The following is a 144179-nucleotide window of genomic DNA, read 5'->3' on the forward strand; positions in this document are numbered from 1 at the left end:
CTGCTGGGCCCCAGACATCAATCGATGTGACATTCTGTGTGTCTGACACATATGCTAAATTTAGGTGGGTATAGAACAGTATGACAACAATAATGACCCTTTCATTCCCCATAGATGCCATTACATAGGCTACATGGAACATGATGGTTTTTAAATTCCTCTTAAAGGAATAGAAAAGGTGATCTTACCGAAAGTGATTGGTTCACAGAGAGTGAGATACTGAGACACTGTTTTGCCACCTGTATTTATTTTTGTACTTTTTATTGATAGCCAATTGGTAGTTACAGTCTTGTCCCATCACTGCAACCTTCTTACGGACTCAGGAGAGGCAAAGGTCGAGAACCATATGTCCTCTGAAACACGACCCCGCCAAGCCGCACTGCTTCTTGAAACACTGAACAAGAAGTGTATCTTTAAAATGGTGTAAAATACTTTTTTAATTATGGGGCTGCTGTTGTTTTGAATTTGGCGCCCTGCACTTTCACTGGCTGTTGTCATATCGATCAACCCAAAGAGGATAAAGTCCATCATTTATGTCCAAATACCTCCTTTTTGTTCGCGCATTTAGTCCAGTAATCCAAATGCACAACAAGTCCAGATGAAAAGTCAAAAAAGTTACATTACAGTTCATGGAAACATGCCAAACGATGTATAGAATCAGTCTTTAGGGTGTTTTAATCATAAATCTTCAATAATATTCCAACCGGACAATTCCTTTGTCTTTAGAAATTAAAGGGAATGCAGCTCGCTCTAACTTCCGCGCGTGAGACTTAGCTCATTGCATTCTGCCAGACACCTGGTTCAAACAGCTCTTATTCGCTCCCACTTCATAGTAGAAGCCTGAAACAAGGTTCTAAAACTGTTGACATCTAGTGGAAGCCTTAAGAAGTGCAATTTGACCCCATAGATACTGTGCATTTGATAGGGAATGAGTTGAAAAACTACAAACCTCAGATTTCCCACTTCCTGGTTGGATTTTTTTCTGAGTTCATTCAAACAGTTTTAGAAACTTCAGAGTGTTTTGTATCCAACTATACTAATAATATGCATATATTAGCAACTGGGCCTGAGTAGCAGACAGTTTACTCTGGGCACCTTATTCATCCAAGCTACTCAATACTGCCCCCAGCCATAACAAGTTATCGAACAAAACAAACATTTATTGTGGAACTGGGATTCCTAATGCTATTTCTGAGTTTTGTGACACCTCTCCTCGGTTGGAAAATGGCTGTCTGTTTTTTTGTGGCTTGGCGCTGACCTAACATAATTGCATGGTGTGCTTTTACCGTAAAGTTAAAAAAAATCTGACACAGCGGTTGCATTAAGGAGAAGTTTATCTATAATCGTATGTATAACACTTGTATCTTAGACCAATGTTTATGATAAGTATTTTTGTAATTTGATGTGGCTCTCTGCACATTTACCGGATATTTGTTTGAGACAATGCATTTCTGAACATAACACACCAATTTCAAATGAGGTTTGAAGATGAACTTTATCGAACAAAACACACATTTATTGTCTAACATGGAGTCCTGGGAGTGCCATCCGGTGAAGATCATCAAAGGTTAGTGATTCATTTTAACGCTATTTCTGTCTTTTGTGACACCTCTCCTTCTTTGGAAAATGGCTGTATGGTTTTCTGTGACTAGGCGCTGATCTAACATAATCACAAGGTGTGCTTTCGCCGTAAAGCCTTTTTGAAATCAGCTGGATTGTAGCTGGATTAACAAGAAGTTTATCTTTAAAATTGTGTAAAATACTTGTATGTTTGAGGAATTTTAATTATGAGATTTCTGTTGTTTGAATTTGGCGCCCTGCAATTTCACTGGCTGTTGGCGAGGTGGGATGCAGGCGTCCCACATATCCCAGAGAGGTTTTAAGGAACTTGACAAAACAAACCAAAAAATGTTGGTATTTCATTACTTTAACCGAACATTTCCGCAGAACATTTCCGTTTTGGCAATGTTCAAGGAATGTTCTCCAACTGATTTGACATTGGGAATGTTTTCAAAAAGTTGAGAGAATGTTAAGAAACAATGTTATTCTGTGGGAATTTCAGTACATCAGCATAACGTTTCCTACAGGTTTCCTCATGGTTCTAAGTCATGTTCTTAAATTGTTCCGAGAACATTATAAAACCTTCCATAAAAACCAAAAGAAAACTTTAGTAATGTTCAGAGAACATTCTAAGAATGCTATTTAAAACATATACATGCCGTTCACAGCATTAACAAAACACTATATTTTTGTATATAATAACACCTTGTACTAAGGCATTTATAATGGAATAGTAAATCATTTATTTATAATTTTATTTTACTCTGACATTTGTAAATGCTAGTAATCTAGTTATTAACACAAACTTTTGAAGTACAAAATAGTGATTCACAGGATAATTTATAAGATGTTTAAAATAGGTCCTCATAAATCATTTACTAATCATTAGTTAAGTATTTTTACGTGGTCTCATCTAAAGTTAGGGATATTTTATAAACTGTCATCATGGCAAAGGATGGCTACTTTGAAGAATCTTAAATATAACATATATTTTGATTTGTTTAACACTTTTTGGGTTATTACATATGTGTTAATTCATAGTTTTGATGTCTTCACTATCATTCTACAATGTAGACAATAGTAAAAATAATGAAAAATGAATGAGTAGGTGTGTCCAAACTTTTGAGTGTTACTGTTTATAAAAAATGTTATTGGTCATTCCACCACCCCCATCTTTGGATGACACAAATAACTTTGCTTTTATAACTTTTTTGTTGTTGTTACATGCACATTCTACACACATGGTACTTCTTTACACAATAGTTACATAGCAAAACTCTACTTATTTGATATGCATTACATCTGGATGGATAGTACTTAAACATTCGGTATACATTATAGTGTTTTCAGTCATAACTATAGATCATGAGCTTTTAATCCCACCCTTCTCTATGTTCTATCTTGTTAAGTGTGTTCGGGTGTGTTGCCCATGCCCACTAATTGGCCACACCTGATCTTAATGGGTTCTTGTCTCCTTTGAAATGAGTCTGTTTGAATAGGCTAAAATGAACAGCTTTGTATGCTTTAAAAAAATATGGCATGCTAGCTCCATCCTGGTGGCACAGTGGGCTAATTCCATTTATAGAAAACATAGGTTTGAATCATACTGAGGCTGTGTCACAATACATTTTTAAAAATGTGTTTGCGTGATTAATGCCTAGGAAATTAATTTAACCTATATTTTCCATTCTCAGAGAATTAATAAAGGCTGTCATTGTAAATTAGAATTGATTCTTAACTGACTTGCCTACTTGAATAAAGGTTAAATAAAACAATTGAAAAAATACTGTCATGTTCGTCATAACGAGGAGATGAAAACATTCTTCTTTATTTAAACGAAGAACACTAAACAAACGTGAAGCTATAAACACAAGTGCTGACATACAACTACACAGACAATAACCCACAAACTATCCAAGGCATATGGCTACCTAAATATGGTCCCCAATCAGAGACAGCGACAAACATCTGCCTCTGATTGAGAACCAATCTAGGCAACCATAGACATAAAAACACCCATAAACATACAAAAACCATAGACAGGACAAAAACACATATATCACCCTCGTCACACCCTGACCGAACCAAAATAATAAAGAAAACAGAGATAACTAAAGGCAGGGCGTGACAAATACAGGAAAACTTTCAAGGAACCAGAGTAAAACATTCTCAGAACCTCCCTGCAACCTAGAAATAAACATTCCCAGAAGAGGCAAAATTTCAGTTTTATCAGTCAGGAAACGTATGGCTTCATTCCCACAACTGTTGTGAAACCAAAAACATCTGTACCCACAACTTCCAATGAACAAAATGTTCTAGCTGGGTATCTAAGGGAAGTCATTAAGGTGAGTGTCAGTGTAAATTGCAATATTTGTAGGAATGTTTAGACAAGATATGTCCCTAAATTAAGTGTAACGTGCTCTACCTGTCTAATTTAATTGCTTTTAGAATTGTCAAAACTCAGCAGTCTGCCCTGGTGTCTGAAAGGCTCAGACTGATAATTGCCATTCTGACAGGTCTTTTACAGATGGAACTTGACAAGATGCACACACAGACAGACAGAGAGAGGTGGTGGAAAGGGAGGGAAAGAGATACAATCTGTATTAATAATAGTCTGCTATTGTTCTAACATTTAGAGAAATCTCTCATCTCTAACCAAATGAATCTCTTTTTTTTGACATGTGTTCGTATTCCATCATTCAATTTAATGATGTCTTTGATATTTTTTCATCACTGATAATATCACATCAGTGAAATTAAATGGCAGATGTGCAGGAACGAAGGGTCAGACCAGCTTTACTCTGCATGATCCCAAATGTGCAACCCAAATGTTGTCATTGTGAAATATGTTTACTGTAGATAACTACCATTGCTAGTAATTATGAATGGTGATTAACAACTAGGAGTTGTCATGGTTATGTAAGTGTTAGGAGGGGAAAGTGAATCTTCCCAAAGCAGTAGCAGCAGGTACTGAGAGGCAGTTCATTGCTCATCTGCCAGGAGAAAGAGGATTTCCAAAGCTCTGCTATGATAGCGTCCTAAAGGCTTGGGTTGGTGTTGAATCTTTATGAGTTTGAAAACAAACAAGCTGTGAACAGTTTACAATGGATGAGAATGAGAGAGAGTGTTGATGGTATCCTCAATGGTATTAAATATACAGACCACAAATTCCAATTGACCATACTTAAACTCTTTAACATCATCCTTGGCTCTAGCCTCTTCCCCAATATTTGGAACAAAGGACCACCCCAATCCACAAGAATTGAGACAAATTTGACCCCAATAACTACCGTGGGATATGCGTCAACAGCAACCTTGAGAAAATCCTCTGCATTATCATAAACAGCAGACTCGTACAGTTCCTCAATAAAAGCAATGTAATGAGCAAATGTCAAATAGGCTTTTTAACAAATTACCGTATGACAGACCACGTATTCACCCTGCACACCACAATTGACAAACAAACAAACCACACCAAAGGCAAAGTCTTCTCATGCTTTGTTGATAAAAAAAAGCTTTCGAATCAATTTGGCATGAGAGTCTGCTATACAAATTGATGGAAAGTGGAGTTGGGGGAAAAACAACATTATAAAATCCATGTACACAAAGTGGCCTCATCCTACTACAAATGTCTACTGTTTGCTGATGATCTGGTGCTTCTGTCCCCAACCAAGGAGGGCCTACAGCAGAACCGAGATCTTCTGCACAGATTCTGTCAGGCCTGGGCCCTGACAGTAAATCTCAGCAAGACAAAAATAATGGTGTTCCAAAAAAGGTCCAGTTGCCAGGACCACAAATACTAATTCCATCTAGACACCATTGTCCTAGAGCGCACAAACAACTATACATACCTCAGCCTAAACATCAGCGCCACAGGTAACTTCCACAAAGCTATGAAAGAGGTGAGAGACAGGGCAAGAAGGGCCTTCTATGCCATCAAAAGGATCATAAAATTCGACATACCAATTAAGATCTGTCTAAAAAATACTTGAATCAGATATAGAACCCATTGCCCTTTATGGTTGTGAGGTCTGGGATCCACTCACCCACCAATAGTTCACAAAATGTGACAAACACCAAATTGAGACTCTGCATGCAGAATTCTGCAAAAATATCCTCAGTGTACAACGTATATTGCATGCAGAGCAGAATTAGGCCGATACCCACTAATTATCAAAATCCAGAAAAGAGCTGTTCAATTCTAAAGTCACCTAAAAGGAAGCGATTCCCACCCCTGCTGAAGCCAGTACATGTCCAGGCCCGTCTGAAGTTTGCTAGAGAGCATTTGGATGATCCAGAAGAAGATTGGGAGAATGTCATATGGTCAGATTAAACCAAAATATAACTTTTTGGTCAAAACTCAACTCGTCGTGTTTGGCGGACAAAGAATGCTGAGTTACATCCAAAGAACACCTTACCTACTGTGAAGCATGGGGGTGGAAACATCATGCTTTGGGGCTGTTTTTCTGCGAAGGGACCAAGACGACTGATCCGTGTAAAGGAAAGAATGAATGGGGCAATGTATCGTGAGATTTTGAGTGAAAACCTCCTTCCATCAGCAAGGGCATTGAAGATGAAACGTGGCTGGGTCTTTCAGCATGACAATGATCCCAAACACACCGCCCGGGCAACGAAGGAGTGGCTTCGTAAGAAGCATTTCCAGGTCCTGGAGTGGCCTAGCCAGTCTCCAGATCTCAACCCCATAGAAAATCTTTGGAGGGAGTTGAAAGTCCATGTTGCCCAGCAACAGCCCCAAAACATCACTGCTCTAGAGGAGATCTGCATGGAGGAATGGGACAAAATACCAGCAACAGTGTGTGAAAACCTTGTGAGGACTTACAGAAAACGTTTGACCTCTGTCATTGCCAACAAAGGGTATATAACAAAGTATTGAGATAAACTTTTGTTATTGACCAAATACTTATTTTCCACCATAATTTGCAAATAAATTCATTAAAAATCCTACAATGTGATTTTCTGGATTCTTTTTCTAATTTTGTCTGTCATGGTTGAAGTGTACCTATGATGAAAATTACAGGCCTCTCTCATTTTTTAAGTGGGAGAACTTGCACAATTGGTGGCTGACTAAATACTTTTTTACCCCACTGTATGTACCTACTCAGTGAGCATAGCCTTGCTATTGAGAAAGGCCGCCGTAGGCTCTCAAGAGAAGACAAGCTATGTGCCCACTGCCCACACAATTAGGTGGAAACTGACAAATGTATGACCATATTAAACACCCATATATCCCTCAGATTACACAGATACACAAAGAATTCGAAAACAAACCAAATTTGGATATAAACTCCCACATCTATTGGGTGAAATACGACATTGTGCCATCACTGCAGCAAGATTTGTGATCTATTGCCACAAGAAAAGGACAACCAGTGAAGAACAAATACTATTGTAAATACAACCCATATTTATGTTTATTTATTTTCCCTTTTGTACTTGGCACATAAGTACATAATGTAATGTTTACTGTACATTTGTGTTGTTGTTTTCACTTTTGCTTATTATCTAGTTCACTTGCTTTGGCAATGTTACAGTTTTTCTCAATTGCTAAAACACTAAAACCCATTGGCTGAACAAATTTCTCAGTTGCCTGGACTCATTCAGCTAATTATGCAGTCTGTTGTCAATACCTTAAACCATTTCACATGGTAAAACACAATTTGCAGATCTCACTTAGACTTTTCAGCAAAACTCTAAACACATTCTCAAAACACATTCTGCACTCTAATGCACATGTCATCCATACTGGTAAACACAAGTGGCAACAATCAAATACAAATAGAGAACATATGTCATTGATTGAACACAACCACTCAAAATTGATTTAACCTGTTTCAAATGATGTGACACAACCAATATAAGCCAGGTCTTTGAGCAAACAGGTTGTGGAAGGTGGGAAGGAGAAAGTCTGAGAATGGATACTGTAGTACAGTGCATTGTAGGCTGTATACTGTACAGCGGACAAATTGTATGGTCCTGAACATTGTGCTTTCCATTTATTAACAGTACTGACTGCTCAATAGATTTTGACTGGTTGCAGGTTCATATCAACAAAGAACAAGAATTTCAGTATCACAGAGACAAAGGACAAGTTTGTGAGATGCAGGGTACAATACTGTAAAAATAGAGGTACAAGGAAGAGGAAGAACAAAAAACAAAATTGCAAAGAGAAAAGCAGAGTAGTAATTTCTGATAAATTTTGAGCTACTATGATAGAACATGTTTTCGTTTTTACGGATATATGAATATTTTTTTTGATAAAAAATGTACTTCTCCCTGAGAATTGTATGTTTTGAACAATGTGTTTTCTATTTTTCGGTGTATTGTTTACTGACTGCTTGAGAGTGTATATCATTTTGATCACTTTATTTATGATTTGAGAGCAGTGCTTGATTTTGAACACAGGTAAAACTGTTTTGAGGTGAATGTTTCATTTTGCAAGAGGAGTCAGAGGTTATGTAAATAGTGCTTGAAGATGAGGTTTTGTGTTTAATGTTTTCAGGAAATGGAGCAAGGTTTCAGAAATTGTGTTTTAGCAATTGAGAAAAACTGTAACATATGTTTTCCATGACAATATAAAGCCCTTAAATTGAATTGAATTGAATTGAATTGAATTGAGAGAGAGAGAGAGAGAGAGAGAGAGAGAGAGAGAGAGAGAGAGAGAGAGAAAGAGAGACAGAGACAGAGTATAGGACAAGCCAGAGATGGTCAGATGTTTTTTTCAGGGACAGTGACATCTATCCCTGATTAGGTAATTTAGAGTCCTACTACAGTCATCTCTCACTGTAAAACTGAGATAGCATACATTTCCCAGCACCCATTAACCCCTTATATCTGGAGCCATCTGGGAAACAGATAAGATTTCAATCACATAGTGTGTGTGTGCGTGTGTGCGTGCGTGCGTGTGTGTGTGTGTGTGTGTGTGTGTGTGTGTGTGTGTGTGTGTGTGTGTGTGTGTGTGTGTGTGTGTGTGTGTGTGTGTGTGTGTGTGTGTGTGTGTGTGTGTGTGTTTGTTTGAGGCCCATAAGAGATTTGAGACCAATATTTTTGATTCACAACACATAATCATCTGCTTTGTTCTGCAGCTCTTCTAAAGAGTAAGCAAATGTACAAGTCAAGGGAGATTCCATGCTTTGCCTTTTGCCATTAAGTTAATTGTGCAGCGAGTGAAATTACATTCACAAACTAAAAGACTTGCAGGCATATTTATTTTAGCATTAAAAACAGGGGGAGCGCTTTAGGCATTTTGTATAACTTTATTTCATCTTTATGGACCTTCCACCTCAATAGTTTTGAGCTTAAAGAAACATAACTGTACAGCAATTAATTAAGGAATAAACGAATAAACAGGCTCTCCAAATCTGTTTTATTATATTCCTTAGTTTGATCGCGTTATAATGAACCATACTTTTCTGGAAATCATGGAACATTGCTGTGCCACCCTGTTTATATTGCTGGGGAAATCAAAAGTTCTGTATAAATAGTGATGACGCAAAGGAATGCTAATCTGATGAAGGAAAGAGGGAGAAAAAGGTTAAAAAAATAAATAAATAAAATAAATAAAGAGAGGTATAGGTTATAATGAAGCCTATGCGGAGGCAGGTGAGTGAAGGGGTGATTGTAGCAATGACTAATTCCGTAGTCATCGTTTCAAGGAGTTAATGCTCTTGAAGAGCAGCAATTATAATGCGGGATCCCAGGGCTTTCCATTAGGAGCGCACTTGGCTATCTGCGTAAATATCAAATACCTCACCTCCGTCAAGATAGCGGAGCACTTCACATAAGCCCGCAGTCATTACACCATGAGTACACCTAACAATACCTCTTTTCATATTCCTTTTCGATTTACCGTATACTTGACATTTGTTGATGTTCAAACCATCCGTACAAGGATAAAGAGTTAGGTGAGTAGCCTGCCGGTCCGGTAAAAATGTTTTATTGATTGCCTTTGTCAATGGGATCGAGTTTAAGTTTTTTTGAAGAATCTTATCTGTTTCCCAGATGGCTCCATTAATTGCAATATATTTTGGTTGATTGTCAACAGATATGTTATTAACGTTTGCATGCATTGCATAGGCTACTTGTACGCGGGGCTGCATTGGAATAATAGGCTAAGGAGATTCAATGTAGGATAGTCTAATTTTGGTATAAAATTACACCCAGTTATATTGAACACGGTTCCATTTACGAGAATCACAGTCACGGACAAAAGACCGATTATCTACTCGACTTTTTCATTCTCTCATTCTTCTTATTTTGTACAGAATGAAAACGGTTCATTCTAGTGTCTACAGTTCATCATAAATATCTGCATTTTCATAAACTTTGTCGTTTTCAATACTGGTCTAATAGCATAATCATCGTTAGATATCTGCTGCTTTTGCAGAGCCTGGCTTGTGTAGTTAAAATGTGTACAATAACAGTATACTGCAGTAGGCTAGTAACAATACCTGAAATAATATGTTTAATTGTTTATTGCATTGCACTTTACATTAGCCTCGAAGAGCAGTAAGGAGAAACAGTTATTTGTTAGGCTATGGCTTCTATGTCTTCCTTTCTTTCTTTCTTTCTTTCTTTCTTTCTTTCTATCTTTCTTTCTTTGCAGAGGAAATGGTATGTTCTTACAAATGGTGTATTTGTATTTCTTTGATGCATTTTTTCCCACATACTGTATTAATTTACTTCCTTCCTAGTTTTATTTCATAAAATTGGGCTGAAATAGGTCTAGTCCAATAATGTACGTGAAAAACAAACAGTGTGACTATTGAGCATTAGAGCTATTGGTAAGGGACAGTGAATACAACCATACTAATAATTTGGTTGGTGCTTATATTTGTCCTATTTCACACAGGTACAAGTGTTTATTTAACACATGCAAATTGGATGTGTTTTATTGCATATCCCAACTCCCTGTGATACACCCTCAGAGAGAGTGGGGTCACAATTCTGGTCAAATGATCAAGTGTTAAGAGTGCCTTGCTCAAGCACATATTGACAGATTTTTCACCTTATCAGCTTGGGTATTCAAACTAGTGACCTTTCAGTTACTGGCCCAACGCTCTAACCGTTAGGCTACCTGCCACCCCATGCCATGTGATAACTGAGCAGCCCCATACTATTTGATGGCTGTTCATTAAAGCGTACCAGTATTTGTAATGTAATCTTGGACAGAATGGAATTTGCTGTAGGGGCAGTCACGACTGCAGTTTTGCGGACACAATGTTTCCGGCTTAATGTAATGCTTGCCTTTTACCATCCATGACTTATCTTGACTTGCTAGACTCAAACTATCCCTGTTTTCTTGATTTTAGTACCATGTGTTTGCAGTTTGGGTTTGTGGTAATTTATTGAGACATTTCAGGAGACCTGTGCACCTGAGTCTGGTATGCACCTAATATCTAACATCCAGATGTTGCCTACAAGGCACTAGGCTGAGGACAACTGAGCTTTCATGGGTGACGATGATGCAACTGTCATTGTTGATTATTCTGGAGAAATGAACTAGCAAATGTCATAACTTTGTCATGGGCTGTTTTTAATTTGTTCCACACACTTCAGTGGTTGAGAATCAGACACAGTCTTAACACCCTATACTGCCCCCAAAGCAAATTAGCACTCTCTTATCCTGCTAGAACACTACCCAAGATATATTACAGTCTTAGCACCCTATATTGCCCTTAAAGCAAATGAGCACTCTCATCCTGCTACAGATGTAGCATTTTAATTTGAGCCAGTTTCCTACAGCAGGAAAATAATCATGCACCAACAGGAAATGTGAATTATTATGTGGATTATAATTAATGGACATGTTTGTAGGGGTTGACATATTTTTCGTAAATGCAAATCTAATCTGAAATTTCAAAGTGGAAATTGCTAACTTTAGAAGCTTTTTAAAACCTCAAATACACTACATGTTTTAAATTTCCTGTGTTGCTGGACAGTTCTCCTGCGACAGGGTGATCAAATTAATATTCTACATCTGTAGGACACAAGCCAAGTGCTATTGTCTGTTATAACCACACTGTGAGTAATATGGCTGCACCATCCCAGTGTTAGCTCCAGCAGCACAGCACAGGCAGGAGCTGGTTGGAGGTGTGAATGTGGATGGCAGCTGACTGCACACAGGAGTCCACCAGGCTGCTTCGGCAGCTGTTCAGCCAGTGTGGAGCAGGACTCAGTGGGGCACAGAGGAAAGGTCATGCTGTGGTTAATAATGTGACATATCGGGGGAGGACAGTAGCGGACCAAGTGATACTTTAGACCCATCACTACACATCTGCGTTTTTCCCACCCATTGTATCAGCTCTGGGACCAGAAATTGGCCCTGACATTTCTAACACATCGGCCCATTTTTTTCCTTGAGGTACCCATAATTAGCCAAATAATGATCACATTGCGCAAAAAAAGAGACAAGTTAGACATGCCCACTGGCCTAAAAATGGACCGGCCCATCTGGCACTTGCCTGAAATGCCACATGGCTAGTCCGCCCCTGCTCACCTATTCTGCATGGCAGGTCTAATGGATAGGGTGCGTGCAAAGTGCAAGAGAGGGGGTTTGGTTAGAATACATAAACCTTGACACTGATGGACATATAGTCTAAGAGCTGCAATCAGATTAACTTCTAATGTCATCTTCTCAGTCAAAGCTGCTTATCATAACCCAATATAAATCCACTAGGGCCGTTTCCCTCCACTTTTAGTATTCTATCCTGTTGTCAATGTCAGGCATTTTATCAAAACCATATTCCATAGATGACGTCCATGTACCAATTGCCATTGAGCAGTGAGACAGTGGGCATTTTATGTGAGACATTGTGAAAGTTTGTTTTGAAACAGAAGGAGAGACAGCCAGAAGGATTGTTGCATTTCCGCCATACATCAAAGTCAAGATGAATTATATAAAAGGATCTAGCCCGGCATGTCTTAAGATTTTTGACGTCATTAAAGTCAACAATCAAATCCAATTTTCTCTTCTGTTCTTAGTCTACACAGATAAATTGAGATAAAGGGACATATTTGCTAAGCGTTTGCAGCAGGTGCAAATTCTGCATCTGTTTTTCATTCAAAAGATAACTAAAATCAGGACGAGAGAAAACAAATGTAAAAGAAAGGTTAGAAGAAAGATTAAGGCTGTTATTGTGATGGAACAGTTTTATGTTTTAGCTTGTTTTTTTTTGTGTTTTTATCCCTTCCCACTGGGCACACGGATTGAATCAACAAGGTTTCCACATCATTTCAATGAAATTACGCTGAACCAACGTGGAATAGACGTTGAGTTGGCGTCTGTGACCAGTGGGTAACTGAAAAAAAGCGTGACGAAAGCTTAGTAAAAAAATTCTAAATGCTACATATTTTGCATAGACTGCCATTATTTATCAGTGCATTCTGGTAATTATAAAAGACAAGAGCGAGTAAAACCAAAAGCAAGTAAATTGATGCCATACAATAGGGTGCAGTGTGAGGAGTTAAACATGGACAGTACACTATTTAGAATCCAGATCGTAATCAACATGGCTTACAGTTGTCACAATGTGATGTATTGATTATCCCACATTGATTTACACGGACATGGGATAGAGATTGATGAAATCAAGGATTAAAGCATTTCAAAGATAATGTGTTTATAAAAGGTTGTCACTGATATTGAAATACACTATATATGCACATGTACAGTACCAGTCAAAGGTTTGGACACCTATTCACTCAAGGGTTTTTCTTTATTTTTACTATTTTCTACAATGCAGAATAATAGTGAAGACATCACAACTATGAAATAACATATATGGAATCATGTATTCACCAAAAAAGTGTTAAACAAATGAAATATATTTCAGATTTGATATTCTTCAAAGTAGCCACCCTTTGACTTGATGACAGCTTTCCACACTCTTGGCATTCTCTCAGCCAGCTTCATGAGGAATGCTTTTCCAACAGTCTTGAAGGAGTTCCCACATATGCTGAGCACTTTTTGGCTGCTTTTCCTTCACTCTGCGGTCCAACTCATCCCAAACCATCTCAATTGGGTTGATGTTGGGTGATTGTGGTGGCCAGGTCATCTGATGCAGCACTCCATCACTCTCCTTCTTGGTCAAATAGCCCTTACACAGCCTGGAGGTGTGTTGGGTCATTGTCCTGTTGAAACCAAATTATAGTCCCACCAAGTGCAAACCAGTTGGGAAAGCATGTCGCTGCAGAATGCTGTGCCTTGAATTCTAAATAAATCACAGACAGTGTAACCAGCAAAGCACCCCCACACCATCACACCCCCTCCTCCATGCTTCACCATGGGAACCACACATTTGGAGATAATCTGTTAACCTACTCTGTGTCTCACAAAGACATGGCGGTTGGAACCAAAAATCTCAAATTTGCACACATCAGACCAAAGGACAGATTTCAAATGGTCTAATTGTCCATTGCCCGTGTTTCTTGGCCCAAGCAATTATCTTCTTCTTATGGATTTGGTATTTTACCAAATAGGGTTTTCTTCTGTATACCAGCCCTAACTTGTCACAACACAGCTCAAATGCATTAAGAAGGAAAGAAATACCACAAATGAACTTTTAACGGGGCACACCTCTTAATTGAAATGCATTCCACCTCATGAAGCTGGTTGAGAGAATTCCAAGAATATGCCAAGCTGTCATCACGGAAAAGAGTGGCTACTTTGAAGAATCTCAAATATAACATATATTTTGATTTGTTTAACACTTTTTAAGTTATGACATGATTCCATATGTGTTATTTCATAGTGTTGATGTTTTCGCTATTATTCTACAATGTAGAAAATAGTCAAAATAACTGGTACTGTATGTGGACACCCCTTCAAATTAGTGGATTCGGCTATTTCAGCCATACCCGCTGCTGACAAGTTGTATCATCAAGCACACAGCCATGCAATCTCCATAGAAAACATTGGCAGAAGAATGGCCTTACTGAAGAGCTCAGTGACTTTCAGTGTGTCACTGCCATAGGATGCCACCTTTCCAACAAGTCAGTTCGTCAAATTTGTGTGTGGTTGAAAAACTAGTTTTAATGACTCCAACCTAAGTGTATGTAAACTTACGACTTCAACTGTAGATATTCCATTAAAAATCTGCAGTTTCCAGCTACAATAGTAATTTACAACAATAATAACATTGTCTACACTGTATTTCTGATCAATTTGATGTTATTTGAATGGACAATGTTTTTAGATTTTCTTTCAAAAACAAGGACATTATTAATAAGTCATCCCAAACTTTAAAACGGTAGTGTATATACAGTTGAAGACAGAAGTTTAAATACACTTAGGTTGGAGTCATTAAAACTCATTTTTCAACCACTCCACAAATATCTTGATAACAAACTACAGTTTTGGCAAGTCGGTTAGGACATCTACTTGACACAAGTAATTTTTCCAAAGATTACAGACAGATTATTTAATTTATAATTCACTGTATCACAATTCCAGTGGGTCAGAAGTTTACATAAACTAAATTGACTGTGCCTTTAAACAGCTTGGAAAATCCCAGAAAATTATGTCATGGCTTTAGAAGTTTCTGATAGGCTAATTGACATCATTTGAGTCAATCAGCCAAGACCTCAGAAGAAAAAAAATTGTAGACCTCCACAAGTCTGGTTTATCCTTGGGAGCAATTTCCAAATGCCTGAAGGTACCACGTTAATCTGTACAAACGATAGTACGCAAGTATAAACACCATGGGACCACGTAGCCGTCATACCACTCATCAAGGAGATGCGTTCTGTCTCCTAGAGATTAACGTACTTTGGTGCGAAAGGTGCAAATGAATCCCAGAACAACAGCAAAGGATCTTGTGAAGATGCTGGAGGAAACAGGTACAAAAGTACCTATATCCACAGTAAAACGAGTGCTATTTTGACATAACCTGAAAGGCCGCTCAGCAAGGAAGAAGCCACTGCTCCCAAACCACCATAGAAAAGCCAGGCTACGGTTTGTAACTGCACATGGGGACAAAAATCTTACTTTTTAGAGAAATGTCTTCTGGTCTGATGAAACAAAAATAGAACTGTTTGGCCATAATGACCATCGTTATGTTTGGAGGAAAAAGGGGGAGGCAAGCCAAAGAACACCATCCCAACTGTGAAGCATGGATTTGGCAGCATCATGTTGTGGGGGTTCTTTGCTGCAGGAGGGACTGTAGTAGCTCAAGACATCAGTCAGGAAGTTAATGCTTGGTTACAAATGGACAATGACCCCAAGCATACTTCCGAAGTTGTGGCAAAATGGCACACGGACAACAAAGTCAAGGTATTGGATTGGCCATCACAAAGCCCTGACTTCAATTCTATAGAAAATGTGTGAGCAGAACTGAAAAAGCGTGTGTGAGCAAGGAGGCCAACAAAGCTGACTCAGTTACACTCTGTCAGGAGGAATGGGCCAAAATTCACCCAACTTATTGTGGGGAGCTTGTGGAAGGCTACCTGAAACGTTTGACCCAAGTTAAACAATTTAAAGGCAGTGCTACGAAATACTACTTGAGTGTATGAAAACTTCTGACCCATTGGGAATGTGATGAAAGAAATAAGCTGAAATACATAATTCTCTCTACTATTATTCTGACATTTCACATTCTTAAAATAAAGTGGTGATCCTAACTGACTGTCATGCCCTGACCATAGAGAGCTGCTTATTCTCTATGTTGGTTGAGGCGTGACAGTGACTAGGGTGGGTCATCTAGGTGTTTAATGATCTATGTTGGCCTGGTATGGATCCCAAAGCAGCTGTTTATCATTGTGTCTGATTGGGGATCATATTTAGGCAGCCATTTCCCCATTGTGCTTGGTGGGCTCTTGACTATGGATAGTTGCCTGTTAGAACTATTGTTAGCGGCACGTTTTGTTTTTCTTCTGTTTTGTTTGGGGAGTTTATTATTTATTAAACATTGTCACGTTCTGACCTTAGTTCCTTTGTTTTGTCTTTGTTTTTGTATGGTCAGGGCAGGGCGTGAGTTGGGGTGGGCAGTCTATGTTTGTTTTTCTATGTTGGTTTTTGTGTTCGGCCTAGTATGGTTTTCAATCAGAGGCAGGTGTCGTTAGTTGTCTCTGATTGAGAATCATACTTAGGTAGCCTTTTTCCACCTGGGTTTTGTGGGTGTTTATGTTCAGTCTTTGTGTGTCTGCACTGGACAGAACTGTTTCTGTTGTTTTTGTTATTCAGTGTTCAGTTTGGATTATTATTCAATAAAATGAACACTAACCACGCTGCGCTTTGGTCCGATCCTTACTCTTCCTCAGACGAAGAGGAGGAAATCCGTTACAAACATTTGGAATTCTACACATGCTGCGCCTTGGTCCAATCATTATAACTAACGTGACAGGGAATTTGTACCAGGATTCAATGTCAGGAATTGTGAGGAATTGTGAAAAATTGAGTTTAAATATATTTGGTGTATGTAAATAATACTGCTTGAGCAAAAGTCAAAAAGTATTTGGCTTTAAATATACTTAAGTATCAAAAGTAAATGTAATTGCTAAAATATACTTATCAACAGTAAAAGTATAAATCATTTCAAATTCCTTATATTAAGCAAACTAGACTGCAACATTTTATTGTTTTTATATTTGAATTTACGGACAGCCAGGGGCTGAGAGAGAGAGGGACTCCAACACTCAGACATCATTTACAAACGAAGCACGTGTGTTGAGTGATCCTTGACTGGTCTCTCAAAGCACTTCATGATGACAGAAGTGAGTGCCACAGGGCGATAGTCATTTAGTTCAGTTACCTTTGATTTCTTGGGTACAGAAACAATGGTGGACATCTTGAAGCAAGTGGGGACAGAGGACTGGCATAGGGAGAGATTGAATATGTCCATAAACACACCAGCCAGCTGGTCCGCGCAAGCTCTGAGAACGCGGCTTGGGATGTCGTCTCGGCCGGCAGCCTTGCGAGGGTTAACAATCTTAAATGTCTTACTCACGTCGGCTACTGAGAACGAGAGCCCACAGTCCTTGGGGGTGGTGCTATCCTCAAAGCGGGCAAAGAAGATGTTTTGCTTGTCTGGGGGCAAGACATTGGTGTCCCCTACGTGGGTGGTTTTCCCTTTGTAATCCGTGATTGTCTGGATTCCCTGCCACAAACGTCTTGTCTGAGCCGTTGAATTGCGACACCACTTTGTCTCTGCACTGACGTTTTGCATATCTAAGCCTCCCACTTGATCTGTCTCTATCCTCCTGACTGGCGTTTCTTTTTTTTAAATAAACAAAATATACTCTGCATTGCTGATAAAATCTGGGTAAAAGATTGAAAGGAATGTGTCTTATTCAGTACATTTAGTTATTACTTGATTTTCTACCAACCTTGCCAGCAGGCATGCCAGCTAAGATAGACAACTCTGACTTGATTCATAGCCTGTAATACCTTCTTGGTAGCTAATTGAGGTTACAATTGCTGGGTGGCTAGTAGTATTACAAAGAAACAAAAACCACAATGTTTAACAAAACAATCATTTTCATACAGGACAAATCTGAGGGGGCACGTGCCCCTGTGGGCATGACGCCTCTGCACTTTATTGGTCACTCGTGTCCATGGCTGGATCTGCTTCTGTATTCTTCAACCAACATGTCCAATCAACAAAATGAGGCCACAGCTCCATTGATCAGCCAGAGGAGAGGGCATTCTTGAGACATGCTCTCGCTCCCAAACAATAGCGATGGATAGGAGACAGTTTTTTGAACAGCTAATGATATTGAAACATGCTGCAGAATGCAAAATGTGGCTGTCTGAACATTTTTATAAGATGCACTTGTCTGATGAGAGTTGATTTTGCATTAGATCTTTTGTGGATATTGGATGTCAAACCAGCTTACACTTTTCCTTACTCGAGCAAAGCATCACTGTGGCTGTATCTCTTTGTTACAGGGGGAGTCACGCCACAGACACACAGTGACTACTGAACTCATCCACGTCCAGACTGAGGCTGTCCCAACATTCAGAAGACTTGCCCTGGGACTGGCCTGTTTTTTTCACCTGTAATAACCCTTCTACCTCCTACCCTGGTAAGGGGTCTGGTCTGGAGCTCAAGCTTTAACAGGGAGGACATCGTTCAGTATTCACTTCCAGTTGGACTGGACCAAGCTAAAAACAAATTACTCGCATTGATGCTTTTACAGATTTCATATGCCTCACTTCCTCTTCCCACTATTCAACATTTTTTATATGATACAGACTTGCACTTGTTCACTTTGATCTAGCTATTGGGAAAATCAGAGAGAGGGACCCCAGAACCTATGCCTATGATAATGATCCTCAGTAACCAAATACTACTCTGATAGGTCAGACTGTCGGAGTCAACTCCACACTCCATCAAATATATTTGATGGTTTAACATCAAGGATAATCTCAAGATGGATTAGCTTTTGTTTGTTAAATAGCGTTCCTCTGCATACACAATGTTTGTCTCTATCAGTGTTTTAAACAAGCTCATAGCTTTCTACTTTTGATTAATTGTAATTGCCCATTAGATTAAGACAACATGAGTCAAATGATGCTTTGACATGACAGACTTAATGTGATCACTATTTGAATGGCTCTCAGGAAAGTGCCCTGATGTCTTTGTCTTCTCTCAGCGAACTTAACTGTCTGCAGTTTATCTGTCAGTCTACTGTTCAGTACAGGGCAGGACAGTGTATCAATACTATTTAGAGAACAGATGGTTCCTATAGCAGACAACATGAACATGACCCCAGAGCATCCAACACAGAACTGCTCCAACTGCAGCCAGGCGTTTGTCCCAGAGCTCAATGTGGTTAAGGCTGTCGTGCTAGGACTGATACTTGGGACAATTATTGTATGTGGGGTTTTTGGGAACATCCTGGTTATCTTGTCGGTGGTCTGTCATCGACACCTACGAACAGTCACACACTACTTTATCGTCAACCTAGCGGTGGCAGACCTCCTGCTGAGCTCCATCGTTCTGCCTTTCTCTGCCACCTTTGAGATCCTAGGGTACTGGGTGTTCGGAAGGCCCTTCTGCAATGTGTGGGCAGCGGTGGACGTGCTGTGCTGCACAGCCTCCATCATGAGCCTGTGTGTGATCTCAGTGGACCGCTACATCGGGGTCAGCTACCCGCTGCGCTACCCAGCCATCGTGACAGAGCGCAGGGCACTGCTTGCCCTGGTTGGCCTGTGGGCTCTGTCCGTCACCATCTCCATTGGCCCTCTGTTTGGCTGGAAAGAGCCGGCGCCAGAAGACGAGTCAATCTGTAAGATCACAGAGGAGCCTGCCTACGCAATCTTCTCTGCTGTGGGCTCCTTTTACCTCCCGCTGGCCATCATACTGTCTATGTACTGTAGGGTGTATGTGGTGGCCCGCCAGGAGAGCCGGGGCCTGAGAAAGGGGCACAAAACAGACAAGTCAGATTCAGAGAGCATCACGCTGAGGATCCACCGTGGCAACATGGCCGTGTCTGAGGATGAGGCCCTGCACAGCCGCACACACTTCGCCCTGCGTCTCCTGAAGTTCTCCAGAGAAAAGAAGGCAGCCAAGACCCTGGGCATTGTGGTTGGCTGCTTTGTGCTCTGCTGGCTCCCTTTCTTCCTGGTTCTGCCCATAGGTGAGTGTTACCCATTGTACCCAGGCTCCTTACCTTGTCGACCGTGCTCCACAGCTACCATGTCATGCTGTTAATGCCACCCCCTCTTGTATCTATACTTGGCAAAAGAATTTATGAGGTTTTGTAATTAAATTGTATTGCAAAGATGGCTGTTGGCGGGAGGGAGGTTGAGGGGGGGAGTGTTGGATGACTCCCAAAATAGATTTTCACAACAGTCTCTGGTGCCGTATCATGCATACCTTTCTCATGTCATACGGTATCAACCATAGAAGTATAACAACTTTATTTACATGTGTAATAAATAGGTTTATGTTATGTGAGGTTGTTCGATGTGGATGATGCAAAAAATTATATTGAGCTATGTGCTATTCTTCCATTAATCAGTATTGGGCTGCATCTGCAAAGATTTCCTTTTATTGATGTCAAAGAACAGCTCATAATAATGTCTGGAACAGAGTAAATGGAAGGGCATGGAACTCCTGGAAACCATGTGTTTAATGTAATTTATACCATTCCACTGATTCTACTCCAATCATTACCACGAGCCTGTTCTCCCCAATTAAGGTGCCACCAACCTCCTGTGGTGTGCACACACACGCACGCTCACACATTAAAGAGTGAGAGTGATAGAGAGCTACTGAGAGACCTAAAGTACGTTTGGAACACCCATTTAAACTGAACAAAAAGTGTAAAGTGTTGGCTTCATGAGCTGAAATAAAAGATTACAGAAATTGTCCATAAGCACAAAAAGTGTATTTCTCTCAAATGTTAGTGAACAGTTCTCCTTCGCAAACATAATCCATCCACCTGACAGGTGTGGCATATCAAGAAGCTGATCATTACACTGGTGCACCTTGTGCTGGGGACAATAAAAGGCCACTCTAAAATGTGTAGTTTTTTCACATAACACAATGCCACAGATTTCTCAAGTTTTGAGGGAGCATGCAATTGGAATGCTGACTGCGCGAAAGGCCCACCAGAGCTGTTGCCAGATAATTTAATGTTAATTCCTCTACCATAAGCCGCCTCCAACGTCATTTTAGAGTATTTGGCTGTACCTCCAACCAGCCTCACAACCGCAGTCCACATGTATGGCGTTGTGTGGGTGCACAGTTTGCCGATGTGAACAGAGTGCCCCATGGTAGTGGTAGGGTTATGACATGGGCAGGCATAAGCTACAGACAACGAACACAATTGCATTTTATCGATGGCAATTTGAATGCACAGAAATACCGTGACGAGATCCCGAGGCCCAATGTGAGGACCATTTTTTTTAAAGGTATCTGGGACCAGCAGATGCATATCTCTATTCCCAGTCATGTGAAATCCATAGATTAGGGCCTAATTTATTTATTTCAATTGACTGATTTCCTCATATGAACTGGAACTAAGTAAAATCTTTGAAATTGTTGCATGTGCGTTTATATTTTTTATCAGTATACATTGACATTATTAATTCATTTCCAGTTCATTTTTCATTTTCAGACACTCTTATTGATTTGCTATCCAGCCACAGCCTTAAGTGCTTTTCAAATTAATAGTTTGGTTTTTCAGAAGGCCACTGAGGGGTTACTGTAATTTGGGTGTCAGGTGTCTCAGTGATGCAGTGCAGCTAACTCAGGTAAAAGCTGTGGTCTGGTCTAGCATTAGGCTAGCCAGGCGCTAAGCTATCATAGGGTTCCACAGGTAATAGAGATACTCTCAGCATGGGTGGGTAGTCCCTTTCAGTCAGCCTCTGTCCCAGTCATCTTCTCAGTGTGATGAAAGAGCTGCTGTGATAATGCTGCTGCTGAGAGCTGAGCACACGCTGCCGGACCTGTTAGCTGCTCATATTTCAATAACACACTTGAGCCCCCACTGAGCCAATAAGTCTTCCTGGCATTTGACAAGATAACTGTTTTTTTCTCGCTCTCTCTTTCTCTGCCTCTCTCCACCGCTCTCTCTCATCTCTCTCTCTCTCTCTCTCTCTCTCTCTCTCTCTCTCTCTCTCTCTGCCTCTCTCCATCTCTCCGTCTCTACGTCCGTCCGTCCGTCTGTCTGTCTGTCTGTCTGTCTGTCTGTCTGTCTGTCTGTCTGACTCGCTCTCTCTCTTTCTCTGCCTCTCTCCACCGCTCTCTCTCATCTGTCTCTCTCTCTCTCTCTCTCTCTCTCTCTCTCTCTCTCTCTCTCTCTCTCTCTCTCTCTCTGCCTCTCTCCATCTCTCCGTCTCTACGTCCGTCCGTCCGTCCGTCCGTCTGTCTGTCTGTCTGTCTGTCTGTCTGTCTGTCTGTCTGTCTGTCTGTCTGTCTGTCTGTCTGTCTGTCTGTCTGTCTGTCTGTCTGTCTGACTCGCTCTCTCTCTCTCTCTGCCTCTCTCCATCTCTCTATCTGTCTCTCTCTTTCTCTGCCTCTCTCCATCTGTCTCTCTCTCTCACCACCTCTATCTGGCTCTCTCTTTCTCTGCCTCTCCATCTCTCTCCCCCCCCCCCCCCCTCTCTCTCTCTCTCTCTCTCTCTCTCTCTCACTTATCACATAGAGGCATTCTCAACAATGTGATCACAGCAGGAAGGACAGATAGTCATCACATCATTGCTTTTATTGAAGGTCGACCTCGGGTCCCCTTCGTGGTTGTTTACAGTTTTCCTCAATTGCTAAAACACCATTTCTGAAACCTTGCTCCATTTCCTGAACACACCGAAAAATAGAAAACACATTGTTCAAATAATACAATTCTCTGGGAGAAGTACATTTAAAAAAAAAAAACATATTTTTCCATCATTGTCTTTTGGTGAACGAAAACATGTTCTATCACAGTAGCTCAAAATTGATCAGAAATTACTACTCTGCTTTGCTCTTGGCAATTTTGTTTTTTGTTCTTCCTCCTCCTTGTACCCCTATTTTTACAGTACTGTACCCTGCATCTCACAAACTTGTCCTTTGTCTCTGTGATACTGAAATTCTTGTTCTTTGTTGATATGAACCTGCAACCAGTCAAAATCTATTGAGCAGTCAGTACTGTTAATACATGGAAAGCACAATGTTCAGGGCCATACAATTTGTCCATTGTACAGTATACAGTCTACAATGCACTGTACCACAGTATACAATACTAAAAGGTACAAAAATCAAAGGAGTAAACATGTGATCAATGTGCTTCTTCTTGTCTTTGGGCTGGGTCAGGCCAGAGCACTTCGTCGACATCACAAGCAATATTGTCCCTCCTGAGGCAACGGGGGAAGAAGCCTCTTGTGTGCCGTATCCAGCCCTGACATGATTCCTCACCTATATCACCACAGGCTAAATCCATGGCTTGCAGCAGATTTACTCTGGTGTAGGGTTGTCTATCATACACTTTCCATCTCCAAGAGGAGAAAAACTCCTCAATCGGATTCAGGAAAGGCGACTATGGAGGGAGGTACAAGTTCATAAACTGCCCATTGATGTTAAACCATTCCATTACCTGAGCAGCTCGGTGGAAACTGACATTGTCCCACACTATCACATAGGTGGGAATGGGATTCTCATTTAGCTCTTGACCCTGCTGCTCTTGAACCTGCTGCTCAAATAAAATATCTCTTAGATTGGCAATAAATCTTAGAAGGTGCTGGGTGTTATATGGCCCGAGTGTAACATGGTGATGTAGAACACCATGGTTGCTGATAGCAGCACAGATTGTGACATTGCCACCTCGTTGACCAGGGACTTCAACAATGGCCCGCTGTCCAATCATGTTTCATGTTTTAGATTGAAGCCTGCTTCATCGACAAAGATGAACTCATGGGGTCTGTCCAAGGATTCCAAGTCAAATATTGTCTGTGTAGAAATACAATATACTGTATGTAGGATTGTGTAAGTCGTACAGAGACAGTGCTATACTGTAGAGTACAATTAGGCTTCTGATTCACATACATTGTATGTACTGAAGAGTAATGTCATTCACATAGTATGTATTAGTACTGTAGACAATCTGGATTACAGTAAATGTTTCTGAATGCACACTTACTTGCACATACTGAGCTCGCAGTTCTTTCACCCTTGGTGAGTTGCGCTCAAAAGGTACTCTGTATACTTGTTTCATTCGCATCCTGTTACGATGGAGGACACGGTCAATTGTGGAAATGTTCACACTGTCGATCCCTTGGAAGTGTGTGTTGTCTTGTATCAGTCGTTCCTGGATTTCTCTGAGTCGTATTGCATTATCTTGAAGGACCATGCCAACTATAACGGCCTCTTGCTCCCGAGTGAATATAGCTGTCCTTCCACCTGCATGTGGCAGCCTTGCAATTCTACAAAAAGTAGTTGTGCAGTTCCAAAACATATTCATGCAGTACAATACATACAGTGATTAACTTTACAAATGTCTATTGAAACAGCTGCATATAGTGTAGTACAGTAAATTTGCAATTACAAAAATACAGTAGTATACTGTAGCTGTTCTCTTTTCTGAATGTCCTTACAATGGTGGACACATAAAATCAGCTCAAATTGGGTTGCACTCTAAGTCCTGCTTCCCTCATTGTCAGTCCATGGACAAGAACATGGTCTATAACTGTTGCTCGAATTTCATCAGATATTTCCACTCTTTGTCTTCCTCTTCCTCTTCATCCTCCTCTTCCTCTTTCTTGCCCTCCTCCTCTTCCTCCTCGTCGCCCACCTCGCATACGCACTCGTCCTCGTCCTCTCACATGGTTTCTTCTATCCATTCTCAGACTTTCTCCTTCCCACCTTCAACAACCTGTTTGCTCTCTGAACTAGCTTATATTGGTTGTGTCGCATCATTTAAAACAGGTTAAATCAATTTTGAGTGGTTGTGTTCAATCAATGACATGTGTTCTCTATTTGTATTTCATTGTTTTGCTGAAAAGTCTAAGTGAGATCTGCAAATTGTGTTTTACCATGTGAAATGGTTTAAGGTATTGAGAACAGACGGCATAATTAGCTAAATGAGTCCAGGCAACTGAGAACTTTGTTCAGCCAATGTGTTTGAGTGTTTTAGCAATTGAGAAAAACTGTAATAAAGAACAATATGGAGTTCAGCAAAAGCACAAATGTGTTCTACACTCACTGCTAGTTAGTTTCATAATTTTAGTATAGGATGAATGTGGGAATGAAAGACAAATCAAGTGTTTAAATTTTTTTTTTATCTGTCCAACGTCCGGACTTCCTAACCCCTCAGGGTTCAGATTTATTACACTCTCTCATGCTCATAAATATAGCAAGCACAGCAGAGGGCTGGGTCTTCTTGTTGGTTATTCTACTCCCTAACCATGCTGGCTGCCCTTTCTAACAAAACCATGGAGGCATCAAGGACAACATGTCACAATGTTATCTATTATTATCCTGTTAAATATAACGATTTTCCATTTAAGATTGATTGTGTTAGGCTGGGGATGGTTATTTTTGTTTGCTTGTTTTATTGGGACAGGCTTTATAAACAAACCCTTGTGGGGATTTGAGTGGGTCAAAAGGTTAAGGAGGCATATCACTGTCTTGGCAGTGTGTTTATTTTGAGACTGGTTTGTTCTTGCTTCTTCTTGACATTCCAGGAGCCATTTCTGAAGGCATGACCAAGAGCATAGCAACGGTTTACTCACATGTTCACAAGGGTAGTGGTATTTTGCACCCTTCCCGCTGCTGCTGGGGTTGTTAGTCAGTAGTTGCTATGGTGCCAGCCATGTATCTTTGGTATTGTTATCTTAAATCATTATCAACAATATGAATCGCATTTGGTGATGGTGGTGATGGTGATTCTGATAATGACCTACAGTACTATAGCAATAGTATCCTTGTCTTCCTGGATGTACAGTATGACAACGTCTCTCTTGGGAAGTAAGCACATATCTATTGGTCCTCCATGATTTATTGCTCAATCTATCTTGTTTTCCTTTGCTATTCATCACTATAAACCCTCTGTTTTCTTTAAAAAGCATGTTTTGCGTCACTGTCTTTTTATGGATTCAACATTTTATAGACAAATGAGGCTACTTGAGTAGCGGCAATCTTAAATGTATGTAGTTCTGTCCTCGAGCTGTTATTTTCCATTCATATTCTGTATTATTTCATATTTTATGTTTTGTGTGGACCCCAGGAATAATAGCTGCTTCTATTGCAACAGCTAATGGGGATCCTAATAAAATACCAAATACCAATCAAGTTCCCCCTTAGGAGGTTTTAGGCTCCAAAATGTATGAATTCAGTCAATAGCAGAGTAATATAATTATTGTTGCTCGTTGCACAGTAGGAGTCATCTGAGATGTACTTAGCACGGAATCATATCGCTCAAACTACCTCCTCTCTCTCCTCTCTCTCTCTATCCATCTCCACATCACGCTGTCATTTTTCATTTTTGTCTCCGACGGCCTCTCCAATAAAGAATTTCACAAGACAGCTCATCCCATCCTGCCTTTGAAGATAGATGCTCAATTTCAAGGCTATCCAAGACCTCAGCCATTTAATTATTTTAATAGAAAATGACTCAAATAAAAGTGAAAGTCACCCAGTAAAATACTACTTGAGTAAAAGTCTAAAAGCATTTGATTTGAAATATACTTAGTATCAAAAGTAGATGTTATTGCTCAAATCTTGTTAATTATTAAAAGTAATATGATAAATCATTTCACATTCCTTATATTAAGAAAACCAGATGGCACAATGATTCATTAAAAAAATTACGGATAGCCAGAGGCACACTCCAACACTCAGACATAATTTACAAACTAAGCATTTAGGGATGTTCTCTTGATAAGTGCGTGAATTGGACCATTTTCCTGTCATGTAACAAGTACTTTTGGGTGACAGGGAAAATGTACAGAGTAAAACTACATTATTTTCTTTAGGAATGTAGTGAAGTAAAAGTTGTCAAAAATATAAATAGTAAAGTACAGATACACCCAAAACTACTTAAGTACTAGTAGTACTCTAAAGAACTGGAAAAGTCTGCATGTAATGTGTATCTTAAACCATTTCCTCTACTGCACTATTAAGTGTGCAGCTCACACACTCTCACACTTTCTCACATTAGTCCCTCTAATCAGAAGCAGCAGGATTTATGAAGGCAATTTTAATACAACAAATACCTTGATGTCAATACCTTGACATTGGTAGCTCTAGAAATATGATAAAACTATCAATTGAACCCAAGTGGAAATAAATGTGTTTTTCTCAACATAGTCTTTGGCTCTTCTGTTGAGTGTGTACAAAGTATCGGCTTCTTTCACACGTGATCAACATTAACCCTGATTGGATTTAGATGTATTAGGAATGTTATAAAGTATGGCACAAAATCTTAATGGAAATATGCTCCTCTATTTGTTTCTTCTTATCTGATGTTGATCTCCTGATTTACGTAGTCATATCATCACCAAAGACCCTGAAATAACAATCTGGGTTAAACACTTGTTGTTGTGCATTGTGTTGTGATAAAGAGCTACAGTATGTTAATCAGTTTTCTTCCCTTTGTCTGTCTGTCTGTCTGTCTGTCTGTCTGTCTGTCTGTCTGTGTGTGCGTGCGTGCGCGTGCGTGTGTGTGTGTGTGTGTGTGTGTGTGTGTGTGCGTGCACATGTGTGTGTATGTGTGGTGTGTGTGGCCTATTATAGGTTCCATATTCCCAGCATACAGACCTTCGGACACAGTTTTCAAGATCACCTTCTGGCTAGGCTACTTCAACAGTTGCATCAACCCTATCATCTACCCCTGTTCCAACCAGGAGTTTAAGAAGGCCTTCCAGAGTATTCTGGGAGTGCGCTGTCTGAGAGCCCAGTCCAGAGCCACTCATCACCCGGGTCCAGCCCAGGTTCAGGGTCATTCTCTCACTCTGAGACTAGATAGCCAAGGTGACCACTCCTGCTTCAGCCCCTCCTCCTCCATAGCCCTGTCCCGCACACCCTCCTCTAGGGATGGCAGGGAGTGGAGGGTATTCTCTGGAAGCTCCGTGGCAGGGTCTGGGACAGCGGTAGAGACAGGACGGGCTAAGGTGGCCCAACTGTGCGGTAAGAATCTGCTGAAAACCTGCTGCTGCATCAGAGACAGGAGCTTCAGCCAGGGGCCCAGCCAGGGGCCCAGCCATCCCCAGCCCCCTCAACACGGGACTCTGCCCATCATTAAGATCCACCAGCTGTCTTTGTGTGAAAATGGAGAGGCTGTATAACCAGAGATAATAAGTGATTTGGATCGTCTCTGGTATGAATGTACTGTAGCTCCTCACTCTTAACCCTAACAACGATCCACCCTCAAGGTCCAGCACTATTAAAGGAAACTGAAGTGAATAGTGAATACATGTCTCTGCCCAGTGGACTTTACAAGGATGGAATAGTAATAATAGCTGGAGGAGATGGTGGAAATATTTTAATATTTGTAATATTCTGACTGCAGTTACACAATGCCAGTGGATTTGAATTAATGACTGAATAAAAGTTTGTTTTCGTACACTATAAACCAAGGTTTTACCTTGAGATGTTTCTACTTTTTAAGACTTGAACATGAATTCCCCCCGTGCCCATTCTCTCAGGCAGTCTTTGCCACTCTTCACACTTTACTATTCAGTTGATTTAAATAGTAAAGAAAAACAGTCCAAATTACTATGCTAAGAGCAAACTATTTCCCCCTCCCGGTTTTTCACAGGGAGATCCGTCATTTTACTGGGACCTACACTTGAGTTATATATGGATTATTTATTCCAGATATTCCTAAGAAGATACTGAGGTTTGTGAAGGTATTTCATAAAAGAGCCAAATTGTTTGTTCCTTGGGTAATGTTTACAAGTTTTAACAGGTCTGTACATAGGTTATTGATGGTAATGTCACGTTCTGACCTTTATTTCCTTTGTTTTGTCTTTATTTAGTATGGTCGGGGCGTGAGTTGGGGTGGGCAGTCTATGTGTGTTTTTCTATGTTGGGGTTTTGAGTTCAGACTAGTATGGTTCTAAATCAGAGTCAGGTGTCGTTAGTTGGCTCTGATTGAGAATCATACTTAGGTAGCCTGGGTTTCACTTTTGAGTTGTGGGTGTTTGTTTTCCGTGTGTGTGTTTGTTGCCACACGGTACTGTTTCGGGTTTGTTCGTTTCACGTTTATTGTTTTGTAGTGTTCAGTTTATGTCTGTAAATAAACGTTATGGACACTTACCACGCTGCACATTGGTCCTCCGATCCTTATCGCTACTCCTCCTCAGAAGAGGAAGAAAGCCATTACAGGTAACCTCATATGTTGTTCAAAATGATTACCTTTCTCCCAGTGTCTTACCATTTACCAAACTCTTTTCCTGTTGTGAGAATAGTGTATATGACAGTGTCTAAAGCAGGCAGGAACCCAGAAGGATACTGTCATTCCATGTCACGTACTCCAATAAAAAGAATATGAGATTCTCAGTTTCTTTCATTCTCAGTAATTTCATGAACACACGTTTCATAAACACGCATGGACGATAATACTTTGTACTCCAACATTCCCACGATACCCCTTTCCTCTGCCAGATAGAAGATTAACTTCTTCCTGTGGATTTCTGAGGGATGGTTTCATGGGTTTTGACCTCATAACTGCTCCCTAAACCTCTAAATCCACCATGAACAAGTAAGAAATGAGCTATTTGTAGATTGCATCCATATGCACTTACACGCACAAGCACACAAATATCAGTGATTGCATAGATATGCACTGGCCATAGTGTGGGCATAATAGTCTTTGCATCGGCTTATCTGTGACTTATGTCAAGGAAAAACAACGAGTAGTGAACAGGATATGGAGAGCAGATAGTATTGACTTTCGTATTGTCTGAGATCCCCAAAGATTGGAAAGCTGCCGTGGTCATCCCCCCTCTTCAAAGGGGGAGACACTCTAGAAACAAACTGTTGCAGACTTCTATCTATCCTACCCTGCCTTTCTAAGGTCTTTGAAAGCCAAGTTAACAAACAGATCACCAACTATTTTGAATCCCACAGTATCTTCTCCGCTATGCAATCTGGTTTCCGAGCTGGTCATTGGGGCACCTCCGCTTCGCTCAAGGTCCTAAATTATATCATAACCGCCATCGATAAAAGACAATACTTTGCAGCCGTATTCATGGACCTGGCCAAGGCTTTCGACTCTGTCAATCACCACATTCTTATCGGCAGACTCAACAGCCTTGGTTTCTCAAATGACTGCCTCGCCCGGTTCACCAACTACTTCGCAGAGTTCAGTGTGTCAAATCGGAGGGCCTGTTGTCCGGACCTCTGGCAGTCTCTATGGGGGTGGCACAGGGTTCAATTCTCGGGTCGACTCTTTTCTCTGTATACATCAATGATGTCGCTCTTGCTGTTGGTGATTCTCTGATCCACTTCTATGCAGACGACACCATTCTGTATACTTCTGGCCCTTCATTGGACACTGTGTTAACTAACCTCCAGATGAGCTTCAACGCCATAGAACTCTCCTTCCGTGGCCTCCAACTGCTCTTAAATGCAAGTAAAACTAAATGCATGCTCTTCAAGTGATCGCTGCCCGCACCTGCCCGCCCGTCCAGCATCACTACTCTGGACGGTTCTGACTTAGAATATGTGGACAATTACAAATACCTAGGTGTCTGGTTAGACTGTAAACTCTCCTTCCAGACTCATATTAAGCATCTCCAATCCAAAATTAAATCTAGGATCCGTTTCCTATTTCGCAACAAAGCATCCTTCACTCATGCTGTCAAACATACCCTCGTAAAACTGATCATCCTATCGATACTTGACTTCGGCGATGTCATTTACAAAATAGCCTCCAACACTCTACTCGGCAAATTGGATGCAGTCTATCACAGTGCCATCCGTTTTGTCACCAAAGCCCCATATTCTACCCACCACTGCGACCTGTATGCTCTCGTTGGCTGGCCCTCGCTTCATATTTGTCGCCAAACCCACTGGCACCAGGTCATCTATAAGTCTTTGCTAGGTAAAGCCCTGCCTTATCTCAGCTCACTAGTCACCATAGCAGCACCCACCCGCAGCACGCGCTCCAGCAGGTATATTTCACTGGTCACCCCCAAAGCCTATTCCTCCTTTGGCCGCCTTTCCTTCCAGTTCTCTGCTGCCAATGACTGGAACGAATTACAAAAATCACTGAAGATGGAGACTCATCTCCCTCACTAACTTTAAACATCAGCTGTCAGAGCAGCTCACAGATCATTGCACCTGTAAATAGCCCATCCAACTAACTCATCCCCATATATATATATTTTTTTCTTCTCCTTTGCACCCCAGTATCTCTACTTGCACATTCATCTTCTGCACACCTATCACTCCAGTGTTTAATTGCTAAATTGTAATTTTCACCACTACGGCCTATTTATTGCCTTACCTCCCTAATCTTACCTCATTTACACACTGTATATAGATTTTTTTATATTGTGTTATTGACTACATTTGTTTATTCCATGTGTGTTGTTGTTTGTGTCACACTGCTTTGCTTTATCTTGGCCAGGTCGTAGATGTAAATGAGAACTTGTTCTCAACTGGCCTACCTGGTTAAATAAAGATGAAATATAAAATGTAACCCCTCTGATACAACCCCTCTGATACAACGTATCTCCAGCAAGTCTTGGTAGCCAAGTGGACATGCTTTCTTGAGGGGAGTGGCCAGAAATACTTGACATTGGCTGACATGGCTGTGCCCCTCTGTGAGTCATACTGTCTCAGTACTGACATCATCGAGAGGCTATTGGCTCTGGTCATCAAACCACAGATAGTATTGATGAGTGATCTGGAGTATGGCGGGGGGGGGGGGGGGGTGAATGAGGGAGAGAAAGAGACAGAGAGCCAAGAGACACAAAGGGAAGTCCAATTCAATTAAACCTGCATTAGTATTATTACAAGCACACAGTAGCTTTTTTCAGATCATGTAATAACATCATAGAAAAGTTGTGGGTTCTGTAAAAACGTACTATCAAATTTATTTATAAAGCCCTTCTTACATCAGCTGATATCTCAAAGTGCTGTAAAGAAACCCAGCCTAAAACCCAAAACAGCAAGCAATGCAGGTGTAGAAGCACAGTGGCTAGGAAAAACTCCCTAGAAAGGACAGAACCTAGAGAGGAACCAGGCTATTAGGGGTGGCCAGTCCTCTTCTGGCTGTGCCGGGTGGAGATTGTGGGATTACTATCAGTACCGAGTCGACACCGTTCCCAGGTAGATGCTCGGGCTGTAGTTTCTAAAGAAAGATACATTAGTCATGGAGGTGAAACCCACCAGTATCGTCAGTCAAATTGATTTTTTTAGAAGAACAACGGAGAAGAATACTATGTCTCTCTATGCTATACACCCCTGCTACTCTATTTTAATGTTCTAATCTAGAGTCTTTGAAATGCAATAGAGCTTTGGCTGAAAAGGGATCAGAGTGGAAAAATACAAAATCTTCTGTTGCAATGACTGACTTTGTTCTTGACTAAGCCCAATGTGACATGCTGGTGACATATGAAGGCTAGACTTCCATCGAAATACGTTGATACAAGGTTCCCACAAGGGCAAAGAGAGAGTGAGCAGAATTGGAACATAATCATAATAATAGCTCCCTATTAGTGACTGTCATATTCTCACTGTTTTCTAGGAACACTTTTTGAATAAAGGGTGTCCCCATTCCACAGAGGAAAGAGTTCTACCTGGAACCAAAAGGGGTCTAACTGGAACCAAAAGGGGTCTTCAAAGGGATCTCCTATGGGGACAGCTGAACAAACCTTTTTGGTTCTAGATAGCACATTCTTTTCCTAAGAGTGAAGACACTGATGATGACATGCTCCTGTGAAGGATTCCCCCGGAGCTTCTTCTAGAGTTCTTCTACACTGTTTGTTTTCAACCCAATGCTCTCCCTTCTCCACTCCACTATCAGTTAGTGTGCCCTCATATTTATTTTATTGAACCTTAATTTAACAAGGCAAGTCATAACTAGATTCAGTCATAATTGGACAACTGCTTAGATACCACTGCTGCCATGGGGCATGGTTCAGGGAAATCATGATGCTTCTGGTGGACTAATTCCCCATGTTGCTAGGATTCATAACCCCCATCTTTCTCACCACTGTGTCTCTCATAGGAAAGGAGCCTGGAGAAGGGAGAAAGAGCCAACCCTGACCATACAAAGCAGACTGTCTCCACCTAGTGTGCTTGCCTGTAGCCTACAATAAAAACAAATCTACATAATTTCTGCGACTCCAAGATCTGAGGTTATTAGCAAATACATACACTGAGTGTACAAAACATTAGGAACACCTTCCTAATATTGAGTTGCACCCACTTTTGCCCCCAGAACAGCGTCAATTCGTCGGGGCAAGGTGTCGAAAGCGTTCCACGGGGATGCTGGCCCATGTTGACTCCAATGCTTCCCACAGTTGTGTCAAGTTGGCTGGATGTCCATTGGGTGGTGGACCATTCTTGACACACATCGGAAACTGTGTTGCAGTTCTTGGCATACTCAAACCGGTGCGCCTGGCACGTACTACCATACCCCGTTCAAAGGCACTTAAATCTTTTGTCTTGGCCATTCACACTCTGAATGGCAGACGTACACAATCCATATCTCAATTGTCTCAAGGCTTAAAAAATCCCTATTTAACCTGCCCCTACATCTACACTGATTGAAGTGGATTTAACAACTGACATCAATGAGGGAGCTTATTCCTGGATTCACCTGGTCAGTCTGTCATGGAAAGAGGTGTTACTAATGTTTAATACACTCAGTGTATAATTAAAGTACCTGAACTCTCAAAATAATGGTGACGGCGCATAAAGACGGAGGAAATCAGATATGCGTCTTTGTTTTGAACACTATCCATAGACTTTTCAAACTACGTAGCACGACATGGTTCAATGTGCCTATAAATCAGCACAATTTACTTTTTCTTATTTTTTAAATTTTATTCCTGCCGTCTTGGAGCTAAAATTGGGATCATGTATGCTGTGCTAATGCCAAACAAAAAATGGGTAACGGAGAGCACTGTAAAATACGGCAAACTTAGCAAATTAGTTGTTTGTGGTAAAGTACATGGGGGTCGTCTTCTTCAAGCATCTTCGCCATTCAAGACAAATCTAATGAACAGCAAACTACTACAGTGAACAACATTGACTGGATTAAATGTAACATTGAATTGAAATACAATGGGAACATGAGATTCCTGACATTATTTTAATTTATACATATTTATTGTGTTTATTTACTGGTATGTATGTACAGTATTTTGACTACCAAAACTAAAACAGTATCTGATAGCACAATAATTGTTATTAGTGAGACACATCAATTGTTTTATTTTTTATTTTTATGTTTAAAACCATTTAAGTCAACACTGATAGTATTCAACGTCGTCAGGAATAAGTATTTCAAAATCCCAAAACATACATGATCAACAGTTCATCACAAGATGGGAGGGCAACGACAGTGCTAAAAATCTGAAATAAAAAACAAACACTATAGGAAACCTCCTCACCGGCAATTTACTTACAACACATAGCTTGGCATAACAACCTATACCTGACAAGGCAAGGAGGAGGAAAGAATACAATGCTTGTACAGTATACAGAGAACTGGTCAGAGAAATGAGGAGCCTACTGTAAATGTCCCTACTGTACCGTTCACAGTGTCGAGTGAGTGGTTAATAAACATTGGCTTGTGGTCTAGTGTAACATTGTTCATACTCTGATGCGTGGCACTAACAGTAAGGTCTAATGTGAATAGGTAAGAGGGTAACGCGAGTGATGATGGAGCGAGCACCGGTTAAAAGTGGCTCCCATCGTCAACACTCACAGGGCTAAGAGGAGGTGCTATTCTAGTGACTCCAACAATAAGGACAGGAGTCAAACCACATCATTAGTGTAAATAATGGATTTCATTATCACAGCTTTTTTTCACTGGATCTCAAAGCACTACATGTACTAGCTTGGTCACTGACAGAGGTTAACAGGTATTTGTACTAGCTTGGTCACTGACAGTGCTTAACAGGTATTTGTACTAGCTTGGTCACTGACAGAGGTTAACAGGTATTTGTACTAGCTTGGTCACTGACAGTGCTTAACAGGTATTTGTACTAGCTTGGTCACTGACAGTGCTTAACAGGTATTTGTACTAGCTTGGGCACTGACAGAGGTTAACAGGTATTTGTACTAGCTTGGTCACTGACAGTGCTTAACAGGTATTTGTACTAGCTTGGTCACTGACAGTGCTTAACAGGTATTTGTACTAGCTTGGTCACTGACAGTGCTTAACAGGTATTTTTCATAAATACATGGTTCTTAAAGCATACTATCAATCAATACTTTATAGAATAGGCAGGCAAGTGATATTGAACAAACATTCTGAAAAAACAACAAAAACAAACATATCAAATACAAATCAACATTGCATTTCCACAGATTCACCTTTTGCACTTTAGCAGATAGAAAACCAAGACCCGTGTCATGTAATAGCTGACTCCGCTCCCCCGTAAAGTAGTTTCACAAAGCTTGAATTGCTGTGGTTGAGTGGAAAAAGTAGGCACCACCATCTGCACATACACAGCATTGATCAAATAGCACCTGGTGCAGAGAGGTTGTTAGGGGCAACCTTCTATCGAGCATGGCTGTCAGTGTCATAAGAAAATAAACAGCAGTGTGATTATAGAGAAGAAAATGGAGGAAAAAGAGGCAATGTCTCTGCAGTTTTTTTGGGGGGGGGGGTGAAGGTTCTCCCTGCTGCCATGTATTGTGCATGCTTTGTGTCAAAGGTGTTCAGACTGAGGGGAGTGAGGAGATGAATGGTTTAACCATCTCCCTTGACTTCTGCGCATTCCATCAGCAGACAAGCTAAGATCTAAGAGTCAATATTTCAGATTACAGTAATGTTTTAGCTCTAGACACGATCAAAAATGTATAATATTAACAACAAAAACATTACAACAATACAAAAAGTGCAGCAATGAGACAAAGGAAGATAGAATTGAATTTGTTCAGCTGAAAGTTCTGTTGTAATACTGACCAGAAAGGCTATGGAAGGACAATAACTAAAACTCACAGCTGTTTTAAAATCATACAAATACTGCAAACTGACTTAGTGAGGTAAAAACGTAATCCGAGTTCCTTCAACACTATTTTACAGCCTCGAAAATGTAAAAACATTTGTGAAACCTTCCATTTACTTATAGGATGGAAGAAAAACAATAACCAATGTACTATAGTTAAATATGCCATGTGTCTTTGACAGTGATCTAATGCAATGGCTCACTTCTTGGAATCAGAAGTGATTCTTCTTGTTTGGTGTCAAACCAAGAATTGCCCTTAAATTATACGATGTTAAAAAAAAGGACCTAAAAGTGTTATTTGGCTGTTCCTATAGTATACCTCTTTTTGGCTCCAAGTAGAACCCTTTCGGTTCTAGAAAGATGGTTCTAAATGGAACCAAAAAGGGTTCTCCAATGAGGACAACCACAGAACCCTTTTGAAAACCTTTTTTCTAAGAGTGTAGATACATCAAATGCCACACGACCACAATCCACAGCTCCTCTTGTACAATTAAAAGCCAAAATGTAATCAAAGACTAAACTTAAATTGTGTGTGTATATATATATATATATAACACTGAGTTAACAATACATTAGGAACACCTGCTCTTTCCATGACAGACTGGCAAGGTGAAAGCTATGATCCCTTATTGATGTGACTTGTTAAATCCACTTCAATTAGTGTAGATGAAGGTGAGGAGCCAGGTTAAAGAAGGATTTCTAAGCCTTGAGACATTTGAGACATGGATTGTGTATGTTTGCTGTTAATGGGGTGAATGGGCAAGACAAAAGTGCCTTTGAACTGGGTATGGTAGTAAGTGCCAGGTGTACTTTTTCACGCTCAACAGTTTCCTGTGTGTATCAAGAACGGTCCACCACCCAATGGACATCAATCCAACTTGACACAACTGTGGGAAGCATTGGAATCAACATGGGCTAGCATCCCTGTGGAACGCTTTTGACACCTTGTAGAGTTCATGTCCCAACAAATAGAGGTTGTTCTGAGGGCGAAAGGGGGTGCAACTCAATATTAGGAAGGTGTTCCTACTGTTTTGTACACTCAGTGTATATACAGAAAAACATCAAGAACTCTCTAAATTCACTTGACTCTTCCTTAAAAAAAAATGAAAAGATTGCATATGGCATGTAGGTAATACAAAACAAAACATTGAGTGCTATTTCTTTTTTTTTCTTTGAATGAGGTGGCAGAGTATGGATGAAGATGGATGGAGTGTTTTTGACCACCAGCTTGCAGTTAAGTCAGGGAGACGGGACCACAATAGATGAAGCTTTGTTGGTTGTGATGGTTGGTCTAGGAGCTGAGGCGGATCCTCCTGCTCCGCTCCTCTCCTCCCTAGCTCAGCTGACAGTAGAGCTTAACCCAGGCTGGTGATGTTGGACCTACCACCAGGGGGCGCCGCAATGCGCTGGGTGTTGCGGCGGGGAATGTTATCATCAACTTGCGCACCTGGGCATGAGAGATAAGAGAAAAGAAAGTCAGTTACACTACATGACCAAAAGCGATTAGGCCTGGCTCGCACTCTGCGTTCCAATTCATCCCAAATGGGTTTGAGGTCAGGGCTCTGTGTAGGCAAGTCAAGTTCTTCCACATTGATCTCGACAAACCATTTCTATATGGATCTTGCTTTGTGCATGGGGGCGTTGTCATGCTGCCACAAAGTTGAAGCACAGAATAGTCTAGAATGTCATTGCATGCTGTAGCATTAAGAATTCCCTTCACTGGAACTAAGGGGCGTTGCCTGAACCATGAAAACCAGCCCCAGACCATTATTCCTCCTCCACCAAACTTTGCAGTTGGCAATATGCATTGGGGCAGGTAGTGTTCTCCAGGCATCTGCCAAACCCAATATGGTACAATTTCAGGCCAAATGATAATACTTGTGTGCTTACACATCTTAGTATTATGCTATTCCTACTGGTATTCCATGTGGAGCTGTGAGAGAAACGTTGAGCTGTACTGACCAGACAAGCTGAAGCCAGACTGGTGCAGGTTACGGACGGGCTGGGGAGCCTGCTGCTGCTGTTGCTGCTGCTGCTGCAGCTTGGTTGGAGAGGTCTTCACCGAGGTGACCGGGGTCATGACCTTAGGTGTCACATTCTCACACACTGGCCCGTCATAGAGACCCCTGGGGACCCCACTCAGCTCCGTCAGCTGGGAGGACAGAAAGACAGACGAGATAACAGCATCAGTTCGACTGTTCATCACTGTCAGTGAGAATGGTAATTAACAATCAACAATCTTTATTCTATTCAATGTCAGTTTCACTGCACTATAGACTCACCCTGCTGCGAGCCTTTATCCTCCTGTAGACATGGTCAGGGAAGGGCTTACGGCTCACATAGCGCCCACAGCCCTCAGTGGTATGGAGGTTGCCCTCTTCCAACACTATTTTGCCCTGGCTGACCACCACCAGGGGAGCTCCACGCACCTCGGTGCCTTCGAAGATATTATACTCCACAGCCTGCAAAAGAAGAGCTCTGATGAGAAGAGTTTCAAATAGACTGACAAAGTACAAGAGGGCAAATCACAGAGAAAGACAGCACTTACTCTACTTTCACATGCACATTGCAAACCCCCAAAAAACATTTCAAAGATTTGAGGCCTTTTTCCATATGAACTTTAGTCTAGGCCCTTATATATTCAATGAATTGTGCCAGCATGGTAACTGTGGCATTCAGCTGACATCATCAGGAGAAACTAGTGCTGATGTAGCCAGCTAGATCCTCTAAATGAAAGAAAGTGGTGACTCATTGAGGGATAACTCAGGCCCTGTCTGCATGAGCTGTTCTCTAACAAGTCTTTTCAGGTCAGTAGATTTTACTTAATGGTTTGTCTTGACGCTTCGTAGGAAAAAGGCTTCAATGTTTCATATGAAAATGTGGAAGAATTGTTTGATCCAAACTGAGTCCTACATACAGTAGGTGGGACTAAAACAATGTATAAACACCACAGTTATGATATGGTTAGTACAGTGTGGGTTGGCCAGGCTCACCAGGTTGTGACTCTTGGCAGAGATGATCTTGCTGACGTCTGGGTCCCAGAGGACCAGGTCGGCGTCAGAGCCCACTGCAATGCGGCCCTTACGGGGGTACAGGTTGAAGATCTTAGCTGCGTTGGTGCTGGTCACAGCCACAAACTGGTTCTCGTCCATTTTTCCAGTCACCTAAGGGAATCAGAAGAAAAGGCATTGTCACTTCCTGAGTAACAAGACAGCTGCAAATGTTCACTTGAACAACTGAGAACCCCTTGATGACATGAATGACTGCGGCACAAACTGGGAAAGTAAATTCATTGTTAATTCTACAAAATCTATATCTATTTACATATACAGGATCAATTTGAAAGAAGCATGTTTGATTGTGGTATGTTTGATTGTAGGAAAACCAGCAGAAAAAGGTCAGTAGAATGTGCCTCACCACACACTTGTCCCAGATGAGGGAGAGTCTCTCCTCAGTGCCGTTGGTGCCTTCTGGGATGAGGGTGAAGTTGTCTTTGCCCACAGCACGCTGAGAGGTGTGGAACGTGCAATGAGCACTACCAGTCACCTGCAGGTCACCACTGGAGAGGAACAAAGGATGGAGGGAGAGAGAGAATGAGACACTCCACTCATAGGTCTTACGTTTGCATGTTTTGTCTTGAGTAATATGTCTTTCCATGGGTCTCATTTATCAACTGTGCGTACATTTCTTTAAAGCATTCTCCCTGACTGTCTAGTTTTCATTTCTGTGATTATTAGTGAGCTGGAAACAGTCAAGAAACTGTATGAATGTTGGTCCATTATCATTTTCTACACAGTTTTGATTGGATTAGTCATCTTATAGTATACCGAGTTCGTTCTCCACGCCAAAAATGTATAAAACGTTATTGTTTGTACTAAAACCACCGGCAGGCCGGATTGGACCCCCTCGCGGGCCTTATGTTTGACACCCCTGGTATAGCATCTGAAATAAAAAATAGGCTTGGCTACGATGTCACGCTCCTAATCCTATCTCACAAAAATACTGTAACCTCGACAGTAAGTGACAGTACGGGTAGGCTAACGGCCTATTTACTTTTGAGCATGCTTGGCTATTGAATTAGCGATTGATAAATGGTAGCCTACTATTTGTTGTGTAATGGGAATAATTCAAACCAGTTATGTCAGAAAAGGAGAGACATGTCCTGCAATTTGATTATGATTTAGGCCTATATAATAAAATTTAAATAAACATATTAGATGCTATGCGATCTCCTCTTAGGGACTTTAGCATAGTCATCTGGATTGTTTTTCTTTACTATTTAAATGAACTGAATAGTAAAGTGTGAAGAGTGGCAAAGACTGCCTGAGAGAATGTGCATGGGGGGAATTAATGTTCAAGTCTTAAAAAGTAGAAACATCAAGGTATTTGCGTGGAGATACACACTTTTCAAAATCGATAAATACCAGCCTTTGTGGGAAAACTGGACGTTTTTTTGAAACTTTAATGAATGAAGCCCCAGGAGGCTAGAATGACATATCACCTGGTGGAGGATGTGTGTAAGTAACACATGATTACTGCATATCTCTGTGTTAAGTAGAGGTGCATAGTGTAAATGGAGCACCTACCAGGAGAGCAGTGAGTTGAGATAATCAGGGGTGGTGGGGTCAGGGCTGAGGGGTGGGGAGGTGACGAAGGCAGCTGCCTTGGCCCAGTTCTTACTCCAGTAGTGGGTTCCGTCCGTGCCCAGGCTGGCAGAGATAGGCTCTCCATACACCACAGCACCTAGAGTACCACAGAACACAGCAAAACACCAGGTCAGGGGGCTTGTGCCCTGTCTCCAAAGCAGGACTGATTTACAAGGGGAATCATTTATATGCGATTTGACATTTAGTGTACCTTAAAACGGACGGGTAGCCTAGCAGTTAGGACTGCTGAGCCAGTAACCGAAAGGTTGCTGGTTTAAATCCCTGAGCCGATTAGGTGAAAAATCTGTCAATGTTCCCTCTTAACCCTTATTGCTTCAGGATCGCCGTCAATAATGGCTGATCCTTGGCTCTGACCACACTCTCCAGGGGTTTCTCAGGGGCAATGGGGTATGCAAAAAAAGAATTTCCAATTCGCACGTGTGAAATAGGACAAATGTAAGCACACACATAACTATTATTAAACAGTAGTTACGATACACAAACCACAGAGAGCAATCAATAGAAAACATGTTACAGTAGTCCATCACCACACTTCTTTCTCTTTACTATTACCCTTTTTCCTGGCCAGGGCGATGACATCAGCAGCACTCTTGCTCATCACCTTGGTGATGTAGAGGGGGCAGTTGGTCTGATTGGCCAGAGTGACTGACCGGTTGACTGCTTCTGCCTCCACCTACACAACAGAGACAGACACAGAGAAAGGGAGTTCAGACCAGACTCAGTGACCTTCATGTTGAGTTACGGACTTCTTCACTGCTGCAGCATTTACCAAAATGCTGAGTAGGCATTCTGGAAGAAGCAAGCATAGGAAAAGAACTCAAGAGACTTGACTCTCACATTCGCTGTTCAGTTACTTCTGTTGTGAGTTCTGTTAAAGTTAGCTTTTTAATAACCAAATCTCTAAATAGCATGTCATAGAAAAATCCAGACACTTAATTTTTGCAATTTAACTTTTTATATTTTTTATATACTGCAACCAGCGATTCACTTTCTCTTCCTTGTTGTGGAGTACAGGGGCTCCGAAAAAGCATGAACAAAGGCTCCAAAAACACTAAAATAAGTCATTTTAGAAAACGCAAACGTCTTGCAGGTCTTTAGATGTTGTACACATTAAATCGTGTAATTCTGAACTTTATCCGCAATGGTATATTCCATTTCATTGCGACTCAAGCTTTTCCCCCATCCAGCATTTCCATTCACTGTGTAACCTGCTAATAGAACGAACTGAGAGGTATAGCTCGAGTCGCAATAAAATGGAATATAATGTTGCGGATAAAGTTCGTAATGACACAATTTTATGTGTACAACATCTAAAGACCTGCATTATTAACTGAGAGCGTTTGCGTTTCTAAAATGACTTATTTTTGTGTTTTTTTAGTTTTTGTTCATGTTTATTCGGAGCACCTGTACTGCGCAACGAGGAATAGAAAGTGAATTGCTGGTTGTGGTACATTTCAAACATTTCTTTTTGTTATTTCGCCAAAAAAAGTGTGTGGACCTCCAGAAGCCCTGAAGCCCAAGGCAAAAAAAGAAAAAGAAGACTCTTGGAATCATCTAGTTTGAATGACTTAGTAAAAAAAAGTTGTTTAAACAAGACACTAAGAGATACTAAGTTGTTTTAATGACTTATTATCTTGTTTGAACGACTTAATTGTTATCTTGTCTAATTAGGCCTCATTTGTTATGCAGCTTGTCAGGCTGTGTAATGGTTGCTGCAGCCATTCATTCACTGATTTGATCGATTGATATGATTATTAATTGACAGCTCTTTGATAGCCTAAAGCAGGGCTGCTTTTGAATGCCAGAGCATGTAAGTGGACAAATGTGGAGCAAGGAGCAGAGCGTAATTCGAACAGATTTTTAAAAAATGGTGTTGGCCTTCCCTCCTGCTCCAGTGTCGCTGTAGCCTTCTCTCACGCTGCAATTTCGCTCTGGTACTGCTCAGCAACAAACTCTGGGCCTGCTCTGCAACAAACTCTGGTACTGCTCAGCAACAAACTCTGGGCCTGCTCTGCAACAAACTCTGGGCCTGCTCTGCAACAAACTCTGGGCCTGCTCTGCAACAAACTCTGGGCCTGCTCTGCAACAAACTCTGGGCCTGCTCAGCAACAAACTCTGGGCCTGCTCTGCAACAAACTCTGGGCCTGCTCAGCAACAAACTCTGGGCCTGCTCTGCAACAAACTCTGGGCCTGCTCTGCAACAAACTCTGGGCCTGCTCAGCAACAAACTCTGGGCCTGCTCTGCAACAAACTCTGGGCCTGCTCAGCAACAAACTCTGGGCCTGCTCTGCAACAAACTCTGGGCCTGCTCTGCAACAAACTCTGGGCCTGCTCAGCAACAAACTCTGGGCCTGCTCTGCAACAAACTCTGGGCCTGCTCTGCAACAAACTCTGGGCCTGCTCTGCAACAAACTCTGGGCCTGCTCTGCAACAAACTCTGGGCCTGCTCAGCAACAAACTCTGGGCCTGCTCTGCAACAAACTCTGGGCCTGCTCAGTAACAAACTCTGGGCCTGCTCTGCAACAAACTCTGGGCCTGCTCAGCAACAAACTCTGGTACTGCTCAGTAACAAACTCTGGGCCTGCTCAGCAACAAACTCTGGGCCTGCTCAGCAACAAACTCTGGGCCTGCTCAGCAACAAACTCTGGGCCTGCTCAGCAACAAACTCTGGGCCTGCTCTGCCTAGCATTTTTTGTTTCTTTATCACTATTCTTTTGTAATTATTTAGTCTACTTATTAAATCTATTTAATATTCTACTTTCTGTAGTTTCTATTTTGAAGGACTTCAAATATATTAAGGCTGTTTTAGGTGGGCAATACATAAACTCCTGTAAAATGTATTTAGGTTTTTCTTGGAATAGACACCCCCATAATATAAATCAATTTAATAAAGCAAAAATATCAGAGAACAATAAATAACTAATGGCCAGTATCAGCTTCTTTTTTAAATGAGAATAAACAATAGAAAACTGCAGCGGTCAAATGATTTGCGCACAGAAGCAAGCACCAATAAGCTTCATAATTCGCTCTACGAATTAAATATCATTATTATTATTATGAAAGAAAAATAAAACAAACACATGTAAAAGCTTAATTACATAAAGGAATATTACTGGGAATATATACAAAATATAAAGAAGAAAAAGGAGAATGGAATATATATGAGAAGCCTCCAATTAAATAATACATTTATACATACATACATTTATACATACATACATTTATACATACATACATTTATACATACATAAAAATACAATTTTAATTTTTTTACATCTTAGTGTCTATTATGCATTATTATTATTATTTTGATTGGAGAAAGAAAACAAGTAAATGGCCAGTATGGTGCAATAAACTTTAGTTAACAATTTAGAGAAAATATTTACAAAATACAGTGCATTCGGAAGGTATTCAGACCCCACAAATTTATCCACATTTTGTTACAGCCTTATTCTAAAACTGAAATATTGCAATTATATAAGTATTCAGACCCTTTACACAGTACTTTGTTGAAGCACCTTTGGCAGCGATTACAGCCTCAAGTCTTCTTGGGTATGACGCTACAAGCTTGGTACACCTGTATTTAGGGAGTTTCTCCTATTCTTCTCTGCAGATCCTTTCAAGCTCTGTCAGGTTGGATGGGGAGCATTGCTGCACAGCTATTTTCATGGCTCTCTAGAGATGTTCGATCGGGGTCAAGTACGGGCTCTGGCTGGGCCACTCAAGGACATTCAGAGACTTGTCCCAAAGCCACTCCTGCATTGTCATCAAATCAAAATCAAATTTATTGGTCACATACACGTGTTTAGCAGATGTTATTGCGGGTGTAGCGAAATGCTTGTGTTTCTAGCTCCAACAGTGCAGGTATATCTGACAAGCAATATCTAACCATTTTACAACAATACACACAAATCGAAGTAAAGGAATGGAATTAAGAATATATACATATTTGGATGAGGATTGTCAGAGCGGCACAGACTAAGATACAGTAGAATAGGATAGTGTGGTGCCAGGAAAATAACCTCTCACTCAACGTCAACAAAACAAAGGAGCCGATCGTGGCCCTCACCTCCCTGTAGGCTGTCTCGTGATTGTTGGTAATCAGGCCTACTGCTGTTGTGTCATCTGAAAACTTGGTGATTGAGTTGGAGGTGTGCGTGGCCACGCAGTCATGGGTGAACAGGGAGTACAGGAGGGGGCTGAGCACGCACCCTTGTGAGGCCCCAGTGTTGAAAAGTAGAGGTGTTGTTTCCTACCTTCACCACCTAGTGGCGGCCCGTCAAGAAGTCCAGGACCCAGTTGCACAGGGCGAGGTTCAGACCCAGGGCCCAAAGCTTAATGATGAGCTTGGAGGGTACTATGGTGTTGAATGCTGAGCTGTAGTCAATGAACAGCATTCTTACATAGGTATTCCTCTTATCCAGATGGGATAGGGCAGTGTGAAGTGCGATGGCGATTGCATCGTCTGTGGATCTATTGGGGCAGTAAGCAAATTGAAGGGGTTCTAATGTGCCAGGTAAGGTAAAGGTGATATGATCCTTGACTAGTCTCTCAAAGCACTTCATGATGACAGAGGTGAGTGCTACGGGGTGATAGTTATTTAGTTCAGTTACCTTTGCTTTCTTGGGTACAGGAACAATGGTGGCCATCTTGAAACATGTGGGGATAGCAGACTGGGATAGGGAGAGATTGAATATGTCCGTAAACACTCCAGCCAGCTGGTCTGAGGACGCGGCTAGGGACGCCGTCTGGGCCGGCAGCCTTGCGAGGGTTAATACGCTTAAATGTCGTACTCACGTCGGCCACGGAGAAGGAGAGCCCACAGTCCTTGGTAACAGGCCGCGTCAGTGGCACTGTGTTATCCTCAAAGCGGGCAAAAAAGGTGTTTAGCTTGTCCAGAAGCAAGACGTTGGTGTCCACGACGTGGCTGGTTGTCCCTTTGTAGTCCGTGATTGTCTGTAGACCCTGCCACATACGTCTCGTGTCTGAGCCATTGAATTGCGACTCCACTTTGTCTCTATACTGACGTTTTGTCTGTTTGATTGCCTTACGGAGGGAATAACTACCCTGTTTCTATTCTGCCATGTTCGCACATTCAGTTTTGCGCGAATGCTGCCATCTATCCACAGCTTCTAGTTAGGGTAGGTTTTAATAGTCCCAGTGGGTACAACATCTCCTATACACTTCCTGATAAACTCAGTTACCGTATCAATGTAATCATCAATGTCATTCTCAGATGCTACCCGGAACATATCCCAGTCCCAGTGATAAAAAATAGCACGAGTACATCCTGTTTGAGTTTCTGCCTATAGGAAGGGAGGAGCAAAACGGAGTCATGATCAGATTTGCTGAAGGAAGTTGAAGTAGCAATGGTCAAGTGTTTTAGCAGCGCATGTACTGCAGTCAAAGTGTTGACAGAACATCGGTAGCATTTTCCTCAAATGTGCTTTGTTAAAATCCCCAGCTTCAATAAATGCGGCCTCAGGATATGTGGTTTCCAGTTTGCATAAAGTCCAGTGAAGTTATTTTATGGGCTGTTGTGATATCGGCTTGAAGGGTAATATACACGGCTGTGACTATAACCAAAGATAATTATCTTGGGAGGTAATACGGCCGTCATTTGATTGTGAGGTATTCTAGGCTGAGTGAACAAAAGGACTTGAGTGTCTGTATGCTATCACAAACACACCATGAGTAGTTAATCATGAAACATATACCCCGCCCTTCTTCTTCGCGGAGATATTTATTGCTGTCAGTACGATGAATTGAGAACCCATCAGACAGTATATCCAGAGAGAGCCATGTTTCTGTGAAACAGAGTATGTTACAATCCTTGATGTCTCTCTGGAAGGAAATCTTCGCCCTGTGGTCATCAACTTCAATATCCAAAGACTGAACATTAGCGAGCAATATACTCAGATGCGGGTGTTGTGTGCACCTAGAAGTCCACTCCAAATACCTCTTCTCCGCCGGCGGTGTTTTGGATCAGCCTCTGGAATCAGTTTAATTGCCCTGGGGGGTAAGAACAAAGGATCCAATTCGGTAAAGTCATATTCCTGGTCGTAATGCTGGTGAGTTACCGCCGCTCTGAAATGCAAAAGTTCTTCCCGGCTGTCTGTAATCACACAAAACAAATCTGGGCAAATAATGTAAGAAACAACACATAAAAAAACAAAATACTAAAAAGTTGCCTAGGGGCTGGAAGCATGGCGACCCTATCTATTGGCGCCATGTGCTTAGGGTCGTTGTCCTGTTGGAAGGTGAACATTCAGCCCAGTCTGACATCTTGAGCGCTCTGGAGCAGGTTTTCATCAAGGATCTCTCTGTACTTTCAGTGGCAGGGACTGCTCTGTTAATCTTTCCCTCGATCCTGGCAAATCTCCCAGTCGCCTCCACTGAAAAACATTCCCACAGCATGATGCTGCCACCACCATGCTTCATCGTAGGGATAGTACTCCGCTAATCTTTCCCTCGATCCTGACTAGTCTCCCAGTCCCTGCAACTGAAAAACATCCACACTGCATGTTGCTGCCACCACCATGCTTCACCGTAGGGATGGTGCCAGGTTTCCTCCAGACGTGACGCTTGGCATTTAGGCTAAAGAGTTCAATCTTTGCTTCATCAGACCAGAGAATCTTGTTTCTCATGGTCTGAGAGTCCTTTAGGTGCCTTTTGGCAAACTCACAAAAGTGGGCTGTCATGTGCCTTTTACTGAGGAGTGGCTTCCGTCTGGCCACTCTACCATAAAGGCCTGCTTGGTGGAGTGCTGCAGAGATGGTTATCCTTCTGGAAGGTTCTCCCATCTCTCTGTAAGTGTTTATCGGTTTCTTGGTCACCTCCCTGACCAAGGCCCTTCTCCCCCGATCGCTCAGTTTGGCTGGGCGGCCAGCTCTAGGAAGCTCTGGCTTGGTTTTTGCTCTGACATGCACTGTCAACTGTGGGACCTTATGTAGACAGGTGTGTGCCTTTTCAAAACACCCAATCAACTGAATTTACCACAGGTGTGCTCCAATCAAGTTGTAGAAACATCTTAAGGATTATCAAGGCTTTCGACTCTGTCGATCACCGCATTCTTATCGGTAGACTCAACAGCCTTGGTTTCTCAAATGACTGCCTCGCCTGGTTCACCAACTACTTCTCAAACAGAGTTCAGTGTGTCAAATCGGAGGCGTGCTGTCCGGACCTCTGGCAGTCTCTATGGGGGTGCCACAGGGTTCAATTCTCGGGCCGGCTCTTTTCTCTGTATACATCAATGATGTCGCTCTTGCTGCTGGTCATTCTCTGAACCACCTCTATGCAGACGACACCATTCTGTATACTTCTGGCCCTTCTTTGGACACAGTGTCCAAACTGAACTCCAGACAAGCTTCAACGCCATACAACACTCCTTCCGTGGCCTCCAACTGCTCTTAAATTCAAGTAAAACTAAATGCATGCTCTTCAACCGATCACTGCCCGCACCTGCCCGCCCGTCCAGCATCACTACACTGGACGGTTCTGACTTAGAATATGTGGACAACTACAAATACCTAGGTGTCTGGTTAGACTGTAAACTCTCCTTCCAGATTCACATTAAGCATCTCCAATCCAAAATTAAATCTAGAATCGGCTTCCTAATTCGCAACAAAGCCTCCTTCACTCATGCTGCCAAACATATTCTCATAAAACTGATCATCCTATCGATCTACCGATCATGGACTTCGGCGATGTCATTTACAAAATAGCCTCCAACCCTCTACTCAGCAAATTGGATGTAGTCTATCACAGTGCCATCCGTTTTGTCAGCAAAGCCCCATATACTATCCACCACTGCGACCTGTATGCTCTCGTTAGCTGGCCCTCGCTTCATATTCGTCGCCAAACCCACTAGCTCCAGGTCATCTAGTCTTTGCTAGGTAAAGCCCCTGCCTTATCTCAGTTCACTGGTCACCATAGCAGCACCCACCCGTAGCACACGCTCCAGCAGGTATATTTCACTGGTCACCCCCAAAGCCATTCCTCCTTTGGCTGCCTTTCCTTCCAGTTCTCTGCTGCCAATGACTGGAACGAATTGCAAACATCACTGAAACTGGAGACTCATATCTCCCTCACTTACTTTAATCAGCTGTCAGAGCAGCTTACAGATCATTGCACCTGTACATAGCCCATCTGTAAATAGCCCACCCAACTTTGCTTTATCTTGACAAGGTCGCAGTTTTAAATGAGAACTTGTACTCAACTGGCCTACCTGGTTAAATAAAGGTGAAATAAAGAAATATATATATATTTTTTAATTACCTCACTCGCTGCTGCAGCGGGGAATTCCCGAGAGGTGGGGGAGGGGCGGAACGAAGAGGCCGGAGATCGGGCACAAGGGATGGGTGCACACACTCAGCCGAGCGGGCACAAACAGGGAAGTCGATAAAGATCAAACAAAAGTCGCTGAGGCAGCCTTAATAAGTAGCTACATTTGTCGCTATACTCTTTTGTCAATAAAAGTCACTGGAGGGGTCTGAAACCTCGTTAAATCTAGCTGCAAAGTTCGCAACACGGGATGAGGAGATATGAATGGCAACTAAGTTACAGTCGCTCAACCAATCGTAGCAGTAGGATCAAGTTATAACCCGCCTATTTCTTGACAGAGAGCTGAACTGGCCAATTGAGCTGTTTCGAGTTTCGTCCTGGCAGCTGAGTTGTTTCAAGATGCGGCCTGACAGCAAAATAAATTTAAGAATACATTTAAGAATCCTGATCACTGATCATGACAAATTATAGTTTCATAAACATCTGCGATCACAAATCATGACGTTATGTTGGATCCATGTGCATTGAATATGTGATTTTATATTCTCAAACTAACAGCAGTGCCATTATGATGTCCTTCCATACAGTCGTGACATGCTGTAGTGATGCTTCTATGAGAATGTTGTTGATCAGTAGGATAATATCAGTCCCAAATGGAAGGCAAACCTATTTGTTTGTCATCTGAAGCATCAGACCACCAATCAGTCAAAACAAGCTCAATAACTCAATGCATGCACACACTCCTATTGAATATGCATTCACCTGTACTGTGAGTAAGCCTATTGTATGGCATCTTGATTTACCTAGTTAATTAAGAGATTTACCTTCCAAATAAAATGATTTTGTCATCAACATTTTCAAATTTAATTATATAAAATATCGGCCTACTTTACCGGCAAAAAATGGTATCGGAATCAGCCCTAAAAAAAATCCACATCGCTCGTTCTCTAGTGTATTCTCTCCAGCAGTGAAGTGTAGGCATATGACTATGTAGCCTTGTGACACTGTCCTACTGGACTCTGTGCCGGTCCCTATTGTATGTTGAAATCTCATTATCTTCCTGCAGAAGACAGTATTGTGTCATGACCTGAGGGCCTACTTGTTTTCATTCTCTCACCTGTCTTTATAATAATAATAATATTATTTAATTTGTAAAGCGCATTTCCTATATGCTTAATGCGCATGTGAAGCTTATTGGCGTTTGCTTCTGTGCGCAAATCATTTGACTGCTGCAGTTTGAGACGATTTATTTATTTATCTATTTTATTTATGAAAAGAAGCTGATACTGGCCTTTAATATTTACGGTTTATTTCTGATATTTTAGATGAATTAAATTGATTTATTTATATTATGGTGTTCCTATTCCAAGAAAAACAAAAATACGTTTTACAGTCACCTATGGATTGCCTACCTAAAACATCCCTGAATACATTTAGTCATTTAAAATAGAAACTACATATCCTAATGTTAAAGTAGAATATAAACTAGATATAGGCTACTCTGGGTGGGGTAGGCTAAATAATTACAACCAAATAGGCCTAATTAAAAGAACAGTAAAAAAGGAAACAAAAAATGCTAGGCAGGGCAGAGCGAAATTGAAGCAGGAGAAGGTACACACCATTTTTCAAATCTGCTCAAATTACACTCTGCTCCTCGCTCAACACTCGCCCACTTACATGCTCAGGCTAAAGCAGGGCTGCTGTTGAATGCCAATAAAAAAACTGTCAATTAATAATGCAGCAACCATTACACGGTCTGACAAGCTGCATAACAAATTAGGTCTAATTAGACTAAACATTCATATATATTTTTTACTAACTTGTTCAAACAAGATAATTAATAGAGTCTAAGTTCTTATTTTATTTTGCCAAGGGCTTCAGGGCTTCCACTTGGACCCATCTATAACATGAGATTTACATTAAAAATTTAGATTTGGTTGTAAAAAAGCAACATTTTCCTGTAACATCATATAGCCACTTTCTTGCTTTCCATGTAAAACAACCAAAGGAACACTTCAAGTTCAAGTAGAAGACTAATAGAAGCACAGCACTTGGCCAGAGGTCGTAGTTACCTCCTCCGGGCGGCTCAGCACGTGACCCTCAGGGCCAGTGATGCCCAGCTCCAGGATCTTACGCTGCTCCTGCAAACACATCAGACAACAGCTTTAGTGGCTTGGCCTGTGGAGACAGCAAACTGGGACAAGGTGATAGGACTTATTAGAAGTTCTGTTACCTCGGCAATGATGTCCCCGTTCTCTGCGTGCACCTGAGCGATTGCTCCCAAGTTTCTGATGACATTGAACACCTCGTACATCTACAGGAAGAGGAAAGCATCCTTTCAACACACAGGCCTGGGAACAAGGGGTTTTACCAATGAGGACATTTACAATGTGTTTTTTGGTGGTCCAAGCTTTAGTGGAGATCTTTGTCAGAGCAAGACATGTTGGATGAGAATGTTAAATGCATAGATTAATTCATTTACTCTACTTCTTTAGGTTGACCACATGGTTCAACTCAGATTTCACATGGCAATCAACTAGGAATTGACAGCTGCAATAGGCCACAGGAAACTGTCAGGCAATCTTTCAGCACGTGTTACAAGAGTCATCCCCAGTGGCAGTCCTAACCACTAACCGGCCTGTACTGAGTGGGAAAACTCAATACAGTGCCATTAACAAAGCTTTCCCAGAAATACATGTGCAACGTGAGAGAGATCAATCACCCCACAATCCTTTATCTAGCAGTCAGATAGCAGTAGATATTCCAGAGGAGGTGAAGAAGGCTTCAATAATCTCATAATTGTTGGAGCAGTGTTCTGCATAAATCCATGCAAATCCCCCATTGACATCAACTACTTTTTACACGTACTAATCTCAAAATAGGTTTCAGCCTTCAAAGAGTTTCTAAGCAATGTGTAACACTTTACTTGACACGCAGTGCCATAACATGGTCATAACCATTAGCTAATGTCATAACAGCTGACATAACTTGTCATAATATGGTCATAACATTGTCATAACCCATTTTTACACCTGTTGTGACATATATTGCATTATTTTATGGCTGGTTATGACACGGGAAGTGTCAAAACCCACATTTATTCAAACTAGTTTTTTTTCCCTGCCAAGAAGTTTCCTTTCGTTTTAAAGTTTGTTTCTTAAATCCTTTGTTGTTGGTGTAATACATTTATAGTCATGCTTTATTCATCATATTTTAAATAACTTTATGACACTCATGAAGAATTATGACCATACTGTGTCACTTTACTTGGACTATGAAAATACACTTTATTACACTGTCAAAAAGCGTTATGACCTTAATAATCATACAAGCCAGATAGGCCTATCTCGTACACACCCTTATATCAGTCATCAGTCAAAAAGAGGGTGTCTTGTCCTGCTCCTGAAATCTGTTCCTGCATTCATCTCAGTCATCAGCAACAGAGCATTGGGGTAAGCTGCATGTCTGACATCAATGTGCACACAATTACAATGATAATTTAATATGGTCAACAACAAAAAAAATAGATAACATAGAGATACTGTTGACACAGACTATGGTGTAATGGAATGTTTTTGCTTTGTGTGGTAGGTTTTGTGGGTTTTTACACTCTTATGTAGGTGTCATAACCAGCCATAAAATAACACAATATATATCATGACAAATATAAATATATATGTCATGACAGTGTTTCTGAACATATTATAACAGGTTATGACATATTATGACATGGTTATGACACTGGATGTCAAGTAAAGTGTTACCAAGCAAGATCATACAGAATATAATTTCATGCAATGCATTTACGCAAAGTGCAATGCAATCACAACTTTAAATGCATGCACAAGCCTCCACAAATGTTGACTCCTCCATCCGTCGCCAGTAAATCATACCAATCTGAAATGCTTCAAATCGTACCTGGGAGTCGGAAAGTTGGAAAACATCCTTATAAGCCAAATAGACCAGGAAAGAGTTGACACCTAAAGATAGAAAACTTATGAGCAATAGTAGCAATAGACAAAGGGTTAGCAAAGGGAGAGGAAAGGACAGTCACAGGAAGGAAATAAACCACAAGGAGAGTCTTAGTAGAAATCATAGCTCCCCCACCCCAACTGTCATGAGTGAATGGGTGACAATGGTTTGTGTAATTGTGTTAGTTGCGTACCGTGGTCCTTCACTAGGCTCTCCATCTCCTCCTGCATGCCCTTGTGCCAGTTAGTGATGTCCACATGCAGGGAGTAGTCACAGCAGGACTTGCTGTCGGCCCATTCCCTCCACTGGTTGAACGCTGCCACCAGGCTCACACCAGGTTCTGGAACCACATGATCAACTACAGACAGACAGACAGACAGACACACACACACACACACACAGACCATTGTCATTGAAACCACCTTAGCAATAACATTATCACGTTTTACAGAAGGCATAATGTTCAAAACCATGAGGCAACATGAACATCTGCAAAGGGTAAATTAGTAACAAATGTTTTGGCTGGTTGATATCTGTATTTCAGAATCTAGGGGTGTCTTGTAAAGTGTGTCATTGGGGATGAAGCATTTCATTAGTACATACCTATCATGGTGGTTCCCCCAGCCAAAGCAGCACGGGTGCCCTGGTAGAAGTCATCTGCTGACACCATGCCCCTGTCTGGCATCTGGAAGCGTGTGTGCACATCTATGCCCCCGGGCATCACCATGCGTCCATGGGCATCAATGATCTTCACCCCACCAGGAACTATCAGGTTCTCTCCAATTTGCCTGAGGAGAAGAAATGTATTAAGAGAGGGAGAGACCAGAAATGATTAAAGTCATTACAAAATAAGATTTTAAAAAATTCCCCATATATATATATATATATATATATATACACAGTGCTCAAAAAAATAAAGGGAACACTAAAATAACACATCCTAGTTCTGAATGAATGAAATATTCTTATTAAATACTTTTTTCTTTACATAGTTGAATGTGCTGACAACAAAATCACACAAAAATGATCAATGGAAATCAAATGTATCAACCCATGGAGGTCTGGATTTGGAGTCACACTCAAAATTCAAGTGGAAAACCACACTACAGCCTGATCCAACTTTGATGTAATGTCCTTAAAACAAGTCAAAATGAGGCTCAGTGGTGCTAGTGGCCTCCATGTGCCTGTTTGACCTCCCTACAACGCCTGGGCATGCTCCTGATGAGGTGGCGGATGGTCTCCTGCGGGATCTCTTCCCAGACCTGGACTAAAGCATCCGCCAACTCCTGGACAGTCTGTGGTGCAACGTGGCGTTGGTAGATGGAGCGAGACATGATGTCCCAGATGTGCTCAATTGGATTCACGTCTGGGGAACGGGCGGGCCAGTCCATAGCATCAATGCCTTCCTCTTGCAGGAACATGAGGTCTAGCATTGTCTTGCATTAGGAGGAACCCAGAACCAACTGCACCAGCACATGGTCTCACAAGCGGTCTGAGGATCTCATCTCGGTACCTAATGGCAGTCAAGCTACCTCTGTCGAGCACATGGAGGGCTGTTGCGGCCCCCAAAGAAATGCCACCCCACACCATGACTGACCCACCGCCAAACCGGTAAATGCTGGAGGATGTTGCAGGCAGCAGAACGTTCTACACGGCGTCTCCAGACTCTTGTCACGTCTGTCACATGTGCTCAGTGTGAACCTGCTTTCATCTGTGAAGAGCACGGGGCGCCAGTGGCGAATTTGCCAATCTTGGTGTTCTCTGGCAAATGACAAACATCCTGCACGGTGTTGGGCTGTAAAGCACAACCCCCACCTGTGGATGTCGGGCCCTCATACCACCCTCTTGGAGTCTGTTTCTGACCGTTTGAGCAGACACATGCACATTTGTGGTCTGCTGGAGGTCATTTTGCAGGGCTCTGGCAGTGCTCCTGCTCCTCCTTGCACAAAGGCAGAGGTAGCGGTCCTGCTGCTGGGTTGTTGCCCTCCTACGGCCTCCTCCACGTCTCCTGATGTACTGGCCTGTCTCCTGGTAGCGCCTCCATGCTCTGGACACTACGCTGACAGAAACAGCAAACCTTCTTGCCACAGCTCGCATTGATGTGCCATCCTGGATGAGCTGCACTACCTGAGCCACTTGTGTGGGTTGTAGACTCCGTCTCATGCTACCACTAGAGTGAAAGCACCGCCAGCATTCAAAAGTGACCAAAACATCAGCCAGGAAGCATAGGAACTGAGAAGTGGTCTGTGGTCACCACCTGTAGAACCACTCCTTTATTGGGGGTGTCTTGCTAATAGCCTATAATTTCCACCTGTTGTCTATTCCATTTGCACAACAGCATGTGAAATGTATTGTCAATCAGTGTTGCTTCCTAAGTGGACAGTTTGATTTCACAGAAGTGTGATTGACTTGGAGTTACATTGTGTTGTTTAAGTGTTCCCTTTATTTTTTTGAGCAGTGTATGTAGCCAACAAAAGTGCCAACAATGGCGTTCAAACTAATAAGACTTACTTGATGACTCCATCCTCGATATAGATGTCAGCAAGGAAAGACTGGTCATCATTTACAATCTTTCCACATTTGATAAGGAGACGATCACTCTGTGAGAAGAGACAGAATTTAATTTGTGACTTAATTATGTTAACAGCAGTGAGCACCACAACCCATTGATGATAGATTTAAAAAGCATACTTCATATTGGACAAATTTGGCATGAAAGGTAAGCTAGCCAATACTCAACCCCAGCACATCCAGGAGAGCATCAACAGAACCTAACTGAATAGAAGCACATCAGAGGCATTACCATAAGGGACTAAAAAGCTCCACACAAGGATAGAGTCCGTAGTATGCATTCCTGTATAAAACAGCACTAGGGCTTGGCCAAGACATGGCCATTGTCTTGTCTGCCAAGAAACCCAAACCAACAATGCATAAGCAGAGGTAAATCAGAAACAAAGTAACACCCAATTGTATTCAACAATATATTCTTAAGTGTTTTATCTAAATTCAAACAAAAGGACACAGGCTTATGGCCACAATTTTCTTTATTTTTGTGATCCTTCTGCAAAGTTATCTTCTTAAGTAACAAGAGCTGTTTCTTTCTCTGTCAAACCCGCGATGCAGTTAAGGGGAATTCCGACACCTACTCAGAATGTCTCTACACTGAGTATACAAAACATTAAGAACACCTGCTCTTTCCATGACATAGACTGACAAGGTGAATCCAGCTGAAAGCTATGATCCCTTATTGATGTCACTTGTTAAATCCACTTCAATTAGTGTAGATGAAGGTGAGGAGCCAGGTTAAAGAAGGATTTTTAAGCATTGAGACAATTGAGACATGCCTGAAACTAGCCTGTAACTAGCCAGAAGCTAGCCAGAAGCTAATCCAGAAGCTAATCAGAAGCTAGTTCAGAAGCTAGTTAGCTCCTTTACTGGCAAATCGTTAGTTTTCAGCTAACCACGGTTTGTGGTCATCAGCTATCCTTTAGCTCGAAAATCTTTCGCCAGTTCTGTACGGCGCAGCGCGGCTCGGAACGGAACATACCGGACCAATTTTTCTCTCCATGTCCCTGGATTTCGACTGCTCTCTGGACATTCATACCCGGATCTCACAGCTAGCTAGCTGCTATCCGTGTGACTATCGGCCTTCGTCGATTCCGGAGCAAACATCAATTATTCCGGAGCTAGCCAGCTCCGTCAATCACTCCTGAGTTCCATCAATCACTCCTGGGCTGCAGTCACCTATAGGGACCCGTTTTACTGCCTACGCGGAGCCCCACCGGGCCTTCACAACTGGACTACCGACATTATCTACCCGAAGGAGATCCGTCTGGCTCCTCCGTCGCGACGTTACCTGAACGCCCATCTGCGGCCTGCTAACCGTTAGCTGTCTTACCGGCTGCTATCTGAATAGAGAATCGGACAATTTATTTATTTTTATCATTATTATGTTTTCTTCTTGGGCCTCTATAAATATATCTATTGTTTTTATTTTTGTTGTTGTTGTGTGATTTGGATTAATCCCCTCTACCACACGGAAACCCACTAATCTACTGACGGAACGCAAGAGGTGGCTAACAACAGACCTCCATCCTATGCTAGCTTGCTACCGATGGCCTTGCTAGCTGTCTAAATCACCGTGACCCCCAACCAACCTCTCCACTCACTGGACCCTTTTGATCACTCGACTAAGCATGCCTCTCCTTAATGTCAATATGTCTTGTCCATTGCTGTTCTGGTTAGTGTTTATTGGCTTATTTCACTGTAGAGCCTCTAGTCCTGCTCACTATACCTTATCCAACCTATTAGTTCCACCATCCACACATGCAATGACATCTCCTGGTTTAGAGACACATCTCCTGGTCTAGAGACAATATCTCTCTTCATCACTCAATACCTAGGTTTACCTCCACTGTATTCACATCCTACCATACCTTTGTCTGTACATTATACCTTGATGCTATTTTATCGCCCCCAGAAACCTCCTTTTACTCTATGTTCCAGACGTTCTAGACGACCAATTCTCATAGCTTTTAGCCGTACCCTTATTCTACTCCTCCTATGTTCCTCTGGCGATGTAGAGATGAATCCAGGCCCTGCAGTGCCTAGCTCCACTCCTATTCCCAGGCGCTCTCTTTTGACGACTTCTGTAACCGTAATAGCCTTGGTTTCATGCATGTTAACATTAGAAGCCTCCTCCCTAAGTTTGTTCTATTCACTGCTTTAGCACACTTTAGCTGTGTCTGAATCCTGGCTTAGGAAGACCACCAAAAATTCTGACATTTTAATTCCAAACTACAACATTTTCAGACAAGATAGAACTGCCAAAGGGGGCGGTGTCGCAATCTACTGCAAAGATAGCCTGCAGAGTTCTGTCCTACTATCCAGGTCTGTACCCAAACAATTTGAACTTCTACTTTTAAAAATCCACCTCTCTAAAAACAAGTCTCTCACCGTTGCCGCCTGCTATAGACCACCCTCTGCCCCCAGCTGTGCTCTGGACACCATATGTGAACTGATTGCCCCCCCATCTATCTTCAGAGTTCGTGCTGCTAGGCGACCTAAACTGGAACATGCTTAACACCCCAGCCATCCTACAATTTAAACTTGATGCCCTCAATCTCACACAAATTATCAATGAACCTACCAGGTACCTCCCCAAAGCCTTAAACACGGGCACCCTCATAGATATCATCCTAACCAACTTCCCCTCTAAATACACCTCTGCTGTCTTCAACCAAGATCTCAGCGATCACTGCCTCATTGCCTGCATCCGTAATGGGTCAGCGGTCAAACGACCTCCACTCATCACTGTAAAACGCTCCCTGAAACACTTCTGCAAGCAGGCCTTTCTAATCGACCTGGCCGGGGTATCCTGGAAGGATATTGATCTCATCCCGTCAGTAGAGGATGCCTGGATATTTTTTTTATATGCCTTCCTAACCATCTTAAATAAACATGCCACATTCAAGAAATTTAGAACCAGGAACAGATATAGCCCTTGGTTCTCCCCAGACCAGACTGCCCTTAACCAACACAAAAACATCCTATGGCGTTCTGCATTAGCATCGAACAGCCCCCGTGATATGCAGCTGTTCAGGGAAGCTAGAAACCATTATACACAGGCAGTTAGAAAAGCCAAGGCTAGCTTTTTCAAGCAGAAATTTGCTTCCTGCAACACTAACTCAAAAAAGTTCTGGGACACTGTAAAGTCCATGGAGAATAAGAACACCTCCTCCCAGCTGCCCACTGCACTGAAGATAGGAAACACTGTCACCACTGATAAATCCACCATAATTGAGAATTTCAATAAGCATTTTTCTACGGCTGGCCATGATTTCCACCTGGCTACTCCTACCCCGGACAACAGCACTGCACCCCCAACAGCAACTCGCCCAAGCCTTCCCCATTTCTCCTTCTCCCAAATCCATTCAGCTGATGTTCTGAAAGAGCTGCAAAATCTGGACCCCTACAAATCAGCCGGGCTAGACAATCTGGACCCTTTCTTTCTAAAAATGATCTGCCGAAATTGTTGCCACCACTATTACTAGCCTGTTCAACCTCTCTTTCGTGTCGTCTGAGATTCCCAAAGATTGGAAAGCAGCTGCGGTCATCCCCCTCTTCAAAGGGGGGGACACTCTTGACCCAAACTGCTACAGACCTATATCTATCCTACCGTGCCTTTCTAAGGTCTTCGAAAGCCAAGTCAACAAACAGATTACCGACCATTTCGAATCTCACCATACCTTCTCTGCTATGCAATCTGGTTTCAGAGCTGGTCATGGGTGCACCTCAGCCACGCTCAAGGTCCTAAACGATATCTTAACCGCCATCGATAAGAAACATTACTGTGCAGCCGTATTCATTGATCTGGCCAAGGCTTTCGACTCTGTCAATCACCACATCCTCATCGGCAGACTCGACAGCCTTGGTTTCTCAAATGATTGCCTCGCCTGGTTCACCAACTTTTTTTAATTTTAATTTTATTTTTTTATTTCACCTTTATTTAACCAGGTAGGCTAGTTGAGAAGAAGTTCTCATTTGCAACTGCGACCTGGCCAAGATAAAGCATAGCAGTGTGAGCATACAACAAAGAGTTACACATGGAGTAAACAATTAACAAGTCAATAACACAGTAGAAAACAAAGGGGGGGTCTATATACAATGTGTGCAAAAGGCATGAGGAGGTAGGCCAATAATTACAATTTTGCAGATTAACACTGGAGTGATAAATGATCAGATGGTCATGTACAGGTAGAGATATTGGTGTGCAGAAGAGCAGAAAAGTAAATAAATAAAAACAGTATGGGGATGAGGTAGGTGAAAAGGGTGGGCTATTTACCAATAGACTATGTACAGCTGCAGCGATCGGTTAGCTGCTCAGATAGCTGATGTTTGAAGTTGGTGAGGGAGATAAAAGTCTCCAACTTCAGCGATTTTTGCAATTCGTTCCAGTCACAGGCAGCAGAGTACTGGAACGAAAGGCGGCCAAATGAGGTGTTGGCTTTAGGGATGATCAGTGAGATACACCTGCTGGAGCGCGTGCTACGGATGGGTGTTGCCATCGTGACCAGTGAGCTGAGATAAGGCGGAGCTTTACCTAGCATAGACTTGTAGATGACCTGGAGCCAGTGGGTCTGGCGACGAATATGTAGCGAGGGCCAGCCGACTAGAGCATACAAGTCGCAGTGGTGGGTGGTATAAGGTGCTTTAGTGACAAAACGGATGGCACTGTGATAGACTGCATCCAGTTTGCTGAGTAGAGTGTTGGAAGCCATTTTGTAGATGACATCGCCGAAGTCGAGGATCGGTAGGATAGTCAGTTTTACTAGGGTAAGCTTGGCGGCGTGAGTGAAGGAGGCTTTGTTGCGGAATAGAAAGCCGACTCTTGATTTGATTTTCGATTGGAGATGTTTGATATGAGTCTGGAAGGAGAGTTTGCAGTCTAGCCAGACACCTAGGTACTTATAGACGTCCACATATTCTAGGTCGGAACCATCCAGGGTGGTGATGCTAGTCGGGCATGCAGGTGCAGGCAGCGACCGGTTGAAAAGCATGCATTTGGTTTTACTAGCGTTTAAGAGCAGTTGGAGGCCACGGAAGGAGTGTTGTATGGCATTGAAGCTTGTTTGGAGGTTAGATAGCACAGTGTCCAAAGACGGGCCGAAAGTATATAGAATGGTGTCGTCTGCGTAGAGGTGGATCAGGGAATCGCCCGCAGCAAGAGCAACATCATTGATATACACAGAGAAAAGAGTCGGCCCGAGAATTGAACCCTGTGGCACCCCCATAGAGACTGCCAGAGGACCGGACAGCATGCCCTCCGATTTGACACGCTGAACTCTGTCTGCAAAGTAATTGGTGAACCAGGCAAGGCAGTCATCCGAAAAACCGAGGCTACTGAGTCTGCCGATAAGAATATGGTGATTGACAGAGTCGAAAGCCTTGGCAAGGTCGATGAAGACGGCTGCACAGTACTGTCTTTTATCGATGGCGGTTATGATATCGTTTAGTACCTTGAGTGTGGCTGAGGTGCACCCATGACCGGCTCGGAAACCAGATTGCACAGCGGAGAAGGTACGGTGGGATTCGAGATGGTCAGTGACCTGTTTGTTGACTTGGCTTTCGAAGACCCTAGATAGGCAGGGCAGGATGGATATAGGTCTGTAACAGTTTGGGTCCAGGGTGTCTCCCCCTTTGAAGAGGGGGATGACTGCGGCAGCTTTCCAATCCTTGGGGATCTCAGACGAGATGAAAGAGAGGTTGAACAGGCTGGTAATAGGGGTTGCGACAATGGTGGCAGATAGTTTCAGAAATAGAGGGTCCAGATTGTCAAGCCCAGCTGATTTGTACGGGTCCAGGTTTTGCAGCTCTTTCAGAACATCTGCTATCTGGATTTGGGTAAAGGAGAACCTGGAGAGGCTTGGGCGAGGAGCTGCGGGGGGGGCGGAGCTGTTGGCCGAGGTTGAAGTAGCCAGGCGGAAGGCATGGCCAGCCGTTGAGAAATGCTTATTGAAGTTTTCGATAATCATGGATTTATGTGACCGTGTTACCTAGCCTCAGTGCAGTGGGCAGCTGGGAGGAGGTGCTCTTGTTCTCCATGGACTTCACAGTGTCCCAGAACTTTTTGGAGTTGGAGCTACAGGATGCAAACTTCTGCCTGAAGAAGCTGGCCTTAGCTTTCCTGACTGACTGCGTGTATTGGTTCCGGACTTCCCTGAACAGTTGCATATCACGGGGACTATTCGATGCTATTGCAGTCCGCCACAGGATGTTTTTGTGCTGGTCGAGGGCAGTCAGGTCTGGGGTGAACCAAGGGCTGTATCTGTTCTTAGTTCTGCATTTTTTGAACGGAGCATGCTTATCTAAAATGGTGAGGAAGTTACTTTTAAAGAATGACCAGGCATCCTCAACTGACGGGATGAGGTCAATGTCCTTCCAGGATACCCGGGCCAGGTCGATTAGAAAGGCCTGCTCACAGAAGTGTTTTAGGGAGTGTTTGACAGTGATGAGGGGTGGTCGTTTGACTGCGGCTCCGTAGCGGATACAGGCAATGAGGCAGTGATCGCTGAGATCCTGGTTGAAGACAGCGGAGGTGTATTTGGAGGGCCAGTTGGTCAGGATGACGTCTATGAGGGTGCCCTTGTTTACAGAGTTAGGGTTGTACCTGGTGGGTTCCTTGATGATTTGTGTGAGATTGAGGGCATCTAGCTTAGATTGTAGGACTGGCGGGGTGTTAAGCATATCCCAGTTTAGGTCACCTAACAGAACAAACTCTGAAGCTAGATGGGGGGCGATCAATTCACAAATGGTGTCCAGGGCACAGCTGGGAGCTGAGGGGGGTCGGTAGCAGGCGGCAACCGTGAGAGACTTATTTCTGGAGAGAGTAATTTTCAAAAATAGTAGTTCGAACTGTTTGGGTATGGACCTGGAAAGTATGACATTACTTTGCAGGCTATCTCTGCAGTAAACTGCAACTCCTCCCCCTTTGGCAGTTCTATCTTGACGGAAGATGTTATAGTTGGGTATGGAAATCTCTGAATTTTTGGTGGCCTTCCTGAGCCAGGATTCAGACACAGCAAGGACATCAGGGTTAGCAGAGTGTGCTAAAGCAGTGAGTAAGACAAACTTAGGGAGGAGGCTTCTGATGTTGATATGCATGAAACCAAGGCTTTTTCGATCACAGAAGTCAACAAATGAGGGTGCCTGGGGACATGCAGGGCCTGGGTTTACCTCCACATCACCCGCGGAACAGAGAAGGAGTAGTATGAGGGTGCGGCTAAAGGCTATCAAAACTGGTCGCCTAGAGCGTTGGGGACAGAGAATAAGAGGAGCAGGTTTCTGGGCATGGTAGAATATATTCAGGGCATAATGCGCAGACAGGGGTATGGTGGGGTGCGGGTACAGCGGAGGTAAGCCCAGGCACTGGGTGATGATGAGAGAGGTTGTATCTCTGGACATGCTGGTAGTAATGGGTGAGGTCACCGCATGTGTGGGAGGTGGGACAAAGGAGTTATCAGGGGTATGAAGAGTGGAACTAGGGGCTCCATTGTGAACTAAAACAATGATAACTAACCTGAACAACAGTATACAAGGCATATTGACATTTGAGAGAGACATACAGCGAGGCATACAGTAATCACAGGTGTTGAATTGGGAAAGCTAGCTAAAACAGTAGGTGAGACAACAGCTAATCAGCTAGCACAACAACAGCAGGTAAAATGGCGTAGACTAGGCAACGGGGCCAACAGATAAAACAAACAAGCAGAATGGAGTACCGTGATTAATGGACAGTCCAGCGTGCATCAGCTATGTAGCCAAGAGATCAGTGTCCAGGGGGCAGCGGTGGATGGGGCAGGGAAGCTGGACTGGCGAGTGTTATCCAGGTAAAAAAAAAAACTAACAATGACTAAATAGCTTGTAGCTAGTTAGCTGGTTAGCTTCTGGATGTTCTTGAGTGTGTTCTAAAAATAAATAAAAAATAATAGCGATTCCGTATCACATTGGGTGAGGCAGGTTTCCGGAAGGTATAAACAAATTAAAAGTCAAAAGAGATAGAAAGTAAATATGGGTCCGGTGGGCGTTTGGGACGCGGCGATTCAGGCAGTTAGCAGGCCTGTGCTAACAAGCTAACAGTTTGTAGGCCCGGGCTAGACAAGGTAGCAGTTAGCGGACCGGAGCTGGACAAGCTAGCAGTTAGCAGGCCGAATTAGCAAGCAGGGAGATAGCGAGGGCTAGAGAGTTAGCCTTTGGGGGACGTCGCGATGGGGTGAGTCTGTTTATTCCTCTTCATGCGGTGACATCGATAGACCGGTCGTGGGCCCGGGTATTGTAGCTCAGGAGTATGCTACGGTGGTAGCGCAGGCCGGGCTAGCTTCAAGCTAAGTGGGTGGAAACGCTAGCCAGGGGTAATCATCCGGGGTTGCGGTTTAGCTAGATAGCTAGTTGTGAAGATCCAGCGTATTTGGAAGCTTAGGTTTAGCAATTTTTTTTAAAGGGATAGCTATGTAAAAAAACGAAAAATAAACGAAAAATAAACTAAATATACAGGGACACGACACGACAGGACGACTTACTGCTACGCCATCTTGGATCTAGAAACAGAGTCTAGAAACTACTTCTCTGATAGAGTTCAGTGTGTCAAATCGGAGGGTATGCTGTCCGGACCTCTGGCAGTCTCTATGGGGGTGCCACAGGGTTCAATTCTTGGACCGACTCTCTTCTCTGTATACATCAATGAGGTCGCTCTTGCTGCTGGTGAGTCTCTGATCCACCTCTATGCAGACGACACCATTCTGTATACTTCCGGCCCTTCTTTGGACACTGTGTTAACAACCCTCCAGGCAAGCTTCAATGCCATACAACTCTCCTTCCGTGGCCTCCAATTGCTCTTAAATACAAGTAAAACTAAATGCATGCTCTTCAACCGATCGCTACCTGCACCTACCCGCCTGTCCAACATCACTACTCTGGACGGCTCTGACTTAGAATACGTGGACAACTACAAATACTTAGGTGTCTGGTTAGACTGTAAACTCTCCTTCCAGACCCATATCAAACATCTCCAATCCAAAGTTAAATCTAGAATTGGCTTCCTATTTCGCAACAAAGCATCCTTCACTCATGCTGCCAAACATAACCTTGTAAAACTGACCATCCTACCAATCCTCGACTTTGGCGATGTCATTTACAAAATAGCCTCCAATACCCTACTCAACAAATTGGATGCAGTCTATCACAGTGCAATCCGTTTTATCACCAAAGCCCCATATACTACCCACCATTGCGACCTGTACGCTCTCGTTGGCTGGCCCTCGCTTCATACTCGTCGCCAAACCCACTGGCTCCATGTCATCTACAAGACCCTGCTAGGTAAAGTTCCCCCTTATCTCAGCTCGCTGGTCACCATAGCATCTCCCACCTGTAGCACACGCTCCAGCAGGTATATCTCTCTAGTCACCCCCAAAACCAATTCTTTCTTTGGCCGCCTCTCCTTCCAGTTCTCTGCTGCCAATGACTGGAACGAACTACAAAAATCTCTGAAACTGGAAACACTTATCTCCCTCACTAGCTTTAAGCACCAACTGTCAGAGCAGCTCACAGATTACTGCACCTGTACATAGCCCACCTATAATTTAGCCCAAACAACTACCTCTTTCCCAACTGTATTTAATTTTAATTAATTACAGTATTTATTATTTATTACAATATTTATTTTGCTCCTTTGCACCACATTATTTTTATTTCTACTTTGCACATTCTTCCATTGCAAAACTACCATTCTAGTGTTTTACTTGCTATATTGTATTTACTTTGCCACCATGGCCTTTTTTGCCTTTACCTCCCTTCTCACCTCATTTGCTCACATTGTATATAGACTTGTTTATACTGTATTATTGACTGTATGTTTGTTTTATTCCATGTGTAACTCTGTGTCGTTGTATCTGTCGAACTGCTTTGCTTTATCTTGGCCAGGTCGCAATTGTAAATGAGAACTTGTTCTCAACTTGCCTACCTGGTTAAATAAAGGTAAAATAAATAAATAAATAAAGACATGGATTGTGTATGTTTGTTGTTAATAGGGTGAATGGGCAAGACAGATTTAAGTACCTTTTGAACAGGGTATGGTAGTAAGTGCCACTGGTTTGTGTCAAGAATTGCAACGCTGCTGGGTTTTCACACTCAACAGTTTCCTGTGTGTATCGAGAATGGTCCACCACCCAAAGGACATCCAGCCAACTTGACCCAACTGTGGGAAGCATTAGCGACAACATGGGCCAGCATCCTTGGGAAACGCTTGACAAATTGCAAAGTTCATGCCACAACCAATTGAAGCTGTTCTGAGGGCAAATGGAGTGCAACTCAATATTAGGAAGGTGTTCCTAATGTTTGGTATATCATGTGAGTACAGAAAATGTACAAAAAAAGTATGCACTCAATACTGTAAGTCGTGCTGGATAAGAGCGCTTGATAAATGACTGAAATGTAAAAATGAGTACAAAGATTAGGCTAATGCCCAACAGAAAGGCCTTATTAAAGCAACCACTCCTAAAACAACACTTGGCTTCTCCATTTTTACTAGGCTATTGGCCATATATTTCATATAGAACAATGACATATTCCACCCTGATCACAAACAGCTCAGATCTTGAGGGGTAGCCTAGTTCAGTCTGAGATGCAGGACTGTGTAGAGTAGAGCATGGCTTAATGGAAGACCAGGAGCATCCACTTAAGAGTAGGACAAATAATCCCATTTCCATCTGAGGAGAGCATTCTACTGTTGGCTCGGGCTGGCCTACTTCTCATCAGGCCTTCTCATCTGGCCTTCCTCAGGGAGTGTGGGCTGAGTAGCTACCTTAAAGAGGCCGATAGAGGCTCATCCTCTCTCCAGACCATACAGCAGTCACAAGATGTAGAGTGTTAGTATCCCCTAGCTAGCCCTGAGCGCTTTCACAATCAGACAGTGACCTATAGCCTACCACTAATAGTTGTGGTGGTCGCACAGAAGACTGAACAGGCCTCACAAAACTGCATTCTTCCAGCATGATCTAACAGTCTATTATCTTCAAATGGGTCAGTTGACTTCAGATTAGACCACATTTATGCACTCAACCAGATAAAGGAAAATAACAGGCCTGAGTGCAGGGAATAAGGCAAATTGGTTCCAATATCCTGTTTCATATGTCTATGATAAACCATGAGTGATCTTGTCTTACTTATCTTTTATCTGTTCACCATCCATAGTAGAGGTCGACCAATTATGGTTTTTCAACGCCGATACCAATATCGATTATTGGAAGACCAAAAAAAGCCAATGTCGATTAATCGTCTGATTTAAAAAAAATATATATATATTTGTAATAATGGCAGTTACAACAACACTGAATGAACACTTTTATTTTAACATAATACATCAATAAAATCAATTTAGCCTCAAATAAATAATGAAACATGTTCAATTTGGTTTAAATAATGCAAAAACAAAGTGTTGGAGAAGAAAGTAAAATTGCAATATGTGCCATGTAAAATATGTGCCATGTAAAAAAGCTAACGTTTAAGTTCCTTGCTCAGAACATGAGAACATATGAAAGCTGGTGGTTCCTTTTAACATGAATCTTCAATATTCCCAGGTAAGAAGTTTTAGGTTGTAGTTATTATAGGAATTATAGGATTAATTCTCTCTATACCATTTGTATTTCATATACCTTTGACTATTGGATCTTCTTATAGGCACTATAGTATTGCCAGTGTAACAGTATAGCTTCCTTCCCTCTCCTCGCCGCTACCTGGGCTCGAACCAGGAACACATCGACCCCAGCCATCCTCAAAGCATTGTTACCCATCACTCCACAAAAGCCGCTGCCCTTGCAGAGAAAGGGGAACAACTACTTCAATGTCTCGGAGCTAGTGACGTCACCGATTGTAACGCTATTAGCGCGCACCGCATCGATTATATGCAATGCAGGACAAGCTAGATAAACTAGTAATATCATCAACCATGTGTAGTTAACTAGTGATTATGTTAACATTGATTGTTTTTTATAAGATAAGTTTAATGCTAGCTAGCAACTTACCTTGGATTCTTGCTGCACTCGCGTATCAGGTAGTCAGCCTGCCATGCAGTCTCCTCGTGGAGTGCAATGTAATCTGCCACAATCGGTGTCCAAAAATGGCAATTACCGATTGTTATGAAAACTTTAAATCGGCCCTAATTAATCGGCCATTCCGATTAATCAGTCGACCTCTAATCCATAGTAATATCTTTATTATAGGCCTATTAGGAAATAAGATGGAATCAGCACCTAAAACAAGGATGCAATCAATGCAAACATTTATGATAGTGATTGATTCCACTGGGTATTCGCAAGATGGAAACATTGAGTACAGAAAATAATCCAATGTGTTATCCAATGACATTTACACAACTATGCAAAACACTGACTTACTGTGTTTTTATGTCTTGCCACTGGATCTCTTTATAAATACCTCACAAACAGAATGACTTCATGAGTCTCTGTCCCCCTTAACAGCACCAGCGGAGGCTAAATGAACTAGGCCTATTTCTATACATACAGTATCTCTGAGACTGACAACCTCAAGGGCAGGCATATAATGTATTTATTTCATGGACAAGATGTTAACAATAAGCCTATGCTATAATTGTGGAAAATCTGAGAACTCCATGCTGTGCAAACGCTTGACACAGTGATGTAGTGAGAGGGAAATTAAATGCAACTATTGCACTTAATGGCATTTATAACAGGCTACACTAATGCATTATGACTAGTCAGGTAAGGGTAGAGGGCAGTATTTTCACATCCGGATGAAAAGCGTGCCCAAAGTAAACTGCCTGTTACTCTTGCCCAGAAGCAGAGGATATGCATGTAATTTGTAGAGTTGGATAGAAAACACTCTAAAGTATCTAAAAGGGTTAAAAGTATGTCTGTGAGTATAACAGAACTGATATGGCAGGCGAAACCCCAAGGACAAACCATACATTTTTTTTTACAATTCAGCCTACCACTGTTTCCAATGGCTTTCAGGTTAATTATGAGGCGAAGTCTTCCCAGGTTGCAGTTCCTAGGGCTTCCACTAGATGTCAACCGTCTTTAGAAAGAGCTTTAGGCTGGTTTTTGTAAAAATGAACTAGAAGTTGTAGTTTTTCTAAGTGGCTCCCATTTTGGCTGTAGTGTTTCCATGCGAGTGGATGAAAGCACATTCTTTGTTATTTATCTCCGGTAATGAACATACTATTCTCTGTCTTAAATTGTATTGTTTATTTACGTATTAGGGTACCTGATGTTTGATTATAAACGTTGTTTGACTTGTTTGGATAAGTTTATTGGTAACGTTTAGGATTAATTTTATATGCATTTTGAAGGAGGGAAACCGGTGGATTATTGAATGAAGCGAGCCAGCTAAACTGAGTTTTTATGGATATAAAGGACTTTATCGAAGAACAAAAGGACCCTTTGTGATGTAACTGGGACCTTTTTGAGTGCCAACAGAAGAAGATCTTCAAAGGTAAGGCATTTATTATATTGCTATTTCTGACATTCGTGTCGCACCTGCCTGGTTGAAAAATGTTTTTCATGCTTTTTGTATGCAGGGCGCTGTCCTCAGATAATCGCATGGTGTGCTTTCGCAGTAAAATACTTTTTGGAATCTGACACAAGCGGCTGGATTAACAAGAAGTTAAGCCTTATTTTGATGTATAATACTTCTATTTTCATGAATGTTAAATATTTATACTTCTGTCATTTGAATTTTGCGCTCTGCAATTTCACAGGATGTTGGCCAGGTGGGACGGTAGCCCATAAGAAGTATCCTGCCCATAAGAAGGCATCCTCCTGCCTCGTGTACAGTGAGCCCAGTTAAATGCTGAGCTGGATGGGCTCTGTGGATGGATGAGTAATCTTTGTGACACGGAAATGATTCTCTACCAAACACTCTCTTGGAAATATTTTGGCTACACCACAAACATTGGTCAATTGGTCTAGGTCAGGGATGGGCAACTTTGATGGGGGTGGGGGCCACAAAACAATCTAAACTCAGGGGCCGCAGTGGCACGCGGATCTACAAACCCACATCCATACCTACACATGCAGTCAGAGCCACTCTGTCAATGCCATGTACATTAGCAGCATCCCATAACTTCTCTCTTTGCATTTGGTGGGCTGAGAGAGGAGTGCGCAAGTAACAGGGCCAAGGCCTAAACCCTAGGATGCTTCAGTAAGTGTTTCACATGGAAGATGTGAGTCAGCCACACCACAACAAGGTGGTGCCACTGGTACAGTTGATGGGAAAACATCACATTGCTCTGTCCCCATTTTAAAGCCACAACACAATGATTGAGCCGTCTGTATGCAATGCCTGAGATGTCAGGTGCTTAGATAAGTCTGCTCCAGTTGTGAGGGAGAGCCGACAGCTGCCTGAAAATACCTCCCCCAATCCCAGTTCCCTTCCATGTTGCCCTTGCAGAAACAAAAAGGAACAGATCTCTAGAACCATTTTATTTCAATAATTCATATATTTTTGACAGGAACGCACGCAAATGTGTGGTTTGTGTTATTTGATTAAAGACATTAAATGCCTAAATGTCATTACTGCATGTAGAGTATGGCAGCATACAGACAAAAGCTAGGCCTTCACAGCAGGTAGCCTAGTGGATAGAGCGTTGGACCAGTAACCGAAAGGTTGCTAGATCAAATCCCCGAGCTGACAAGGTAATAATCTGTCATTCTGTCCCTGTAAAAGGCAGTTCACCCACTGTTCCTAGGCTCTAATTGTAAATAAGAATTTGTTCTTAACTGACTTGCCTAGTTAAATTTAAAAAACAGTTTACAGCAAGGATGGATTTAATCCAATGACCTACTTTTCATTAAAGGTTTTTGCCCTTTTAACTATTAAGGTTATGACCCCCTCCCTAAATGTCATCATGGCAAATCAACCATTTGCTATCTTGGGTTGATAAGACGAATTGTTGTGACAAATACATATGTATTCAATAAATTAATACATTTCCCCCCAAAACATTGTATTATTGTTGCTGGGATTTTCCCCAAATTTTAATTTATATTGTGGTATCCTCATAGTCTATAGCTACAGTATTACCAATAAGGCATTACAAGTATATTAGAATCAATCTGAATATAAGGATGGAAAATATAAAAGATTTGTCCCAATCATCCATTCTTGTTCCTGATCCTGTCGGCTGGGCTAAATCGTCTAACATGGTAGGATATGGAATGGCAAAAAAATAGCATGCACACAATAAGATGAGCGTCTTGACGATTATTCCAATAACATGAGCGCATGAACTGGAGTTCCAATTATGACCAATTACCCTGCCTTTGTTGATTATTGCAAAGCAAGTGGTGACATTGCACTGGTATGAATGCCCCCCTCCCCCCCCCCCCCCCCCCCCCTCCCATCCTCCTCCTCAGATAGCGTGATAACTACCGCTAGCACATTCTAGCTGTCTAATCCCTACGGCTAGTTTATTCATAGGTATAGATTTTACACAATATTGTTAAATTATGAGCATTTAAAACACTACTCACTGTAATGCGAGGTATATTTTTCTTTCCCTGGTATCCGGACATTTTAGCGGCGCGTTGTCAGCGTCCTCGATTATGGCTGTCACCTCACTGATGTTAGCTAGACCGCTAGCAATGAAAGGGATGGATGCTCGGATCCGTTGAGACCAGTCGACGCCCAGACAAAATTGTGTCTCCGGCTATCGCCTGACTAAATTCGTGAAATAGCTCAATCCGTTCCAACTAGGTTTGCTGAATGAACTTAAAAGGTCTGACAGCCTTTCCTCACGTTCCAATGCTGCGCCAAGCCTGTCCAGCAGTCACCAAGCGATAAGATAAACGGTGATGAGGGCCACGGTCACCGTGCATGCGCAATGCCCCACCTTGCCTCTCCACTCACCTGCTGCAGGCCAAGTCTGGAGGATGGATGGGAGGCTAGGAGTGACACTGATGCTGATTGTCTGAAACAATGCAACTTCCTTTAATTAGAAAGGACAAGCAAAGTCGATTGACATGAGCGCATGAACTGGCGTTCAATGTTTGACCAATTACCCTGCATTTGTTTATTATAGCAGTGCAAGTGGTGACATTACATTGGTATGAACTGGTAATAAACCTGAAATAAGCAAGATCTTTTCTCAGATAAAATATTTTTCTCAAAACACACACTGCATTATAATTATCATTTGAACAATTAATTATTACAGATACAACCCCTGTATGCCAGTCTAGACTTAGTAGGTGTGGAAATGATCCTTTCATGTATGAGTGGTGACTAATGAGAATAATGAAAAAAAGGCCCACACACATATATCCCTGTACCACCTCTATTGGTGGCATAGGAACAATCTACTGTCAGGTTTAAATTTGTTACACCTTTGATGATTGAAACCACTTGTGCATTTAGTAATATAGTGTGTGGAACCTTATGGATTAAATGCTGTTATGTTTCATCAAACAATATGACAGTCAGGTGTGCATGTTGATTTAATTATTTAATTAAACATATTCTGTTTACATGAAATTAATATAAATGCAATTAGATTGCTTTAAAAATGAGGAAGGAAGCCATTCACTCATACGCATAGCCATGTGGCCAAGTAGCAGTTTGTCCATGTAGAAACAGTGCATTCAGAAAGTATTCAGACCCCTTCCCTTTTTCACATTATGTTACAGCCTTATTCTAAAATGTATTCAATTATTTTCCCCCTCAATCTAAACACAATGCCCCATAATAACAGCCAAAACAGGTTTAGAAATGTTTGCATAAGTATTCAGACCCTTTGCTATGAGACTTGAAATTGAGCTCAAGTGCATCCTGTTTCCATTGATCATCCATGAGATGTTTCTACAACTTGATAGTTGTATCCACCTGTAGTGAATTCAATTGATTGTACATGATTTGGAAAGGCACACATCTGGCTATATGGAGGTCCCACAGTTGACAGTGCATGTCAGAGCAAAAACCAAGTTATGAGGTCGAAGGAATTTTTTTATTTTACCTTTATTTAACCAGGCAAGTCAGTTAAGAACAAATTCTTATTTTCAATGACGGCCTAGGAACAGTGGGTTAACTGCCTGTTCAGGGGCAGAACGACTGATTTGTACCTTGTCAGCTCGGGGATTTGAACTTGCAACCTTCCGGTTACTAGCCCAACGCTCTAACCACTAGGCTACACTGCCGCCCCTGCTGTCCGTAGAGCTCCGAGAGGGGATTGTGACAAGGCACAGATCTGTGGAAGGGTACCAAAAAAGATTCTGCAGCATTGCAGGTCCTCAAGAACACTGGCCTCCATTCTTAAATGGAAGAAGTTTGGAACCACCAACTCCCCAAATACAGGTGTGCCAAGCTTGTAGCATCATACCCAAGACTTAAGGCTGTAATTGCTGCCAAAGGTGCTTCAAAGTACTGAGTAAAGGGTCTGAATACTTATGTAAATGTGATTTCAGTTTATTTTAAATAAAATGTACAACAAAAAATCTAAAAACCTGTTTTTGCTTTGTCATTATGGGGGTAGTGTGTGTAGATTGAGGGGGAAACTATTTAATCCATTTTAGAATAAGGCTGTAACGTAACAAAATGTGGAAAAAGTCGAGGGGGTCTGAAGCGGGTCCCCAAACCTCTCCTCTGTTACCATGGGTTAAAATAGGTATTTATCATAGAAACATGAATTAATGGGATGAACCAAGAGGAATCTGTTCCTTACACAACAGTGTTTCGGCATACACAGAGAAAAACGTAAGCATTCATTTAGAGACAGCATGCTGAGGCTAAGAGGACAGACATCTTAATATAGTACTTTTCTATTTACATAATATTTCCTCTAAACCTCAACTGCTAAGTTACTTGGTAAAAGGGTTGACTTGACATTGTTTCAATTATTCAAGTCAGAGATAACAGCAATAAACCTTGCTTGCAACAATAATCTACAACCCTTCACCGATATTCAGATCAATGCAAAGTGGTTCATTTGACCATATTATTGATTTAGTGCGTCACTGTTTGAAAATATGGAGAGACGGTACTGTTACATCTACCCAGTCGCTGTCTAGGTTCAATAAACATCTGCCAATTAATGTGAAACACCTCTGCCACTGCCTATTCTTTCTACTTTTCATGCATCAAGATACAGAGTACTTGACACTAATCCATCACCCACCTTCCTCTTCTGTTGACAATGTTTTACAATGCATTTCTGTTATATCCGTTTTCACCATTCAAAAACCACATTGGAGTGAATTGCGGTTAATTTCTCATTTTAATGTCAGATTTTCATCAAATTGGAAAAACTATCAAACAAGGCTGAAAGTTCTTGCTACTAGAATCAATATCACAAACAAAACATGTTCAAGGAAAAGACCAAGTATCTTTCAGTTTGGATTATCAAAGAAAAATGAAACCAATGATAATGCACATACTTCTTCTGCGTTAGATACAGGATGGACTTGACAATATTAAATGAAAGCTATGACAGCCTTTGGCATCTCATGAATGATAATAAGTTAATCAATGCCAATTACAAGCTAAAGACATGCATGCAATGGGAGTTACTTTGAGTTGGCACAAACCAAGAACAGAGGCACAAAAAACAATCCCACTCAAAAAAAAGAACCCTACTACAATCATCACATCTATCCCCATTGTCCACTCACCCTTCCCCCCCAAAAGGTAAAAAACAAAACCCTAAATAACCAAGCAGGGGTGGAGTGCTGGTTCTGTAAAGATACTTTCTCAGGAGTTCCTATCGCACGCTATGTGAGAATAATTACTTAGTGTATGAAAAAAAAAAGCTATTTACTATTGCAAAAAAACGAAAAAGGGTCCTTTATCAGATTTCATAAAATTATTTCAGTACCAAATAGGTAATTGTTAAAGATTTATCCAAAAATCATTACTTACATATGGTCTGCTTTATGGAAATGTATGCCTATGGGGAATGGAAACATATTTCATGCATACACAAAATGTTCACCGGAGGACATGTCAAAACCAGGTAGGTGACTTATCAGGACTGGAGATATGAGTGCATGAAACTGTTTGTGTTAGTTAAACTTGTCCAATAGTTGAGAAATCACTGTGCGTGTTACCTTTGTAATGAAAGCGCTGAGATTAAAATAAATCTATATTTGGCACTATGCAGTAGTCATTTTGTGTACCAAAAGGAAACAAAACTGAATTATTTGTGGCCAGTTATAACATCATTCCACCAATACATCCTACTCTGTATGGTGGCTGGATCTATACACTGAGGGCGTGTTACCACACAGGAAAACTTACATTCAAAAGGTTTATAGAATCAGCTTGGAGAAAATAAATTAGATATGAAAAACAAAAGGTAGAATGTGTGGCATTGACACATGAGTTGTTGAACAACAGGCAGGTTGTGTATATTGGTATAAACTACTGTACACAAAGTCTTCATTCAAACTTTCCCTTACCCCGTACTTTACCCTGTACTGCATTTAGATGTACCATTCTTTCTGCATCCATCTACTGGGATGTTTTCCTGTTAATCAATGGAAATCTGCAGTAGCTACTAGCATCACTATTCACACCCTTTCACCAAGAGACCACCTTCAGAGAAAATTATTTGGGGCTACTAAATGACACAAATTAGGTATAACTAGAATAGGCTGGAATTAAAAGCAAACTTCTCCTGAATTGATAAGTCTGGGCTGAATATTATTCCAAACCATGTAATAAACTAACAAATCCGAACAACAATACCACTTGATTCACAGTTACTGCAATTCTCAATGCCAATTGAAAGACGTACTGCAGATATGTAGCTTATTTTGGTTCAGGTAAAAGTCACCATGAAATTTACTGACTTGGAGTAGGGAGCAGTAGAGGAATTCTTGATTACGCAAAGCACAATCTCTAGGTCTAAGCCAAGTAATCTGTGTAGAAATCTAAGAGAAATTCCCAAACCTTCAGGCCCTGTGCCATCCAATACCAGTCACAGTGTTTGTGCAGTACAGTATAGACAGCTTTTGAGGAATCATTTTGTCCAGAAGTACAACACTCAGATTCAGGTAGGTGCTGTTAGCTATTATGTGCTGCTAGTGGTCATTACTGTTCAAAGCCAATCTGTTTCAAAAGGTAAAAGGTTCCCAGTCATTTATGAATTATGAACCCTCCAAAAGCACACTACATCAAAAAACTTGGGTAAGTCATTGTCAGATAGTGGTACAAATAACTAAAAAGGGGGAAAAACAGTTGAAAAGGAGATAGCTAGGCATACAATGGATGCAGAGGAAAAGAGGACATTTAAGCACATGAAGACATTGTAACAACTAGTCAACAGGATAATTTTGATGCGACTTCCAGGTGCTGCTTCACTTCGGGTTTAGAAAGAGCTGGTGGAAGGCGTGGGGAGTCTCTTCCCAATGTAGACCCTAAGGAGACAGTAAGTACAGCATGACAATGCTGAGCGATTAACTGACAGTTTTTTTAAAAAGCTAATTGAGCAACAATGGTTCATTTTATTCAGTTTTTCCTTCTGTGAGCTCAATGCGCACATCGAACATTTTCTCTAAAAGGTAAATCAGACCCAGCCTGAACTGTGTGATGTAGTAGGGAGTTGTAGTTTCCAACAGGCCAATATTCCACATTGTTTAGTGCAAAAACATGGTAATCAACTACAATGACCGTAATCCATTGCGCATCTATCTACCTTGTCCAGTCTCTTATGCCTGCTACAGAAGAGGCAGAAGAATGCACGATCGTGAGGGGATATAGAGAGCAGCTGTTGCTTTGCAAAGGTATGTCTACCTGAAAAGACATGCTCTAAGTGATTGATAGTTTGGTATTCAGCAGTCATAAAAGTATGCCTTATTTAAGAAATACAAAAGTGATTTTGTCAGACAGCATATGCAGCAGCTCTAGAGAAATAAGATTACTTTATTATATCATTTCAAGTTATCAAATAAAACTAATGTAATACACAACTAACATAATGTGAAAAATTATGGTTAATAAGTAATAATGGGCAGTCACTACCATGGGACTTTTAATTGTTTTATTGTGATAGGGCAAAATCAAAAAATGTATAATCGAACAGATCACAAAAAAGCACTAATCGCTCAGCACTAATGAAAATGATTCAACAGCAGACAATCAACAAATACTCACATATCCATTTGATTTGCTAGTTGTGTAAGATGGAACAGTCACTCACCCAATGCCAAGGGCAAGAATGTGAGATAGCAGTAAGGAAGGGATGAAGACTTTGAGGAAGTCAGCAGAGAAGATACCCCCTTTCTTCATGGCTCCACTATTTCTCATGCTTAGGGATACTGAGCGTCTGGGGTGACGGAAGTGGAACTCCCTACAAAAAAAAACAAAATAAACCAAAAAAAAAAAATAATAATAATAATCACTGAACATGTTCATCATCTTGAAACAAATTGCATTGTTATCCCACAGAAAATTGGCATTCGTCTATTTTTGCTATGATTTAGGCTAGCAGTTTTGTGTTAGAACAGGGGTGGGAAAACTTTAAAGGCCACATAGGGCCGCAAAGTTTTTTGCTGGGGAAGAAAAATAGCAGATATATATGGACATTGTAATTTCTACATTTTCTATGTTTATACTTTATATCTCCCTCCGGCTGGATTGAATGGGCTCGCGGGCCGGATCGTAGCTTGCCCAACACTGTGTTAGAGTGTGCCGTGTGTCTCCTTACTTGGGTGGAACGTTTTCAGGCCGACTGGACCAATCTGCAACTTTGTTCATCATGATATCCTCTTTGTTTTTCTCTGGACCTTCCTCCTCTAACTGCAGATGGGGGGAGAGAGAGAGCACATGTGAACAGAGAATTACTGTATGCCTATAGTGTAACAGTGTAGACAGGGGCATGGATGGAGGAAGAGAGACATGAGGGCAGGCTGGGTTGTTGTACCTGGCTCCCTCTCCGACTGGACATCTCCACATCAAAGGTGATTTGGCCGTCATCCTGATCTGGACTTGGAGGTCTGTGAGGACTGGAGGTGCAACACAGGAGGAAATGAATACACAAATTATACAAACACCTCAACATGGAGGACAGAGTTTAGGGAGTACACTAAAAACATGACACTCCCTTACCTGTCGCAGGAGGAGCTGCTCTGGCTGGACTCGTGCTGGGCGTCCAGCAGGATCTTCTCCATGTCTCCATTGTGGATAGAGGAGGATGAGGGCACATGCTCCAGTGCCGCTGTCAGACTCTCCTCCACCTCCTCTGGCACCACCTCCAGGGCCTGAGGGCCCTGACTCTCCCCCTCATTCCCGTTCCCCGGGGCAGGGGAGGGTGTGGTGGAGTTTGGCAGCAGGGCCTGGTTCCTGTTGTTTCCATTCATCTCCAACTCCACCCATGACCCTGAAAACAAAGATGGCAGTGGGGTTTAGAGGAAGTATGTGTATTAGTACAAATGTTAGTGACATAAGTCTAATGGTAAAGATGAAGTGACGTTCTCAAATGCGATGCATGGCTTACTGCACCGTCACCAAAAACATTGCATTTTGAGAAGAGAACTTGCAGCTACGATTGTAATTCAAATGAGCAAGCTGGAGAATGAAGGCAGTGGTACTTGGGGAAAACACAAAATAGCTGCTGTAAGTGCTTGCAATTAGCTACAATGTCAACAAAAGAGAGAAATCATCATGACACAAAAAGACTCACTGAGCCCGAAGAGAGATCCAGACATTTACATTTAATCTTAGACTACAGCAGAGAGCCCCTGGCAGAGGAATGCATCCCTTCTACCGTTTAGGACCTTTTATCTCAGATGCATGAGACATGTCTGTGCTTGGTCTGGCCTTGTTTGTCTCAGCCATTCACAGTATGTGTAATGAAGTCACTGTATGGAACATACAGCAGTGCATGTTACCAAGGAGAGTCAGTGGATGACCACCCTATGCTGCCGAGGATTAGGCCTAACTCCATATACATGAAAGCAGAATAATTTTGTAAAACAAAAAATAGACATGCATGCATGGGTTTTAAATGTTAAGGACACCAATAGAGGATCTTTGTAGACCTACGGTTGCATGTGCATGTTACTGAAATGATTGCCTTCATTAACAAAAACAAACATACATTACATGACCAAAAGTATGTGGACACCTGCTCAAACATCTCATTCCAAAATCATGGGCATTAATATGGAGTTGGTCCCCCCTTTGCTGCTATAACAGACTCCACTATTCTGGGAAAGCTTTCCACTAGATGTTGGAACATTGCTGCACGGACTTGCTTCCATTTAGCCACAAGAGCATTAGTAAAGTTGGGCACTGATGTTGGGCGATTAGGCCTGGCTCATCGTCAGCATTCCAATTCCTCCCAAAGGTGTTCGATGGGATTGAAGTCAGGGCTCTGTGCAGGCCAGTCAAGTTCTTCCACAACCAATCTCGACAAACCATTTCTGTATGGACCTCGCTTTGTGCAAGGGGGCATTGTCATGCAGAAACAGGAAAGGGCATTCGCCAAACTTTACAGTTGGCACTATGCATTCGGACAGGTAGCGTTCTCCTGGCATCCACCAAACCCAGATTCATCCTTCGGACTACCAGATGGTGATGAGTGAAACATCACTCCAGAGAACGCATTGCCACTGCTCCAGAGTCCAATGGCGGCAAGCTTTACACCACTACAGCCGATGCTTGGCATTGCACATGGTGAACTTGGGCTTGAACTTGCGGCTGCCTGGCCATGGAAACCCATTTCATGAAGCTCCCAACGAACAGTTGTTGTGCTGGCGTTGCTTCCAGAGGCAGTTTGTAACTTGGTAGTGAGTGTTGCAACTGAGGATAAAAATTGTCTATGTGCTTTAGCACTCAGCGGTCCAGCTGTGAGCTTGTGTGGCCTACCACTTCGCGAATAAGCCGTTGTTGCTCTTAGATGTTTCAACTTCACAATAACAGCACTTACAGTTGACCGGGGAAGCTCTAGCAGGGCAGAAATCTGATGATCTGACTTGTTGGAAAGGTGGCATAGGACGGTGCAACATTGAAAGCGACTGAGCTCTTCAGTAAAGCCATTGGCAGTACAATGTTTGTCTACGGAGATTGCATGGCTGTATGCCATGCAACAGGTGTGGCTGAAAAAGCCAAATCCACTTATTTGAAAGGGTGTCCACATACTTTTGTATATATAGTATAGCAGACTTCAGTAGATTTCAGTTTAGAAAAAGGCACTGGACTCAAAAGTCTAGTATGCTTTAAGCCGCAACTGGAACAAAGCATGCTCTCAGTCTTTGCTCACAGTCATAAAAAAGCACCCACGGCTATTAAGCAAAACATTCCTGACTTCCTCTCTTGGGGACATCAATTGGACTTGTAATGGGGTAATCTCATCCACCAGCCAGCTCTCCCTCTAATTCGAGCCTGGGGACAAGGTTAGTAGGGGTGGCCTGAATGCCACTGTCAGTGAGGTTGTGGTGCCATTGCCAATCTAGGCCCTTACATAATGTGCATATTCTATAAAACAGACATAGCATAGAGATGTTATGTCTATCCATCATCTGAAAAAGTATGCCTCTTATTCATAATTTTGCTTCATTTGATTGCTTCTCTATAAATAAACACTATCCAGATGATAGCCTACATTTCATAATGATAGTGCTACTGCCTCTAACAGCAGGCTGCCTGAATGGAATCCAAACTGCTCGCATGTACGGGTAGGAGGGAGGGGAGTTATGCAATCTCTGCAACCAAGCTAAGCATCGAATCCAGGGCCATCAAATACAGGGCCTGACTATTTAGCCAGTTACGCCTGAGCAACATTCAACTAACTAAACCTCTTCTAGGACTTTCCCTGTGCATTCTACCAGAAACCCACCCTGCATCTCCATACTGTATAAAAAGGGACAAAAAGGAACAGAAAGTACTATACAAGGACACCGATAATACAAACCTATACCATCATAATCTTGTGCTTTTGCCTCCAACGTGGACTGTGTGGGCAGTTTAGAAACTGCATCTGATGGTCATGTCAATATTGACTGTTCAGCATACAGTAGCAGTCATTGTGGGTGGAAGTAGACAATATACCTATTGCGTTATCTGCAAGGTTTACTTTTGACAGTTCCTACCCAAACAGATTTACCACCCTTACCAAAAAAAAAAACTAACATTTTTATTACGGATTAGATTGAGACATTGAGAAGCCTATCTAGTATCAATCTTATTATGAGAAAGCCTTGTAAGGATATGGTATGATGACACACTAACCTATCACTAAGTATTATGGGCAATTGATAGGTGTGGACTTGAGTCGCATGACTTGGACTTGAGACTCAACATGATATAAAAAATAAAATAACTTGGAGCCTTAATGCTCAGGACTCTTATTTGACTGGATAGTTATCTGGCCAGGTTTTATAATGTTTTGTCACTTACTTTGTGGCATAGAGTCTCCGTGAATTACTCTCCACGCAGCCACTGTATCACACTTGCAAAAAAAGAAAAGAAAAGTGAAACACACTTGGCCCTCTAATTGGACCAGCAAACTATCAGTCAACACAGATCAGGTGAGCTTGCTCAGTGAAAAGGTTTTGGGTGGGTTGTGAGTGTAGCCTACCATTTGTATTTTATATTTATACCTTCGCTTATTCAACCTGGTCACATAGGCCTACGGAAATGCACCAAATTCTTGTTTCAAAATCATCTAATCTGTGCTTCAGAACCAAAAAGTTGTGCATCTTGACTGTTGACCAATCATCAGCATTGGCGCGCAAAGGCGGGCACACATATTCAGATTAGTGACCAGAAAGCACTTGCCTGCCATTAATGTAGCCTCCCTACATTAATCCATATTAAGTACCATTTAGCAATCTTCTACAGACACATCTTTGTCACAACAATAGGCTACCTGGTGATTTCATTGATCATATTTCAGATAGGCCTAGTTTGGGTGGGTTAATTATACACCTCAGTGGTGGTACTGGCTATATAAAGTCTAAAGATAGCTGTAACATCACACACCCTTCAAATTATTTTGAGATGAAGATGTAGCATTCTGGCAAACTAATTAAGATATTTGTGAGGAAGAAAAATGGCTAAAGACAGATCATGATTTCCATTCAATCCTGCAACAACCGCTTCTTACAAGTATGATCCTGCTTGCTCTTGACTCCAGAGAAGTGACAATGACCATGTTAACATGCAAACCAATATCCCGTTATTATTCGGGATCTCAAGTATTCTGCTTTTGAGTGGACACATGTAAACATCATATCCTTTAAATAAAAAAAATTAAAAGCTTGTATCCCGGTTATGAGAACCCGGATAAGATGCCTGGGATATGTTGATCTTAGATGGGATACTGTGGCATGTGAACATTTTCTCCTGTTTACTGTTGCTTTACACGGTCTGCGCAGGCTGAGTTTAGCATTTTATGGGTGTTGTGTGATGTTTTCATCTGATTGTCAAACAAATCACTTCAAAAATAACTACCTACCTGCGCAGTTCAATCCACCATAATTCACTTTGCTGATACTCCGTACTGAACCGCAGAGCATAATTGCTACATTCACCCCTAATTTAGACAAGTTTCTGATTTATTTTATTTCACCTTTATTTCAACCAGGTAGGCCAGTTGAGAACAAGTTTTCATTTACAACTGCGACCATGCCAAGATAAAGCAAAGCAGTTCACATATACAAACGTACAGTCAATAACACAATAGAAAAATCGATGTACAGTGTATGCAAATGTAGAAGAGTAGGGAGGTAAGGCAATAAATAGGCCAGAGGCAAAATAATTACAATTTAGCATTAACACTGGAGTGATAGATGTGTAGATGGTGAGGTGCAAGTAGAGATACTTGGGTGCAAAAGAGCAAGAGTATAAATAACAATTTGGGGATGAGGTAGGTGGGTGTGCTATTTACAGATCGGCTGTCTACAGGTACAGTGCCCAAGCCTCCCAAGCTGCTCTGACAGCTGATGCAAAAAGTTAGTGAGGGAGAAAGGTCTCTCTCACTTCAGTGACTTTTGCAATACATTCCAGTCATTGGCAGCAGAGAACCGGAAAGAAAGGCGGCCAAAGGAAGTGTTGGCTTTGGGGATGAACAGTGAAATATACTTGCTGGAGTCTGTGCTACGGGTGGGTGTTGCTATCGTGACCAGTGAGCTGAGATAAGGCCGGGCTTTACCTAGCAAAGACTTATAGATGACCTGGAGCCAGTGGGTTTGGCGAAGAAATGTAGCGATGGCCAGCCAACGAGAGCATACAGGTCACAGTGGTGGGTAGTATATGGGGCTCTGGTGACAAAATGGATGGCACTGTGATAGACTGCATCCAATTTGCCGAGTAGAGTGTTGGAGGCTATTTTGTAAATGACATCTCCGAAGTCAAGGATCGGTAGGATGATCAGTTTTACGAGGGTATATTTGGCAGCATAAGTGAAGGAGGCTTTGTTGCGAAATAGGAAGCCGATTATAGATTTCATTTTGGATTGGAGATGCTTAATGTGAGTCTGGAATGAGCGTTTACAGTCTAACCAGACACCTAGGTATTTGTAGTTGTCCACATATTAAGTCAGAACCATCCAGAGGTGTGATGCTAGTCGGGCAGGCAGCAATCGGTTCAAGAGCATGCATTTAGTTTTACTAGCATTTAAAAGCAGTTGGAGGCCATGGAAGGTGTGTTTTATGGCATTGAATCTCATTTGGAGGTTTGTTAACGCAGGTTAACACATTCGAAAGCCTTGGCCAGGTAAATGAAGACAACTGCACAGTACTGTCTCTTATCGATGGCGGCTATAATATCGTTTAGGACCTTGAGCGTGGCTGAGGTGCACCCATGACCAGCTTGGAAACCAGATTGCATAGTGGAGAAGGTACGGTGGGATTCAAAATGGTCATTGATCTGTTTAACTTGGCTTTCAAAGATTTTAGAAAGGCATGGCAGGATGGATATAGGTCTATAACAGTTTGGGTCTAGAGTGTTTCCCCTTTGAAGAGGGGGATGACAGCGGCATCTTTCCAATCTTTGGGGATCTCAGACGATATGAAAGAGGTTGAACAGGCAAGTAATAGGAGGTTGCAACAATTTCAGTGGATAATTTTAGAAAGGGAGTGTCCAGATTATGTAGCACAGCTGATTTGTAGGGATCCAGATTTTGCAGCCATTTCAGAACATCATCTGTCTGGATTTGGGTGAAGGAGAAATGGGGAGGGGGGGGGGCTTGGGCAAGTTGCTGCAGAGGGTGCTGAGCTGCTGGCCGGGGTAGGGGTAGCCAGGTGGAAAGCATGCCCAACTGTAGAAAAATGCTTATTGAAATAATCCATTATCGTAGATTTATCGGAGGTGACAGTGTTTCCTAGCCTCAGTGCAGTGGGCAGCTGGGAGGAGGTGCTCTTATTCTCCATGGACGTTAGTGACCCAAAACCTTTTGGAATTAGTGCTACAGGATTAAAATTTCTGTTTGAAAAAGCTAGCCTTAGCTTTCCTAACTGACTATATTGATTCCTGACTTCCCTGAAAAGTTGCATATCGCAGGAGCTATTCGATGCTAATGCAGAACGCCCACAGGATGTTTTTGTGCTGGTCAAGGGCAGTCCAGTCTGGGGTGAACCAAGGGCTGTATCTGTTCTTAGGTCTACATTTGTTTTGACTGGACATGCTTATTTAAGATGGAGAGGAAAGCACTTTTAGAGAAACCAGGCATCCTGTACTGACAGGTTGAGGTCAATATCCTTCCAGGATACCCGGGCCAGGTCGATTAGAAAGACCTGCTCGCTGAAGTGTTTTAGGGAGCGTTTGACAGTGATGAAGTGTGGTCATTTGACCGCAGACCCATCATTCACACAGGCAATGAGGCAGTGATCGCTGAGATCCTGGTTGAAAACAGCAGAGGTGTATTTAGAAGGCAAGTTGGTCAGGATGATATCTAAGAGGGTGCCCATGGTTACAGATTTAGGGTTGTACCTGGTAGGCTCCTTAATAGTTTGTGTGAGATTGAGGGCATCTAGCTTAGATTGTAGGACGGCCGGGGTGTTTAGCATATCCCAGTTTAGGTCACCTAACAGTTCGATCTCTGAAGATAGATGGGGGGCAATCAATTCACATATTGTGTCCAGGGCACGGCTGGGTGCTGAAGGGGGTCTATAACAAGCGGCAAAAGTAGAAGCTTGAGTTGTTTGGGCACAGACCTGGATAGTATGACTGAACTCTGCAGGCTCTCTCTGCAGTAGATTGCAACTCCGCCCCCTTTGGCAGTTCTATCTTGTCGGAAAATGTTGTAGTTGGGGATGGAAATTTCAGGATTTTTGGTGGCCTTCATAAGCCAGGATTCAGATACGGCTAGGACATCAGGGTCGGCAGTGTGTGCTAAAGCATTGAATAAAACAAACTTTGGGAGGAGGCTTCTAATGTTAAGAACAAATTGATATTTACAATGACGGCCTAACCCGGCCAAACCCTCCCCTAACCCATACGACGCTGGGCCAATTGTGCGCCGCTCTATGGGACTCTCGATCATAGCCAGTTGTGATAGTCAGGGTTTGAACCAGGGTCTGTAGTGATGCCTCTAGCACTGTGATGCAGTGTTTTAGACTGCTGTGCCACTCGGGAGCTCAAACGTTATTGTTTTTGAGTTATTGCTTTTTCTCACCTGTCCCTAAACGAAACAGACAACTTCACTGGTGTTAACTAGATTACTAATGCATTTATTCTATCGTTGTAAGACATTATTCTGGTAAGCACTACTTTATTTAGTCTTCTGGGGCAACAAGTTATAATAGAAGAGAAGCTGCATGTATCAAACTACAGTTGATAAACAAATGTAAGTTATAAGTTCTTAGCCTTTAGCCTTATCCTCCTCCTCCTCCTCCTCCTCCTGTTCCTCTGGTGATGTAGAGGTTAACCCAGGCCCTGCAGCCCTCAGCACCACTTCCATTCCCCAGGCACTCTCATTTGTTGACTTCTCTAAATGTAAAAGCCTTGGTTTCATGCATGTTAATTGACTTGCCAAATAAAGGCTAAATGTAAAAATGTAATTTTAAAAAACAGTGGAACAATTGGTCCTGTGAGAAATGTCATCAGTTTGACCAGTTTTAAGGAGAAAAACATTTGAGAAAAACATTTCTAATAAAACTTTGTTTCGTACTGGGTGCATATTTTAAGGTTAAAATTGTCTGCTTGCAGAACAGTGTCAAAGACATTACCCACACATTCTCTCAAGAGACGCTGAAAGAAATCACATTTCTCCACTCCTGTTCCTGAGACAACATGAATATTTCTTTTATAATTTTACTGCAAGAAAATATATTAGACTACATGTGAGATGTTATAGGCCTACAGTCAGTGTCCATATATCAGTTATTATTCCATTTAACCCATATGAACTTAAATTAGGAATATTCTGTTTATTTGTAGTTAGAGGGATACTCATTGAGCGGGACATCAAAAGGTGCATGTATGTAAACAGCTTATACAGTATTAGACCTTAAGCGGGATATGAGCTACTATCTGGTCAACGTGACATGATATCCCTAGTTGATATTGACTGCTTTCTTGAATGACTCATCTCAAAATGCAGGTGTAAAACGATGTTAATTTCAAAATCTTGTTTGAAAATGCATCACTATTTATGGCTGTAATGACAGGCTACATCTGTGCAGTGATTGTGCGTAAGCTTTGAAGTACGCCTTTGTGGGGGTCAAAAAGTTAGAAAATCCTTGCGCTAGCAAACAGATTGCTGATTTACTTTACAGCAATAGGACCGGGTGCAGCGTAAACATCCAATTGTATGGAGAGAGGATTGCCATAAATGAATATGCAGATAAAAAAAATTGTTCGGTGATCAAGAATATGAACTGTTTACCTTGCAAACTCACCAGCAATAATGGGGCATCAAGCAACAATTACTAGCATAGGCCTACTGGTATTTTGTTATGTCAAAAGTGCTTGAAATTGAGCATTTACCTACAAAGCTCACATTTGAATTTGTAGTAAAAATGAACAACAAAGATAGAATTGAAGAGTTGAAGATAGAATAATGAAAATGGCTGTATGGTTGTCTCAAATAGGCTAGGACAGTCGTGAAGAGGGCACGACAACGCCTATTCACACCACGGAGACTGAAAAGATTTGGCATGGTTGCTCAGATCCTCAAAAAAGTTCAACAGCTGCACCAGCGAAAGCATCACCACCTGGTATGGCAACTGCTCAGCCTCCGACCGCAAAGGGACCACAGAGGGTAGTGTGAACGGCCCAGTACATCACTGGGGTCAAGCTTCCTGCCACCCAGGACCTCTATACCAGAAGGCCCCAAAAAATTGCCAAGGACTCCAGCCACTCTAGGTCAAAAAGGTTTCTTAATAACAGCTTCAACCCCAAGCCATAAGACTCTTGAACAGTTGATGGGTCAATCAAATGGCTATCCGGAATATTTGCATTGACCCCACCCCACATTTTTACGCTGCTGCTACTCTTGTTTATTATCGATGCATAGTCACTTTACCTCTACCTAACATGTACATATTAAATCAATTACCGCGACTAACCCGTGCCCCAGCACCGGAACCCCCTGTATATAGCCTCGCTACTGTTATTGTATTGTTGCTCCTTAATAATTAGACCCCCCCCCCCCCCTTTTCTTAAAACTGTATTGTCGGTTAAGGGCTTGTAAGTAGGCATTTCACTGTAAGGTTGTATTCGGCGCATGTGACAAATACAATTGTATTTGAACAATTCATTGCCCGTATAGCACATTTTTTATTGACTTGAGAATTTACATTTAAAAAACTTGTGACAACTGGACTTGCCCTTAGAATGCACGACTTGTATTTGACCCGTTCTAATTGGAACTCGATCTGTGACTTGCTTGTGACTCGAATAATAGCGAATTGGTCCCACCTCCTGGATTTAAAAAAATAATTATATGCACATGTTCTCTGCAGGAAAACGCACATACGTAGACATGCTGTATGCAAACGTCTAGAAATGTGTGTTTCGCATGGCAAAAACGTTGTCTAGTGAGTGCATTCCATTCGCCTGTGTGTGGATTCAGAAAATCGACAATGCACTGAATGTGTGCAACTCAAACCATAAAAGCTTATGAGTAGCTGGAGTTATGTAAACACATTTCATTATTTAAAACAGGGAATTTGTTCGGATTCGACACATTTCATTTATAATTTTCTTTTCAGACATGTTTTGATATGGATTAAGCCCGCCCCAAGACAAACTAGTTCAGTGGTATCCTTCCATGGTTGGTTGAAATCCTGTCACTCAAACATTCAAAGTAAATCAATTGGAGCAATAAGGGTGACGTTTAAACAATATTAAGAGCTCCTCCCGCCCTAAGGAAGCAGAATAAATTCTAACCTGGGAGGCAACTTTTGCGATGTTTTGTTAAAAACATTTACCATGAAAAGCAAGCACATTTGGTGGACATGTTTTCAAAACTCTTGATTGTTCAAAAAGGTTGTCGGTGAAACTTACCGTTTAGGCTAGGCTCCTCGTTATTGTTTTGCTGAGCAGCAGCAGTGGCGGACATGTTGCCAGCTCCGTCTTTAGCGTTTGTCAACATGACACGCAAGCGATAGCGCGCGCAGGCGTATCATATATGATTGGCTCACCTGAGAAGAGACGTCACCAAATTATTTCACGAACTTTAATTTGTTGTGCAAAATATGCACCAACGCAAATAAACATTTGTTTGTGATGTGTATTCCTTGTATTTCGCATTTAAATAGTCTTCTCTTGCTTTATTTTCTCAATTTTCAAATGGTGCTTGTGTATGTAATGACAAGACACTTTCCTATATGAGAACATTATACAAGTCATCTCACTGTGAAAGAAGTCAGAAACGTATTACAATTATTTTATTCATTCTTTATTACTCATTAACCTAAACTGTATTTTATTCTGTTTGACAAATGCAAACAGACCTATACTGTGAACCTTTAAAACTGCTGTATTCCTTTTTCTTTTAAATCACCCAGAATTTCCCAATCTTTATCAAGAGTCCCTCAAAACAAAACATACAAATAAAAGAAATTCACAAAAATAAAAAGTGCATTCTGTTGTGAGTCCTGTGAATACATTATATTTAAGTTCTCCTGGGCATTCTCCTGCCTGACAAGCCGCCAGTCACTTCAGGAAACATACTTTATCTAATTTCCTCTGCTATGAAAAAGGCAATTAGGTCCTTCTGAATGACATTTCGTGGCTTTAGACAAGAGTTGTGAAGACAGGAGTGTATGGAGGAAAGTATTATTTTATTTTGTTCAGGTGTCTCCAAGTATTGTTTTAGTCTAAACTGACAGCAGAGATATACAGTTGAAGTCAGAAGTTTACATACTTAGGTTGGAGTCATTTAAACTTGTTTTTCAACCACTCCACAAATTTCTTGTTAACAAACTATAGTTTTGGCAAGTCGGTTAGGACATCTACTTTGTACATGACAAGTAAATTTTCCAACAATTGTTTAGACAGATTATTTCACTGTATCACAATTCCAGGGGTCAGAAGTTTATACACTAAGTTGACTGTGCTTTTAAACAGCTTGGAAAATTCCAGAAAATGTTGTCATAGCTTTAGAAGCTTCAGATAGGCTAATTGACATCATTTGAGAAATTGGAGGTGTACCTGTGGATGTATTTCTAGGCCTACCTTCAAACTCAGTGCCTCTTTGCTTGAAATTATGGGAAATTCAAAAGCAATCAGCTAAGACCTCAGATTTTTTTTTTTGTAGACCTCCACAAGTCTGGTTGATCCTTGGGAGCAATTTCCAAAACGCCTGAAGGTACCACATCCAGCTACAAAAACAATAGTACGCAAGTACAAACACCATGGGACCACACAGCTGTCAAACCACTCAGGAAAGAGAGGCGTTGTCTCCTAGAGATTAACTAGAGATTAACGTATTTTGGTGCGAAAAGTGCAAATCAATCCCAGAACAGCAGCAAAGGACCTTGTGAAAATGCTGGAGGAAACAGGTACAAAAGCAACTATATCCACGAGTCCTATATCGACATACGGTTTGCAACTGCACTTGGAGACAAAGGTCGTACTTTTTGGTGAAATGTCCTCTGGTCTGATGAAACAAAAATAGAACTGCTTGGCCATAATGACCATTGTTATGTTTGGAGGAAAAAGGGGGAGCCTTGCAAGCTGAAGAATACCATCCCAACCGTGAAGCACGGGGGTGGCAGCATCATGTGTGGGTGTTTTGCTGCAGGAGGGACTATATTGAAGCAACATCAAGACATCAGTCAGGAAGTTAAAACTTGGGTCACAAATGGGGTCTTCCAAATGGACAATGACTCCAATTATACTTCCAAAGTTGTGGCAAAACAGAGTAAGGACAACAAATTCAAGGTATTGGAGTGGCCATCAGAAAGCCCCGACCTCAATCCTATAGAAAATTTGTGGACAGAACTGAAAAATTGTGTGCGAGCAAGGAGGCCTACAACAAACCTGACTCAGTTAAACTAGCTCTGCCAGGAGGAATGGGCCAAAATTCAGTGTATGTAAACTTCTGACCCACTGGGAATGTGATGAAAGACAGAAATAAATCACTCTATACTATTCTTCTGACATTTCAAATTCTTAAAATAAAGTGGTGATCCTAACTGACCTAAGACAGGGAATTTTTACTAGGATCAAATGTCAGGAATTGTGAAAATTGAGTTTAAATGTATTTGGCTAAGGTGTATGTAAACTTCCAACTGTATGTATGTATATTTGTATGTATATATATATATATATATATATATATAAAATAAGAGCCGATCTGTGGCAACAATTACATTTGTACGGTAACTGAGCCGTGATGTTCTAATGCCAAGAGTGTAATGGCGGTATGGGGTTAGGGGTATCACGTGTTGCTTCTCCTATTGAGCATTTTACATCTTAACCATACCTAAACATTAGGCTAGTAGTAGGCTACTCTTGTTCCTCATGTCATGACACATTTTCACAACAGCTATTATAAGTGACAGCCATTATAAACTGTCCACAAAACAAACATAAGAAAATCTAAGTATTCAACAAGGACATGAGGAAGTGACCCTCACAACACCAGTAGAGCTAATGACCTTTATTGCAGTCTGCAATAGTGCTTATTGGTAGCCTTACTAGTAAATGAGACTCAATTGATACTCTTAATGCTAACTTATTACGATCAAATGGCTCACAATTGGTATCTCGTCAATCAAGTATTCGCGTAGCCATGTGCTACAGACAGAAGAAAAAATCATTTACCTCCCAAAATAAACAAAGAATGCCACATTGACTAAATACAGTACAAACGCTGGAAATGCCGTTTATTTGAAATACTGTCTCCAATGCCCTGAGCTGACATTACCCAGTAATTCCATCCAATGATACCCACTAACACGACTCACTTAACAGTTTCGTTTGTTTCCTGCATAAAGAACTTACGCACAATCAAAGAGAGAAAATATTGTTTCATAAAATATTTCAAGTCAGTAACCCTGTCTAGTCAATAAACCTGATACTCAGTGAACATGCGGTTAAGAGCATTTCTTCAGTCAAACTGAAGCAAACAGATAATGCCTTTCCCATTCTCAACGTACAATGGGCTATTAATAATAAAATGATATTTGACTCAGTGCAATTTTTTTGAAAACACAGCCATGGCAAACAAACGGATGCACACAGATCCACACCGGAGTTAAAACAATTAGCGCAAATGAACTAGCTTAAACTCAGAAGCACCCGAATCCATTCCAGTCAATATCGGTTACAGTAACCCAAATACAAAAACGAATAACCATTATGATTCCACAGTGACACATACCTGAAAATACTTATTTGGACATCCAACATGCATAAAGCCTTTCTTAATGGCACATTAATATGCACTCCATCTTCAAACCCGCAGCCCACGTGAATTTAACACAGTAAGTCACATTAACTTTCACCAGTCCAAGTAATCCTTCAGTCCATAGACCAGTCCAAAACCTACAGCTTAATAGACAACAGTGATCAGACTACACCAAGTAGTGCGAAGGGATTAAAGGATATCAATCAATATTTCTGTCTTCTTAATTCATACAAAAATAAACTAATTATAGTGATTATTCTTTATCTGAAGTACAAAACATCATTAAAAAACAAACAAAAAAACTTGATCCAGAGGGAAAACTTAAAAATTCACAAGAAGCATAAGTCAAGACGCATGCATGGAACTGAGCAGCAGAGGTACAAATGGGTGCCACGCTTACATTTAAAAACGGACAAGTTATGCAGGTCAGCCAAGGCAGGCCTGTCTTTCTCCTGCAATTACTGCACTGGAGCCTCTGTGCTGAGCTGTACATGGTGGCACTCTAAGTGCAAGAAGGAGATTAGGCTGCAATGCCTCTGCCCACTACCGTTTACTTGGAAAAGCAATGGCTTCATACTGTAGGCTACCTCTGGAGAAGGGCACTGTGCTTACCAGACGGTTAACCCTTGTCTATAGTCTCAGACTGGCTAACTCTATATTCTACATAGTTGTCTCGAAATTACCCCTAGATCCCAACCCAGCCCACCAACTGAGTTGAGCTATTGTGTGTGTGTGTGTGTATACGTGTCTACATCAATGTTTAGAGTAAGTGTGTACTGTATGTGAAAGAGGGTGAGCAAACTTGGAAATTTGACAAATGGCCTGGGACAAAAATTGAGAGCTGTCAGCTTGCCAATTTGGTCAGTGAAGAATAGCAATGTTGTGATCTGTGTCAACAATGGAGGGGTGGGAGGGAACAACTTCCTATCAAAAGAAAAAAATGCTTGTATATATAAAAAATGCTTGTGGCACCAAAACCGTTAAATTAGCAACATATCAATATCTCAAAGACTAGTGTTAAAAAAGTGTTCCCTTTGGGATGTAGTGGACAACAGTTGCAATGTGGCAGAAGAAGTGTGGTACTGTTGGAGCCCCCTGAACAGGAAATAAGACTAAGAAAGCCATCAAAACAGAGGCGTTTTGCTGCACTTCTCCAGTTGAGATGTTGGGGACCAGAGTAGTGAGGCTAAAGTGGGATCTGGGATATGAAGGGTTCATTGAATATTTGTTACAGTTTGTCCTGAAATATATAGAGGTTGTTAGTAGTGGCCACGGCGATGATGTTGTCCTGAGGGTGCCAGGCCGTGTGGAGGATCTTCTTGTTAAAGTCCAGGCTGTCTACACTGATCTCGTCCTTCTTGCGCTTCCCACCTGTGCACACCTTGCGGGGCTTGAGCACAGAACGAGGCTTACTGCTTTCCCGAGACGCCTCCAGGGTCACATCCTGCCGGTAGCCTCGGTCAAACATCCTGAAGAAGTTGTTGTATGAGCCCGTCATCACAACACTGAGGAGGACAAGGGTGGGGAATGAAACTGAGGTAGTGGCAGACTGACAGTGGTTTCACATCAGTCTTTCAATCACAGAATCAATACACTTATTTATCTCAGGCATATTAAGACCGTACAAAATTCAACTGTATTGTGGCGACAGGTAGCCTAGTGGTTAGAGCATTGGGCCAGTAACTGAAAGGTTTCTAGTTCGAATCCCCGAGCTGACAAGGTAAAAATGTTGTTCTGCCCCTGAACAAGGCAGTTACCCCACTGTTCCTAGGCCGTCATTGTAAATAAGAATATGTTCTTAACTGACTTGCCTAGTTAAATAAATGTTAAATAAAAAATAAATGTAGAGTCAGGTCCATAATAATTGGCACCCTTGATAAAGATAAGCAAAAATACTTTTAAAAATAAACACTAACCTATACAGTATGCAAAAAGGGGGAAATTCTATTTTTTTTATACTAATACAATAGCTCAGAGAAAGAGATATTGTTTAACAAGTAATTTTTAAAAAGTCAAAAAGATACAGGTCAAAACTATTGGCACCCATGTTTTCAGTAGTCTAACACCCTCCCCGTGAGAGGATAATGGCACAACCTTTTTCTAAAATGTTGAGATTGGAGAACATGTTGGGAGGGATCTTAAACCATCATTCCATACAAAATATGTTCAGATCATTGATATACTTTGTCTGCTGCTATGGACTGCCCTCTTCAATTCAAAGTACAGATTTTCAAGTCCGGAGACAGATGGCCATTGCAAATATGTTGATTTTGTGGTCAATTAACCATTTCCACCATAATTTACTGTAGGTATGAGGTACTTTTCTGCATAGGCTTCTGTTTTTCAATGCCAAATAGCTCTATTTTCATGTAATCTGACCATAGCAACCGGTTCCAATCCAAGTGCCAATGCCGTTTATCAAACTGTAGGCGGAGTCACATGAAAATGCAAGGGTGAGCCTTGAGTTCTGTTGGACAGCGATAAAGGAAGCCTTTGATAAGGCCTGTGTCGCTCAGTTCAGATGAGGGGATATCCCCATGTACTGTATCTTACAGTATCTACAGCCTTTCTTCTGTAGGCCAAATGGAACATAACATTACTATGTACAACATAGTAATAAATACAACTATTACTCTTTAATGTGTCCTCAATGTCTAACATTGATCTAATGCAGGGATGGGCAACTTCAGTCCTCGGGGGCCTGATTGATTGCCCCAGCTAACACACCGGACTCCTATAAACAACTAATCATGATCTTCAGTTTAGAATACCATTTTTTTTTTTATCAGCTGTATCTGTTAGGGAGGGGGGGCACCACTCCAGCCCCAGAGGACTGGAGTTGCCCATCCCTGATATAATGTATCATACAGCATCAACTTCATGATCAATGTCAGACAGCTATTCATAATTCTAAACCTAACGCTAAACTTGACTCTCACCTGTCGTTTCCATTCCAGCAGCACTCAAACTTATCAAAGATGCAGTCGTTCTCATAGAGTGAGCACAGTTTACTCCTGAGGTATTCATGGACCTGTTGGGAGGAAAATTATAGTTTATCAAGACACCGAAAACAGTACATTGTATTTTTTTGTGCAAATATATTGGTTCAGTCTAATATAAGCATACCATCAAATGATAACAAATGATACAATAATCAACTGAATGTATCCTTGCTTGAAAACCATCAAATACAACAAAGGTCAATACAGGACAGGTGTACACGTAAAGGACACATGTATACACTATATCTCCCCCTACTGGAAGACTTTGATATATATATATATATCAAATTTGACAAGCAAATAGAATTTTGGACGCAACATCCATGATGCCACCATCTCCCACCACACAGACACCAGCTGACCTGATAAGTCTCTACTGGACGGGACTCCATGTTGAGGTCCCAGATTTTGACGGACAGGTAGTCCCGGGTCATCATGTAGCGCCCACTGTGGCTGAACTTGACATCAGAGATGGAAGAGATAATCTCAGAGAAGAATGAACGATTGCTTGGATCTTCAGGCTCTTCAAACACTGAATGAGACAAGGAGAAGTGTGCTCGCTTAGTCAGTTCATTGGCTAGATTTCTGTTCAGCACTTTGTGAAATCAGCTGATGTGAGGGCTTTATACATAAATTTGATTGATTGAGTAGTCAATGACAGGAATGGACTCTTGAAACATCTGCTTCCAAGGTCTCTGACATTTCTGCTTCCAAGGTCTCTGACATTTCTGGGCTTCTCAGTACTTTTAACCTGTCTCCAAAAAACTGGGTACATGTAGTAGTCATTTCAATCAATATACCATTTTAGTCACTTTACCTAGTCGTCTCCACAGGGCACAGCATTCTTCTGTCTGAAACTAAAATCTTTGACTCCACTGTCAGATGCCACTTACGTTTGGAGTGCTGGTCACAGAGAGCTGATGCTCTCATGTCACAGAGGCGGATGGTGCCCTTGCTGCTACTGTAGACAAATGTGTTGCACTGGTTTGGATGGAACTCTGCTGCTGTAATCACCTCTGTCAGCTCCTCCATGTTGACTGGCTTGATGTCCACAATGTCTGAGGAGGTCAGTGAGGTCAAGGGCAAACATAACAGCTCTGACACCACCACAGATAAGGGGGCTCCTGAACTACCCTATCCCACAAATTACTTGAATTGTGCTTTATTGAACTCTCTCAGTGAAATTGATTACAGTACTATCCAAGACAAAGTCTACACACACACACACACAGACTGTTAAAAAAAAAATCAGACAGCAGGAAATTGAGATGGATCAAGATCACCTTCATCAGACACGGTGTTCATCAGACAGACTGAAACAGACTGAAAGGAAACGTGATGGTGACCAAACAGAGGATACTAAAGCTGCGGTCAGTGATCTCTAGGTTCCAGAGATTGATGCGAAGGTCATCAGCAGACAAGTAGGTCTCACAGTCACTGTTGACCGAGATGGAGTTGATGTGGTAGGTGTGTGCATTAGCAAACACTCGCCTGGGGCTGGCCTCAACCATCAGGTCCATCGGCTGAAACACTGGGACCTATGGTGAAGAAGAGATTTAGCAGGTTCTGTAGTATGAGTTGTGCGTGTATAGAATTAGGTGTATAGGGTGAGTCTACAAACGTGTGTCAGTGTTGGGGTCTCTGAGTGTGTAGGGTATAGGTAGTGGGTACGTGAAGGTCTACACACCCGTAGTGTTGTGACAGTAGTGGGGTCTCTGTAGCGCCCATCCTCTTCCTTGAGGTTGTACCCCTCTGGTCGCTTGTCCCGTTCACTGATTTTCCACAGCTTTATAGTTTTATCTGCAAGACAACACACATGTATGTCACACTGCTTCTGCACAAGCTAAATATTTATGTTGATCCCTCTCCTATTCAAATCATACAAATGAGTCAAATTAATAAAAACAGCTTATCTAGAGTTTCCCCATCTTCACCAGAGGAAGGGCTGGGGAGGATAAGGCTACATGCACACACTGCTCTGCTGACCATTTGTGGACAAGAGGAACTGTGCAGCGTTCTTCTGAGGCAGCCACCGGATCTTGTTGATCTTCTCCTCGATCTCAAGGCTCTTCAGGTAGTCGAACTCGGGCTCGTGGCTCTGGAAGGTGCTGTAAACATTGTACTCCCCACGGCACTGTGGCTGGTTCTTGCTCTACTCAATGACAACATGCATAACAGATTCTGAGACAAGATTCAGTCAAGTAATTGATTTTAGTGGACTGTGTTGAGCAGGATCCTTTACTTACCTCTAGCTCCTGCTGAAAGATCACAACGCGGCCCCCCTTGTCCCCAGTGGCTAGTAGCTCCCCAGAGTGATTGAATTCCACAGTGGATATGATGTCAGCTGTTACAAATAACATGACAAGTAGTAGGTTAAATTGCTTATTGCAAAATAATAGATGCATCAACATTTTTTTTTGGGGGGGGGGGGGGGGGGGGCTCTCCATTTAGCAATGCATCTAGTGCCCAACAGTGGTGCACTGATTTCACTACAGAGCGTAATACTAGTAGCCTAAATGTGATTTTGAGAAGCTGTGGAAAGCAAGGTATAGACCTACTTAACCACACCAGAGGGAAAATGTAAAACAAACATAGCATCGGCAGCTAAACGCTTCCATAGGATTCTCATCCCGCTGCCTTTAGCTCAACAATCTCTCCCTTATGACTGAGGTTGGCACAAGCCTGAGTGTAGGGTAGTGCTATCCCCAACACAACAGGAGTGCTATGGAGAAGTGCTTGACTCAGCTCCTGCCACAGCCACACACTGCCTCCCCACAATTCCAATAGGAACAGACAAAGGGGAAAGGAAACAAGCAGAATAAACTATATTTTGCAGCAGCATGAAAACTGTTGCGTGTCCCACATTGCCACTGTCTGAGTCTTGCAGCCTTTCGCATGTCTGAAAGTCTGTTTAGATTAACTTAAAAGGGACAGGCACACAGCAACCAGGTTTCCATCCAACCTTTTTATGCGAGTAAAGTACACGCCAGGAAAAAGTGACAGGCCTGATGGAAACTGCAAATTTGTTGGAAAATGTTCCAAATGTCAACAACACACTAGACAAGATAGGGCTTTTGTGTGTCTGTAAATGTAATTATGAGAGAAACGGCAGTGGAAACACTTATGCACAAATGTCGACATAACTAACATATCGAAGCAAACTTTTGAGTCACGTGATGATATATCGTGTTGTCCTCCCATTGCGAATTGGGAAAGCATGCAGTTTATTAGGCTACAGATTAAATAAACAACGAACTTCACAGGGTGGTGAAAGTACACTGAGATCAGCTTGATGCTCCTTTCCAATAAATATTGAGGGTCTTATTCTGGTGACATGAGGATCGATGATTGGCTGTTTGACAAAAAAAACGCTTTCTCTTTTGTCTATTATAATCTCATCACATAGGTTAAACCCGAATGCATCTGTGTAGAGCGCATGTGCCAAGGCCAGTGGTCACATTTGCTATACAATGCACCTTTTGTGTGTGACAAAACCATCAGTAGAGTTGAAAATGCGATGTAAACCAATTGAACTTGTACTTTTTAAACAGGTACATGGTAATTTAACCGTAAATGTTATACAGTTGAAGTCAGAAGTTTACATACATTTAGGTTGAAGTCATTAAAACTCGTTTTTCAACCACTCCACAAATTTCTTGTTAACAAACTATAGTTTTGGCAAGTTGGTTAGGACATCTACTTTGTGCATGACACAAGTAATTTTTCCAACAATCAGTAATTTTCTGATTGGAAGACAGATTATTTCACTGTATCACAATTCCAATGGGTCAGAAGTTTACATATACTAAGTTGACTGTGCCTTTAAACAGCCCGGGGAAAAAAATAAAACATGTCATGGCTTTAGAAGCTTCTGATAGGCTAATTGACATCATTGTAGACCTCCACAAGTCTAGTTCATCCTTGGGAGCAATTTACAAACGCCTGAAGGTACCATGTTCGTCTGTACAAACAATAGTACGCAAGTATAAACACCATGGGACCATGCAGCCGTCATACCACTCAGAAAGGAGATGCGTCCTGTCTCCTAGAAATGAACGTACTTTGGTGCAAAAAGTGCAAATCAATCCCAGAACAGCAGCAAAGGACCGTGTGAAGGTGCTGGAGGAAACAGGTACGAAAGTATCTATATCCACAGTAAAACGGGTCCTATATCGACATCACCTGAAAGGCTGCTCAGCAAGGAAGAAGCCACTGCTCCAAAACTGCCATAAAAAAGCCAGACTACGGTTTGCAACTGCACATGGGGACAAAGATCATACATTTTGGAGAAATGTCCTCTGGTTTGATGAAACAAAATAAAACTGTTTGGCCATAATGACCATCGTTATGTTTGGAGGAAAAGGGGGAGGCTTGCAAGCCGAAGAACACCATCCCAACCGTGAAGCACAGGGGTGGCAGCATCATGTTGTTAGGGTGCTTTGCTGCAGGAGGGACTTGTGCACTTCACAAAATAGATGGCATTGTTTGAAAGGGAAATTATGTGTATATATTGAAGCAACATCTCAAGACATCAGTCAGCAAGTGAAAGCTTGATCGCAAACAAATGGACAATGACCCCAAGCATAGTTCTAAAGTTGTGGCAAAATGGCTTAAGGACAACAAATTCAAGCTATTGGAATGGCCATCACAAAGCCCTGACCTCAATCCTATAGAGAATTTGTGGGCAGAACTGAAAAGCAAGAAGGCCTACGAACCAGACTCAGTTACACCAGCTCTGTCAGGAGGAATGGGCCAAAATTCACCCAACTTATTGTGGGAAGCTTGTGGAAGGCTACCCAAAACGTTTGACCAAAGATAAACAATTTAAAGGCAATGCTACCAAATGCTAATTGAGTGTATGTAATTTTCTGACCCACTGGGAATGTGATGAAAGAAATAAAAGCTGAAATAAATCACTCTCTATTATTATTCTGACATTTCACATTCTTAAAATAAAAAAAGTGGGGATCCTAAGTGACCTAAGACAGAGAATTTTTACTAGGATTAAATGTCAGGAAGTGTGAAAAACTGAGTTTAAAATGTACCTGGCTAAGGGGTATGTAAACTTCCGACTTCAACTGTATTTAGGTGCACTATATCATCATGCACAGCCTTTATCCACAACAAGTACATTTGATGGAAACATCTCTGGAAAATGCTCATATTGTTTTTATGCATATTTGTAAAATTTCACATGAAAATCTGTTGCCAACTGGATGGAAACCTAGCTACAGACATACACAGATCCCTATATCTTATGTGCAACTAAGCACACCGTCTATGCAGACTAAACCCAATTAGGCTACTAGCTCTCAAATTAAAAAGCAAAAGTGCCACTGTTCCCAGTAACTTAATGAGTTTAAGTGGAAAAATACAACAGTTAACATGGGCTCTTTACCAATGCTTTACTAACCTGCATCATGAGATGAAAAAGGCTACAGACCAAAACTGCATGGCATGACAGACTATAGCTCCGTCATGAGAATCACCCAACATCATCTTACCTTTCGTTTTGGGTCACTGACCATTTCCAGACAATCAATTATGCACCATCACATCTGATCGCAAAATGAACATGTCCCTTTATTATTTGACATGTTTGGTGGGTAACATAAAACTTCAATTAAACAGTCTCAAAAAGCCACCTGTCCCTTTTAATAGCTGGGCAAAGGCACACATTTCAGCAAATAAACCTTGTGTCTAAAATAATTGTTTACAAGGTTAACATGAATAGATTACCAGGTTTAAAGTTTGATGTGTTACATTAAATAATTCAAAAATGACTTTTTTTTAATTATGGAAATGATCTTTTTTTTTTATCACGTGTAAGAAACTGCTAGACATTGGCTGATAACAGCAAGCTACTGTTAACTGGCAAGCACAAAAACAGTCAACAACTTCAAAATAGGCATACTAAGACTCAATGACTGTGACACTGTGTGTACATGATAACACAGTGCAGGCAATGAATAGATTGATTAACATGCTTGAAGTGAATGCAGGAACTAAACAAAATCAACTAGCTATGCCAATGAGCAAAAGTATGCATTAATAGATGCCTGGCTCAAATAGAAGCCTGTCTCTAATAAGCGCTTGTTGTGTTCCGTGATTTGAGTTTGAGTTTATTTTTACAGGGACAGTGCACATTAATCAACGTTTCAGTAAAAGTGCCGGTTTTAGCCAGCCGGCTAATTTTCAACCGCAGTCCCTGGGCAGGTTATTAAAAACAATTACAATATAGACAATAGCAACATAGAACAAGCAAGACATAGCAACATAGGACAAGCAAGACATAGCATACAGACAGAGCAACATAGGACAAGCAAGACGTAGCATACAGACAGAGCAACATAAAACAAAAAGCAGCAAGACAAGATTCATAAAAGCAACAAAGTATTTCCACACCTCACAAGCTACAGACAACATGGAGAGCGGCAACACACAGCTAGGGACCATGTTCACAAATCTGATTGACCTTTAGCCATGTCTTCAAGCATTTTGTGAAAGTGTGATATGTGGTGCAGTTATGTGTGTCTGATGGCAGTGTATTCCAGACATGGGAAGCTCTCACAGAGAATGCAGATTTACTAAAGGTGCTTTTCCTTAGGGGAACTATACAGTCACCTCTCATGGCAGACCTTGTGGATCTGCTGCCATATGTCTGGGTTTTCTGTTTAACAAAAATATTGAGTGGAGGGGGAGCCAGGCCATTGAGGATCTTGAATACAAGACATGCGTCGGTGTATTGCACAAGATTTTCCCAACTCAAGAGCTCATGCTTTCTAAGGATGTGACAATGATGATGGCTATTGGGCTTCCTATCAAGCACTTTGAGAGCCTGTTTGTAGACAGACTGAATAGGTTTTAATGTTGTACAGCAAGCTTGGGCCCAACTAGTCAAGCAGTATGTTAAGTGGGGGAGTATCATAGATTTGAAGTAGTTTTGCTACCTCTGTAGTCAAACAATTTCGTATAAATCGGAAATTAGCTAGGTTGAATTTGGTTATTTGAATTACCTTTTTCACATGCTTTTTAAAAGAGAGGTTGGAATCAAGTATGATGCCAAGGTACTTATTTTAATTGAAGTTATGGTATGATGTTTTGAGAGGAGAGTGAAAGTGAGTCGGTGGCTGTCGTTGCTAACTGCACACTACATCAACTAGCTAGTTAGCAGTCTAGAGTCTGAATCATCAGTCATACCTTCAGCCACATCGTCATCAATCGCTCCTTTGACTTGAGAGAAACACCACTGCACATCATTGCCTCCGCCGCCAGCTCCTAGGACCGCACAAACAGCAATGCTTTGAAAATCAAAAGCTGCATCATCGTGGTTCTGATGTCAAAGATAATATGAATCTTATTGATCAGCATGCTTTGTTATAATCTTCTGACTACTGTAGCTACTTTCCATAAAACATCAAGAGAACTATTGAGCAAAATAGACATCCTTGCTTGCTAACGTTAGCTCCAATAAAGAGTGGAAGTGATAACACAGATTTAAAGTTAGGTAACATTAGCTATCTAAATGTCGATGGTAGAGTTAGCTAACTTAGCCGAAGCCTCCACTATCGCTGGACAACACATGCAGAGCAACGTTTACACTCCCAACTCGTAGACGTACTACGCTAACCTTAGCTAGCTAGATTATCTCTAAATATCAAGAAAGCGGACAATCTAACGTAACATCAAAACAATGTAGATTTTATGGGCGATTAACTTGACCATTTTATTTATGCGTCATAGTTAGCTAACGACAGTAGCCTGCTAGTTAACTTTACCTGCCATGGTGGAGAGGGAATCTCTGTCGAGGAGGGCTTGCCTTGGTTGGGGCCCTTGCTTATCTTTCCAGTTTACCGTGCTAGGGTGTGTACAAGCAGAATCTCGATGAGTGCAGGTGAATCGTAAAGCTACAGAGTGTGTGGCTTTCCCCCTACTATTCTTCAACTTCTCATGTCACTTATCTTGCTTAGCAGTGCTTTGACAATCAGCAACTCTCCCTTGGAACACCTTGCAAAGCCTCTTGTTTAGCTGGCTGCTTGCTTGCAAAATTTACCCTCCCTGCTTCTACTTTCAAAATGGCGCAACCTAGTCCTGCATTGACGTCAGTGAGAGACAGACTTCTTCTTCTTGTGAATTTCCGGTAGAGCGATACGAACCTTGTTTCAGCAGGATGTTGTAGCTTTTCCTTATGTCATGCCTTATTGGAATGGATTTATTGATAATATCTGTTGGAAAAAAGTTTGGATGTTGCCACACATACCTACTTGTTAACAAAATTAAGGAATTTCATTTAACCACTATATGAAGAAGTTTAAGGAAAACATCAACTCAAATTGCTCCTTTTGTAATGACCACCCAGAAACAGTGCTGCATCTTTTTTGGCATTGTATTCATGTAAGAAAACTGTGGCAAGACATCAGTAGATTTATAACTGAACACATTTAGGAAGATTTTACACGATTGTGGAGAGATGTACAGCTTGGATTCTTTACATACGATAGAAATAAGCTGAAACGTTTTTATGTAATTCATTTAATTATTCTTTTGGACAAATTTCATATACACAAATGTAAATTTACAAAAAACAAAACACATTTTCTTACCCTACAAAAATAAATTGAACTGTATTTTAAGACAGTTAAATACTCTACTAACAAAAAAGCTGTTAGAATTGTCAGTGTATGTATGTCCCTCAAGGTCCTTGTGTAAATGTAATGTGATATTGTGCCCCCTAGCTCGATTGTCCATTGTATATAATATATATATCTACTGTTGTTCCCTCGTGTACTTTCTGTATTGATTTGTTTTTAATAAAAAATCTAATAAAAAAAAATAAAAAAAATACGTATAGGGTCTGTCGTATCGCACCACATTGTGCATGTGCAGGCCCTCCGATATAAAGTTGTTTATGACACACACAAAAAATTGTGAATTTCCGGTAGACTAGACGTTTTTTGGGGGCGTATTGCTTCCTTTCTCAGTTCGGAATGTGCATTCCACATTGTGACAAAATAAAAAAAATTAAGGGAAAACCTTAAATTGCACCACCATCTCACCCTGCACCTAATATACATTTACATTTCAGCCATTTAGCAGACACACTTATCCAGAGCAAACAGGGTGCCTTGCCTTGCTCAAGGAAACATCACCAGATTTTCCACCTACCTGCCATCCTATACACTAGCCCCCAAACCCACCACCCCATCCCACAACTTAGCACTAAACGATCCCACACCAGGCCGTCGGCGGATGGAACCCCTTCTCTCAAAACTTTCTGTAGATCTGCACTAAAATCTTGTACACCGAAATATTTATCTGCTGCTGCAACTACCACATCTATCTTGATGATTTCAGCTCCATCAGTGCAATGCAGTTGATCACCATCTCTATAAATGCAAGAAATCCAACCTTACTAAAACTCTCTCTACAGGACTATTCACTGTGGGGGCTCCCAGTCGACTCACTCATCCTTGGGCTATCCTCTACTCTCTTCACTACCTCAGCATAGGAAACATTCTGCCCCACTCGAACTCTGGCAATCTCAACCTGTCTTTCTCTCACAGGGCTCTTCTGATCCACAGATGCATGGGCACCCCCACAGTTGACACAGTGCACTCTCTATCCCAACTGCAAACTCCCTCTGACTATGCCCTCCTGCAATATCTCACATTGTGGAATCTCTTACACACTGCTGCAACATGTCTGAATCCTTAGCACCTAAAGCAGTGAAGCAGGTTCAGAACATAAGCCCTCACAGAATAGCACAACACACTACAGGTTGAGCCCCTAGCCGCGTGACTCGAAGCGCCCACTTCCTCTGGGAGGCTGTTACACAAAAAAATCAAAACAATTCCACTTCTCAAAACTATCAAATATGTAACCATTCCCAGTTGGTCCTATACCCAGCTTGAAACAATGTATGGGTCGGCCGAAAAGCAGGAATCGCCTCTTTCCAAAAATCTCACTCCTACTGATCCAAAATCAATTGCTGATAATGGGCCTCTGTAAGCCTACGTAGATATTTCCTTAATTATCAGCCATTTCCAGCTACAATAATCCTTTACAACATCAACAATGTCTACACTGTATTTCTGATGAATTTGCTGTCATTTCAATGGACAAAAAAAAAGGTTTTCTTTTCCAAGCTTTGAACAATAATGTATATTACTGTCACACCCTGACCATAGTTTGCTTTGTATGTTTCTATGTTTTGTTTGGTCAGGGTGTGATCTGAGTGGGCATTCTATGTTGGATGTCTAGTTTGTCTGTTTCTATGTTTGGCCTGATATGGTTCTCAATCAGAGGCAGGTGTTAGTCGTTGTCTCTAATTGGGAACCATATTTAGGTTTGCCTGTTTTGTCATTGTGGGCGATTGTCTATGTTAGTTGCTTGTGTCAGCACAGTTCTTATTATAGCTTCACGGTCGTTATTCGTGTATAGTTTGTTCAAGTGTTCTCTGTTCATTAAATTCACGATGAGCACATACCACGCTGCATTTTGGTCCTCCGATCCTTCCAACTACACCTCCTCAGACGAGGAGGATGACGATCGTGACAATTACAGTGCATTCAGGAAAGTATTCAGACCCCTTGACTTTTTCATAATTTTGTTACGTTACAGCCTTATTCTACAATGGATTAAATAAATAAAAATCCTCATCAATCTACACAATACCCCACAATGACAAAGCGAAAATAGGTTTTTAGACATTTTTTTAATGTATTTTTATTTACATAAGTATTCAGACCCTTGCTATGCATCCTGTTTCCATTGATGATCCTTGAGATGTTTCTACAACATGATTGGAGTCCACATGTGGTAAATTCATGCTTTGGAAAGGCACACACCTGACTATATAAGGTTCCACAGTTGACAGCGCATGTCAGAGCAAAAAACAAGCCATGAGGTCGAAGAAAATGGTCTTAGAGCTCCGAGACAGGATTGCGTCGAGGCACAGATCTGGGGAAGGATACCAAAACATTTCTCCAGCATTGAAGGTCCTCAAGAACACACTGGCCTCCATTATTCTTAAATGGAAGAAGTTTGGAACCACCAAGAATCTTCCTAGAGCTGGCCCAGCCCAGCCAAACTGAGAAATCGGGGGAGAAGGGCCTTGGTCACAGAGGTGACCAAGAACCCAATGGTCACTCTGAAAAAGGCCCTATGTGGAGATGGGAGAACCTTGCAGAAGGATAACCATCTCTGTAGCACTCCAACAATCAGGCCTTTATGGTAGTGGTCACACAGAAGCCATTCTTCAGTAAAAGCCACATGACAGCCTACTTGGAGTTTTGAGAAACAAGATTCTCTGGGCCGATGAAACCAAGATTGAACTCTTTGGCCTGAATGCCAAGCGTCACCATCCCTACATTGAAGCGTGGTGGCAGCATCATGCTGTGGGGATGTTTTTCAGTGGCAGGGACTGAGGGAAAGATGAACGGAACAAAGTACAGAGAGATCCTTGATGAAAACCGGCTCCAGAGCACTCAGGACCTCAGACTGGGGCGAAGGTTCACCTTCCAACAGGACAACGACCCTAAGCACACAGGTAAGACAACGCAGGAGTGGCTTTGGGACAAGTCTCTGAATGTCCTTGAGTTGCCCAGCCAGAGCCCAGACTTGAACCTGATCGAACATCTCTGGAAAGACCTGAAAATAGCTGTGCAGCGAAGCTCCCCATCCAACCTGACATAGATTGAGAGGATCTGCAGAGAAGAATGGGAGAAACTCCCCTAATACAGGTGTGCCAAGCTTGTAGTGTCATAGCCGAGATGACTCGAGGCTGTAATCGCTGCCAAAGGTGCTTCAACAAAGGACTTAGTAAAGGGTCTGAATACATATGTAAATGTGATATTTCAGTTTTTTATTTTCAATACATTTGCAAAAATGTCTAAAAACCTGATTTTGCTTTGTCATTATGGGGTATTGTGTGTACAATGATGAGGGATTAAAAATATCAAGTTTAGAATAAGGCTGTAAAGTAAAAAAATGTAGAAAAAGTCAAGGGGTCTGAATAGTTTTGGAATGCACTGTATATCACATGGGATGAACTGCTGTAACCATAATTCCCCAGTATCACGGAGAAAACGGAACAATTTCAAACACTAGATGGCAATAATGTAACATGTAATCTATGTCCCCAAACTGGTTCTTGTGTTACTTGCTGACAACAGCCTGCAGATTTGACAGAAGAGTGGGAAAAAACACTTCTACACAGCTCTAGCTTCCACTAGAATATAAAAGCTGTGCTCACCATAGTAACATGGAAGCCATCCAGTATCTTTATGTCATATGCTTTTTTGATCAAGGAGGCTTTCCTTGATCAAAATGTAAATAATTTTTACACTGCTGAAGAATGCCATTTCACCAAGGTTACCAAATAAATAATTTTACGTATGTGTAATCTATCTTTGTTCAAGCTATTTGCTGCCAGGACAATTGTTCCTTGATATTACTGTTCCTCACAATGATAAAACATATGTGTAATATATATCATATTTATGGGTTTGAATATATCAAATGCATTTTATTATTTGTATGCTTCAACGTGTGGTAATGTACAGTGCCCTGCGAAAGTATTCGGCCCCCTTGAACTTTGCGACCTTTTGCCACATTTCAGGCTTCAAACATAAAGATATAAAACTGTATTTTTTTGTGAAGAATCAACACCAAGTGGGACACAATCATGAAGTGGAACGACATTTATTGGATATTTCAAACCTTTTTAACAAAAACTCAAAAACTGAAAAATTGTGTGTGCAAAATTATTCAGCCCCTTTACTTTCAGTGCAGCAAACTCTCTCCAGAAGTTCAGTGAGGATCTCTGAATGATCCAATGTTGACCTAAATGACTAATGATGATAAATACAATCCACCTGTGTGTAATCAAGTTCCGTTTACAACGAGACTCCGAGGCCCTCGGTGTCAGGAAAATAACCTCACACTCAACGTCAACAAAACAAAGGAGATGATTGTGGACTTCAGGAAACAGCAGAGGGAGCACCCCCCTATCCACATCGATGGGACAGTAGTGGAGAGGGTAGTACGTTTTAAGTTCCTCGGCGTACACATCACGGACAACCTGAATTGGTCCACCCACACTGACAGCGTTGTGAAGAAGGCGCAGCAGCGCCTCTTCAACCTCAGGAGGCACCAAAAGCACTCACAAACTTTTACAGGTGCACAATCGAGAGCATTCTGTCGGGCTGTATCACTGCCTGGTACGGCAACTGCCCCGCCCACAACCGTAAGGCTCTCCAGAGGGTAGTGAGGTCTGCACAATGCATCACCGGGGGCAAACTACCTGCCCTCCAGGACACCTACACCACCCGATGTCACAGGAAGGCCAAAAAGATCATCAAGGACAACAACCACCCGAGCCACTGCCTATTCACCCCGCTATCATCCAGAAGGCTAGGTCAGTACAGGTGCATCAAAGCAGGGACCGAGAGACTGAAAAACAGCTTCTATCTCAAGGCCATCAGACTGTTAAACAGCCTCCACTAACATTGAGTGGCTGCTGCCAACATACTGACTCAACTCCAGCCACTTTAATAATGGAAAAATTTATCATTAGCCACTTTAAACAATGCCACTTAATATAATGTTTACATACCCTACATTACTCATCTCATAGGTATATACTGTACTCTATGCCATCTGCTGCATCTTGCCTATGCCGTTCTGTACCATCACTCATTCATATATTTAATGTACATATTCTTCATCTCTTTACACTTGTGTGTATAAGGTAGTTGTTGTGGAATTGTTAGGTTAGATTACTCGTTGGTTATTACTGCATTGTCGGAACTAGAAGCACAAGCATTTCGCTACACTCGCATTAACATCTGCTAACCATGTGTATGTGACAAATAAAATTTGATTTGATTTGATTCCTGTAGCCAGTAACTTACTCACTTGTACATTATAATGGCTGCATAACGTTTCTTCTGGACAATACCCCTGATTGGTTGTAATCTGCAATACCTCAACCTCATGTTGCCAAGGGTATTCATTATCCTGATCTCCCCATCTATGCAAGAATTTAAATATCTGCAAAAGAAAGTGAAGATAGACCTGCATGCCCAATCACATTTATTGTATTTTTGATAATTTGATAGAGGACTCTTTAAGTGAGTGTTTTTTGTAACCACAAACCACATAACATTCCAGGCCTACCTGATGTGCACCCAAACCAGCCTTGATTTCCCAGAGTTTATGGCAATTTGATTAATGATTTAGATCATTCACAGCACTGGTTTGGTTCTCCTACAGAAAAACTTTTAAAGAGAATTTCCTTTTCTGTAACTAAATGTACACTGTTTGTGAGTATGTATGCTTAATTGGCCAAGTTATTGACTTTCTGAAATAAGTTACATTTACATTTGAGTCATTTAGCTCTAATCCAGAGTAAGTCTGGATAAGAGTGACTTACAAGAGCAATTAGAGTGACTTACAGGAGCAATTAGGGTTAATTGCCTTGCACATATACAGATTTTTCACATTGTCAGCTCGGGGATTCAAACCAGCAACCTTTCGGTTACTGACCCAACATCTCTACAGTATGCTTTCTTGTCTTAAATATTAATTTCAAAGACACAGCCACCTCCATCATCACAATGAAGACTTATCCCCTTTATAATTAAAATAGATTAGATGAGGAGGCCGTAGGTTTTGATAATCAAAGGGAATTAAGTCTGACATTTTAGGCAGTCACAAGTGCACTGATTGGCTGTTGTCTTCCATGCCTTTTTCTCTGTAGACCTCGGGCAGATTTCACAGGCTAAACCCAAGAAAACACAGAGACTTCTCATCAGAAGATGCAGCTCATAAACTGTCAATTTTTATCTGCTGAGGAAAAGGATGTGTTCTCTTGGTTTCCAAGGATTGTCAACAACAACAACAACAGCAGCAGCAGCAGTAACATGCAAGTAACATGCAACCCATAAGCAACAATTATGTAATATACAAAAGCTTTGTATCAATGTATGTTACTTTTGTGAAATATTCACAACATTTTTTGCAAAAGCTGCCAAATGCCAAAGGTTTTGGAAAATATTTATGTTTTCTAACATTTTTTAGATGGATTTTCCTCTTGATATTCCTTAAGCCTGTCCTGTGTGTGTTTAAAAAAAAACATAGTTAGACTCAAACTCAAAGGATTCTAAACAGTGAGCCCTGCAACTACTCATGGTTATACAAGATGTCTTTGTGTCATTATGAAAGGAGAGGAAAATGAATGACTATTCTGGTATCTGTTTACCAGATGACCCTGTGGAAATGTTTTTTTCTTCTCTTTGACTGTTTGAATCTTTTATAAAAGGCACCTTTAAAATGTGTTGGGTCATATTTAAAAGACAAATCGATTGCTTCTTCCATGTGTTTATTTTTTTTTGCCGTCATTACTAATACGGAATGTGAGGCAACATCAAGGTCACCCCAGACTCCTTTGCCCCAGCCAATCTTACTGCACTGTGTGATATTAGAACATGCCCTTATTAATTACCCAATTGAGTCACTCCATTTATAAAAAGTGATTTTCTCTGCCATTGACCTTGAGAGCCTTTCCTGTGTAGACTTTTGCAGTCGACGTGATGTATAGTTAATGTCCTACTAGAGTCGTTTTGTAAGGACTCAAAAATGTATGTAGGAGGTCTTATTTTCACATCCATCGATGTTGTATGTAACTGCTGAAGAGAAAACAGCCACTAAACATCACATGGTAAAATTGGTCATTTGTAGCCTGAAGAAAAAGTGGTCATTTGAAATAGCAGAATCAAGCAAGCAAGTATAGTCTACGTAGTTGCTAAAAAACAGACCGTGCAGGAATCCTCCCACAATCCAGACGGTGCAGTGCTCCCTGGCAGGGATGGCATTACCTATTCATCAGAAGTGCTTGCCACTCTCTATGGAAATGAAATGCTAAAACATCCAATCACTTCCTGTAGTTGCAGAACTTACTTGACATGTACTAAACCTCATCCTATAATTTTCTAATCTATTCTCCCTGCATATTTGGATCTTGTTTACAAGTGGGCCACACCACAACCCAGTTCATAAACAGGGATGACATAGCAATAAACTGTTTAAAGATAATATTCTCGAACAAAAGAGGCATATCTTGTATGTCCATATGCCCATAAATCCTTAATAGTATGATGGCACAAGAGGAGCGGTTGAGAGTGTTGGAATATTGTTTATTCAATCTTATTCGTTTGGGTGAGGAGTATGCATCTCTTTTGAAGATGCATGGCTTATTGGGATCTTATTGCAAAGTATATCCAGATCAGTGGAATATTACAAACTGGCTCAATTTAAAGGTACATTCACTGCCTGAAAAAGCAGACTCGGCTGAGATTGTCACTTGAAAAATAAATCTATTCCCACAGCCATTTATCCAACAGTTACTTAAAGGGAGGGTTTATTTGGAGTCATCTGAAGTTTCAAAATGCATAAGGTGAGATGTATCTATTGGAATTATCTTTGTTTAAACTACTGAATGCACTCCAGCTCTTATACCTTTAGTTATCTTCATGTACACAGCCTGTGTGATACACATAAGAGAGAAGGAACTTCAGTCATTTTTCTCTTTGCATTCCTCTCACTGTCCATGTGCTCAATGTCCTATGGCAGCTACAGAAAAACAGCAAAGGAGGCTGTCCTGAGGGCGAGACAAGCAAAATATGACCAAGATGCAAGAATGGTGCACTGTCCATGCGGACCAAGAATGGATTAGAGATCTGTGAAGTTCTGTGTAATTCATCCTTCTATAGTGTTTTACAGTGTACACTGACCCTGAGTCAGCTTACTATGGCTACCTGCATGGTGGCTCTAAACAGATTAAAATGTCAGCTGGACAGCAGAACATCTGAGGTTTTTAATTTCCACCGCCTGCCTGCCACAGGTAGAAGTGGGATTTACAATACCTCAATTTCATGTCCTTGCAACTTTTCAAATCAAATCTTATTTGTCACATACACATGGTTAGCAGATGTTAATGCGAGTGTAGCGAAATGCTTGTGCTTCTAGTTCAGACAATGCAGTAATAACCAACGAGTAATCTAGCTAACAATTCCAAAACTACTACCTTTTACACATAAGTGTAAAGGGATAAAGAATATGGACATAAAGATATATGAATGACTGATGGTACAGAGCGGCATAGGCAAGATGCAGTAGATGGTATCGAGTACAGTATATACATATGAGATGAGTATGTAAACAAAGTGGCATAGTTTAAAGTGGCTAGTGATACATGTATTACATAAAGATGCAGTAGATGATATAGAGTACAGTATATACGTATACATATGAGATAAATAATGTAGGGTATGTAAACATTATATTAAGTAGCATTGTTTAATGTGGCTAGTGATATATTTTACATCAATTCCCATTATTAAAGTGGCTGGAGTTGAGTCAGTGTGTTGGCAGCAGCCACTCAATGTTAGTGGTGGCTGTTTAACAGTCTGATGGCCTTGAGATAGAAGCTGTTTTTCAGTCTCTCGGTCCCAGCTTTGATGCACCTGTACTGACCTCGCCTTCTGGAAGATAGCGGGGTGAACAGGCAGTGGCTCGGGTGGTTGTTGTCCTTGATGATCTTTATGGCCTTCCTGTGACATCGGGTGGTGTAGGTGTCCTGGAGGGCAGGTAGTTTGCCCCCGGTGATGCGTTGTGCAGACCTCACTACCCTCTGGAGAGCCTTACGGTTGTGGGCGGAGCAGTTGCCGTACCAGGCGGTGATACAGCCCGACAGGATGCTCTCGATTGTGCATCTGTAGAAGTTTCTGAGTGCTTTTGGTGACAAGCCGAATTTCTTCAGCCTCCTAAGGTTGAAGAGGCATTGCTGCGCCTTCTTCACGATGCTGTCTGTGTGGGTGGACCAATTCAGTTTGTCTGTGATGTGTACGCCGAGGAACTTAAAACTTACTACCCTCTCCACTACTGTTCCATCGATGTGGATAGGGGGGTGTTCCCTCTGCTGTTTCCTGAAGTCCACAATCATCTCCTTAGTTTTGTTGACGTTGAGTGTGAGGTTATTTTCCTGACATCACACTCCGAGGGCCCACACCTCCTCCCTGTAGGCCGTCTCGTCGTTGTTGGTAATCAAGCCTACCACTGTTGTGTCGTCCGCAAACTTGATGATTGAGTTGGAGGCGTGCGTGGCCACACAGTCGTGGGTGAACAGGGAGTACAGGAGAGGGCTCAGAACGCACCCTTGTGGGGCCCCAGTGTTGAGGATCAGCGGGGTGGAGATGTTGTTACCTACCCTCACCACCTGGGGGGCGGCCCGTCAGGACGTCCAGTAACCAGTTGCACAGGGCGGGGTCAAGACCCAGGGTCTTGAGTTTGGAGGGTACTATGGTGTTAAATGCTGAGCTGTAGTCTGCCTCCTTTTTCCCTAAAGAGACAAATGCTCTCTTCTTCAAAGACTATTTCCCTGCTACATTTTGTCTAGACGCCATAGTTATCAGCCATGTACAGTATGAGGGTTAATTTTAGCTACACAACACCCTTGACATATGCCTCCAAAAAATGATCTATAGGCCCACTCCTGTTTTGTCTTCTTTAAATACATTATGTCTCATATTACAGAGTAAAATGGAAAATGAAATGGTTATATCTGTCACATCCTGATCTGTTTCATCTGTCACGTCCTGATCTGTTTCACCTGTCCTTGTGCTCCCCCCCCCCAGGTGTCACCCATCTTCCCCATTTATCCCCTGTGTACTTATACCTGTGTTTTCTGTCTGTCTGTGCCAGTTCGTCTTGTTTGTCAAGCTTACCAGCGTTTGTCCTGTCAGCGCCTGTCTTTTCCCAGCCTCTCCTTTTCTCATCCTCCTGGTTTTTGACGCCCGCCTGACCACTCTGCCTGACCCTGAGCCTGCCTGCCATCCTGTACATTTGCTTCCCCTCTGGATTACTGAGCTCTTCCTGTCCCTGAGCCTGCCTGCCATCCTGTACATTTGCTCCCCCTCTGGATTACTGAACTTTTCCTGTTCCTGAGCCTGCCTACCACCCTGTACCTTTGCTCCTTAGTCTGGATTATCAACGCCTGCTCGCCTTTACCTTTCATTTGCCTGCCCCTGTTGTTACAATAAACATTGTTACTTCACACAGTCTGGACTTGGGTCTTACCTTGATACCTGATAGTATGAACTGGCCATGACTGACCCAGCAGACTTGGACCAGCTCCGCAATGCCATCTCATCCCAAGGATCCACCATTGGTAGGCACGAGGAGTTGCTTCGCGGTCTGATGGAAGGGTTCCAGGCAGTGGCCGAACGTCACGACCTAGCCTTGGACGCATTGAGGGAGTAATTCCTTGGGTTGCCAACTAGGCAACCTACCATTTTTATTTTATTATATTTTACTTCACCTTTATTTAAGCAGGTAGGCTAGTTGAGAACAAGTTATCATTTACAACTGCAACCTGGTCAAGATAAAGCAAAGCAGTGCGACACAAACAACAACACAGAGTTACACATGGAATAAACAAGCGGCAAGAGCGACATTGTTGATATATACAGAGAAAAGATTTGGCCCGAGAATTGAACACTGTACCCACATAGTCACTGCCAGGGGTCCGGACAACAGGCCCTCCGATTTGACACACTGAGAAGTAGTTGCTGAACCAGGCGAGGCAGTCATTTGAGAAACCAAGGCTGTTGAGTCTGCCGATAAGAATACGGTGATTGACAGAGTCGAAAGCCTTGGCCAGGTTGATGAATAGGGCTGCACAGTACTGTCTTTTATCGATAGCGGTTATGATATCATTTAGTACCTTGAGCATGGCACAGCGGAGAAGGTGCGGTGGGATTCGAATTGGTCAGTGATCTGTTTATTATCTTGGCTTTTGAAAACTTTAGAAAGGCAGGGCAGGATGGATATAGGTCTATAACAGTTTGGGTCTAGAGTGTCACCCCCTTTGAAGAGGGGGATGACCGAGGCAGCTTTCCAGTCTTTAGGGATCTTAAACTATACGAAAGAGAGGTTGAACAGACTGGTAATAGGGGTTGCAACAATGGCAGCGGATAATTTTAGAAAGAGAGGGTCCAGATTGTCTAGCCCAGCTGATTTGTTCGGGTCCAGGTTTTGCAGCTCTTTCAGAACATCTGCTATCTGGATTTGGGTGAAGGAGAAGCTGGGGAGGCTTGGGCAAGAGGCTGCGGGGGGTGCGGAGCTGTTGGCCGGGGTTGGGGTAGGCAGGAGGAAAGCATGGCAAGCTTATTGAAATTCTCGATTATCGTGGATTTATCAGTGGTTTATCAGTGGTTTATCAGTGCAGTGGGCAGCTGGGAGGAGGTCCTCTTATTCTCCATGGACTTTAAAGTGTCCCAAAACGTTTTGGAGTTAGAGCTACAGGAAGCAAATTTCAGTTTGAAAAATGTAGTCTTTGCTTTCCTGATTGAGTGTATGTATTGATTCCTGACTTCCCTGAAAAGTTGCATATCGTGGGGACTATTAGATGCTAGTGCACAGGATGTTTTTGTACTGGTCGAGGGCAGTCAGGTCTGGAATGAACTAAGGGCTGTATCTGTTCTTAGTTCTACATTTTTTGAAAGGGGCATGCTTATTTAAGATGGTGAGGAAATTACTTTTAATTTCCTCACCAGGCATCCTCGACTGACGAGATGAGGTCAATATCCTTCCAGGATACCCGGGCCAGGTCGATTAGAAAGGCCTGCTTGCATAAGTGTTTTAGGAAGCGTTTGACAGTGATGAGGGCTGGTCGTTTGACCGCGGACCCATAGCGGATGCAGGCAATGAGGCAGTGATCGCTGAAGTCCTGATTGAAAACAGCAGAAGTGTATTTGGAGTGCAGGTTGGTCAGGATGATATCTATGAGGGTGCCCATGTTTACGGATTTATGGTTGACGATAACCTCCGAGCCCCTCTGTAAACCGGCTGGTAGCAGTACCATAACCCCAGTTTCCCGGGAACCCCGACTTTCTGTTCCAGTTCTCCCTCGTTTTTGAGCTGCAGCCTTCTTCGTTCCCCTTGGACTACTCGAAGATAGCGTACATTATTACACTGATGTCCGGGAGGGCACTCGCCTGGGTCACGAAGGTGTGGGAGCAACAATCTGCTGCCTGCCTCAGTCTGGAGGTATTCGTGGCAGAGGTGAGAACCACAGCGAGAACCACAGCGAGACGATCCAATTTCTGCTGGTTGAGACTCTGCAGGTTCCCGTGGTATTGTGATTCTCTTGGCTCCAGCAACACAATCCCTCCATTGACTGGGCTACTGGTGCCATCGTGGGCTGGAGCCCATCCTGCCACACTCATTGCCTGAAGTCAGCTCTGCCTGACCCGGGACATCTTCCTGGGGGCTTGGAAATTACCCCGGGCCTCTCCGCCAGCTCCTCAGACTACCAGGACCCCCGGATTTGATTCAGTAATGCCCGTGCCACTTTGCTTCCTCAGCACCGACCGGTATCCAAGAAGGTCAAGCCTGAGGCGCTGGCATGCCGCTATAGTGCCGCGGCTACACCCCCGGAAGCCGAGACCTTTACCCCCCGCTCCAAGATCATTAGCCCCTCTGCTGTTCGTCCTCTGTTGCCCCGTACCCTCCGTATTTTTCCTACCTTTTCTGTGTCTAGAGTCAAAACCATGCCCCTTGTCTTCTGTTTCTAGGCCTCCCCCCTCTGGATTACAGACCTCTGCCTGTCCTTGACCCTGAGCCTGCTGACGTCCTGTACCTTGGCCCCTACTCTGGATTATTGACCCCTGCCTGCCTTGACCTGTCGTTTGCCTGCCCCTGTTACAATAAACATTGTTACTTCACAGTCTGCACTTGGGTCTTACCTTGATACCTGATAATATCCTGTTGTGCTATGTACCACTTCAGCCAGCTGACATGTAACAGAGGAAGCTTACACTGTCAAGAGATTGCCATGAATTTGACAGGCAGCTCGTGGCAAGTAAAATTCTTTATTTCATATTACAGTACACCTGCTGTAATATAAATATGGTAAGAAATTAAATGCTACCGTAATCGGAAATAATTAATGAATGAAATTCATTGAGGTGAGGGCTTTGTATTTTAATGAATCAAATGTATTTATAGAACCCTTTTTACAGGAATGGGCACAAAGTGCTTATACAGAAACAAAGAAGCAAGCAATGCAGATGTAGAGGCACCATGGCGCGGAAAAACTCCTTTGAAAGGCAGGAACCTAGGAGGAGACATAGAGTAACCAGGCTCTGAGGGGTGGCCAGTCCTCTTCTGGATGTGCCATGTGGAGATTATAAGAGTACTTGGTCATTAAGGCTAGATCGTTCTTCAAGATGTTCAAATGTTCATAGAAGACCACTGGGTCAAATAATAATCATAGTGGTTGTAGAGGGTGCAAGAGGTCAGCACCTTGGGAGTTAATGTCAGTTATGTGACAGCATGTGTGGGGTGTTGAGGGTGAACAGCTCAGGGTTCCATGGCTGCAGGCAGAACAGCAGAAACTGGGTCAGCAGCACTACCAGGTGGACCAGGGACGGGGACAGCCAGGAGTCATCAGGCCAGGTATTCCTGAGGCATTGTCCTAGGGTTCAGGTCCTCTGGGAGGGGATGGAGAGAGAGATATGGGAGAATTAGAGGGAGCATATCTAAGATCACACAGGACATCAGATAAGACAGGAGAATTACACCATATACAACAGACTGACTCTAGGCACATATACTATTGCTGCATAGATACAGGAGACTGAGATGGGGGGGGGGGTCGGCTACACTGAAGCCCCATCCAAAGTTACCCCCTGGACAGGGACAATCAGGTAGGATATAACCCCACCCACTTTGGCAAAGCACAGCCCCCACAACACTAAAGGGATATCAACAGGCCACTTACATACTACCCTGAGACAAGGCTGAGTATAGCTCGCAAAAATCTTCCCACCGTATGAGCCCGAGAACAGGAAGGACGGAAGAGCGCAAGCAAGCCAGTGACTCAGCCCCCGTAATGTGCAGAGAATCCCAATGGAGATAGGGGAGCCGGTCAGGCAGAGACAGCAGGGTGGTTCGTCACTCCAGTACCTTGCCGTTCGCCTTCACACCCCTGAGCCAGACTACACTCAATCATAGGCCCTACTGAAGAGATGAGTCTTCAGTAAAGACTTATAGCTTGAGATCGAGTCTGCTTCTCTCACATGGATCAGCAGACCATTCCAACATTTTATTTAGCTCTTTATGAGATTTTAGAGTGTTTTTCTGTAATTACAAGGGATTGGTGCAAGCAGGTCGGCTGCTAGGTAAAGTGTTTACACGTTACACCATATTAATTAATAATTGGTGTTTAATATCATTTGCACTCAACAAAGACATTCAAACTGGCAGCGACTACAGGGCAAAACAGATGAAAATGACATGGCAAAATGCTCACCCATTTAATGACTTGCTGACACTGTCCTCTATATTTTAAATGGATGGGGCACTATAACCACATAGGAGTTAATTTGATACAGCATTCACACTCACAGGAGTAACAAATATAGCCTCTTACAAGGCACGCCTCAAAATAGGTTCACGCTCAGAAACAACCATACCATGCATCCAATTGTGGATAAAAGTTTTTGGGCGCTCTAATGGTACTGTAAGGTACTGTATTTTGAGGCGTGAAATTACAGTACCATTCAAAATACAGCAATTTTCCCACTATGCACCATAATTTACAGTATGCCGCAGTAAATCGTTTCAGAGTTTTTTATTTTTTTTACAGGTAATAATACCTCAAATTACCATATCAACTTGCCTGTGGCATTGACCTGCTCTGTCTGTGGCACTGCGCAGGCTGGTGGAGGAGGCCTTGTCCATGGTGCTGAAGGCTTCGAAGTTTGTACTGTAAAAAAGGAAGCTAGATTCAGTGCATTGAGGTTAGAAATGTTTTGAGCGAGCTGGCTAGGGTTATTTACCTGGAGAAATTGTGTTTTAGCTGGCAACTGCTTATTCCCTTTGCCATAATTGTCTTTTTGGATTGTTTACTGAACAGACATGGCCTTGTATGATGAGAGGTGAACAAAACTGAAGGTGAACAAAACAAAATAAACATTTGTGTGATTGACAGATTGTGTGTGATTGTATGATTGTTTCACTTGTCTTCTGTATGGATATATGCATAGAAAAATGTGATTTCTCAATCTGTAAATTACTTCAGTTTCTGAGTCAGTTTGGCATATGACTCAGACTCATTAGATGGACGTTTGGTGAGGACACAGGTTAGTCAGTTAGATAATGAGAAATTGACAAGTATATAAATGGAACTACATGGACAGCTTTTCAAACTCAAAAGGAGTTAAGTAATATGAACAACCCTTAAAGAGGGAACTTGTGGTCTGTTGTGCGGAATTGCTACCTTTGTGCAATTTTTTTTCTTACATGAAAAGACTGAAGGACACCTTTCTCAAACCACCCGCAGTTTCTCTCTGTCGTTCTCTCTTTGTCTCGCCGTATTCAGAATAATTTATTTAACATATTGCCAGCCATGTATCATTTTAAAGGAGTGACAAGAACAAAGCAGCAACAAAGGCTGCACAATTCTTTATGGTGGTGAAACTGGCCAGGGACTGATTAGTCAATCTCCTGCCTAGTGCTTTAAAGCAGAACGCATGGTATGGGGATAAAATAAAATACCAGGGACTCCAACCATTGAAGTCATTTTAGCTGTAAAATGGAAAGATTGATGAAACCGTCACCAAACAGGGCAGGAGGAATTCAGTAGGTAGAAGTCAATCCCCAGCTCTCAAACCCTCCCAACACACCCACACCCACCACCCCGTGCCCTTTCTTACTTCCTTTTTGTTATGGTCAAATGTATCTCAATTTGACTAATTCATAAAACCAGGAGAGGAGAGACTGGAGGATTACCTGTCACATGTGAATGTAATTGATGTCAGTGAATGGGTGATTAGTACAGTGGCTGTACATCATCCCATCACAACCACCCCACCTAGTCCCATCACAGGCCACAGGTCTTTGTGACAGTATAGATACCCCCCATGAATTATAGAGCAAAAAGCGCAACACAAATGTCCTTATCAATAGACTTACAGGCAGACCCATGGAGAGGGTAGTCACATCAACAGTCTATAACGTCCCTTTTTAAAATGATCCCAACTTTTTTACCTTCGTTACTGGTATGCAATCATTTATGGAAGCAGACACTATGTGAGTAAAATTTTCCAGTGCACAGTGTTACCCTGCTGCGCCAGCTTCCCTTACTATCATGATATCATGGAGCAAAGCCATTTGGAATTATCTCTCCTTTCTGCTGAATAACTATTTGTAGTTGTTTTCTATTATAACTCCATTAAAATGTAATTCCCAGGGGGACATTACTGGGCTTTTGATATAGTTTTCTGTACTGGCTAAACCACCAAAACTGTGCTTTATCAAATACCACACCACACATAAAGATACAATACGCGACCAAATCTAAAATGTGATTCTTCTCACCACAGTGTTGAGACATTGTATTGATTAATGTGACGACTGCTGCTCGTCGAATGATTAATGGTTTATAATTACGTGATTAAATGACTCAGGCAACTATTAACTCATTAATCTGGGGCTCCATGGGAGAGTTTTAGCTATTTTGAGTTTCTATTTCGCAAATTAACTCAAAGAATATCAGAATATAGATTTTACAACAGTTGCTAATTAATCAATTTCCTCTACAGTCTCATTCTGAACGTCTCATAATCCGGGAATCTGCACAATCCCGAGTCTCACCAAATAAGTTCGTACCACACCAGTTGAGTTGATTATTTATTTGCTAAAAAGCTATAATTATAATATAAGATACACAAAAACACAGTCTAGGCTATTGATTAGAACTTAGAACGATAAAACAGGTCCCTAGAGGGCCAACGCGATATGACGTGTGTACACAAAATGGGGATTTCAAAAGAGAGCGAGAGTGAGAGAGAGTGCACGAGAAAAAACACACTTGGGTGCATTTGTCAACTGTGCTTAATTTAACCCTAACCTTGCCCTGAACTGCCACTCTTGTGGGTCAGAATATAATGATGTAATTACGTGTTGAAGGTCTCCAATGTGTGTGTCTGCGTAGACCGGATTCCGACTTCTCTGATGAAGGTCCGTCTTTGGTTACCGGGTGTAACTCTTTGTTTCTCCTCACAACGTCAGTGTCCTTTCTCTTAGTGGTCTGGTTCCTCGCCCTTGCTCTGTAAAGGGGTTTTCGGAGGAGGGCTAATCAGCTGTGTGGATGGTTCCAGCATGGGAAGCAAAACAGTGTAGACACATGTTTCCTTGGAGAGTGGTGACCGGGTGGTCCTGCTTGAATTCATCCCCTTTAGATACAGCTACTCATCCGTAGCATAGGTTGTTAAAAGGTTCCTTTGTCTTCTTCAACCTTGTGTTGCTTTTTCTGACCACTCAGACCTTGGCTGCAGTTCAGTGTCCCTTAGTCATGTTTTATACCCTCGGGTCAGAAATGGGCGTTTCCGCCTTTAGGGCAATTCTCTGGGCGTACCAAGTTATGAGGCAAGGTCTGGATTTTATTCAGATCCAACTTAGACAAATAACGTCACATTTCATCTTTACAAAAACATTCTCTTTGATCTGGATATTTTCTACACAACATACAATATGCAAACAGTAGGCACATGTTAGGAACATTCTTAAAGTTGGTTTCGTTATAATGTCATCCTTTAACCTTTAATAACATAACAAAAACTACATTCATTTTCATATTCCATCTATAGTCATTACCACCATTGTGGCTGACAAAACCTATTTATTGCATGTTATCCATTTATTGCATGTTAATGTTCTGAGGCCAGTTCTCCATAGTGAGAGGACAAAGGAATTTTGTCTGCTGCCTTAAGAATTACAATGGGCGTGAGGTGTCATAAACCCCCCATCTCCATACCTCTCGATCTCTTCCCCTCTGGTGGGTGTGAGATATCTCACTGTAGGATTGTGGTCCATGGTGTCCTGACCCGAGCAGGCCAGTCATGACAACAGAAACAGAATCCCAGAGCAGGACTCAAATACAGTACAGTGCAGGTGTGAAACACATCTTAGTGGGCATATTCTGTTGGAAAAACAAAAGAAAAGTACTAATTCATGCATAAGAAGACATTGTAGTACCAGAGGTGAAAGACATAGTGTCATTATCCTGTGATTTGAGTATAACATATTATTCACTCATCATAGCTTTTTCAGGAAATTAAGAAGGTGTGAATGTGAATTAAGAAGGTTAAAATATATTCAATATTTTTTCCCCTCATCAATCAATACACAATACCCTATAATGACAAAGCGAATACAGGTTTTTTGATTGTTTTGCAAATTTGCAGAAAAACAGAAGTACCTTATTTATACAAGTATTCAGACCTTTGCTATGAGACTCGAAATTGAGCTCAGGTGCATCCTGTTTCCATTGAGATGTTTCTACAACTTAAAAAAAAATATATATATATTTCACCTTTATTTAACCAGGTAGGCAAGTTGAGAACAAGTTCTCATTTACAATTGCGACCTGGCCAAGATAAAGCAAAGCAGTTCGACACATACAACAACACAGACTTACACATGGAGTAAAACAAACATACAGTCAATAATACAGTATAAACAAGTCTATATACGATGTGAGCAAATGAGCTGAGATAAGGGAGGTAAAGGCAAAAAAAGGCCATGGTGGCAAAGTAAATACAATATAGCAAGTAAAACACTGGAATGGTAGATTTGCAGTGGAAGAATATGCAAAGTAGAAATAAAATTAATGGGGTGCAAAGGAGCAAAATAAATAAAATAAAATAAATACAGTAGGGAAAGAAGTAGTTGTTTGGGCTAAATTATAGATGGGCTATGTACAGGTGCAGTAATCTGTGAGCTGCTCTGACAGCTGGTGCTTAAAGCTAGTGAGGGAGTCCACCTGTGGTAATGCACACATCTGCCTATATATGGTCCCACAGTTGACAGTGCATGTCAGAGCAAAAACCAAGCCATGTGGTCGAAGGAATTGTCTTTAGAGCTCGGAGAAAGATTGTGTCGAGGCACAGATCTGGGGTATGGTACCAAAACATTTATGCAGCATTTAAGGTCCCCAAGAACAATTCTTAAATTGAAGAAGTTTGGAACCACCAAGACTCTTCCTAGAGCTGGCCACCCAATCAAATTGAGCAATCAGGGGAGAAGGGCCTTGGTCACAGAGGTCACTCTGACAGAGCTCCAGAGTTCCTCTATGGAGATGGGAGAACCTTCCAGAAGAACAACCATATCTGTATCATTCCACCAATCAGCCCTTTATGGTAGAGTGGCCAGATGGACGCCACTCCTCAGTAAAAGGAACATGATGGCCCGCTTGGAGTTTGCCAATAGGCACCTAAAGGACTTAGACCATGAAAAACAAGATTCTTTGGTCTTGTGAAACCAAGATTGAACTCTTTGGCCTGAATGCCAAGCGTCATGTCTGGCGGAAACCTGGCACCATCCCTACAGTGAAGCATGGTGGTGGCAGCATCATGCTGTTGGGAGGTTTTTCCAGCGGCAGGGACTGAGAGACATGATCGAGGGAAAGATTAACAGAGCAAAGTACAGAGAGATCCTTGATGAAAACCTGCTCCAGAGCGCTCCCGACCTCAGACTGGGGGCGAAGGTTCACCTTCGAACAGGACAACATCCATAAGCACACAGCAAAGACACCGCAGGAGTGGCTTCAGACAAGTTTCTGAATGTCCTTGAGTTGCAGTCTGCAGAGAAGAATGGGAGAAACTCCGCAAATACAGTTGTGCCAAGCTTATAGCGTCATCACCAAGAAGACTCAATGCTGTAATTGCTGCCAAAGGATCTTCAACAAAGTACTGAGTAAAGGGTCTGAGTACTTATGTAAATGTGTCACGTTCTGACCTTTATTCTGTTTATTTTGTATTTATTTAGTGTGGTCAGGGCGTGAGTTGGGTGAGTTTTCTATTTCTGTGTTTGGCCTGATATGGTTCTCAATCAGAGGCAGCAGTCTATCGTTGTCCCTGATTGAGAACCATATTTAGGTAGCCTGTTTTCCTTTGTGTTTTGTGGGTGGTTATTTTCAGTCTTTGTGTGTCTGCACCAGATAGAACTGTTTCGGTTGTCACTTTGTTGTTTTGTATTTTTGAAGTGTTCAGTTGTTTATTAAAAAGATTAAAACTAACCACGCTGCGCTCTGGTCCTCTCCTTCTTCCACCCAAGACAGCCCTTACAGAACCACCCATCAACAAAGGACCAAGCAACGTGGTAAAGGGCAGCAGCAGCAGCGACAAGGAACACAGGACTCCTGGACATGGGAGGAGATTCTGGACGGCAAAGGACCCTGGGCACAGCCAGGGGAATATCACCGCCCCAAAGCAGAGCTGGAGGCAGAGAGGCGCTGGTATGAGGAGGCAGCACGGCAGCGCGGCAGCGCGGCTGGAAGCCCGAGAGGCAGCCCCAAAAATGTATTGGGAGGGGGCACACGGAGAGTGTGGCGAAGCCAGGTAGGAGACCTGCGCCAACTTCCCGTGCTTACCGGAGAGAGAGAGGGACTGGGCAGGCACCGTGTTATGTGGTGGAGCGCACAGTTTTCCCAGTGCGTGTGCATAGCCCGGTGTGGTACATTCCAGCTCCTCGTATAGGCCGGGCTAGAGTGGGCATCGAGCCAGGTGCCATGAAGCCGGCTCTACGCATCTGGTCTCCAGTGCGTCTCCTCGGGCTGTCGTATAACATGGCACCAGCCTTACGCATGGTGTCCCCGGTTCGCCAGCACAACCCAGTGCGGGCTATTCCACCTCACAGCACTGGCCTGGCTATGGGGAGCATTCAACCAGGTAAGGTTGGGCAGGCTCGGGGCTCAATAGCTCCAGTGCGCCTGCACGGTCCGGTCTACCCAGTGCCACCTCCACACACCAGCCCTACGGTGGCAGCCCCCCGCACCAGGCTGTCTCTCTGTTCCCGTCTGTCCTGAGCCGCCGGAGTCTCCCGCCTGTCCTGAGCCGCCGGAGTCTCCCGCCTGTCCGGCGCCGCCGGAGTCTCCAGTCCATTCGGGACCCATTTCTAGGGTGACCAATATGTAGCGAGGGCCAGCCGACTAGAGCATACAGGTCGCAGTGGTGGGTGCTATAAGGTGCTTTAGTAACAAAATGGATGGCACTGTGATAAACTGCATCTAGTTTGCTGAGTAGAGTATTGGAAGCTATTTTGTAGATGACATCGCCGAAGTCGAGGATCGGTAGGATAGTCAGTTTTACTAGGGTAAGTTTGCTAGGGTAAGCCATTTGAAAAATATATAACTACAATTCCTTTAAACACAGATTCAAATTATGTACACTGCTCAAAAAAATAAAGGGAACACTTAAACAACACAATGTAACTCCAAGTCAATCACACTTCTGTGAAATCAAACTGTCTACTTAGGAAGCAACACTGATTGACAATTCATTTCACATGCTGTTGTGCAAATGGAATAGACAACAGGTGGAAATTACAGGCAATTAGCAAGACACCCCCAATAAAGGAGTGGTTCTGCAGGTGGGGACCACAGACCACTTCTCAGTTCCTATGCTTCCTGGCTGATGTTTTGGTCACTTTTGAATGCTGGCGGTGCTTTCACTCTAGTGGTAGCATGAGACGGAGTCTACAACCCACACAAGTGGCTCAGGTAGTGCAGCTCATCCAGGATGGCCCATCAATGCGAGCTGTGGCAAGAAGGTTTGCTGTGTCTGTCAGCGTAGTGTCCAGAGCATGGAGGCGCTACCAGGAGACAGGCCAGTACATCAGGACACCATGTCTCACTCCATCCACAGACTGTCCAGGAGTTGGCGGATGCTTTAGTCCAGGTCTGGGAGGAGGTCCCTCAGGAGACCATCCGCCACCTCATCAGGAGCATGCCCAGGCGTTGTAGGGAGGTCATACAGGCACGTGGAGGCCACACACACTACTGAGCCTCATTTTGACTTGTTTTAAGGACATTACATCAAAGTTGGATCAGCCTGTAGTGTGCTTCTCCACTTTAATTTTGAGTGTGACTCCAAATCCAAACCTCCATGTGTTGATAAATTTGATTTCCATTGACAATTCTTGTGTGATTTTGTTGTCAGCACATTCAACTATGTAAAGAAAAAATAATTTCATAAAAATATTTCATTCATTCAGATCTAGGATGTGTTATTTTAGTGTTCCCTTTATTTTTTTTAGCAGTGTATTTTATGCACATGCTGATGCAAAAGTAGGGTGTAAAAGGCAGATGTATCTACACAATACAGGGAATGAACCACAATAGTATCTACATATCAATATGATGGAATTACCATTGTGAATGACCACTTTGCTCTGCAAGTGATATACTGTATGTCAGAGGAATTCTCTGTAGTAATCTCCATACTCTTTATTGACAGTTTATATGCCCTCCTAGCTCACTGGAAGAATGTTCAACAAGGGGATTTTGAATTTGATTAAATCATTTCTAAGTGATTCAATATTTCCAAGCTAGTGGGTATTGATCACGCTCATCAGTCTTCATCAGTTAATAATATTTCAGAAGAAAGCATTAATATTGGGTCCCAAAACATAACAGCTTCTCCAGTCAACAGGCGGTTCTCTTCTCAGGCAAGATCTCCACTTGGCGAGACACTGACTTCTGAGTCTTTTGAAGCGGAACTTTGCCAGAGCACAGAGAGTGAGAAGATCCAAGTTTTTTCAAGATGAAGGGTTAGTTGGCAGATAGGAGGTACAATCCTTGCCAAGCCTTTGATAGTGGCTATGTTTGTGACTGTTCACAATTAGGCAAGCACTAAGAGGCATGAACCATGTCCATGGACCACACTTCTTCAAATAGCACATCTGACTAACACAGGATCAAAGTGCCTGATTCAAACCCTTTGAAGGTAATAGAGGCTTAATAGCACTTGTAAACATATATGTGGAGTCCCTCAATGTATCTTGTGTGTATAATACAAATATGCATAAGTACTAGACCTAAAAAGAGATGCCTCTATGCAATGCAATAACACATTTATGGACATTAACTCCATATCCAATATACTTACTTAACCCTTTTGAGTGTGTTCAAATAAAACTGTAGTGAGAGTGGTAAACATTTGGAAAGGCAAACTGTTACTAATAAAGTCTCAATGAGAGACGAAGGCAGAGGAGAGACATTAAACATAAGATTATGTTTGACATGAGATGGCAAATAAGCTTCGGGCCATGTTATCTGATATATACCACAAATTACTTGTTTGCCTCAAAGATCAATTTTCTTATAAACAAATCACTGGAAAAGGTGACCTTACAAAAGGTCAAAACTTAAAACTTAAAGACCCAGTGGGAACTAATTCCACGTGAGAGGAATTTATGAGTCAGTTATTGTGTTTGATATGTTATTTTCCTGTTTGTTTGAATCCAGTCACAATCACAGCAGGGTTGGAAGTGAATCTGTTTCTTAATTTATTTATGTAAACTTGGCCTTCCTCCAGTTGGAGCAGATGATTTCATTTGTCTGAGCAGAGTGGCTGATTTAATAGGATTACAACCTGGCTGGGAAATAAGCATTGTCTGTGTATCTCTGCCTCTGAACGTTTTAGCACATTTGTTAACCCATGAAAGTTCATGTTCCTTTTCTATCAGGTTGAAAAAAGCTAGAGGATTTTCATCATCATCAGTTAGAAAAACAAAACCATATGATGTTTTAATGTTCCCTGGGAAAAGAAGCTGGGGACAGGCAGCAGTTAAATTGAGTAACTGACCTATGTAGACCATTACCTGATAAAGAGCAAGATCCTGATAATATAGCATAAAATCGATACTGAAAACACAGTTTAATCCTCTGAACCAGATTTCATATGTTAATCGAAAGGCAATGAGAGTAACCATAGCTTGAGCAGGCAAGGAAGATATGTAGCATGTTCTGCTGTATAGCCATTCTTAGCAACAAAGCCACACTGAAAGAGTCTCTGCAAGGGATCTGCTTTCAGACTCGCTCCCCGGTACCCTGGGGTATACTGCAGTAGATCACCTGGGAGGGAGGCAGCTTCAGGAATGTTCACATGCTGAGACAGATAGAAGCCAGTTCAGAAGTGCACTGAGATGCACTCCACACACTCAAACTCTATTTGAAAATAAGTCCTATTATCCAGTCAAACAAGTGCCATTACCGATGTAATTCATTACATTTGACACACATCCATATGCTAATGTCAAGGTGGAAATAAATTGACTTCCAACACACCAGGCTAATGAAATTGGTTGGAACGTTTGGTTTGTGAACACCACCTTTTCCTTGCAATATTCTTTTCTCTGTTTTCAAATTTTTCCATCACCTTTTGACTTCAAGTATGCAAAATTACAGCTATTGATATGACAAATCAGAACTCAGCCTGAATACGTCAGGTAAATCAATGTTAATTATGTGACATTTGCTGCTTTAGACTGGACTTAAACAGCCAGGTCTTTTGTCCAAAACTAAACACCAGTAAGAGGAAATGGCTCTCATGGTTCAGTCCAGACGTTTAGCAATCCCCTTTAGTAAACTATGAGACCAGTATAGCCTCATAAGCACATTTCTACTTCATGCCTGAAAAAATATATGACTTAAGTGTATCAAGAAGGATCTAGCAAATACCTTTATGTTAGAAATAAGCACTGCTGTCATCTTACAAGCACCACACTGCACAGACCAGCACATGAGGGAGTGTAGGACAGACCGAAGGAGACAGTAATCAGAATTTTATTTCCTAAATTACCTCAGTTGAAAAGCACAAAATGTGAGACTGGAGCAAGGCGAGACTGAAGGAGCAAAGAGGGTGAAATTATCGAACAGGGGGATGATATGAGAGAGAGAGCCCAAGAACAGAAATTAGGAGCAATTAGACTCACATATATAATCAGATTTACTTTCCTGTCACCACTCAATTATTCATACATGTTTCCGCTTACCACATTCGCTGTATTAGATACTGTAGAAGAAGAAAAAAACTATTCGGATGAAAACAAAAAAATCACAAGTAAATGTGAAAAATACCACATTTATTGAAACCAAATATATGACTCAGTGTCCTACTGTTTTATTTGATTATTACCAAACCTATATTTAAAGTTGCAACCTATTTAACACTGAACTTACTTTCCCCCGTGTGTTAAACGTAATAAATAATAAATGATCAGGAATCATGGTAAGACCCAAATGCAGGTTGTGTGAAGTAACAATGTTTATTGTAACAACAGGGGCAGGAAAACGACAGGTCAAGGCAGGCAGGGGTTATTAATCCAGAGTAGAGGCCAAGGTACAGGACAGCAGGCAGGCTCAGGGACAGGCAGAGTGGTCAGGTGGGCGAGTACAGGGTCAGGACAGGCAAGGGTCAAAAACCAGGAGGATGAGAAAAGAGAAACTGGAAAAAGCAGGAGCTGAGAGACAAAACTCTGGTAGGCTTGAACAAACAAGACGAACTGGCAACAGAGACAGAAAACACAGGTATAAGTACCCAGAGGATAAGAGGGGAAGATGGGTGACACCTGGAGGGGGTGGAGACAAGCACAAGGACAGGTGAAACAGATCAGGGTGTGACATAAATACAAACAAATATTTAATGTAAATACATTTAAGAATCTTGTTCCGAGTTCACTTTTTAATTATCTTTCCAAATGTCTTCAACTGGGTTAAAAGCGATTCAATAAATTTCCTATGAATTAAAACATTTAGTTGACAGTCATCTTAAGAAGATAATGGCGGACTGGTAGGTAATGGCGGACTGAACGAAGTTATGTAGAGCACCTCAAGATAAAACGTAATATTCAATATCGGCAAGTCAGACTAAAATATTAGCACTACACAATCTGGTGGGTGATAACCTTCAATCTGGATAATAACACAAAACAAATCTTAAGACTAGAGACATTTATCAACAAATATTACGAAAACAAGCAACACCCAAACATGACAGGGGAACCGATTCCAAAACGAAAACGTGACTCTTCTACAGACACAGACGAACCAATGTATTGCTGTGGGCCGGGGTATGAGAGGGCTTTCAATGCTGTTCAGATGATGGATATACTTTTAGAATTAATTATACGTCTTATTTATTTATTGTCCTGTCATGGTGGAACAGTTTTAAAATGAATTATACATTTGATTTATTTATTGTCCTATCATGGGGAACTACATTTTTTAAATAAATTATATCTAATTATTTATTTATTATCCTAATTAATGGTACGGTCCACAACCCTATACCCTAGACACCCACCTGAATGACCCAGATACTATGGAGAAGTCCCTAACTGTTTTATGGGCCTGCTGTAAGCGGTCTGTCTGTATGCAGCCAAAATGCGGTCAGAGACCAAGAGCAGCACTGCCCCCTCAAGATTCTGAGCCTGCTTGGCAGGGTTGGTCCTGCAAAGCCAAAGTCCCCTAAAGGGAGAGCATACTATACAAGGAAATTCTTAAAGCTGCTAATGAGAACCTTGATGACCTTGTACCTAGCCGGTGGGGATTTCTGTGGGGTGCCCCCACCCAGGCAGTGGCAGTGCTGGCAACACTAGCTGCAGTAACCCATGGGGAGGGGGTCACACTCGGACATTCAGAGAGGGGGTATATTATTGTGACCCTGGTGGCACAAAATCAAAAGTTTGACTGCATGGAGATGCTTGGGAATATCGTCAATACGGGTGTCCGTATTGTGGGTGTTTCAGGGAAAAGGTGTACATTTGACCTCCGTCATCTAGGATGTGACAATGGTTAATAAAATCTCTCAATTTCTGCACATTTTTTTTGCGCGGTCTTGCAGGCCTTCTCATGCAGCTGCATCAGTAAGTGCATTTGTAAATCAGGACCATTCTTGAGTTGGGCTCTGGGATGATGCAACTGTTGAGAATGGGAGTTTATGGTTGTGTGTGGGGAAAGGGTTGAGTGTGTGTGGGTGTATGTGTGTATCTCACAACTGTTGCGAAGGAGTAAAAGATGTTAGGGACAATAGAGGATGATCCACAGCTATGTATAATACAAATCGAGGTGAGGGCGATGGAAATGCATTTGGCAGTCGATCTACTTCAATTCGGTAAATGGCACTGTGTGCTCTTTTCAAAGGATGGATCCCTGTCTGTTCAGGGCTATGGGATGCGGGGGGTCGGAGGTGGTCTGCCGGGCATTGGAATGACGGCCCAGCTCGGGATGAGGAGGGTTTTTAGCGGGTGGAATGGTGGGGAACAATTGGAGGTTTACTTAGTAGCAATGCAAATATCATTGTACAGCTATATAGACACTCAATCATCATGTTACTTTTTAATGGTACGTTTACAAGCATATATTTTGATAAATAGAATTGAAAGTTGTGTCTCATTATGGTAAGTGGTGAAATAAGTATAGCCAGTTACAATTGTAATGGCCTAGCAGATAATAAGAAAAGACGATCAGTATTTACCTGGCTAAAAGAGAAGGAATATAATATATTTTGTTTACAGGAAACCCATTCAACAATTTTAGATGAAGTTTTGTGGAAAAAGAAATGGGGGGGGCAAAATATATTTCTCCCATGGGCAAAGAAATTCAAAAGGGGTGATGGTTTTAATTAACAGTAATTTTGATCCAAATTGTCCAAACAGATTATCAAGGTAGATGGATTATTTTGAATATGTTATTGGACAATAAACAGATATGACCCTATAGGGTCTGAATAATGATGATCCAAGCTTCTTTGAAAATATCAACACTACACTCTATTACTTTGGTGGGAGATTTTAATACAGTCTTAAATACCTCTATTTTTTTATTTATTTTTAACTAGGCAAGTTAGTTAAGAATAAATTCTTATTTTCAATGACAGCTTAGCGGGTTAACTGCCTGTTCAGGGGCAGAACGACAGATTTGTACCTTGTCAGCTCGGGGGTTTGAACTTGCAACCTTTCGGTTACTAGTCCAACTCTCTAACCACTAGGCTACCCTGCCACCCCACGGAGTGGAAAGGAAATCACACTACAAACTATCACCCTCAAGCACTTAAGGAAATCATGAATGTCATGGATATATTGGAATTAGTGGATAAATACCCTGACCTAGTGAGATATACATGGCGGAGGCTTAATCAAGCTAGTCGTCTTGACTACTTTCTTATGCCATTCTCTCTGGCACCAAAAGTTTAAAAAGTGTTGATAGGGGACAGCATGCGGTCGGATCACATAATTGGCATATATATATTACTCTCACGGAATTTCCACGTGGGAGAGGATATTGGAAATTCAATCAAAGCCTACTAGATGATAAATTGTTTAGATCTAGGACAGAATCATTTATAATTGACCTTTTCAGACTTAACATAGGTACAGCAGATCCCCTTATTATATGGGACACTTTTAAGTGTGCCTTTAGAGGCCATGCCAGTACTTAGATCAAAAGAGTCCATATTAACAAAGGAAATTGAAGGACTAACAGTACAGTTAGATAGCAATAAAAACAATACCATAGAGGCACAGAATAAGTTAGAGAAAAAACAAAAAGAAATGGAGGAACTTATTCAAGAAAGATCCAGTGTAATAGATTATAAAAATAAAGCGAACTGGATGGAATATGGGGAAAAATGCACAAAATTATTTTTCAATCTTCAGTATAGAAATGCTACCAAAAAAATGTATTACAACTTGTTACAAATGATGGAGTCACACATGATTCACCAAATTATATTTTGAAAGAGGAAGTAAAGTACTTTAAGAATATGTTTTCATTTCAGGCTCCTCCATCTCCACTAACTGAAAATAATTGTATGGATTTATTTCCTAATAATATTGTAAAATTAACATCTGTACAGAAAAACTCATGTGAAGGCCAAATTACAGAGAAGGAACGAACTGCTTGATGCAATTGGAGCCTTTAAGGCTGGGAAAACTCCAGGGCTGGATAGCATACCAGTGGAAGTATACACAACTTTTTTTTATACTCAAAGGACCATTGTTGGCTTGTTTTAACCACTCCTATATAAATGGTAGATTATCAGACACGCAACAAGAAGGTCTGATATCATTATTACTGAAACAGGACCCAAGTGGTATATATAAAATTGGAGACCTCTTACACTTCAGTGTTGTGATGCAAAAATCCTAGCATAATGCTTGGCGCATAGAATTAAAAAAGTATTGTCAGATATTATTCATCCTAATCAGACAGGTATTTTACATGGACGATACATTGGAGACAAGTACTGGAAACAATAGAATACTATGAAATATCGGGGACACCAGGCCTGGTTTTCATAGCTGATTTTGAAAAGGCTTTTGATAAAGTACGACTGGACTTTATATATAAATGCCCAGAATATTTCAATTTTGGGGAATCTCTTATAAAATGGGTTAAAGTTATGTGTAGTAACCCTAGGTGTAAAATAGTAAATAATGGCTACATCTCAGAACGTTTTAAACTCTCTAGAGGAGTAAAACAAGGTTCTCCACTATCGGCATATCTATTTATTATTGTCATTGAAATGTTAGCTGTTAAGATTAGATGAAACAATAATATTAAGGGATTAGAAATCCGTGGTTTAAAAACTAAGGTGTCATTGTACGCTGATGATTCATGTTTTCTTTTAAAGCCACAATTAGAGTCTCTCCACGGCCTCATAGAGGATCTAGATACCTTTGCTATTCTCTCTGGATTGAAACCAAATTATGATAACGTATTGGATCACTAAAAAAATTCAAATGTTACATTACCATGTAGTTTACCAATAAAATGGTCTGATGGAGATGTGGACATACTCGGTATACAAATCACAAAATAAAGAATTGATCTCACTCCAATACATTTTTATAGAAAGTTAGCAAAAATAGATAAGATCTTGCTACCATGGAAAGGAAAATACCTGTCTATTTGTGGACAAATCACCCTGATTAACTTGAGTCATATCACAGTTGACCTATTTGCTTATGATTTTGCCTACACCTAGTGACCTGCTTTTTAAATTATATGAACATAAAATATTCTATTTTATTTGGAACGGCAAGCCAGATAAAATTAAAAGGGCCTATTTATATAACGAATGTGAATTCGAAGGGCAGAAATGATTAAATATTAAAGCATTAGACCTCTCACTAAAGGCATCAGTCATACAAAAGTTATACTTAAATCCAAACTGGTTCTCTAGTAAATTGGTACGAATGTCTCATCCTATGTTCAAGAAGGGCCTTCTTCCCTTTATTCAGATTACACCGGCCCACTTTCGATTGTTTGAAAAGGAAATAATCTCCAAAATATCTTTATTTTTTAAACAAGCCTTAGAAAGTTGGTAGCAATTTCAGTTTAATCCACCTGAAAAGACAGAACAAATAATACAACAAATATTGTGGTTAAATTCAAATGTACTTATTGATTTTTAAAAAAAGTATTTTTCAAAGAAATGTTTAAAAAAGGTATAATTTTTGTGAATGATATCATAAATAGGACTGGTGGAGTTATGTCACACATGCAGCTAACACAGACATATGGAAATATCTGCTCTACCCAAAATTACAACCAATTAATTGCAGCATTACCACAAAAATGGAAGAGGCAAGTAGAAGGGGAAAAAGGTAAGGAACTTGTATGTCTGCCCTGTATTAAAGAACACAAATGGTTAAAGAAAGGTGTGATAAATAAAAACATATACCAATTTCATTTAAGGGCAAAAAAAATGACAGCTGTGCCATATAAATGGCAAAATAGTTGGGAAGAGATTTTCGATGTACCCTTTCCATGGCACATGGTTTATGAATTGATTCGCAAAACAACGCCGGATGCAAAACTTCAAATTTAAACATTTCAATTACTATACAAAATTCTTGCAACTAATAGAATGTTATCTATATGGGAGATACAATCTTCCCAGCTCTGCAGATTCTGCTGTGAGGAGGCAGAGTCATTAGATAATTTATTTTGGTATTGTTATATGTAGCTCGTTTTTGGTCACAGGTCCAGGAATGGCTGAAGAATTGCAACATTTGCCTAGAACTAATGCTGCAGACAGCAATACTGGGTGATTTGAAAAGCCAATCAATCAATAATATAATAATTATTTTAGCAAAAATGTTTATTTTTAATTTACAATCTGTAGAAGCTATGAGAATAGAAAGGTCAAGTCGTTTGTGAATCATCACAGCACAGTTGAAAAATATATGGCAAATGGAAATCCAAAATGGATGATGTTGAGAGATAGATGGGAGGGGGGTTGAATGGAGCTGAAGGGTGAGACTAATAGCAAGATAAAACATGTCGAACATACGGGGTCTGTAAAATGTATATATGTTCAGAAATTTTGTGAAATAGCACAGTTACAAATATAAATCAAACTGGATGGACATCAGAAATAGAGGAAGAACTAAAAACAGACAAAAAATAACTATTGTAAAATAGACTGAATGTAAAATGTGTATTAAGATGTATAAATTGAAGGTAAAATGTTTATTATTTTACTCCAATTGGGGGGGGGATCAGTTGTAGGGTTTGCGGGGAATAATAATAAAGGTTTATTCTTTAAAAAAGTATGTATGTCTATATAGGTATGTGTATGTATATATGTGTATATGTATGCATGTCTGTATGGATATATATATTTACCCCAAAAATATATGGGGGATTGGAAATAATGCAGACAATTACATTGATTGAACCAATATTCTTTCCGCAATATTTAGCTGATCCACCCCTTTAAAAAACAAACATTTAGTTAGTTAAATAACTTCAAATAATGTTCTCCCAAACATAATCTTTACACAAGACATTCACATTTAGTAGCCACAATATAATATAGAAACATAGAAACCTTATCCGGCTATTTAGTATCGCATGTATTTATGCAAGTATCATTACAGATGCTGTCGGTGTACAAGTTTAAATTTGAATAGCAACTACAATAAACCACATTCACTTGAATGACATTCACTGTCACGGGTGCGCAAAAATAACAAACTTAAAGCCACGCCCCAATAAGCCACTGCTCCAACTTTTCTGATGAACTGCCATCGCTACATTGCCCCCACTGCTATTCCATGCGCATGAGGTGTTGAAAGCAATTTAGAAGCTTTCATTCAATAAAAAAACATTGATTAAAATTACATTTAAAAAACACATTGATCTGTTGACTTTGTTATTTGATTTCAATAATTGAATAGAATAGGTTGAACGAACCAAAGCATAATTTTCAATATTTCCAATCAGTAAAATCTCTTCAAATTAACAACAGCGTTGTCTCACCTTTTACAGTGTGGATCATTAGTGCAAGTTTGTCATTTGACTGTAGGCAGATGGATGCTTCCTTATATTAAAATGACAAAATCTATCTCTGAAGCATCAAATGGGGGGCTTTAATGAGATGGACAGCTTGTTCTATCGCTTAATGCCTGACCACCTCACACTGGCACATTGTGACTCTTAGCTCTGTTCTAGTGCTGCTAAGAGTCCACGCACAACTCCCCAAGCGTGGCTGAATGTAGTACGATGTCAAACATAATGCTGACAGACTCAGATAATGTGGTCATTTAGTGCATGACTGGCAGTGATAGCTTTTCAATTAATACAGCCCAAATGCCAAATATGCTCAATTAGTTTTAATGGGATCTACTCTCTGATGAACGCAGAAAAAGTGCATGAAGGTAAAACATTATTTTTCCCTGATGCATTGGTCTGCTGTAACCTGTCATAGTTGCAATGAGCAGCAATGTAAGCAGGATCATTGTCCATTGTTTTCCTCCTCTTTCCATTTGTCATGTGAATGCTTACCCTTTCCAGTTGTTTTCAACATAAACCATGGGCACTAAGATGGATTGTCTGGAATAGATACTGCTGCCTCCAAGGAATATAAAATAAGGAACTGCCAACAAAGCAGAACAGATGAAGACTGGATCAGCAGCCAGAACACAAAAACGTTCCAATATGTATGCAGACAAGACAAGAGGAACACATGTTGATATACAGTACTGGTAAACAATAAATAGGGACAGACTCTAGCAGCCATGTGAGACTACAGGTCCCAAGACTGGATTTGCATGCTTATACTATATTGACTTACTCTCTTGCTCTTACTCTGCCTGTACAATGTTTCTTCAGTTAATTAAAAGTGATTGAAAATGTAATGGTGTATAACCTACGATTATGTGATTGACCTCATACCCTTCTCTAGGAATTGATTTCAAACATGTACATTTTACATGAAGCAAATTGTTCTTGCTTGATATTTTTGAGGTTTTGTTGAGCAGGTTGATATGTGAGTGTGAGTGTGTGTGCTATATGCATGCATGTCCAAACTCTATAGTGTAATTGGAGTAGGCTAGAGCTATTGGTAGAGAAGTGTGTCCAAGTCATAGTTACAGTATTAATTCCAATGAGTCTGTAATCCCGTCCTGCCTCTGACTCCGAGACCAATATACAAGTCTACCGCTCTGAGCCGGATTAAGAAGAGGATTGCCCGGGGAACATTATATTAATTTTAGGCTTAAAAAATGGGACGGTGACATACTGTACTTCAAGTACCGCCGCCACAGGGGGAAGAAGCCTACATCTACATTCCACTTTATCCTCTCTAATGTCCCCCCACTTTAAACAGAGTGGTTTTGAGAAGACAAATAATACAATAAAGAAGAAAGACTCTCCTCCCATGAGCATTAGCTCCAGGTGGCTGGAAGTAGTAAAAGTGCGCTCCAGCACCTGGTGGGTGTGTGTGGCAGGCCTGCTGATTTATCTACCTGTTGTAGCCACTTGATGAAAAGCCAACAGCAGGTGTGAGATTATGGTTAGCACTTATTGTGGTGAGCAGATGTGGATGCTATTAAAGCCTTCCCAGACACAAAGGCTGCAGTTCTCACTCCATCGGCATGGTAAGTGACCAGATCATCTTCAGCTCTGTCAGAACACATTGCAAAGGCATGGTTTTCCCATACTATGCTTTTTGTTGTTGATTAGTCCATTTGAGACACTGTATTGGACATTATTCTAGTGTGAAACAGACTTTGATAAATGTAAGAACCTCTACCTCAACATAACACCAGACAGAGATTGTCTGCATTAGTGCTATAGATTTGGTGCAATTAAAATTGTGTTTGGTGGCAGCAGCAGCTTTGACTCAAGTCTTCTTCTCATTAGTTCAACACCATTGGGTTAATAATGTCACCTGGGAAGGACAGGTAATGGCTCATTTTCATGCAAGTATGCCTACTCACAAAAATAGCCATTCATACTTGTCATGTACACGTCGGCTCAATCTGTGTAACCCGACACAGACTACCTGGGAGGTGGTAGTGGCCCTGACACAGACGTGAACTACTACACATTAAAGTTAACTCTTGGGTTACAACAAGGGTCAAGTCCATACCACCAAGCCCTTGTTTATTCAACTGCTTGGACACACGTGATATAGTATAAAGATGTCAAATCATGTGATATAAACATGTTAAATAAATATTGTAGTCATTGCTATCAATTCATATTCTGCAGGCCTAGTAGTTAAAAGCATTCGGTCAGTAACAAAAAGGTCACAGGTTCAAATCCCTGAGGGGATTAGGCGAAAATTCAGATGATGTGCCCTTGAGCAAGGCACTTTAATTCCCCCTGTAAGTTGCTCTGGATAAGAGCATCTGCTAAACGACTAAACAAAAAAAATACAAGGTAGTAATACAAACTAGATGTTAACTTTACAAGTAAAGTTGTGGGGCTTGCTAAAGTTCTTTAAAAGCATGTTTGTGTTAGTGGCCGAAGTTGAAAATATTTTAATATACTATTTAAAGCAAAACAGTTTGAAAGTGTGTATGGTTTTGAAAAACTTTACAGTAGTGGTAGTGTCTGCAGTAATAACTGTGGTTACTGGTTATAGTTGAACAATTTGGTAAATGAAAAATTAGGATAGCCTGAACATATGAAAGTTAGTTTTGCTGTATCTAGTTTGAACAGTTCAAGAGTTACTGTTGATGGGCTATTTTTTGCTAATGAATGGTAATTTATAGTTATTAGTTGATATAATACAAAATATATAAGTTAGGATAGCCTGAATATGTGAAAGTTGGTTTGGTGTATCTAACTTGAACGGTTCAGGAGTTACAATTATTGTTGGTGGTAGGTATTATATGCTAATGTATGCATATTTAAGTTATAATTTATAACACAAACCAGAGCTAGACCAGAGCTAGACCAGAGCTTGTGTGAGCCAGAGCTAACTAGCTACGCCCAGGACCAGAGCTGGACCAGAGCTAGTGCAGACCAGACTTGGGGTCAGTAGTTGTGGTCAGTAGTTGTGTAGTTGTGGTCAGTAGGTTTGTGGTTGCGGTCCTTAGTTGTGTGGTAAGAAATTGTGTAGATGTAGTCAGTTGTGGTTATGGTCAGTAGTTGTGGTGCTGTCAGTTGTGGTGTGGTCAGTAGTTGCATGGTTGTGGTCAGTAGATATGGTCAGCAGTTGTGTGGTTGTTGTAAGCCGTTGTAAGGTTGTGGTCAGAAGTTGTGTGCTTGTGCTCAGTAGTTGTGACCACAACCACACAACAGGCAAACCATTTATGGGAGGAAGGATGTCAGCGTTGCGCAGCAGCTGAAACCTGGTCCCGACTGAGTCCGACCGCTCCTTGGCGACAACAACACCAGGCTCCAGAGTATCGAAGCTGTAAAACAGGAAATAACAAAAAACATTTTTGAAGATTTTACAACCTTGCATAACATCAATTCACCTCCCAAGTTTAGATTAGAAGAATAACTTCACACAATGCAATGAAAATTATATTCACCTGAAGTGTGGTACTGCTTGATCTGTGGCAGCGGCCTGAAGCATGGAGTCAGGTGTTTTTGCCAGCCATAGCTTTCCACTAGCACCGTACCATCCTCCAGTCCAACCAGCTGTGGGATGTTTACCCCTGTCACAGTGCTGTCCTTTACAACACCAGCAATCTCGGACAAAGTGCTCCTGTAGTGGCAAATCGGTTCAAATATGACACGACCAGGAACTTTGTGAAAATCAATGTAGACTTTTTAATACAACAGTATCTTAAGCCGGAGCGGTCCGCGGAACACACACACTTTTTCAGAGCACTCGCTCTGACTTTTTATACACACAATCCATGAGTCCATCCTACTTCGTGCATCCTGCTTGTTCAGCCCAGTAACGCCCACATCTGCTTTCGGCCAGATTATAATGATGACAAGACCCTTCCTTTGACCTAAAGATAATATACATCCCCCTTTCCTGTGGCCTGTGTTCAGACCCTGTAATTAACTCCATGTGTCCTTTTTGGTGTCTTTCATCTCCTTTAGCTTTAGGGTGCCTAGCTGTTCTGGTCGCCTTCTCTTCATATGGTTGTATAAGATCAAACAGACTTGTGTCTCCCCTGTGATGTGACTGATATCTGTAATCCATCAGTTGGTCATTTGGCTGACCCCCTCCTTAGACAACCTCTGACCTTTGTATGTCCAGCTGCCCTAGGCGTGCGTCTATGTGTTGCCCTCTCCCATGGCCCCACTCTGGCTTCCTGTCCTATACAATAGACAATGTACCTTACCAGAATGGCAAATGCATCCCTCTTTTATATAGCACAGTATATTTATCCATATATGTACCTAATTTCTCCCACATTCCCTCTGGTCTTCCTGAAACGCTGCTTGATGAGGCCAAAGCACCAGTCTGGGACAAACTTGGTGTGGCCTGTGTCATGACTGTACTGATCAGGTCAGGTTACAGGAGACCACAACCCTACAGATTATCTCTCAACCCCAACAGAGGAGGAGAGATCTAGGGGTCTGAAGATGTGGGGGTTTTAAGACCCCTCACGTCCCTGGTAAATCTGTTACTATGGAGAACCAGCCTCAGAACATTAAACATGAAATAAAGGGACTTTAGAACAATGGTTTCCGTCAGCCACAATGGTGGTGATGACGATAGATGAAATATGAAATGTATGTCATTTTTGTTTTGTTATTAAAGGTTAATAGATGACGTTATTACGAAACCATTGTAACATGAGTTTTCCTAGTATACGTTTGATGTTTATACATGGTACGTTGTATGGAAAATATCAAAATCAAAGAGAATGTTTTGGGAAAGATGAATTGTGTTAGTTGTCTAAAATTGGATTTGAGTCAAATCTAGACCTTGCCCTCATAACTTGGTACGACCAGAGAATTGCCCTAAAGGCGATTACACCCACTTCTGACACGAGGGTATAAAACCTGTGAATAAAGCATTTCCAGAGAAGACTACGTGACCCAAGCTGCAGCCAAGGTCTAAAAAGTCAACGAACCCAGAACGCAACACAAGTTTGAAGACAAAGAAATATTTTTCTACCCAAGCTACGGATGAGTAGCTGTGTCTAAGCGGGTGAATTCAAACCGGACCGCCTTAGTATCCAATCCCAGGGAATCGTGGTATCTAAAAGGTTTCATTCCTATGCTGTGAGCTCTGAGCTACAGAGCTATGTGTCCTCAGAAGACCCCTTGATGAGCAAGGGTGAGGGAACAGACTCCTAAGCCAAAAGGACACTGACATCGTGAGGACGACCAGAAAGGCGCGCCGGAGAAGTGCATCATCAAGCAGCCTGAACGGTCCACGCGGAGAATCCACAGAGAACTTCCCCACGTAATTACATCATTATATTCTGACCCATAAGAGCGGCAGTATGGGGCAAGGCTAGGGTTAGAATAAGCATAGCTGACAAATTCACCCAAATGTATATTTCTCTAGTGTACTTTCTCTTTTTCTCTCTCTTTGAAATCCCCATTTTGGGTAACACGCACCATTGGCCCGTTATACTAAGTTCTAATCAATATCCTATAATGTGTTTTGTCGATGTGTATCTTTTATCATCATTTTAGCTTTTTAGTAAATAAATATTCAACTAAGATTTGTGTGGTACGAACTCATTGGTGAGACCCGGGTCCGTGCAGATTCACGGACTATACGACGTTCAGAATGAGATTGTAGAGGTAACTGGTTGGTTAATTAGCGGCTACTGTAAAATCGATTTTCTGATATTCTTTGAGTTAATTTGGGAAATAGAAACTAGTTTTCCCATGGTGCCCCAGGTTAATGAGTTAATAATGCTTGATTCAGTTAATCACGCAATTAGAAACTTTTAATCATTTGATGAGCAACAGTCGTCATATTAACTAATACAACGTCACAACACCTGTGATCAGGAAGTGAAGGTCCAGACTGTGTAGATATTCCATTCAAAATAAACTATTTCCAGCTACAATAGTCATTTACAATGTCTACACTGTATTTCTGATCAATTTGATGTAATTTTAAATGGTCAAAAAAACATGCCTTTCTTTCAAAAACAAGGTCATTTCTAAGTGACCCCAAACTTTTATTTATATATATATATATATATATATATATATATATATATATATACTGCTCAAAAAAATTAAGGGAACACTAAAATAACACATCCTAGATCTGAATGAATGAAATATTCTTATTAATTACTTTTTTCTTTACATAGTTGAATGTGCTGACAACAAAATCACACAAAAATGATCAATGGAAATCAAATGTATCAACCCATGGAGGTCTGGATTCGGAGTGACACTCAAAATTAAAGTGGAAAACTACACTACAGGCTGATCCAACTTTGATGTGGGCCAGTCCATAGCATCAATGCCTTTCTCTTGCAGGAACTGCTGACACACTCCAGTCACATGAGGTCTAGCATTGTCTTGCATTAGGAGGAACCCAGGGCCAACCGCACCAGCATATGGTCTCACAAGGGGTCTGAGGATCTCATCTCGGTACCTCATGGCAGTCAGGCTAACTCTGGCGAGCACATGGAGGGCTGTGCGGCCCCCCAAAGAAATGCCACCCCACACCATGACTGACCCACCGCCAAACCGGTCATGCTGGAGGATGTTGCAGGCAGCAGAACATTCTCCACGGCGTCTCCAGACTCTGTCAGTGTGAACCTGCTTTCATCTGTGAAGAGCACAAGGCGCCAGTGGCGAATTTGCCAATCTTGGTGTTCTCAGGCAAATGCCAACGTCCTTCACAGTGTTGGGCTGTAAGCCCAACCCCCACCTGTGGACGTCGGGCCTTCATACCACCCTCATGGAGTCTGTTTCTGACCGTTTGAGCAGACACATGCACATTTGTGGCCTGCTGGAGGTCATTTTGCAGGGCTCTGGCAGTGCTCCTCTTTGCACAAACGTGGAGGTAGCGGTCCTGCTGCTGGGTTGTTGCCTTCCTACGGCCTCCTCCACGTCTCCTGATGTACTGGCCTGTCTCCTGGTAGCGCCTCCATGCTCTGGACACTACGCTGACAGACACAGCAAACCTTCTTGCCACAGCTCGCATTGATGTGCCATCCTGGATGAGCTGCACTACCTGAGCCACTTGTGTGGGTTGTAGACTCCGTCTCATGCTACCACTAGAGTGAAAGCACCGCCAGGATTCAAAAGTGACCAAAACATCAGCCAGGAAGCATAGGAACTGAAAAGTGGTCTGTGGTCCCAACCTGCAGAACCACTCCTTTATTGGGGGTGTCTTGCTAATTGCCTATAATTTCCACCTGTTGTCTATTCCTTTTGCACAACAGCATGTGAAATTTATTGTCAATCAGTCTTGCTTCCTAAGTGGGCAGTTTGATTTCACAGAATGTACAAGTGTGATTGACTTGGAGTTACATTGTGTTGTTTAAGTGTTCCCTATATTTTTCCCTATATTTTTTTGAGCAGTGTATATAAACTCAGCAAAAAGAAATGTCCTCACTGTCAACTGCGTTTATTTTCAGCAAACTTAACATGTGAAAATATTTGTATGAACATAACATGATTCAACAACTGAGACACAAACTGAACAAGTTCCACAGACATGTGACTAACAAAATTGAACAATGTGTCCCTGCACAAAGGGGGAGTCAAAATCAAAAGTAACAGGCAGTATCTGGTGTGGCTGCCAGCTGCATTAAGTACTGCAGTACTGCATCTCCTCCTCATGGACTGCACCAGATTTGCCAGTTCTTGCTGTGAAATGTTACCCCACTCTTCCACCAAGGCACCTGCAGTTTTCCGTACATTTCTGGGGGGGAATGGCCCTAGCACTCACCCTCCGATCCAACAGGTCCCAGGTCTGGGCTCTTCGCTGACCATGGCAGAACACTGACATTCCTGTCTTGCAGGAAAACACGCACAGAACAAGGACTATGGCTGGTGGCATTGTCATGCTGGGAGGATGATGTCTTCTCTGTAACGCACTGCGTTGAGATTGCCTGCAATGACAACAAGCTCAGTCCGATGATGCTGTGACACACCACCCCAGACCATGACGGGTCCTCCACCTCCAAAATCGATACCGCTCCAGAATACAGGCCTCGGTGTAACGATAAACACAAATCCGACCATCACCCCTGGTGAGACAAAACCGCGACTCGTCAGTGAAGAGCACTTTTTGCCAGTTCTGTCTGATCCAGCGATGGAGGGGTTGTGCCCATAGGCATCGTTGTTGCTGGTGATGTCTGGTGAGGGCCTGCCTTACAACAGGCCTACAAGCCCTCAGTGGACAGTCTGAGCACTGATGGAGGGATTGTGCGTTCCTGGTGTAACTCGGGCAGTTGTTGTTGCCATCCTGTACCTGTCCTGCAGGTGTGATGTTCGGATGTACCGATCCTGTGCAGGTGTTGTTACACGTGGTCTGCCACTGCGAGGACGATCAGCTGTCCATCCTGTCTCTCTGTAGCGCTATCTTAGGCGTCTCACAGTATGGACATCTGTAGTCCTCATGCCTCCTTGCAGCATGCCTAAGGCACATTCACGCAGATGAGCAGGGACCCTTTGCATATTTCTTCTGGTGTTTTTCAGAGTCAGTAGAAAGGCCTCTTTAGTGTCCTAAGTTTTCATGTGACCTTAATTG

The 144179-nt window shown here is 41.8% G+C and overlaps 4 protein-coding genes across 8 annotated transcripts; 1 reads left to right on the top strand and 3 right to left on the bottom strand.

The window, feature by feature from the left end:
- Window positions 1–18463: 18463 nt before the first annotated feature.
- adra1aa (adrenoceptor alpha 1Aa) lies at window positions 18464–29255 on the top strand. The gene is made up of 2 exons (XM_020462933.2): window positions 18464–20157; window positions 27732–29255. Exons 1-2 carry the CDS (start codon window positions 19254–19256, stop codon window positions 28280–28282), a joined length of 1455 nt encoding a protein of 484 aa, XP_020318522.1. The 5' UTR covers window positions 18464–19253; the 3' UTR covers window positions 28283–29255.
- Window positions 29256–34379: 5124 nt separating this feature from the next.
- Window positions 34380–71509, bottom strand: dpysl2a (dihydropyrimidinase like 2a). The gene is made up of 14 exons (XM_020471315.2): window positions 71121–71509; window positions 55567–55655; window positions 53659–53843; window positions 53249–53413; window positions 53002–53063; window positions 51317–51397; window positions 51156–51224; window positions 41353–41473; window positions 40720–40876; window positions 39551–39692; window positions 39127–39297; window positions 38416–38595; window positions 38096–38285; window positions 34380–37580 (listed from the first exon to the last, which is right to left on the bottom strand). The coding sequence occupies exons 1-14, from the start codon at window positions 71160–71162 to the stop codon at window positions 37489–37491; spliced, it is 1746 nt and encodes a 581-aa protein (XP_020326904.1). The 5' UTR covers window positions 71163–71509; the 3' UTR covers window positions 34380–37488.
- A 2327-nt stretch (window positions 71510–73836) lies between these two features.
- On the bottom strand, window positions 73837–88156 carry LOC109879125 (BCL2/adenovirus E1B 19 kDa protein-interacting protein 3-like). Of its 5 annotated transcripts, XM_031819748.1 has the most exons (8): window positions 88030–88137; window positions 80977–81028; window positions 77686–77956; window positions 77501–77582; window positions 77285–77376; window positions 76778–76927; window positions 76274–76367; window positions 73837–75995 (listed from the first exon to the last, which is right to left on the bottom strand). In XM_031819748.1, the coding sequence occupies exons 2-8, from the start codon at window positions 80984–80986 to the stop codon at window positions 75936–75938; spliced, it is 759 nt and encodes a 252-aa protein (XP_031675608.1). In that variant the 5' UTR covers window positions 80987–81028; window positions 88030–88137; the 3' UTR covers window positions 73837–75935. The 5 variants fall into 5 exon arrangements, 4 of the variants coding, with proteins under 4 accessions (XP_031675608.1, XP_031675607.1, XP_020326922.1 ...); XR_004208733.1 differs by lacking the exon at window positions 80977–81028 and having other exon boundaries at window positions 76274–76371; window positions 88030–88156; XM_031819747.1 differs by lacking the exon at window positions 80977–81028 and having other exon boundaries at window positions 88030–88156.
- A 251-nt stretch (window positions 88157–88407) lies between these two features.
- LOC109879147 (serine/threonine-protein phosphatase 2A 55 kDa regulatory subunit B alpha isoform) lies at window positions 88408–102520 on the bottom strand. Its single transcript, XM_020471343.2, has 10 exons — window positions 102162–102520; window positions 101584–101661; window positions 96630–96727; window positions 96370–96535; window positions 96071–96183; window positions 95744–95921; window positions 95277–95441; window positions 94746–94915; window positions 94321–94412; window positions 88408–92886 (listed from the first exon to the last, which is right to left on the bottom strand). The coding sequence occupies exons 1-10, from the start codon at window positions 102166–102168 to the stop codon at window positions 92610–92612; spliced, it is 1344 nt and encodes a 447-aa protein (XP_020326932.1). The 5' UTR covers window positions 102169–102520; the 3' UTR covers window positions 88408–92609.
- Window positions 102521–144179: the final 41659 nt, after the last annotated feature.

The sequence above is a fragment of the Oncorhynchus kisutch genome, linkage group LG3 (genome assembly GCF_002021735.2).
Source record: "Oncorhynchus kisutch isolate 150728-3 linkage group LG3, Okis_V2, whole genome shotgun sequence".
Taxonomy (NCBI): Eukaryota; Metazoa; Chordata; class Actinopteri; order Salmoniformes; family Salmonidae; genus Oncorhynchus; species Oncorhynchus kisutch.

Coding starts and splice junctions, on each gene's coding strand:
- adra1aa (XM_020462933.2), top strand. CDS start 19,254: ATGGTTCCTATAGCAGACAACATGAACATGACCCCAGAGCATCCAACA. Junction 20,158..27,731: donor CTTCCTGGTTCTGCCCATAG/GTGAGTGTTACC, acceptor GGCCTATTATAG/GTTCCATATTCCCAGCATAC.
- dpysl2a (XM_020471315.2), bottom strand. CDS start 71,162: ATGTCCGGATACCAGGGAAAGAAAAATATACCTCGCATTACA. Junction 53,844..55,566: donor ATCGAGGATGGAGTCATCAA/GTAAGTCTTATT, acceptor TCTTCTCCTCAG/GCAAATTGGAGAGAACCTGA. Junction 53,414..53,658: donor TGGGGGAACCACCATGATAG/GTATGTACTAAT, acceptor GTCTGTCTGTAG/TTGATCATGTGGTTCCAGAA.
- LOC109879125 (XM_031819747.1), bottom strand. CDS start 88,117: ATGTTGACAAACGCTAAAGACGGAGCTGGCAACATGTCCGCCACTGCT. Junction 77,377..77,500: donor CCAGTCGGAGAGGGAGCCAG/GTACAACAACCC, acceptor CCCCATCTGCAG/TTAGAGGAGGAAGGTCCAGA. Junction 75,996..76,273: donor GGCATAAGAGACTGGACAAG/GTAGATAGATGC, acceptor CTGTCTCCTTAG/GGTCTACATTGGGAAGAGAC.
- LOC109879147 (XM_020471343.2), bottom strand. Junction 96,184..96,369: donor GTTCCTCTTGTCCACAAATG/GTCAGCAGAGCA, acceptor GTTGTCTTGCAG/ATAAAACTATAAAGCTGTGG. Junction 94,413..94,745: donor GTCCAGTAGAGACTTATCAG/GTCAGCTGGTGT, acceptor TCCTCCCAACAG/GTCCATGAATACCTCAGGAG.